Genomic DNA, 144,179 nt, shown 5'->3' with positions numbered 1-144,179 from the left:
TTTGTGAAGGTGTGAAGCTTTTCGTGAATAAAACCTGAGCTGAGACAGTGTGTCATTGTATCAAAAGTTATGCCAGCGTAATATCTGAAAAACGGAGCAAAGTGAATTTTGGAAAAACAAAGTCCGCTCCGATTGTGTGATCTTGTGGAGTTTTATTCAGAGTAGATTTTAAAACCTTACCAAATGAAATATGTCTCCAAAAAAAAAAATTATTAATTATTTCAGTTTTTTTTGTTTTTACAAAATGTTCATGTTGAAACTGACATCAATACAGTTCCATTATAGTTTTTATTTCTGCAAATTGAGTCAGAATAAACGTGATGTTTCTGAGTGCCGTTCATTACATACATTTCAAAATTTTGTCAAAGTTCATTAAACCACACCCTTAAAGTTGAAAATGGTACAGGCAGAGAATGGGCAATATGCACAAGCAAACGAAGAAACAAAAAAACAGAAAAAAAATCCAACATTTATTTATATGGGACATGTCCAAGGTGTTTTTCTCCTCACCCTCCAAAGGCTCCTGCCTCCGACCCTGCAAGGATAATCTGATATCGCCTAGGGATGGATGGACATTTATATGTATAATTCAAATTTTAATTAGCTTCACCAGTTTAATTAATATTTTGAATAATAAATTACAAACTTCGAAATATTTTAAGAAGAATATGTATCTGTTTGATATTTCATTTAATTAATCACATAGATCACTGCTAGTTTTCAATGGATGGAAGGTAATTTAGAATCTGTTCTGAGGAGGAACTTTTAAAACTGAAATCTGGAACAAGTAGGAAGGAGAATAATGGAAGAGAAGAGCAAGGGAAAAGATTAATCAAGCAGTTGAATGGTAAATATTAAATAATTTTCTACTAGTTCCACAATGTTGTGGGTCAGGGACCTATTTAAGGTTTTACTGTCCTGGGCCCAGACAAAACTGACAAGCTGGCATGAATATAAGTAAAGCAATGTAAATATATCAGAACCAAATAGTAGGATTGGGTGAGCAAAAATGGCAGGAATGCAGAGGTGAAAAATAGTTGTCTCTGATTGTTTTCAGGATATGAAATGTTGGTAGGAAGACCCAAAAGCAACACATGGGATTAAAAATGGGGTTAACTGACCTGAGTTAGCCTGGTCTTAAAAATACAAGATTTTCAGAACTTTTCTTCTCAAAATTGTAAAACTCTTTCACAGAAAATCCCAAAAAAGAAGCTCTATAAGAAGAGTTTCATAATTAGAGTGGAAGGTCTTTGTAGCTATACTGTGAAAAATTTGATAGCAGCTGGGAGAATCGACACATTACGTTGTGTCGATTCTGAACTGGTGCTGCACCAGCCTGCACCGTGATATTGAGAAGGCAACAGTGTTTCAAAAGCGTTTGTGATGGAGAAGAGGAAAAAAGATTGAATGAGAGTAAAATGAGTGTTAAGAGTGGAGGTAAAAAGAGTTAGGGGAGGCAGATGGGTGTGGCAAGGAAGAAGGAATCCTCTGCTGCTCAATGTCAAAGCAAGGAGGACTGCAGGGGAAGTAAGAGGATGGGGGAGGTTCGAAAGACAAGCTTATCAGTGTGTTTGTGATGATAGAGGGGAGCAAGCTGGCTGTCTGAGCCACAACAGGACCAAAAAGCAATCCAAAGGGCAGGATTTCATGGAGACATTTAATGTGCGACGCGCCTCATGCCTATTGAGTAGCACTGCAGAAAAAGCTCAGGGTGTATGGATATTTAATGAAACCCCCCCACTCTCATCCTCCACCAAATCTGCTCACTAGCACCGGAGTCCAAAAGGAGGAGGAAGAAGAAAGTAGGGCACGTCTGCAGATTTAATGAAGCAAGAAAAAGCTGCATGACAAGCTTATGTTTTCTCCTCCAGCAGAGCTACTCTTCTCAAAAGACAGTCTCCTTTCTGGCCTGACATGCAGCCACAGAAATGCAGTATTATTAAGACCATCCCATATGATTTCCTTCAATTGTGTAACATGGTGGATTTTGTGGGATACTTAACGGCGGGATGAAAGCCAGAGCAATGAGTCCCGTCCACAGCATGTCAACGCAATCACGTTTGATCGTTTTTAGAATGTAATCCCATTGAGAAGGCTTACGCTGCATTAAATCTCAAACCTCCCCTTTTCATTTCCGAACTGTGCTGGGTCAAGTCACAATACACTTTTCTTCAAAAATTATTCAGCTTCGATCACTTCAAAAACATATCTAATATTTTTGGACAGTAAACTGGCAAAATTATATTATAATAAATGTGTATGTTATGGAAGATATTTTAGATAAAGGCTAAGCTTGGGGAGAGACGAGCTTGAGGATTCTTAAATGGCTCTCTTTGATGGCTGATATTTCTGTTGATGCCTACTTCGCTTGAAATGAGTGTAGCAGTCTTTTTATCTCACAGTGTGGATAAGATATCTTTTATCTCTGAGCTTTTTCTATTCAGTACAACCAGAATGAGACCTTGGTTTGACAGTTGTATGCAGAGTTGTAATTTCACAATGTCAGAATACTGATTCGGTGTGATCCGAGCATCTTTGTGTTTTGAACTTTGAAAGGTCAAATGGAAGAGGAAAATATAATTTTTAAGGTGTTATTTTGACATCATTAGCAATTAGCAAATATTAGCAATATTTCCTTTTTCTACAGAAGGTAATTTTACATTTTAGTGAGTTTGGAGGAAGATTGGGAGATGGTCAGTCAGAGAGAGCATTTAGCAACTTAAAACAACTCAATTGGGAAGTGTTTATATTCACGGGATAAAATGCAAGACTTTTTTTATTTCCATTTTATCATCCCAACGTCTTTGTTACTATGCTAATATGCATCTGTAGTTGGGCCAGAATGAAGACATATAACCAGCTAGTCAGTTTGAGGCAATAATTAAATCTGAAGATAAGCTCAGGCTTTGCTCGTCGTTAGACCTCCCTTAACTTTTGGAGCAGATTCAGTATTTTTTATTGGTTTTACACCAGTTTATTTTGTGTGTAATTGAGGAGATAGATTGTTGTGACAAGGGTTTGGTGAGTGACAACCCCAGTGAGCAGCAATGAGAGTTGAAGTTTTTCCAAGAGGTTGGCAAACTTTTGCATACATTCTTGTGGCAGACTGAAGCGTATAACATTGTGGTTTGTGGTCAGTAACATAGGTTTAAAAAAGGAAAAAGAAGAAACATATAGGCTGCTTTTAATTGTTTTTCACAAAGAAATCTCATTTTCTGCTTCAGTTCTTACTTTAAATCAGTGGTTAAAATTTTAACTATTATAGTTTTACCTCCAAAATGCTTGAAATTTAAGAGCAATTATTCTGTTCTCTCTGCAGCTGAGTCACAAATAACTTTGGTGAGAAAATGAAATGAAAAAAACATTGCAAATGCTCACAGAAATGTCTTCATGCATCCACAGAATTGGACAATGCTTTACATGTTTCTATCATGTCAGTATGCACTAAAATTTAGTGTAACGGCCTCTTACTTTACAAGTGAATCCAAATTAATTGGAATATTATATTAAGAGCATAATTTGTGACAGTAATTATTTAACTCAAACTCAAGTAACATTGGCTTAATGATCCAGCAATCAGTTTTTGACACACCAGCAAGCAGAGTTAGACACAAAAGTTCAATGTTTAAGAAGTTGGCTCTTCACAGAGTGTTGTTTCCAGAAATATTAATTAAAACAAAAGGAAAACTGTGGTTTTAAAAACTAGTCCTTTGAATCATTGGGCTTAGACACAGAAACATATCTGAGCTACAACTAAGTTTATATTGGATGTATGGAGATACTTCTCAGTAGGATAGTACTGAAAATTATTTTCATTGTATATTTATTGCAATTTTGGCCTAAAATAAGCAAAGAAGGGGATGGAAGTGAAACAAAGGAAAGGTGTGCATGAGGCTAAGCCCAGGGCCAAGCAAGCTTCATGGTGCATTTAAAGGAAGGACATGTCACATTATCCCTAAGGGACCCCTTTAAAGTTACAGACTGTCTGCGGCTGCAGCCAACAGCTCTCATATCACTACAATCACTAAAGGCCCGATATAACAATACAACCTTACACTGATCCAAATCACTATCGGTTTTTGGTTGGCTACTATGCAGTCATATCAACAGAAAGCCATTCCTCCTCCTTATGTATGCATTTCACTTCTTATTCTTTTGCTCATTTTGCTAACTGATGTTGCGTCCTTGTCTGATTTATGACACATTCAGTGGGGGTTAATGAGAGAGCGAAGATGATATCATTAAATTAATTTGATGTTGTGACAAGTCTGCAATGCTCGTCAAGGTGAGAGTGAAAGAAAAGTACAAAAATAAAAGGCTCAAGGTAAAAGCATTTACTTTGATCTTTATTTTTGCTCCATGAGTCATACCAGGGCTCCTTGTTGCTTCATTCAGTGCAAAAACTCCAGCACTGATGTTTTTTATTTATCTCTTCACTGCTAGAGGGAATGAAATAGGTAAGGGCTGTCCCACACGGGTGCCCTTGGTTTTATGTCTGTGATTAAAAATGGGCCTCACAGATAGGAAATGAGTGCACTCAGTAGTGGTGTGGATATATTGATTTTCTGTCTCTGTTTCCACCTCTTTCTTTCCTCCACCTCCACTTCTTAATGAAGGAAACCTCGACTGTGTCTGAGTCTGCACAAGTAGGCAGGAGATGCCCAGCTGCTCTACTTCACATAAGGAAAGTCAGACTGACACTGCATGATGTAAGTCACTGCCTAAAGTATGTGTGCAAAGCTTTAAAGTGTAAATGTACAGCCACTGAAAATGGAAATCCCTACTATTGTTCTGTTCTTTTACAAAAAAAAAATCTTTGTCGGTGTCTCAAAAGCAAGTGATTCAGTTGCACTCATTAAATAAATGTGTTTAATGTGTTTCATAGTGGAGGAAGTAGTTAAATGAGCTTAGGCAGCAATAAATAGTGTTATCACTTTTGGATAAGATAATTTCGTGAGACATTTCTTGTACCACTCCACCAGTCTTTGACACCAATCTAAGGAAGATTTGCCCACTTTTAACATCAGGTATTAGATGTTTGAGGGGTTTCTTGGATGCGCAGCTGGTTTCAAGTCAGCCCACAGTATCTGAAAAGGTTAAAGATCTTTGATTTGACAATGCTTAGAACTTTCCATTTCATTAGCTTTTGGTCTATACTTGGTGGATGTACTGGTATGTTTTGGGTCATTGTTACATAGGTTTCGGGTCTGCTTCAGATTTTTTTTTTCTGTTTTTACAATTTTCTCTCAACAAAGATCCTGGATTCCGAAAGAGTGAGCTGGTCAGATCCTACTACATTAAACATTCCCAAACATCCCCAAACCCATGTGGGATGTTGTGGTATGAGATTGTTTTCCAGGAATAGTACATGTGGTTTATGCTAAACATGTCCTCTGTTGTGGCGTCCACATAACTCAGCTGCAGACTCATCTGTCCAAAGAACATTGTACCAGGATTATACTTAACTCTGACTATATTCATGTATTTGTTTATAAGATTTTTAACTAAGGCTATCCTTCTAAATGTTAAATGTGCAGTTTGATTTTACAGGCATGTATTTTTCTATTAACTGGAGATATACCCAATTATAGACCCTGCAATGACAGTTTGGGCTTTTAGAGATTTCCTGTGGCATCTTGCATTCTCCTCTTGTGGTGAACTTGTGTAGGCATTCGTACTTTGCCATGTAGGCAGCTGCTTTGAATATACCCACATATCGGCTGTTTTTCACACAAGAAATGTCTGGTTTAAAATTCTTTAGAGACTCCTGATTTCAGCGATTTGAAATAAAAATAAATTTGAGAATGTACAAATTTATTCCTCACCAGAAATGATGTTGTTCTTGTTAAATGACATTTTACAAGGCAGTTTGATTTGCTTGGTTTTATTGGTGATTTATATTGCTTAAATTATGTTAGAAAATCTATGAAACACACAATATTTTATAGGGTGTCCTGACTTTTTTTCTCTGACTGTATGAAATTTGTATATGAAGAAATTAGATCAGGTTCAAAAGTTCAGTAGAGTATAACTGTTGTCATATCAGTTTGGTTTCTACTGAATATGTTGTTCATAATGTTAGAACTTTCTGGAGATTGCAGAGATACAGGGATATTGGCTCTACATGTATAGATCCGTTGTGGTCTTCCCTAAAGATGCCAGCTTCTGACATCTCAGATGTGCACTTGTACCTCCATCAACCAAACAGCAGACAGTAGAAAGTAGACAGCATGTGTGGTGCTCTACTGCTTCGTCTTGCCTGCTTGTGAAGAGCATCGACTTAAGTAGAATGGTTGCTGTCAGCACTCTGGAAAAGCAGTCAACATGGCACGCACTCAATCTGTACTCTGCTGGTTTATCACAGGGTTCTTCTCATGCTGTCACTCAGCTTGTATGTCACCAAGGCCACTGGTCACAGGACAGCCATTAGCCCAGCCCAGAAGTCTGTATGAGGACGAGGTCACCTTCATTTCTCTCAACATCCTGTCTTTTAATTTTATTCCATTGGTTTTGACATTTGAATGCGTCATAAAGGACTGGGAAAACTTCTGCTGAGAAAGTGTGGTGACTATCACTCTTCTCAGACTCTAAGGGAAAGCACACCTTTTGTGTTTTGCTCAGAAGTTCTGGCTGCCTGTTGAACCTCAAATTCAGAAAGAGCAGTGTGACAGTTGATCTTAAACTGGACAGAGTTTAGTTGTGTTTTATAGATGTGGAGAAGCTTAAGAAGACGTCACTGGTAACTCAGGAGAAGCTGAAAAGATCCACATCTAGGGCAGGACAAACGACAACCTAAACATAAAGGCTGACCAGCAAAGGGATAGTTTACATTAAATCATATTCATCAATTAATGTGGCTCAAAGTCCTGATCTGGACTTTAACTTTTCACTTTTAGTTGAAAAACTCTGAAAGCCATGCAACTTTTTTCTTCCTCTTTGCTATCATGTACTTTGTTTGGATATATCATTAAAATGCAAAAAAAAAAAAAAAAAAAAAAAAAACTCAAAAAAACAAAACAACATTTGAACACAAATAACTCTGAAAGGGTTTATGGTTCATGAATATTTTTAAGTCAAGCATGCACTTATTACAAGGTCAGTGAACCTGAAGTTATTGTTGTTTTCACAGACCTGACTTAACTTCCTGGATAAAGAAGAATCACTCCTAAACAAAGGCTGTATCACACCTGGACAGTTTTTATATCTTCACTTTCTTTTTGTAAAATATATATATATTGAAATAAACATTGTGCAAAAGCAGTAATTCCAAAAACAGCTAACATGAATATCCTCCACCCCTACAGTTTCTCATATACTAGTACATATCACTTTAGTTCCCAGGACTCCAGCCTAAATGGATTCACAGAGCGATTGTCTCTTTGTGCCAGTAAATCATCTCAACAGGGTGGCTGTGACTCGCTGGGTTTTCCCTGATGCTGATGCAAGCCTGACAATTAAATTGGTTGGTATGAAAACAGATGAGAGGACGAGATAGTGGAGTTAAAGTAGATGTGATGGTACCAGAGAGCTCAAGAGGGGGCATAAAACAATAGAGTTGAAGGTTTTGAATTGTTTTCCAAGATAAAACAAATAACAGATAAAACATGAGTACATGTGGGGCTTCGCAAGGACATTTTGAAGGTACAAATAATTTAGATATACTTATTTGGACGAAAAACCAAATGCAGTGGTAAGAAAGGAAAAAAAGTGCAAAAAGAGAGAAAAAGCCAAGGGGCTAATGGGCTTGTGGCTAATCAATCCTGACTGATGGCCACTTTAGAGTGGGCCAGGCTGACAGATGGAGACCATCCCTCTACTTTAGCTTTCCCCTGACTCTGAACTCACCACACCAGAAACACATCAACACCCAGCCCATCAACCCTCAACCCAACTCTCTGGAGAAAATCAGACATCATGCTCAGAGACACATTGGACCCAGCCAGTGGCTGTCAGATGAGTCTTTCCATTTATCATGTAAGGAGAGCCACATCATGAGTTTGTCCTGTCATCCCAGACACGGATGGGATTTAGTGAGTGCTGCATCAGTTGTAGATTGATTCTCTATAAGTACTGATTGGACTAAATGAGCATGAGTTCGATTGCACAGTGAATGAGTTACAACTCGCTCAACCACGTGTTCTTTTCTACGCTTTCTCTCAGCGGGCAGAAAAAGCAGACACTGGTGACTCTATCCTCCATAACTGTTTAAGTGCCATCACTGCAAGAGAGAGACCCATTTTCCAAATTTGTGTACAAATCCGTAGTCCCAGGATAACGGCAGGTCACAAGCTTTTCACACAAAGTCACAGCAACTTGTACAAGTTATACATTGTAAAAATTATCAGAAAGAATTAATAATGGGACTTCTTTTAACTCAAAATCTGATATGGCAACCTTTCATTTAAAGCTTTGTGATAGGTGAAGGAATATTGACAATTAGTATCTAACTAAATAATTCACATATACAGTACTATGCTGTCATCTTTAGCTAAAAAAATCCCCTCAGCTCTAAATTTGGACTTAAGAAGTATGTGGAACAAAGTAGAAGTGGTAGGAGGCAATTGTTCCATCTCTAGATTCGCCTGGTTCATCTCAGTTTAAGTGTCACTGAAACAATACAACCACTTATGAGATTTAAAAAGAGAATCTACTATGCTTTCATTCTATGCACACAAAAGCTTTTAATAAATATTTCTCACATAATACTATAATTGCAGTGTCGCTGTTTTCATCTGTAGTAACCGGTATCAAACGCCAGCAGCAGAAACCCAAACCTAGTTTATCTTGAAAATAAGTGAAACAAACATTTATTCTGAGTATCACTAAAGGCAGCGAGAATCAAGGATCCGAGAAACATTTTTTTTTATAAATCTTGAAATTATTAAAGTTCATGTCATTGATCAGGTGTAGGAGTGAAAAAAGCAAATAAAAGCAGCCTATATCCAAAAAGGACTAACATACACGTATTTGTCTTCCTTGCTACTGTGAGATCTGCGCAGTGTACCAATTTGCATTTTCAAGAAGCCATCAGTTTTTCAAGTGAAGCAGGACGTGAATTTAATAGTAAACAAAAATGTTGTAATAAACATTTTTAGATGCATTTTTAGTTACTAGGATGTGAAGCATAAACAATGGAGTAAAGACTCAAGGCTCTTGTGTGTTGTGCCTCTTATAGTTTCTACAGGAATGGTCATAAATTAAGCAATAATACTCAGCTGTGGGTGGCAAATATAATGATCAGTTGGTACTAGTTTTCAAATTTTCATCCACACTATTATGTCACCATCCTGAACTATTGATATGTAAGCAGCAGGAATTGATGTTCTCATTTTACTTATTTCTGACCATATCATCTGAATATGATGCTGAAACTGAGACTCAGAGGGAAATGTTTTACTATCTCTGATTGTTAAATTCAGAGATAAGGCCACATGTGGCCTTAGTTACCTGCTCTTAGCTGACAGGAGTGGCGCTTGATGTCATCTTCTGCTGTTGTAGTTCATCTGCTTCACTGGTTGATGTGTTGTACATTTAGAGGTGGTATTCCACAAACTCAGCAAAACATTTTCATTCACACAACCTGCGGGATGGGTTTTTTTTTGGACCCTTTCTCAGTAAACTCAAGAGATGTTTGTGGCTAAAAATACTAGCAGATCAGCAGTTTCTGAAATAATAAGAGCAGTCGGTCTGGCACCAACAACTATGCTGCATTCAAAGTCACTTAAATCTCCGTTGTGGTTCAGCAGTTTGTATTTATTACGTACGTAATAAATTGCACTCAGGTGGACCTTTTAAACAGGATTAAACAGAAGAAAGTATAATCCAGTGAAGGTTTGCTCAGACGAGAGCAACTTACAAGACCACAAGAGGGAAGGAACGAAGGATAGAGAAAAGGTATTTGCTGGAAGATTTTCAGCAGTCTTACTCTGAAGGAACACTGCCACTGGGCTACATTTGCAGACACACAAGCTTCTTGTGCAGCAGTGTCAACAGCTGCAAACTCCAGCTGCTACTGTGTGCATACATACATTTGTCACCCTTATTTCTTTCTGCTCAGTAAATCAGCACAGGCTACAATCCTCTGCATTGTCTGACTTGTCCTGTACCAATCCTTTCGGAGGGGAATCACTCTGTTTTCCTCACCCAGCTGTCTGCTCAATAGCCAGTATAGGTCAGCCAGTAAGGCAGTGATGCAGTCCTTGCCTGAGACCTCAACGGCGTTTAGATTTTTCACTTCCTGAGCCATGGAAAGGGTCAAAGCACAAGGCACAGATGGCAGAAGCCAGCCTGAACTGCGGAGAAATCCAACTCTGCTGAGGGGTGGAGAGCTGAGGGGTCGAAAAGGCCGACAGAGAGAGAAAGAGAGAGAGGCAGAGGGGAAAAAGAAATGGATCTGTTTGGAAATGGGAGTGAAAACTGTGCAGAGACAGGCTATTTCTTTCCACAATGCACTGGAACACATCTCTTGAGTTTTTCAGGGTTGGTACAGCTTTACCAATCACAAACCATTGCTTCAAAACCAATTCCTTTTCAAACCTGTTCACAGACTTCAGGCTGAAACTCAAACATGGTTTTCTTTGAAACTATGTTTGACACCATCAGAACTCGTCTTCTGCAGTGATGTTAATAGGCAGTTCAATCGACTGACATTTATAAAGCAACTCACACCCTCTTGAAGCTGGCTGAAAAATTATCTTCAGAGATTTGTAATTAAAATGGGCTTTCTGCTGATATTAACTCCCTTGAGAGGCTGATACAATTATTACTGAAATCTTTGGCAATCATGTTAGCAGATTAGAAAGCTGAGTCATAATTAACACCCCAGGAAATGTGAGGTTAGTCGTATACCTTTCTGAAATGGAAGTCTTGTTTAAGGTCTTGCGGTGAGAAAACATATTAAACACCAATATCCTTTGGGGAGGGGAAAGTACGTAGAAGTTTTTGTTCTAGTGGAAAAAAGTAATTATTTTAAGCTTCAGAAAGTATTTTTCTGTTGTTTTGTTGTTAATATTCACCAAAATACCTTAATCTCTGGGATGTGAAGCATGTTTTCTTTCTGAGTGGTATGATGACTAAACATTCTCATGGTATTTATACTTGAATTGATTTCTTCATTAACGTGGCCCCTGCAGGAATCTGAAAATTGTACCAAAGGAAGAACCAGACTTCAGGTCTAAATTATTTTCAAATATTCTGCGTGATTTCTTTTAACCTTTTACTTTGACCCAAGATGCTGCTATTATTAACTCAATTGAATGGATTTTAACCCTGATAGAACAGGACTTTCCCAAGTTGTTTCAATGAATTTACTTTTAAAAGTAATGAAAGTTATCAGAAAACATTTCTCATCATTCTGGCATTAGGAAATAGAAATAACATTGACAATCCTACAACTGGGCTGAAACACGACACATTATTTCTGATTTTGTGTGAGAAAGTAGTGAAAAAGGTTTGCAATATCCTCTATTTTGTGTCTCTGTGTAAGTTTAAAGGAAGATGTTTGGACAATGATAAAGTAAATTCCTTATTTGGGTTAATGACTATCAGTTCGAATGTGAGTACTTCACCCCTCATTTTAGTGTAATTGTGCAGGAGGAAAAGAAATGTTAATTACACATTTATGATAGATGGCATGCTGAAGTTTTATTACATTTCCCTTCAGGCTGACTGGATTAGAGACTATCGCTTCAATCGGAGTTCATGCAGCAGCATTTTGCTCTTCAACTAAACTAATTACTTAATTTGCGGGAGCACTGCGAGACATAAGGTGGTGATTAAGGGTGAAGAAATCAAATAACTGCAGAGCTAATGTTTGACAAACACCCTTTTCGTCACACTCTCCATGTCGATGCGAGTGGAACGTCCAGTGAAAAACGCTTTGAGTCGGCAGAAGGCGACGTCCTGAACAGGTGACAACGCAGCCTCGTCCCACCCTGAGACAGCCACCCAGGCTCAGTTTACTGTAGAAAGTCTCACAGCAGATGGTGTCCAAGGAAGTGAATTAGCCACGTGTGGCCGTGTCCACACACACACATACACGCACCCGCACACAACAGATGGGGGTAGAAGAAGAGACAAAGAAAGTGGGGGAGAAAAACAATACCATGAAGGCAGAACCGCTGAGGTGAAGAGGAGGGTGGGGTCTGGGTTAGTGGGGGCTTTGTTACTGGCTCATTAGTTTGTTTGCTTGTGTATGGTTGTGCCTTTGTTTGGCTGTTGCAGAGCCTTGGCGGGGTTCATGAGCTTGTCATCTGTGATTAAATGCGTTCAATGAGGCACTTACCGTACAGATCTAAAGCATAAAACTCTTATTTTTGAGGGAAATGACATACAAAGCAAAGCTGGGCTGGACAAACATGCAAACTTGTGTTGTTTTTTTGCGGTTTTGAAGGAAGCAACATCACTTGCAAAATATGTGAAAAAGGTGCCTAAGCTGCTGAAAACCAAGTAGGAAAACAAAATTTGTCACCCAACGTGTTTCTAATTGTTCTCCGTTTGGAGCAGTTCCAGAAACTCTCTAGTCCTCTGAGGGTAGTTGATCTGTAATGGAGCTCTGACACTTGATAGGTACACACTATATGGGTGACAAATCACTCTATCAAAAACAGAAATTACTCGTGCAATTTGTGTAGGAGCTGGGAGGGAAAGAGCCAAGCTCTGGTCCAAGTAATCTCCCAGTGTCAGCGGTTCAAGAATGGGCTCTGGAATTTTAATAAGTCTGGGGAAAAAGGGCAACACAACTTAAATGCCACACAGATGTGGCCTATCAGTGACGCAATCTTACAAGGAAATGAGTTGTAGCACTCTCCCGCAGATTACTTTGTTGGAAGCTGTTATACATGGGCCACGCGCAAAGCTGCGAGTGGAAATGTCAAAATAAAGGTGCGCTTATACCTGACGCAGAAAGTGTACCACTCTATCTCGTTTTTCCCATCCCATCTGGCTGTGATTATTAGCTGCAGTCTAATTCAGCACCCTCTCCCTTTTTGACACCTACAAGTCTGTTGTTTCACTCATTGTTTTTTCTTCTTTTGTCGCCTCTTTCGGTGAATTATATATTCTCTTTCAATTCTAGCATCTTTGCTTTCTTGCTTGAATGCTCCTGCATCTGTCACTGGCCGAGCACTGAGAGTCTGTGTGGCACTCTGCCAACACTGACAGCTGGCAGAGAGAAAGATGGAGAAAAAATATGTGACAGAGCAGCGAGGGCAGAGAGAAAGGCGGGGGTGGAGAGCGAGTGGTCGATAAATATCAGGTCAAGTCAGAAATCCTAATATCACCTTTGTGACAGCGCCTAACATTGGAAAAGGAAATCAATAACAGTGTGGCGGGTAACAACATAAAGCGGTGCAATATTAATAAGATAATACTTGCCTAAGGAAACGGGTGGAAGGGCCCTTTTTACCTGTCAGCTGTCATTCTCTTTGTGTGCCTACTTCTGAAATTGATAAGTCTTTCTTTGCTTTTGGTCAAATTGAAAGTGATTTAAAGACCCCTTTGACACAATTTCCACGTTTTTCAGAAAATCCCTATTTATGGTGTGTTTTGGTGTTTGTTCTTGTTTTCCCATGCTTATCTTGTTCTCATGCTTTGTTTCATGGTGTATATATTTAGTCTATGTTTCAGCTCACCTCATAGCTGCAGCTCATTCAGCTAATTAGACTCACCTGTTCATTGTTCAGATAGTTTCTCCTCATAGAAAATATAGACAAAGTATCTCAGTTGATGTCAACGGTTCAGCTTCAAAACGTGGAAAGAAACATTGCAAAATAAGAGCGTGATTTTCTATCAAGATGATTTTCAGATGAAGTTCTGATGATTTTCTACCATCTGAACTTGCAACTTCTCCAGACTTACTTTGGGCTTGTTGACTGCCTCACTCTCCTTGTACAGTCTGTCTGCTCAGGTGGACGGCCATATCTGGGCAGGTTTGTGATTGTGGCCAGAAGTGAAAAGTATAGGTTTGCTTTCTTCTGAGGCCTGAAAAGGAGAAGTTTAGGTGGTATTAGAGCAGGTCATGTCATCATGAATCACACGTCAAAATGTAAGATGATACACTGCATCTTGCTGAAAGACGGACCACAGCTGACCTTACTGGGCTTTCAGCACTTTAGGGTGGTCTGCAGTAAAGTATCAAGTTAAACACCCTTTTAACAAGCCATGCTTTGATGATGCTGAGTCCTAATGTGTTTACATTGGCTAATGCTCGCAAAGAGAGAGTTGGTATTAAATTTTAACAAGTGTGAGAAAAAAAGCCCTACTTCATACAAACTTGTGGCTCTGCAAAAGCAAAAGGCCCAGCATGCCAGCCCTTCAAAGGCTTTAGATTAGCAAATCGCCTACACTCCTGATGCAGCATCATCACTCTTGAGATCCTGTTCAATCCTTGGTGCGACATCAAACTGAAAGGCTGGATGACGGCATCTTATATTTCCTGGGTGTTTATTTGGCTGCACAACAATCGCCTGTGCTCACAGCGTTAAAACAACCGCTCTATGTTTTCAGTGTAGACATGCTGATATATGAGAAACCCCAGTGGAAAAATATTCCTGTGTTTTCCAAGCTGGAATCTTAGGAATCACCAGGGTCCTTCCTGGAACAACATAGAGGAGGACTGAAGAGAGAATTTAGACCAGAGAGAGAGAGCGAGAGAGAAACCAAAAAAGCAACATTCCAGCAATGAAAAAGGCTTGTTGTTTCACTATTTTTTTACACTGTTTGATGGTAGAATGTGTTACAGTGAAAATAAACGAGCTACTTCGAAAGAGTAAAGAAGATTTATGAGAAAGATAGCCTGTGGGAAACAGTCATAGCTTGATTCTCCTGTACTTCTTCTGGAATGACTTAAACTGTTGGGAAAATGAAGCTTTTACTCTGAGCAGAATACAAAACAGTTCGTTCACATTTAGGAATGAGCTGGCTCTACTAAGTCTGATTAAATGGTGGGGGAGGTGGGCAGGGAGAGAGTAAGAGAGAGAAAGTGGGGGGCAGAGGAAAGGAGTAAATCTCCAATTTTCCATCTGGAGAATGTATGTCAGTGGGCTGCCCTATTCGCCTGCTCCACATCTAACTTTCTCAGCCTGATTCGTTGCAGCATGGTACAGTAGTGTGTTACCAATGTGAGCAATTGAAATTCAGAGAGCATGCTCTGCACTGTTGCAAGCTGCACTTTGCTACTGACTGGTTAATGGATGAATTGAAGAGCTGTATCGAGGCAGAGCATACTTACATTATTACAGCTAGTTTATTATAATAAACTAGCTATATAAGCAACAATAAATACAATATGTTGTGATTCCTAGATTTTCATTCATACATGAATACCATTTTTTTGGTGTTATCCTTGACTCACAAAATCTACAGCAAGCCAGAATCACATGGCCTCCATTGTGTTCTTTGTTTTGGGAGGATTTATTTCTTTATTCTCATTCTTTGCAGGTAAAATAAACATTGTCCACACAAGTGGTATGGCCAATTAATTTTAGTGTCACTCAAATTCCATTAAATGTTTTAAAGATTCTGTAAATGTAAAGAAACATTTCTAATAATAATGCCTAATAATTTTAGACAAGGTTCTATGTGAGTTGGCAGGAAAAACAGATCAACAAAATGAAAAAGGCAAAATTTTCCAGGAGTTCCTAAATGTGTAGTAATTTCAGCTGAAAGGGATGTAGGTAATGGAAAACTAAATTGTGCTTAACTGTTGAGAGGGCACAACATGTACACTGGAGCTTTTTACCCTAAGTGTAAAAAACTCCAGATGGCCTCATGACAGCAATTACTCTTTGGTAATTTGGTTTTGACCATGTGATTGCGGAAGATTTTACCAGCCTAAACAGTCCTTTGCTGGAGGGTAAAGCTCCTTCAATGTGGAGGAAGGGGAAGTGAGAGGAAAATCATTGCATTATATCTTGCGTCATTGAATACTGACTTTGAATTATGTTCATGATACATCTTCCTTTGAACTGGGAAGTGGGAAATTTCTCTTTACAACAAAAACAAAAATCAAATGTACAAGCGTGGACCTAAGAGGAGAAGCACATGTGTGAATGTGCATGGGCTCTTCCTCCGCCACTCTGCTGGGACTGCTCTATTTCCTGGTCGAACAGAGTTGCCCTCAGAAAACGTTAAAATATTACCTGAGAAGATGCAAGTACTGTCTCAATCCCAAAAAACTATGAAATATTGTTTCTTTTTTTAAAAAACTTTGACTTCAGTTCTCATTGTACTGGTCAACGTCTATCTCTGAGTATATGGTATTCTAAATGAGAAAAGTGTTTCAATGCTTCATTTGCTTGGTGAGAAAAATGATCTTTTATTTATTTTTTTTACAACTCATCAAACAAAACACATTAAAAAAAGCATAAACAGTTTGAAATGTCTTAAATAATCTTCAACAACAGTTTATACCTGAAACTATGTGCCCCTGTTAGGACAAAAGTACCACAATATCTTTATGGGCTGCAATTGGCAATCAGAAACATCTTGGAAAGCATTGCTTTTACATGCATATGTATATGTAGTAAATGTTTAATTCATTTACTAGGAATATTGGCCTGGACTGTTAATGATTACACTGTCACTGAAATTGTTCTTGGTATAAAATTAATGTGTGTAATTTCACATAATTCAGCCTGTTCTGATGGTAAAGTCTTATTTTGGCTCAGTTACAACCAAGGTACAGAGTACCATCAGTCACCACCTATTCTTGATTTTGATTTCATTTGCAGGAGAGCAAAGTACCTCACAAATCGACGTTTTCAGTATTTTGACCTTAACAGAGAGCCTCTGAAAATTAGGAATCTCGGAACTAACAATTTAAAACACAAATGATATAAGTGATGTATAAACATTCCTTTGCATATGGCTTCTTTTCAACTAGAATGTTTAAAAGAAAACCTAAATGTATGTTGCAGTCACATGGGAATCAATCTGCCTTTATCACATCCTGCTGAGAGACGGCACGCCATCCCTAGTTAAGTGTAATCATCTTGCTGTCTGCCTAATCAATAAGGCCTTGGAATGCATTTCCTAAAGAGGTAATTTTATTACAAACTTTTCAGATTATCAGCACCATTTGGGGAAATATCCCCTCCACCAAAAACTCAATTATACCCATGAACTTGTTGCACTTGAACTTCTCCGTTTCTCAAATGGACTAGCAGCTTTAATGAAGAGGATGTTCAGCTCACAAAGTCTAACTCAGAGCAAAAGGGCAGCGATGGTTCGATAGAAAGGAGCCACCTCTGCTTGTTCCCTCAGCTTCAGTCTACATACATTTGCTACTCTGGTTCCTGTGTGCACAGGTTAAACAGAGTGAAAAGTGCTTGCTCTCATTTGTTGTGACTCATGTGCCAACAGCTGCAAGGGAAGTAAGAGGGTGTTTGTGGGTTCAGTGCTTGTGAGTGGTGTGTTTGTGCACCGAATGTGTGTGAATGTGCATGGGCTCTTCCTCCGCCACTCTGCTGGGACTGCTCTATTTCCTGGTTGCAGGTGCTGTAATGAGATCATTTCCTGCCGGCTCCCCCTGCTACGTTTCTGTCCCTGTATTCCGGCCTTTTCCTGTCAATGGGGAAGAGGAATATATAGGAAACAGGATGAGTTTCCCGGGCAGGAGTGGTCACAGAAGATTGGGAGAGGTGGAAGGAGGGTGAGATGACCCTGGAAATGGAGGAAAGGACCACAGATACACAGATATTGTTTTTTTACATTTAGCTTTAGGGGAACCAGACCCACTTGTGGTCTTATTTTTATTTTCATTTTTACCAGACTTTGACTTGTCCCATAATATTTTGTTGTTCTTTATTTTTGTAGCTATTGTTGATGTTTTATGTCAGATCGTGATTTCTTGGTTAATGTCAAGTTGTTATAACAAAGACAAAATCAAAATTATGGGCAATGTAACCCACTCTTCCAGAATCTTAGTATTGTTTTTATTTCTGACTGAAATTAGAGCCACTCAAAGCTACATTGTCTACAGCTAGTAGTAGCATGCACACAAATTTCCAAGCAATTAGGAGTCATGGTTTAACTATCAAGCATAAACGCAGTATCTGGTTCTACCACAAAAGAAGAGGGCATGGAAAAAGGCTGACCATTGCAATGATAAGGAAATCCAACCCTCATTGGAATGTCCATAAATGAGAGGCATGCTGCAGCAGCACAGCCCTCTGATAACGCAGCCAGGATGACTGCAGGTCAAAGGTTGCAATGACAACCTACCAAACCCCTCCTCTTTGCTTTCCGTCAGATTCTCTGAAACATCCCTTTATACCTTGCTGTCGCACACAAAATCTGCCAGATGTTACTCACATACGCTCCCACGTAGTCATACGCGTCGTACACTAAATCATTCATCAGCAAACTCCACAGGCTGCGCAAACGACAAGTCCGGGCAGATGAGTCGCTCTGACGTTTCCGTTATGCTCCTTAATGTTGACTTATCGCTTCTCCCTTTAAGGGAAAAGTGGTCTTCTGTGGAAAATATTTTGCAACCTCACTTCTCAGTGCTTAGTGAAATAGGTTTTAGAATGGATGTGTCTTCACCATGTTATTGCGTCCTTTTATGATGTCTTTTGATGGCTGTCCAGATAAAATAGATTAAGAGTTCTTGAATGTGCAGTAACTTTAAAAAGGCCCTTATGGCAGGAATCCTTTTAATGTTATGATGAACTGCTTTCTGCGCACTCTGAAATTAGTTTCGTCTTCTGGGTCACCTTAGGCATTAACTCTGAGTGTGTCTCAGAGAGACTGAAAAACTGAAAATTCCTCTCCACTTTACAGCTTTATCATCTAAAGACAATGGGGGTTCATCTGAAATCACATTTCAGATCTCATTCCAGTTTTTGCCTGTTCCTAAAACCAGTCCAAAATAAACCCAGCCTTCTTATTACACGTGAGAATCATTTTTCCTCCAATTTACTGAGAACGAGTTGGTTGATATTTCTGCATAATCCGCGAGGTTTAACCCCTGGCAGAGCTTCCTGCCTTGTTGGTGTGTGTGGAGTTTCCTGTTAAAAGATGTGCGACTTCCCATGCTCAAACAGCTGGGCTGGGAAGAGCTGAGGGAAAACATCCTTGGCTAAAAGAATACCCAAACCAAATCCCAGGGTGAACACAGACTTGGCTACAAATCTTTCTAAATAAGCAATTGTAATTTTCTGAGACAGGTTTGTTTTGTTCCCATATTGTTAATGGCCTGGAGGTCTTTAACACAGAGAGCATGTGAGCCGTCTGCTTAAGAATCCCAGGAATGTCTAAAAAAAAGGCTGAAGGGAAGTGACACAGAGGGACAGAGGTGGTTTAGACATGTCAGGTTTCAACTTGAAGCCACAAAATGTTCCGACATAAAATTCTACAATTCTTGGAAATTTAGTCAGATTGTGGACACAAGCAAGTCAGCTGACCTTCCACCTTTCACTCCTGGAATCATTGCAGATCCCACCACGAAAATTTTGGAGGAATGTAGAAAAAGTATCTGGCTAATTATGCCCCCCTTGAGTGAACTTCATGAAAGAATGTAGGCCAGTGGTTTTGACAGACAAGATAGCTGAGACTCTTAAACAGCAAAGATTAGATTAACATCTTTACGTATAACTACTTTTGAACCAGTGGTGGGCAGCTGACAGACAGAATTTATCTCTTTCATCTTTTCTCAAGCACTGACAGCTCAGTTATCTGTCTGGTTTCTCCATAAGGTCCTAAGGAATTCCTTCAGGAGGCAGCCGGACCGGGGCCATCGTCATAAAATCAACTCCTCTAATCTCCCCAGTAGGCATTGTTAATTTAATTTTTATAGCCATCTGCCCTGGGGAAGTTAGATGAAAGAAATCAGTAATCAGTATCTCACTAGCAGCAGATAGCAACATAGGGAGTCAGAGGGATTGTGTAGTTAAAATCAACTATCTATGCCTCATTTGTGTTTAGTGCTATTATTATTATTATTATTATTTTTTTTTATTTTTATTTATTTATTTATTTATTTATTTATTTTTTACCAACATGTTTCTTTCTATTTGAAGTAATACTGGCATTTTGGACTGACCCAGCCAGAGTTGTGACTTGAATATGTGGAGAGAGCTAAAGATTAGGGTGATGTTAGGAAGGCCTTCCAATTTTAAATATACAATATTAATGATAGTATGAAAAAAGTTATCCAGCAATTTAAAAATAGCTTTTTACTTTTTATTGAAAAGGGCATAAATATTTTTGACATGCTAGTTTCAAGAACTGTTCATAAAAACTGGATTCTCCATTTTTGTTATCTTGTCTTATTTTCCATCTGTCTCATTGAATAAAAAATAAATTCTCATATGAATTTGCCATGGGGATGAATAATTATAGGCTAAACAGTTCAGTTGAGCCAAAATATACTTAAGCCCTACGGCAAATTAGGCTTCTAACAGCTGTTTGTAATAATAATAATAAAAAAACCACCAAACAAGAGCAGTTGAAACAGCTTAACACAACAAACATTGCGAATGGTTTCTTCATACTTCACTTCAACTGTCAACTGCTCGGCTGGAAAGTGAAATGATCATTTATATAAAGAGAAGGAAACATGAAGTTCTCTAAAACTTAATAGTAGAGGGTTGTGTTAACTATTGACTTCAGAAAACACACTGGACCAACACCAGCAGATGACATGGCACCTCAAACCTTCACTGACTGTGGAAACTTCACACTGACATCATTCAACTGGGATTTTGTACCTCTCTTCTTCCTCCATGACTCTGGAAACTTGATTCCCAAATGAAATACAACCCTTACTTTGCCCTGAAAAGAGGACTTAGGACCACGGAAAAACTGTCTAGTTCTTTTTCTCATTGACCCAAATCAGATGTTTCTGGTGTCCACGTGGTTTGACATGAGCAATGCAACATTAGCACCTCATCTGTACTAGTTGTCTGTGGGTTGTGGCTCCAAACTCCTTCAGAGACTCCTTCAAATTCTTGAATGGATTTTTTCTGACAATCCTCTACCCACAGGATCCTCTCAATCCTGTGGGTGTCTTGGGTTTTCTTCAATTTTTCTTTCCACTCAACTCTCTATGAATATAGAATTTGACTTTTTACATTATTATAAAAAACACTTTAGACATACATTTTTGGATTTTTATTGTCTGTAAACCATAATCATCAAAATGATACAAAATAAATGTTTCACTCTGTATAATGAAACCACTGACAAAAAAATTATAAACATTTTTCACAATCTTCCAAGTTTTTGAGCTGTATTGTAAATCAGAATACTAGAATACAAACAGAGGCCTCTTACCTCCTTATCGATATTAAACTGAAATTGTTCTCAAGTGGAAGCTCACTGGTTATGAAAGGATTTCCTGTTTCCTCTGAGTAGGCGTACCCAGTAACACTAATTTTTCATGAGTCTTACTTTATTGACTCCACTCATCTGAGTGGCTCATCCCTTTTATTACAAACAACAAATGGTTTGCTATCAGTGTTTGGTCTACGGAGTCTTACTAGTTTGTGACTCAGCCATCGGGTAGACATTGTTACCCCATATTCGTTTTTTATATGCTGACACATGTGATGTACATTCTTTGAAGATTTATCAGCCTCAAACTGCGACCCATCTCCTTGTCTCTTTCTGACAGCATGTCACATATTTGCCACTCCCACTCATCCCAGGGGAAAACACGTCAGGGCACTTCCTCTTCCTGTTGGATGGAGGCCAGGCATCCTGCATATGCTCTGCCGCACAAGGGGAGAACAATCGCTTCCTGTACACCTCAGGGGGTAAGGGAAGGGTAGATAGGGAGGTCGGGGCAAAAGGAACTAAGTGCCTAAGAGAATGAAATCAACATTTAATAGGCAGACTAGGTACTCATCCCAATAACAAGCATTCCAAGTGCCCTGGTCATCTTGAAACAGATTTTTTTTTTAATCACAGCATGATGTTGTGATTGCTGTGAGATGATCTCTCTCAGAAAATAAAGTGGTATATTTATTTCATTCATGCCAGGCAGTAGTCTGTAGGTTTCTGTTCTTAGATAAAACTAAACATCATGTCCCCCACAGTATCACATTGCCACCACCTTGTTTCATGGTGTCGTGTTACTGGTGATGTGTTCTTCAGCATTGTGGTTCAATTTTCTCTCCAATGTTCTCTTGGAAACGTCTGAGGCCTTTACAGACTTCATCAGTACTTCAACTTATTAACTAAGGTGTGGCATGAGTAAGCTATGTTTAATACAGCATTCATTAAGCGGATGTCGGTTGCAATGTGCTGCCATGTTGAGAAACATTTTATTTGAATTATCAAGGCCTGTGGAAGCAGCAAAACAGGTATTAAAAACACCAAACAGAGGAGGAAACAACAGGGTGGAAAAACATGTCAAGACTTAAGACTCTTGTGACATGTGGAGACAAATCAAAGGAGTGTTACATATTTTCCAGTCACATATTGCCACTTTATTATATTATCTTCTGTTTTAAAAATGCTACAGTATATATATTTCAAAGCATAATTTAAGTAGTTTGTTTGATAGGCTCAGCAGACTCCTCTTGGTGTTTGCAAGTTGTTGCTGCCACTAGTCTGGTGGGGCAGAGTGGGAAAAGGATGAGGAAGGGCTGCTCTATGGGGCAGAAGTTCAACTGAAGACAAAATGTCAACTAGGAAACTGGACAACATGAACAACCATCCTGAATGCAGGTGTGTGTTTTACCCTCTTCACACACAACTGGATCCTTGATGAAACCATTAATCCTTCCTGGTTCAAGCCATTTTAAGAGCTAAAATTGAGCTAATTAAATTAAACACTTTTAAATCCTTGACAAGTTGTGGATTTTTATTAGCCCAGTTCATGTCCTTGTAAATACAATCTCATTTTGCCCTCATGAACATATCATTAAGCAGAAATATTGTGTGTTATAATACAGAACAAGAGGGTGCTTAGATATTCACACTTATAAAATACAAAGTGATTTCTATACACAACTTCATTTTTGGGCACAATTTATAACAAACAGTCATAGAAAGAAAGAGTATCACTTAAAGAGCAGTAAAATTACAACATTTAGTCAACAAGCATTCTCTAAGCATGACAGAACACCCCCAGAGTGGCCAAGATTACAAATATCCAGTCTGTGTGAGGAAGAGCCACAAAAATGATACTTATTCTGACACAAACAAGAAAAGGAATGTGGCCAGGCATGCACATGCCCTCTGAAAAAAAAGAAACATCAAAAAGTGTCAGATTGTTTGGAAAACAATGGTATCTGTTTATGCCTGCATTTTGAAAGCCTGTGCGGGCAATATTTGTGAAAATAAATTGATTAGGGGGAGGGGTGGAGCATCCTGAAAGGAAATGAATCAAAGGCTGTAAATGTCTGGCGACTGCGGTGTTTTTTTGTGATCGTCCTTATAGAATATCAGCTATAAATTTGCATGCAGACATCACATGTATCAAACTGTATCTGTCCTAACGGGTAAGTAAAGCTAAGAAAATGACCAGAGCCCATTCTTGATTTTTCAATATTTCTTTTAACAACTTTGTAGAACTCCCAAAACATGCATGCAGTTGCCGCAATGCTTTATTTCAACAAAAACAAGGAAGTTTTGCTGTATTGTTTTTCTCCTAAAACACTTTTTATATGCTGTTTTAGAACAAGCTGTTTTTTTGAGTCCTGTGGGTTACTTCTGAACAAAAAGGACACATTGTTTGAAGACTGATACTTTCCATTTGAAACAAGTCTTCATTGACCATATAGTTGTCCTTCACTTTGTGCACTGAAGTTATCTCTGCATGATTGCTGCAGTTTACTGAAGGAACAGGTTTAGAAATAAAGTTAAAGCTTGCTGATCAGATACTGTAACAAATCAGAATTCCACAGAATACCATGCACTGATATAGTACATGGTAACATAATCTACATCTGGGATCTTCAAATTGAGGGGAATCACTGGCCCAACATGGAGTCAAGTTCTCCTGCTAATGACACATCCACAGATTTGCAGGACACTGGGCTGCAAAGACTGGAGTCTTCAACTCCAGTCTTCAACTGGAGTTGAAGACTCCCATACCCACTTTCTTAGCTGACATTTAGCAGATTAGCTGCTTCTTTGATGTGGCTGCACAATTGATGCAAAATGTACTCCTTCATTGTTGGAACTAAAATAGGCTGGCAGGTCACAACTGGTCTGGCAGATTGATACAGTTCACAAGATACACCAGTGCAACTTCACAAAGAAACACATTGGTTGGATGAATAAAACAGCACCTAACTTGTCTGTTGAGAAACTGCATGCTTTTCAATACCACGGTTATATTTAATCTTTCTACTAAAGGTAAAGGCATCTGCTGCCAGTGATAAATCATTCGAAACTGACTGTTTCAATTGTTTCAGTTTGTTGTTTCTGAAAAAAAGTAGGTTAGGAAACACGCAAAGGAAATGCTGAGGGAATGAAATGGAACCAAAAAAAAAAAAACAAATTTAAAAAAGCAATTATGAGCACTATGAAGAACAAAATCACGACATCATCATCAACAACAAAAATCAACAGTACAAATGGGTTGAAGGGATCTATCTGATCTAAAGATAGTTGGTGTTGGCAGTGAGTGCCACTGGACTTTGACTCTCTGGTAGCCATGCTGATGAAACATGTTCTGCAGCTTGTGATGTTTAAGTGTTTGCTCTGTTTATGAGGAAGCGTTTGGCTCCCCTGTGGGTGTTGACAAACTCAACTCACTCAAAGGCCAAACTGAGGCCAAACGTGAACCCCAGGGGGCTTTGGATAAAGGTGGTCGTGTCTGGGCTTATTAACAGGATCGTGTTCTCCATTAAACACACGAAGGGGTGGACAACATCCTGTGGCCATGCGGCAAGCTCTAAATTATGGAAAGACAAACCCAGACTGATGGGCCAGGCAGCATTTCCTCTAAACTCAAATTCATTTCCGACCATTACTCAATCCTTATGTGTGTCTCGTGCCCTTTTTTCATCAAGTTCATTTGCTTTATTCATCACCCATGGCCTCTTCTCTTTGGTCTCATTCCTGTCTACCTCAGCAATATTTCTCTTTAAAGTTCAAGTCTCGTTTTGTTTGAGCAGCCTCCAACTTCATCTCCGCTCCACCAAACGGCAGGGCTCATTCCAGCGCTGCGTAGCCTCGTGTCTTCCTCACATCAACCGAGGCGGTTATGGGACAGATGTGTCAGATATTCAACTATGAACATCTGGAGAATGTTAATGTAATCATTGCAAATCAGATTCCTTTAACAGTTACTGGCAGGAGTTCACGGCTCAAGAGGGAGAGAGGGGCTCGGGAGAAATGAAGCACGAAGTGAAATGAGGAGAGAGCCAGAGAAGCAGCGAAAGATGAATGAGCGACTCGTTTGTGCCACAGAGATTTAAGCAGATATTCAGGCGCAAAGGTGTCATGCTCTTTCTTTTCTCCCCGAGAGCTTTTGTGTACAGATTATAGAGGAAACCATTTGAATGATGAGGTAATTAAAAGCTTCGTCCGTAGAAATGTGCATTGGCCCAATAAGGAAGGAGAAAGCAGTTCAGCTTCACTTAAAAAAGTGTGAAAAAGTTCAAAATTTCATTTATTTACTGTTTTTTTTTATTTATTTAATGAGGCATTCAGACATTTATAATCTCTTACAATGTTTGTTATTGAATCTGATCTAAAGCTGGTTTGGTTTGCTGAAAGCCTTGCAGAGATTCTTCATTTGGGCTCAAAGTGCAACCTCAACTCAAGTTGCACTTAAGTTGCTAAAACATAAAATGAATTCTTGGCTCAGGCGCTTTAGGACTTGAAAGTGGCGGTGTCTGCGTTTATTAACAGAATCATACTCAAGGACTGAGATTCAAATATGTTTATCTAATGTGAGTAAGTCAGCCTTATCAGCGTGCACTGTGTACAAACGACTGAGTGGCATAAAAAAATGATGTTAATGTGTCAAGATTTTACATGCATGGTTGTATAGATTCTATGCCAGCAAAACAGGTTAACAGCCTTCAAGTTCATCTGTTCTTGTTTAATGCAGTAATCAAGTGAGTTTTTACAACAAAATGTGCATATTTGCTGATTAAATGCAGCGCTCTATTTATTAATCGAGAATCTCTATGGACTGTGGCATTCTAACAACCTTTCTATGCTCAAAATAAAACCTACATGGATGTTCCTCAAACTAAGATTTGGATTAAATAAGCTTGAGTCATTTCAAAACAAACCAAAGCAAAAAAAGTTAGCTAACCTCTGACAACTTATTCTCTCGCTTGGTATAAATAGATACTTCTATTTCTTTAAATTAAAACAACTTCCTGATTGGTTTATTCAGAAATTTTACTGGCGCTTTCTTTCTTTTTAAAACATGAATGCATTTTTACATTTTCTCTGGGACAATGAGTCAAAATAATCCACAGCAGAAAAGATTTTTGCTACATGTCAGACTGAACATTGTACAAAAGATACACACACACAAAAAATTATGTTAATGTGTCAAATTAGGTTTTTAGTCTTGACTCAAAATTGTAGAATTCTGTTTGTGTGGGATTAGTTTGTCTGCTGGATGGTTTGAACGTGAGACTGGGATATTTGTCATTGTAACCTTTGCCCTCTAAGTTCAGGACTGTTGCAGCTCCATTTCCTTTTCCCTGGATAAATAAGCACATGCGTATGTGAACATATTTACTATTTAAGGAGGGAGGAGGAGGGTGAATCGGATGTACTTCCTGGTTCTGCCCAAATCCTGGGGTATGGAGACATGAGGGATAAAATAATCACAGTCATGCAGTTGAAGGACTGTCTGGTTGTCTGTCAGCCTCTGACCCAGATTAAAACAACCGCCAAATCAGATCATATTTGCCAACCCCCTACCCTACCATTCAGAGAATAGCCTGCAGGTCTGCATGCACTTTTCTGACCTTCGCTTAGACTGAGTCCATCACTGGGAAGTTTTCACAATGAAAAGCAGACACTAATGACTTTCTCACATGTTGCTATGTTTTTGAAAGCTAATTCTGTCTTGTTCTTCCCATGTTGACATGCTCACGCGAAGCTGCTAGGTAGAAAATGTATTTATATATTTCCTGATAGTTATCTTAGGCCCAACCTCTAACTTGAGCAAATAGACATAATCGGAAGGAAAGCAGACAGAAAAGGAATTGAGCTACAGGAAGGATGTGAAGGACAGGATGAAGCATAAGAAGACTGTTGGATGGAAGCCCATCGAAGGTATTTGCACCCCTAATTTGAGACAAATAATAGTCAATGGACAAGAGAAAAAAGCATAAGATTGAAAGATAGTATGAGGCATTTTTAGATGGCTTTAAGCAAAACCAGACATTACGGTGCATATAAAGTCTGTCAATGTCTGGAAGGGGTAGTTCTCCAACAATTTCAGTCGTCTTATTTTTGTATTTCAGTTGTGTGAAATTATATGTATATTCTCTTCAAGATAAATGATTTATTATAAGTACGGCCAAAACAGTGGAGGTGCAGAAATTGTTAGAGCAAAAGTGCTTTTTGATGGGGACCTTCGGACAAATCAGACATAACTTAATTGCCATGTTTCCTGTTTGCAATTAAACTGCTGAGTCAGACCATTTCAGGAGAAGAAGACTGAACCATTAATGGAGGCTTTATGGCCCAAACACTGACCAGAACCTGTGATTACTGACTGGAGTTACTCTTTGGCTTGGCAGTTAGATGTAGAAACTATGTTTTCCTTAAACCCAAGCACGAGTGGAAAAAACAATTAACTTCTAAAGCAACTGGAATGATACAAAAGCAAGCTCAACACTTGGCACATATTTTTATTATAATGCTCGTCATGCTCTCTTACCTTTTCTCCATGTAAAGCTTTACAGACATTACAGAAATGTTTGTAGAAACAGACCCAAAGCTTCGGCTCTGTCAGCTGATGTTAAATATGTAAGGAACTGTTTCTTAGAAACTAGACGTTTTGCCTCTTCTCGAAACTAATCTCAACTTCCTTTCAAGGACGGGCCATAAATTATTTCTATATCAAATAAAGAAAATATGTATTTAACTTGTCAAAATTGTTTTTGTTTTTTTTGTTAGATATTTCTGGTCATACAGTGGATTTTATAGGTTCAACTTTTTATGAATCAAACAGTAGTGTTGTTGCAAGAGGTTTGAAAAATCTCTAGGAGTAATAACGTAGCAGGTTAAACATTCATACAATAGAATATTATATAAAAAGGTTTATTTTAATTTCTGTTCAATTAGAACCAAGTTCTTTGTACACATTCACTAAAGAGAGTTTTGAAAGAGGTTGTAGTGGTGGCAGAAGTCAATTTTGTTATGGATGGAGGCCAAATCAAAGAGAAATAGATGCTGTTTCAAATATGTCTCTCAGAGTGATATGGTTATGGCTAAGCTTCGAGATGGGGCAAAGGGCATTAGGGGGAAGGGATCACCTTTCTGCCCTGCAGCTCTCCCACAGCTGCCACCTCCATCCCAGACAATTACTGTCAAACTGCCCTGCTACATATTACACTCTCTTTTCTCTGCCCTGCACATGCACACAGATTGAACACACACAGACCAACAGCAAATCCACGAGGGACTGAAAGATGTTGCTATTTCTTAGAAACAACCACACTTCTTTTTCTCTTCATTTTTTTTTTTTTTTTTTTTTTTTTTTTTTTTTAGAAACTGCTGACTTTTAAAACTCCTTTTCTCTCCGTTGTCGAGGAGAGTTTCGGAAAACTTCAGCGATTCACAGAGGAGCTCTTGTGTGGCACTTGTGGTGGGCTCCATTAACGCCAGATTGCTGTGTGGCAACATGCTGGCATGAAGCACTTAACCTACTTCCAGAAAAGCATTAAAGCCTAGTCATGGCAACTGTGTGAGCCATGGGCCAAAAACATAGCTGCTCAGATAGCTGGTTACTTGAGTCAAGCTCCTGCGGTCACAGAGTATTGTGTAAAAGTCTTGGATCATTTCTCACTTCCATCTATTTTCCTTCCAAACAGTCTGTAATTTCTTTTGCAGGCTAAACCAGTAGCTCCCTAAGCTTCCATTGTATTATTTTTCATATATTGCTCCATTTTTAAACCGGTACCAAATCAGTTTCAGATGAATTAAGAGTTCAGTGGCAAACTATCACATAATTCAAAGTCCCAAAACATTGAAGGAGATACAGAAAGCCTGAAAAGCTAAACATCATTTAATTTAATTATTTTATTGTTTTTTTTACTAGTCCATTTCTTAGTCGTATCTTAGATATATTGTTTGTAAAAGCCCATCCAGCCTCAAATGCAGCAAAGTAGCTCACACTGTAATAATCACAATACAATCATAGGACTTCTGTATTATTCAGTTGGTCTATGTTATTATCTCTGTCCCTATCAAATAAACTTAATAAATAAGTATATAAAATAAATTAAAATAAATCACAACCACCGATTAAATGTACAAGTCCACATCTGGCTTTTAAGACAATGGTTCCTAAAAAGTTTCCATTAAAAAAATACTTTTCTTCTCTCAAAAAGAAAAATAATTATTTTGCAGTTTTTGAAAGATTCCAGACATTTGAAAAGAAAAATGTAACTACTGTTAGGTTTTAATTTCCACACATCTAACAATACACAGTGACGGGAGCATCACCTCTTTATCTGACATTCAAATCAAACCTAATTTTAAGAACTTCAGGTACTAAGAGAGGCAAGATGCCAGGAAAAAAAATTGTTAAAAAAAACTAGAATCAGCTTAAGGTTGAAGAAAATTAAACTTGTGAGGTGGCAAATAAAAACAAAAGTAACTTATCTCAAAACAGATCAACATAAAATCAAATGCTTTGACAAATTTTTATTTTATTTTTAAGTACTGGACTAAGGAGTAAAATCAAACATTTTCCCAATCCAAGTATTTTTCATTCACACTTACCGTGACATGGAAAAATGCTAAACTTAAATTCCACACTTTTCTTCGATGCAAAGAAATGATTTGGTTTACTTGAAAGCATGGTTTTCTCTTACGAAGTCGACTGAATAGAGCAGTCGGATTTGACAAATGACCAGAGGCTGATAGTAATCCCCAAATTACCACAAAGAAGCATAATCAGTGCAAAAGTTAGCAAAAACTCCTGGCGGTAAAAGCCACAGAGCGTTATGAAATAAAGAGCTCAAAGCTGCCTCTAACACGGTAATGTTATTGAGTTATCCCATAACTGGCTCAGCCAAATCCGCCTGCTGCACTTTGCTTAATGTACAACAGCTGGTAGCAGCTGGGGCCTGCGGCAGCCATGATGGATCCAATGTGATATTGCTGTTCCCGCCCACCCTGACCTCCCAATGATTGTTTATCCACAGGAGGCTCCAGAAGAATGGCGAGTGAGGAGATTTTCAAAACTTTTCAATGCCGCAGCTTTTTCCTAGATATTCTACAATCTAGAATGCGGAGCCACTTTTGCTCCTGTTTAGTTTGCAAAGAAAAAAATATATACATTTTAGAACTTATTGCAAGAATTTTTCTTCTTATCTTAGACAAGTTTTTATTGTTTCTTTAAGACAAGACAAATAAATGATGTTGAACCGAGGAAATAAGAGAAATGGCTGATGGCATACACATGAAACATGTGAAACGGAAGTGTAACAAAATCAGACAGAAATGAGACAACCCAATGAAATGATCAAGATTCAATCCAGAAGGTGACAAGAGAATGCAGAAGCAACAGGGAACAAGCAAAGAATGAAAACCAAGTTCTTAAAATAAATCATAATATACCAAGAATTTTAAACAAAGACGTAATCAGAGAAGTAATAGGAAATGAATTTGAAAAACAAAAACAAGATTTATGATAATCACTGGCTTCCTTCATGAATTAACGTTTTAAAAGTTTACAAAGCCATTGTTCCATCCTCCAAATTTTCTTGAAGTATTTAAAAATATAAGAATATTTGTGTATTTACTCAAACCTCCGAATTTATATACGTCTTGTATAACACATTGTCATAAAAATTGCCATTTTTTATGACAAATTTTGTCATAAAAAATTGCCATTTCAGTTTCAGATGAATTAAGAGTTCAGTAGCAAATACTGGATATTTTCACCTTCTCCAGCCGCACTGAGATTGAAGATATGAGCAAATATAAAGGAGGAAACTTGAATCTGGTCACTAAGATTCCTCCTAACAATGCAGCTGCATTATCAGCAGGGAACGCTAGAGTTAAGTTGAACATTAAAACATGGTAACGACAGATCAAACACAGAAAATCAAAAGTCAAAAATGCTTTGAAGGAAATGTTATATTAAATATCACCAATCCTTTTATTCCCCCTCATTCATATGGCTGTAATTATCCTCTTCTATGTCAATTATGCAGGAATATTGAGGAAAAAGCTGGGACACACAGCAGGTACATGGTTAATTAATGGATCTGACTCTATTTCGGGGCTCTTTGCAGGCAACATTTGCCTGAGAGGGCAGAAGATATTCCAATCACAGATTTGATCTGAAGCTGACGACATGAAAGCTTAACTCTTCTTTTTAGTTGTCATGACACAGCGTGATAAACACATTAAAAATGAAGCGTATTTCTTCGTCAGAAAATCACGCTATGTTTATACACCTCACACCGTCATACAGCCACTTCTCCTTTTCTTTTATTTTCCCACTTTCACGCCCCATGTCAAATCCGGCTTCACAAACACACACATGCATATTTCACCGTGCCGTGATCCAAACACACCACTTTAACCTCCCCTCAGACTCTGAGCTACAAGACTAATGCATTTGCACAACAGGGCAGGCAAGAAAGGAGCAGCCAGAGGGACCAACAAGAGAAATAAAGACTTAACACCTAAAGCCAAGGAAGAGCACCTAGAATGTTGAAAAATGTTTAGCCTATTGCAGATGTTTGGTTTTTGCCTTTTTTTGTCAGATTTATTTTTCAGATCATAGAAAATCTTTAATATTAGGCAAATACAGCCTGGGTAACTAGGAAAAGCAGTTTTCAAGTTGTGACTTAATTCAAGGGGCAAAAATACACAAACATACCCGGCACCACCTGAATGACTTTTGGATATTTATTTTCCTTCTTTTGTCTTTCAGGGGTGGACTTGTTTAATATACTTCAGAAAATTAAACAATAGTTGTACTTTAAGATCCAAATGTGATTGAGCTAACTGTTACAAGCTCATAGTAATTATGAACCTTCACTGCTTAGATGCTATTTTTGGTTTCAGTGAGGATTCATTGTGGATCAGTTCTGGATGCTGATTCTGGAAAGCATCTCCACTATCCAATGTTTTCTCCATTTGTAGAAAACACAGCTGTTTGCTGGAGTTTCATAGCCATTAGAAATCCTTTTCAGGCTGATTTATGTCAAAGACTTTGCTCCTGTTGTACCTGTTCTTCAGTTTGTTCTGATGTGTTGCTTTTCAAGATCTTTAGACCTGCTTTGTGTTGTCAGACAGTTTCTATCTAACTCATTTCCTGGCTTTGGCAAGTGAACCTGCACCTCTTAAAATGCTGTTAATTTATGATTTAACAAGTAATCTGTCATATTTTTCTTTAGAGGAAGATGGGCTTGGAAAGCTTTTTTTCAGTTAATAAGGGAAAACATAATTTATATTTATTGAGCTTGTCTTTGTTTGATTTTAAAAGTTGTTTGATCAGAAACCATTTTGTGAGACAAAAAGAAAACAATCGGAGGACACTGTGTATTCCACAATAAATTATCAGAAAATTAGCTCACTATGTCTCTTTTTGCTTCTGCAAAAACTGTCAGAGCCTCCTGGGATGATGTGTGTGACATTTAATGATATGAGCTGATATAAAGTGAAAACATATATAAAAAAAAAAACAACAACAAACAAACTGGTGAACAGGGATGTTAGTGGAAACCTCAAAAGGTTAATCTGCGACAGCTCTTAGTCTGGTCCCAATCCTCAGCAGCATCACTTACATGGCTGCTTTAAACTCATAACATTTGAACTCCAACAGCGGCTGTGCTGGCCTTCATCACTGTTGTCACGTTGTCGTTCTTGTAATTGCAGTAGAGGCCTGGGCCACAGCAAAGACAGGTATCTTTCCATTACAGTGCCCTCCTCTCATACGTTATCCTCATCCGAAAGGTGCGTCTCACTATTGATTTTCTCCACCTGCCAAAAGCTCGGTGAACAGCCGCTCACTGACAGCGACATTACTCTTCCAGGACGCTTAGCAGATATCAATAATCGGCCGTTTCCTTCTCCTGTATTTGGAATAACGAGGCCATACATCAGGACAAACACATGCTGCCTTAACTCTGAAGTGTGTGAGGCTTTCAGACCTTATTAGGTAGTTCAGTCTCTGGTTGGATGAGAACAGAAAGAGACGAGTGTATAGTATAGGACATATGAAATTCCTGTTTGTGTTCAGCTCTGAGTGGCTCTACATTCTCCCCATTAGACTTTGCTTCTGCACACAGCCAAGCCATTATTTGCCCGAAAGACTCCTGCTAGTACGTGACACAGCAACTTTGGGAACATTCACACATGTGACATGCCCATCGATCAAGCTGAGGACAACCTTGACTTCGGGGGTTGTGTGGCTGGTGCATGCACAGGTGTGTAGTGCGCTGTTGTGTTGACTCAGAACAGGGCGAGACTATCTGAAGGTTTAAGTGCTTTAATGATAGCGCTGAGGCCAAGATAAAGAAGCCGGTCAAAGCACTTCGCTGCTGCTCGTTAATTACTCAAATCATAGTAACCTTGAGGGGGTCCAGCTGGGGTCACGCAACCAATTAGGAGGAATAACCTGAATCCAGCCAGACAACTTTCCCATGACGTCCCCATAAATCTCCCTCAAAGATCAACTGAAGACTTGCAGAGAGCATCCAAACAGCTAGTAATGTTAAGTAGGCCTGGAACCTGGAACTGAGGACAGTGGGAATTCTGAGACCATCTTAATTTTTCATCCACTTCTGAAACAGCTGCTTTTTTTTTTTTTTGCAAAATATTAGCTGGGTCATTGACTTCCTGTACAATTCCATCCGATTCTCATCTCCTTTCTGTGCTCCATCTTGGATTTCTCTCATTGAGCTTGATTTCTCTGGTGGATTTTTAACCAATCAACAAACAGGAGTTTTGAACAACGTTGTTCAATTTCTGTGCTGTTTTATTGTTGTAATCTGTAGTTTCAGCAAACGCAAAGGTGGAAGTGAACAAAGCTGCTCTGTCTGCGTTGCTCTGTCATTGGGCTCAGAACTTCTTTCTTCGCAGTGAGGGGTGGCTGTTTACACTGCAGAAAATTTCCGGCTAGCTTTATAGCATTGAACTGATGCATTACATCATGGGCAAATGTTAGCAAGGAGTGGTTTCTCAACAGACAAAGATCCAGACCATTTTTATGACTTCTTTTACGTATGCCTCAGAGTCTAATTCATGACAACAGATCAACTTGACTACTGTTTGCTCATCAGGGTGAAACTTCAGAAAGCAAAAAATGCTCCCCAAACCTGAAACATGGCAACACTGACCAATGATCAAATTGCTTCAGTATGCATCGATTTGATCATCTCTGTCACAGAGTGCTGTCTGCGCATGTTGCGCATCTATATGCTTAAATCCCACTCTAACATTAATAAAAAGCTGACAATCTCATCAAATGATGGGCTTTCATCTATGTATCTAAACCATTATTCTTGATTTCAAGCAGATTATCTCCCACATAGACCTGAATGGTGCCTGATCGGCTTACATGTCGGGTATTTGAGGATGTCATGCTGGAGCACCTGATCATATGGCAAACAACCTTTTGAGAACTACTCTATCCCTAGCCCAAATACCAACTCTGCGATCGCATAATAATGGTGGAGAATCCTTCTGACACATACAAGGAATCCTCATTAGTATCTCCCAAACCAGGAAATTATTACTGTGTGAAAAATGCAAGTCTGCCTACACTAAAATGTCTTGCTTCTGCCGTTTAATACAGAGAATGACAAAGGCCAAGAGGAGAAACAAAAATAGGAGTTGAAACGGTTCATTCTATTTTAGGAAACCAATTTGTAATACCACAGTCATTTATGTGGAGCTCAGAGACTACGTCTGAAAAGGGGAACATTTGAAGAGAACGACCATATTTAATGTTCTGCTGAAGGACTTTTGAAGTGAGTTAGTCATAAACTTGGACGATCAAAATTTATAGGCAAAATTAATATTATCCCACTGTAGATAACAATTCTGGTGCCTTCATTTATTACAAATCTAGCTCATAAGAATTCTGGCTCTCATATATATATATATATTTGACATGTAGTGATTGCATGGAGAAATAAAAACAGGCAGCAAATGTTCATCTTTGCCAAACCTGTCTGTGCTCATTTCCCAATGAGACACTGTGGCTCTGGGCAGTAAATAACTGCCCACAGCCACCACACTCTAACTCCATGACACCTCCCTCCCCATCTCCCTGTTTTGACCAATCAATTCCCAATCAATCACTTCCAATCACCGTCAGGCCGCAGACAGACATGCTAAACTGGTTCTGAGCTGGATGGAGGGTAAAGCAGATGGTACAGGTTAAATCAATGCTAGTAAAATCACTTACAATTTTAGCTTGCCAGACGGTTGAATGGAAAGAGATGCAAAAGTTAGAATCTTAAATAAACCTAGAGTCCTCTCCTACGACTCCAGAGCTAAAAATATCACTCTGGAGTGGAATTTAAATAATACAGATGCAACACATAACCTCACCTTGTGAATAATTCAACCTTTTTTATGTAACTGTTGTGATAAACCTCAGGACCAAAGAGGGAATTGGGGGCAGCAGATAGGAGGGAATGGGTTATAAATAGGTCAAACTCTAGTGATGCTCCATGACAACCCATCTGCAGAGGCAGATGGATAAATTGGAAAAATAGAGCAAAAATTACAACCCAATAAAAAACCCCACCAAAGCAGTGCAAGCTGGACAAACCTCCAGACAAAGGGATTTCAAATCACTTACACTTGCACCATCCTGCATATTATTGGTTAATTATTGCGTTTATGACATTTCTGCCTGCACATTCAGAGTTCTAATTGGACTGCATGCATTGTGCTCGTCTATTGCCAGCATAAATCAAACACTCAGTAAGAATTCAACAACTAAGAATAAGAGATGTAAAGCCCACAAACAGCAACTTAATGCACAATAGTGTATCCTAGATATTTTATTTTTGTTGTTGCAGGCCTTTTTCCATCATCTCTGTCCTGCATTTCAGTGTGTTTGTGTACTTGTGAGGCAGGCATGCAGGCAAGTACAAGTTTGACTTGTTGCTTTTGATTGAAAATGTCAGGGAGAATGCAGTCTAAGCTACAGAAAAAAGAACAAAAACAGCTAACGCCCCAAAAGTATAAATTCATACTGAGGTGACATACGCAGGGGATGTTTAATAAATAAATATCCAGCAATAATTTACGATGCACAACGTAGCAAGAGTTTCTGAGGGCATACTATTGAGATCCAAATCCTTAATTAGAGAATGAGGCCTTTTGTAAGTGATGCTTGTCCAGTTTGTTGGATGTAGTATTAGTCTATGAACGAGAGAACAACAACATGACCTGAATGACATTAAGCTCATTATGTCTAGACAGCACAAAACAACATAGAACATCTTATTTTTTCTGCCTTCCAACACGGGGTGCGATTACTGCTGTATGAGGACCTAGAGGGGAGTCTAGGGGGGGAGGGTCTGCCATCTTTTGTCAAAATGAGACTGACATGATGATGATATCTGATGTCTGAGTCATGTAAACAGGCTCAAGGATAACCCTGAAAGCCCTCTCTTTCACTCAGGCTCCCCTCCCCCCTCTGTCTACGCCGGACCGCCTGCTGGGACACAGCAGGCCAGCCGGGTCATACTCAACACCAACCACAGCCTTTCTACAAACCAACTCACTCCCCGTCCCCTCCCCCCAGTTTCCATCCCCCAGCCGATCTCTAAATCTGCATTACAATGATGATTAGAGAGGAGTTGCAGGAGGCTGAGCGATTCAAGGAGCCAGTGGAAAGGAAAAAAAAAAACTGAAGCGGGCTTAGAGAGAGTGATGATTTCACAGACTGGCCAAAAAAAAACAAACCATAAGGTACATTCGCATGTGCTTGCACAAGAGTGGTCACTATTTATTTGTCTGAATAAATAATAGAAAAAACAATATATAACTACAGTCTATCCAAAGTATATTGTTTTTATTATTATTATTATTTATGTTTTACAATAACTGCTGATAAGTTTCCTCTTTCTCTATTTGGACCCTCTCTTAGGCTTAAGTTTTGTTTTGGATGCAATATGGTGCCATCTACCAGCAGAGCTTATCATATCTGATTTGTCAGTTGACAATTTTCTGTATTCTGACCAAGCTTTTCTATAAAAACAAATCGATTTATTGGACTCCTAATTGGAAAATCTACCATTTGGAAGTAATTGTGTTTGATCTGAGGTCAAGATTTTCCATATTTTGTCCACTGGTCAGAACAGGGTTAAAAAAAGTAAATGGTAATAGAGTGTAATACAAAGTTTTTAGATAGCTAATAATATCCAATTGAATGAAATTATACATGACATTTGAATACCTTCATGAACGTGTAATTTAAGGAAATTGTTACCAGCAAGGACAAATCCAGGAGTGCATTATGTTATAAAAGCTTGAGTACATCTTATTTGTAACTGATTTCTGTTTCTGTTCAAGTATTAAATAGTTGTAGGGAAGAGAGTAATGTGAATGCTGCTGGTAACAGTTTATCTGCTGGTACAAATTGTCAAAATGGCAAATTGCCATTGGCAAAAGGGGATCAACTGACAAAAACCATGAACAAAGTAAATGATAAATTGTAAAGTTTTATGAACTCATTTTGACAATTTAAAGTCCATCAATGAGACGTGAAAGAAAGCTGAAGTGATCAATATTTTTTCCACCTGTGTGGAGCATAAAGTAACATCCAATGCTACTTTACCAGGTAGAAACTCCCAAAGCAGCAAACTAACAAGAGAAAATGCATTGCACAAATCGATCAAAGTACTTTGCATATAAATAATAAAAAGAAAAAAACAACAACCTGTAATCAATTAATAAAGCAGCCCACCTCTGAAAACTGGACTCAGTCACTCAGTGACTCAGGGTTCCAGTCTTAATCAAGCTCTAAGTTTGGAATAAACTCAAGACCAGTGAGTTTAAAACATTGCCATGAATAGATATTTTTTCCAATGTCTTGACATCCTAATTTGGATTTATTCATAAGATGTTATTATTTGACTCATCTGTTGTCAAGTGTGTGTGTGTGTGTGTGTGTATAAATGTTTGGTGTAGTGCTACATTGAGTGTGAGCGATAGACACGGAGAGTAGACTATGGTAATGATGAGTGAGATGATGGCACACTGACCCACTAACGCTGCAGTGCTGTTGCCAGTGGGGATGAGCCGGCCTACTACTATACACCTCTGTCTGAAACACACACACACACACACACACACACACACACACACACACACACACACACACACACACACACACACACACACACACACACACACACACACACACACACACGCGCATGCACAGCATATATCCTGTGCTGCTGCTTCTTTGGCTTTACTCTTCTTCCCTCTACTCCTTAACCTGCTCACCTTTTCCTCAAACGTGTGTTGCCTTTAATCCGTTGCTGCCTTCATACCTGATTTGCATGTTATGCCAACAGAGAGAAACAAAGTCACTGCTTGAACAAGCCCTAATAAAAAGATTGGCAAAGAGATTTCCCAACAGTTTTAAACCAGAATGAAATTTCTTCATTTCTTCATATTTTTCTTCCAAAGCAGCAAGACGTGGAACTATTCTGCATGCTTTCTTGGAGTCTTCTGTGGTTTTTCTTTGAGCGTTGGTTACTTGAACTTAGCAACATATTGCCTGGAAAAGAAAAGCGATTAATTTATGAAACAGTAAGAATTCAGCAAAGCTCCAACAATGCAAGAGAGATTCTTAATCCCTCAGTTGATCATTACCACATGAAACATTTTCATAGTAGCTCTTTGAGAAATCTCCTTATTGCTGCAAAAATGTTTCGACCTCGATGATTTATAGGTTAGGGCTCATGGATTAAAAAAAAAAAAAAAAACAAATTAGCAAAAAGGACGTTACTCTTCCACATGGTCAGGGACTTCACTACAAATGAGCAAGAAAAAAAAGAAAAAAACTTTACAAGTCCCAGGGAAACTGCAAAATGCATATATTCATTTCACATAAACAAGACGAGTCAAACCCTCTTTTTTTCTGCTAGTAACTGGTATCCCAATAAAACCATGGTCTCTCTGTAACCATCACCCTTATACAGGTTGAGAGATGAGGCAGTTGCTATGGTAACTGGCTCTGTAGCACGTCTGCATGCTCACAGAAATGTCTGGTGTTGGTGGGAGGGGGGGGGACGGTTTTTGCGACATGTCTGCCACCTGAGGAGACACGTCAAGAGGAGCGAGTCGATGCATTTTGGACAATTTCTGTTGTTTTCCCTTTTCTGAGCTCTTCTGTGATGCGAGTGATTATTTTTTATCAATGGGGTGAGTCTAAATACACAGGCCAGCTTCAGTCACAGATGTGTGAGTTCGCATCCCTCATCATCTACCTTTGAGAGCTGCTGCCAGACCCCGACAGAAAAATACGTCTGCCCTCCCAGCCAAGATGTCTGCCGTGTGCAGCTTTGTGGTCGCCTGCTGGTGAGGGCCTTTTTGCAGTCAATAAGGCAGTTGATCGAATTAATTAGCATTACAAAAGGCTTTCTTTTAAGTCCACACTTCCCAATTCATGGTTGGGAAGAGGGCTCTGCACCTGATTTTTTGTAATTAGGTGCTTGGCAATGCAAATGTTGTGCTTAGGCCTAACTACAATCAGATACATACAATCAAATTTACATCTTGAAGTGCAAATAGAGCTGCTTTCAAATTTTGCTGACCCAAAACACAGCAAACCACTGAGGCTTATTTTAAGGCTGTTTAAAATACTTGAAATGGACATCTATTGGTTTCTAAAATTATTTATCATTTTTGATCAAAAAATAATTATAATTGGTGTAATGCAGTCTGGAGAACTGTGGAATCATAGTCCTCATAGTTCAACTGTGGAATAGGGACAAGAGCTAGGTTCTAATTTGAAAAAAAGGGTTTCCAACTATTGAGGAATCACCCTTCTCAAGATTGTTTAGGGCATTGGGCATTTCTAGCTTTAGAAAGAACTGTATACAGATGTGAGACATTGGTCTCACATCTGTACCTTCAGGGATTTCCAGAGGGTGTTTGTAGAAGACCTATAGCCACATCTCTTAAAAGGTATATTATGAGGGATGCTCATGTAGGGTTGGGTGCCTGGGACGGTTTTTAGGACTATATGTTTTTATAATATCAAAAGCAAGAGAATTATTTGCATTTCCTGCATATAAACACGTATCCTCTTTATGAGGCCAGAAAAGATGTCTAAGAATAGTTGTAGAAAGAAAGGTGACTGGCTTAGGAATCTCATCTCTTTGCTTTTTGGTCACAGCAGAGTTTGCTGTGGAAAAGTCTGGCTTCTCCAAGTCAGACTTTTGACTGGATCTCAACTGAAAAAGCAATAGATTTCTCCCTTTGGGCAGCATTTTGTTCATAAGTGACAGTAGGATTTAAGGGGAGATGAGCGGATGTATTAGATCATTGTCTGCAATAATGTCTTAAGCCCAAAAGCGCAAAAGAAAAGCTCTTGATTTAAGGTTTTCTAGGCTCATCCCACTCAGAGGATACAGCAGTTTGTGCAAAAAAAAAAAAAGGATCAAGTAGTGTTATTGGTGTAACATGTTGTGTAATACTGACATGCCTCAGGATTTTTTTTTTCCCACTAAGCTGTGAAACAAATGTACCACTTTTTGAGAGTGTCATTTAAAAGCACACAGGGAACATCTTGCACTTTTTTTTAGTAATTATATGCATGATCTGCTTCCAAACAGAGCAAACTTGGGAAATTAACATAATCATCACACTGGTGCACTTTTGCAATCAGCTCAAGGTGACTGTCTGAACATTTGTCCTTGCTGTGTTAAAAGAAAACTCAAAGACATGTTTCTGAATCATTCATTCCACTTTCTTTGCTCTTAACCCTCCTGCTTCTCCCCTACTTGGGATGCTCATCAGAGGGCTCTGAGACTTGGACAATGGAGGCTTTTTACTGAGTGTTTGAGGGCTCATCCTGTGTAAGAGCATGAAAAATGGGCAACTGCACAAATGGGGGCATTGAGTTGCTCAGAGGGAAAGGGAAAGAAGAGAGTGAAGAGGAGAAGCAGCATCATGTTCAATATGAAAGAAATTAACAAGCAAGACGACACAGGAAGTTCCACAGCAAGTATCTGAGTTATTTCTTACGCTATTCTGCACTTGAAATATCCATAATATTTGTGCCAAAAAAGTATGTAATAATAAAAAAAGCCATATTAGATAAACTTGTTTGTAAAAGTATATATGTATAAGTCAAACCCTTTCAATTTACAAATAAATCTCACTGTAATTTTCTCGTGATTTAAAATGGTAAAGTGGCACATAGTTGTGAAGAAATGAGAATATTATGTATGGTGTTGCTCATTATTTACATCTTAAAAACTTAACATTTTTGCGTGTTATTTGTATATATCAGAAATGGTGTTATTTAGTAAAGTTCACCTGTGTGTAAATCATTCTCTGTACAAAGTTGTTCTTTGAAGGTCTCAGAGGTTTGTTACAAAAATCCACAATAAAGTCTGTCCTTCTACAGCAAAAAGGACAGTTGGGAATGTGTTGTCAGTTTTGCAAAGGATGTCTTTTCACAGAACATAACTTATTCCCTTTTTGAAAATATTTCCTTTACAAGTGCATTTGAAGACAGGAGATCCCCTTCTTGAAATACTTTATGTCTTCAATGCTATAAATATACAACGTTGCTGTATTATTTTTCTCCAAACCTCAACCTTGAGGTTTGGATTGAGGTTTGTTGTGTACTGCTTACCTGTCAACCATGACAACACACTTTGTAAAAGATGTAGGATGTTTCTTGGTCAAAGGAAAGTTACTGTGGGCATTTTAAATGCTTCAAATTGAAAAGGTAAGTCTTCTTTTGTTTGCACAAAGTGGACATCACACTTGTGTGGTGCATTGATATGGTTTTACAGTAAACTATTTTCTCTTAGATTGTTTTTCTATAATTACGTTTTCCCTTGATATCTCCTGCCCACCTTTCATGTATGTTATTGGACTGTAATAATTTCTCTGATTTAAAAATGTTGCCCTAGTCATCCAATCAGTTGCAGCTGATCAAACCCTGCTACTTTAACCTAGCTTGTTGCTGAATTGTGCTAAACAAATAAGATTGATTGATTGATTGATTGATTGATTGATTGATTGATTGATGATTGATTGATTGATTGATAGATACAGTAGAATCTCTGCAAGTGTCTGAATAGCACAGACTTGTGAAGTTATCTCTGATCAGCCGGGTTTGAATCCTCTGAAACTAGAACACCTTAGCATACAGAGTCAAAACAGGATTCCTATGCACCAATAATTTGGAACAAACTTCCATAAAACTGTAAAACAGCGGAAACCCTGACTTCCTTTAAATCTCAACTAAAAACACAGCTGTATTTGGAACGTAATACGTAACAATGTATTGTTTATTCTATGTTGCAGGACTTTGTGTTTTTGTGTTTATGATGTAAAGCACTTTGAAATGCCTTGCTGCTGAAATGTGCGATACAAATAAAATTTGACTCATTGATTGATCTGAGACCTGCAAAGAATGTCAAACAAAGCCTGAGACAGTGAGAGTGGGGCTTCCAAAATGCTTGGTGTGATTCTTTTTACTGACTCAGTTCGAGGGGAATGCGTATAGTGACAGTGGTGGGGGCGTCAAACTTAAAGCCCCCGGGGTACATTCAACCACCGAATGGGCTGGAGACTGTTCTCTGGTTGGCTTTGCATGCCTCACATACCATGGTTGTGACATGCTGATGTGAGCATGTGGTGAGGAGATGTGCATTCTGACAGGGACGAAGGGACAAGAGATGGAGAGAGATGGATGTACCAAAAATATGACTCAGAAGAAAGGGAAAATGAATAGGCCTTGCAAGAAAATGCAACATTCCCTTAGGGTTTTATTTGTGGGATAAATTTGGTTCTTGTTGGATAAAGAGCAAAGTGGAGAATGACAAGCTCTTTAAGCTTGAAGCATGGTGTGACAAGGACGACTACATCAAAATGTGGGCTCCCCAAAAACAGGCAAACACAATCTACTGTTCTGGTGTTCGCCTGGCTGAGAAGACGTTGTTACTGTCTGACAGTCTGTCTCCCCTTCTGTGTCGGTGACAAAAGAAGTTTCACTGCCATCTCCAAGTGCCTGATGTTATGTAACCAGTTTACTGTCAGAAATTTGATGAAGGCCATTAAAATGTTTCTCATAGAATATGAGTATTCTTTTACTACAGCGTAAAGAAAATTAATGTAGCGTTAGCTGTCAGTAAAAGGTTCATCTATGTTTGCAATGAAATTAGAAAGGCATTATAATACAGTAATATACCTAAGTCACTTTGTATTTATTCATTTGCCTTAGTATGGCTGTAAGCTCATACAAAATGTCTATAAATTATTTCTCAAAAAGTAAAATAAATAAATAAAAATAATACAGATATGACTATTTAAAAAAAAAACATTAACTTGACATTGTTTGTCTGCCAACTGAAAAGTTTCTCAGCACTGCATAATAACCATAACATTGCAACATTACATATAATATATACAATATTAATATTTTCAGAGAAATTGATTGTGAGTTTCATTAGATGTAAAACATAACCATCTAAATGAACTGAATGAAAATACAGCAGTGTGGAATCAATCAACTTTTGAATAGAATATTTGTCTTTAATTGGTATTCTATATGCATAGAAAACCTTTCCAATGAAAATGTTAGAAATAGATAGTAAGCATGAATAACTATTTTATTTAAAGTAGGAAGTAAAAGCAAGGATCCCTAATAAAATGGTAGAATTTAGATTTGTTATCTACTCTCAGTTTCTCAATGGGTCTACTGATTTTATTTAATTTTTTTTAAATCGTCTTTGGCACCAAACATGCATAGAAGTTTGCGAATGTCTTCAGCAGTCCACAACAAAGTCTTGCAGGTCCTCTGGTGGAGCAGCTGTTATCAGGGCCGTCCTCTCGCTGCAGATTGGACAAGGCTCGGCTGCCACGCCCGGAGGAGGAGACTCCGGTCGATTTTTGAGGCGCGGTTGAAGTACACACAGGCTGCCAGCCTGCCATCCTTTAATTTGAGCTCAGCCGCCGTGGGCTTCGCACTCAAACACACAGAGAGGGGGGTCTTCTAATTCTGCATCTTCTGAGGGGGGGAAAAAATAAGGAGATCCGATAGGATTTTTTTACACCACCTGACCTTTTTTTTAAAAAAACCCATCCCGGAGTTGGATTTTCTTTTATCTCTAAAAGCCTCCTCGGGTTTTTTTCTTTTTCGAGTTTTCCGTTTCATTTTTGGTGGGAAAGAAAAAGACAATGGGAGCCCAGTTGTCCAAGGGTGGAGTGGAGGTGGAGGGGAAGGCCGCCGCCGACCCTGCTGCTGCCAAAGCCAACGGCCAGGTGAGTGAAAGAGGCCCAGATGGAGGCGCATCAGCGGGGAGCCACATGGCAACCCAACGCCCACTGGCAGCATGGGTGCCCCCGTGGGGCTCCGAGCCACTCCTGCGCCCCGTGTCCCCATCAAACTAAAACCCCCCACTTAGAATACTGTTTGGGGAAACAAATAAAACCGAATTTGAAGTTAATCGCAACAGATAAACTGTCGAGTAAGTCTTGCGCGTCCCCGTTTAGCGCGCACCCAGCTCAAGTCTTTGTTAATTCCGTCTGCGGGTCTGCGTGTGTGTGTGTGTGTGTGTGTGTGCGTGTTTGTTGGGGAGGGGGGATTTATAGCAGCAAACGGACTTTAAATGTCTTGGATTCTTGTCGAAATTGGCGTTTGCTGCGTGTTCTCTCTCATGACTCGGTGGTTTTGGGTCAGACTGCGGCTTTTTGTGTCGAACAAAGGATGCGAGACGCAGCGGTGCAAAGGATGCAAATGCGCTCTGCTGGAGGCGCATTTTGCGGACTTGTAAAGAAAGCGCGAAGAGGCGCCAGATCAAACCCGCTTTCCCCCACAGCCGCATACTTTCAAGCATGTCTCAAACCCGTAGTTTATATAAGCTTCATTTGAAAACTTTATCTAAAGCAACTGTTCAGTTGTGATCAAAATGACAAGATTCAGCACTAGATTAGATTCTACATTTTAAAATCTTTCCCCGGATTGAGCTATACGGTGGCCCACTCTCTCTTTATATATATTGCTAAATAAAAGGTTTTATCTGCTGCAACTATCTGGGCTGGGAGCTCACGGTGTCGATTCAGTTTTTGGATGAAAGCAGCAACCAGCTTTGCTGGGAATTCCTTTGTTCCCAAACTTGCGCTCCATGGTTGACGTTTCCATGACACACTGCTGCCCCCCTGCGTCCGTTCAGAGTCTTGTATGCAACAGCAAAGCCCTCTATCACCGACCTGACAGGCTGCGTCTCTCTAATTGCAGCGTAACGTTTGGCGCTGCATATTTTTACGTGCTGGTCAAGAAATATTCTCAGCCATTCATCTGTTTTGAACTTAATAATTTCATGACTCACGCAGTTTGGTGTTTGTCCCTCTGCAGGAGAATGGCCACGTGAAGACCAACGGCGATGTTTCTGCCAAACCCGATGGTGAAGTGGCCACTGCCGATGGAAATGGAACCGCCGAACCAGCCAAGGAGGGTGAGGCCGGCGCAGGGGACGCCATTGAGGCCGCTCCAGCCACCGAGGGCGAGGCCTCCAAGGCGGAGGGCGAGGCCAGCAAGGATGCCAAGAAGAAGAAGAAGTTCTCTCTGAAGAATTCCTTCAAGTTCAAGGGCATCTCGCTGAAGAAGAACAAGAAGGGCAGCGAGGAGGGCAAGGAGGAGGCCACCTCTCCCACAACCGAGGACAAGCCAGAGGAGAACGGCCACACGGCCAAGGAGACCAAAGAGGAGACGCCGGCTGAAGAGGCCAAAGAGGGCGAGGCCGCAGCTGCCCCTGCAGCTGAGGGCGAGGCAACCAAGGCTGCAGAAGAGGCCCCACCAACAGAGGCTGCCCCTGCCGAGGAGGCAGCTGCCCCCGCCGAGGGCACAACACCTGCAGCCTCTGAGGGCGAGGCCAAAGCAGAGTGACTGCACCAGAACTGATTTTCCAAGATTAAAGTATATAAATATATATATGAGAGACTTGTGCCACGTTCTCAAAGTTATAAACAAAACTACAAAAGAAGACGACAAAGGATATATCACGTTTGCTGATTCAACCACCAGTTCACTGCCTTTTATTAGTTCTTCGACAGACGGAATCTCACCGGGCCCTCTCATGATGAACGCGTCGGCTTGCGACTCTCCACCCTCCCCCTCATGGTACACACAGGGACTGGCGTGTGGCAAAGGTAACGGCTTGGATGCAGAGCGAATTAGGAATACGGACTTATTTTTCCCAATTCATGGAAAAAGCATCTTTGTTTTTGTTTTTTTAACAGCGTGGCTACCCTATAACATCAATTTCTTTCTTTTGGGATCTAAAAAAAAAAAATTTCCACTGTTTGCAGAGCTGAAGCAGACTATCTCTCTCACTCAAAAAGACTGTTATATGGACACATAAATCTTTCAAATGATCTTATTAATTTTTAGATTTTACATTCCTATGCTTTGCCCCCTCCCTCTGAATTCCAAGTATTTTGTCATGTATAGAAAAGTGGTAATCCAGGAGGGGAGATTGGAAATGAGCTATGTCTTTGTTCGTGCATTTTTAATTTTTTTTTTTTTTGGGTAAAACCACATTCAAGCTTCTCGAGCATTGCAGTGTTCACATTTCAGAGTTTATAATTGGGGGGAGGGAGGGTTAGGGTTGTGTACAAATGTGAGCTTTTTATCTGCAAACTGTCTCTGTAAATATGTTTTGGCCAACATTCTTGGTTCTCTTCATTTTGCTATTGTTTGAAGATGTTAATGGTTTTATTGTAACTTTTAATAAGGGTAAAAATAAATGTTCAATCCCCTCTCTCTGAGTTCTGCCTTGTGATTTAACCCTCTAAACACACATACATTGGTTAGAACGGTCGATAAAATCTTTCCAGGATATAAAGACATATGCTGGAGTATGTTGCACAATACATTCTAAAGAGGAATCTCATGAGTGAACATCAGCATAGTGAAGTGCTAATTCAGCAAAATTTATACTCATAAGATGATATATTTGAAGTGTAAGCAAGACTGCTAACTTGACACTTTTCTAACACCCTGAAAGAAGAGGGAAAGCCACATAAATCCATTGTTAAAGAAGCTCATTCCATCAATATGCTTTCACAGCATATTGATGGAAAGTTATGTGGAAGAAAAAACTGGTAGAAAATAATCTAAAGGGATGATAGCAGCCTCTCAAACAATCCTTTGATTGAGAGGATTGTGAGGCAAAGCCCATTCATAAGTTTGAGTGGTGGGTTCAAAAGGCGTGGACCAGAAGTCTTCAAGACCCACACAGGCCTGTACTCTCAGATTGCTTGTGTGAAGCCATTTCTGAACCAGAGAATGATAAACGTTTTACTGGAGCCAAGGAGAAAATTGGGAGGGCTGTGTTTCTATGTGGCCCACTGTCCCAGTTTTCAGATCAATGTAGTTTTCCATTACTTTTTCAAAACAAAGTCCTAGAGTATGGAGATAAAGTAGATATTCACACCATCCAAGTTGCTTGAGGTTGTGACGTTTCCAGAGTCAGACTATTTTGAGGAATGCCATTTGCTTGTTTTCCTCTTGACCTTACAGTACCACATCCTAGTCTCTCTGATGTAACCGTGTGTCTTGAAGCCTACATACACTGTCAAAATACCAACACTTGGTTTAATGACACGGTATTAGTGAGGGGCCAGAAAAGTCACCCCGCCTTGAAACCACGGAGAATCGATAGAACACCGTCCAGAGGAAGACGAGACACAAGATTCAGCAATGCAGATGAAGGCTGCTGGTAAAGAAACAGGGGCTTCCAATGCATTGATACAGTAATTAACGTAAAAGAAAGCCCAATCAAGTATTGAGAGAATAAAAATTGACATACTTTTCAAAAGCCTGAAATTGTTGTTCAAATGTATATATTTTTTATTAGTCTTACACAATTGCTAAATTTTCCGAAACAGAATTTTATGTATGGGCACTTTTATAAAAAAATTACAAGAAAGAAAGGCTTGAAACACGCTCTAATTCATGTAGATGAAGCCATTCAGTTCTAATGTGAATAGCTTCGAGAATAGAGCTGGACTGGATTGATTAGTTTTGATGTTTAAACTGAACCAACAAATCATGCGTAAACGTCCCCGATGCTCATAAGAGTCAGTCTTTGGCTCCACCTGGTGGAGAAAAACAAGAGCTGCAAGGTAATGTCCACTTTGTTTTGCGATTCCCCTCGAATGGTTCAGAGCTGTGCAAAATACCTCACGTATTTAATCAAGCAATTAAATACACGACCAAGCATCAGCGATGCAAAAGCTCTTTTGTGGTCTGAAAAAATTTGGACACCTCACAGATGTGCTTTCGTCTGACGAGGTGGCCGAGTGGTTAAGGCGATGGACTGCTAATCCATTGTGCTCTGCACGCGTGGGTTCGAATCCCATCCTCGTCGAAACGTTTTCTAGATCCTTTGAATAACGTTATGTGTTTCTTATCGAACTCCTAACACGTGCTCCTGGTAAATATTAGTAAACCATTAACTACTCCGGAAAATGGACCTTACCACAGGTCCACAGGTTAGCTAATTATACATTTAGACTTTAGAAATAAATATATAATATTTATTTTGAGGGAGAAAAAAAAAACACCCTCAAATATTCGATAAGACTTGCGTAACATTTGCCAGGTTCGTTTGACATTTTAGACAGACAGAAACTTCCCTCGGAAAAATGTTAAATTTGATCTAAAATACTCAGCACAGTTTATGTCTCATCATATGGCTTAGTAGATAAATAGTTTTAAGAATACCTGTCAATATGACTTGTTGAATCAATAATAATCTCAGTTCTATTTCAAAGCTGACTGTTTGTCACTAATTAGTAATATTTACTTGGCCTAACAACCATATTTTTCTTCTGTGGTATCACTTGTACCAAAACCATACTGATGTAAATCTGAACTGTGACATTTAGGTTGCTCTTGTGTGGCCCCTGTTGGTGTGGATGGCTGCAAGCAGAAGGAGGTTAAAGTGTAATTGACCCCCCTGTGAAAGCATAACCCCAAACCTCAAATTTTTTAAAAATATTCCAGCAAAGCAGACCAAGACACACTCCTCTCATCTAGTATGAGGTTAAGTGGGGCTGTGGTCAGGAAGAAATAAGCACTGTTGCTTACTTATAAACTTTTTAGCAATATTTTAGAAAAAATACTCAACTTGCGACTTTTTTCTGTGTTATTGGAGACATCCATGTTGACAACGCTTTGGAGTCCTGCTGTGTCCTGAATATGCACTAACAGTCACTCATCCTGCAGCATACCATCACCAATAGTGAGAGGAGAGGAGACACATTCCACTCTATGTCAACTGTGAATAAATCACACGTTTGTAAAGTTAAAAGTACCGCTTTAAATCAGTGCTCAGCTCACTATTCCAACTCTGGGCGGGGCCGTGTGTCTGAATGAAACTGTTTTATACCCGAGACAAGGCCGAGTGATCAAAAGCTGCACCGTAAAGTCGTCTCGTTTTAAATAAACAGGATGGTGAGACGGTTTTAGGCAAGATAATGCAGAACTAAACAAATTTACATGAGAATGTCAACATTTGCCCAGAAATATAAGATAGAACCATAAATAATCAGACAGTTTATCAGGAAAAAAAAATTTGATTTCGGGGCCAGTTGCACAAAATAGTTTAAGGGGACAAAATGTCAATCTATATGTATGAACTTAGGCGCATTCACCTTTAACCCTAAAAAATAACCCACTGAAATAGTAAGTATAAACTGCAAAATCTATTCTCCCCACCATTAATTCCAAGTAAGTATTGTCATTATATTTATATTTCATCTCTGTGGAACAAAACTATAATAAAGTTTGATATAATGAAATTAGCACATTTGTAGCAAGCACCTATTACAAGCTAAACACGGTTTAAAAGTAAACAATGGAATCAGCAGTTTCTGAGTCATTGTGATGTATGGAGCCACCGTTCTAAAGAGTCGGTGATAACAAAGCAATATGTCCAGAATTCCACTCTACCAAAGCTGAGTGAGTGGAAGCAAAAATAGAGTCAGAGCAAACAAATAATTTTTTTTTTCAAAGTTAAAAATGAATGAACAAGTCCAGAATACAGAAAAGCCACGCAGCTTGAGTGACCAACTCCGCCTGGAGGGGAAATTAACGGACGCCGTAATCATAGCTGAGGGAGTGGAGTTTCCAGTTCACAAGATCATCCTCTGTAACTGTACCCCATATTTTTGGTGAGTTGGTCAAACTGGATTTCTTTCTGTGCTTTTATAAACACAGAAAGTAACACAGTATTTTGTTTTTAGTAGAGGATTTAAGGTGATAATCAGTCGTCGTTACGAGTAAACTGAAAGGTATTGTTAAATCGTGTGAAAGGCGGAACAAAGTGAACAAAAGGGCAGTTATAGAGGTATGAATGAGTGAATGAATTAATATACTTTATTAATCCCAGAGGGAAAATCACATAATTTAATTGTAAAACAAATACTAGTGTTTTGCGACTATCTCCTGTTAAGCATAAATGTTTTTCATAACATCACTAAAAGCAATCACCATAATGCTAATGCCCTTTGGCTGTTAGTTCATGAACTTGTTTTGACTTCAAATACTTTACTCATATTCACATTGACTCGTAACCATTGACTGAAGCTCTAAAAACACAACATAAAAACCACAAGCATAGTATTTAATAGTGTCAAGTGAAAGCAGCACTAATTTAACAGCCCATGAAGCATTTCATCTGAGTCAGGCTGATGAGGCCTCACTTGATCGAACATATTTTTGTGATGCTTGATTTGAACAATTAGATTTTAATGGCAGGATGCTGGCATTGGAGAAAGAAGAAGACGTTAGTAGGAACAGAGAGAGGCAAGAGGTTTGGTAGACAGCATTTTCAAGAAGTTTTGTACAGTCCTCTGTTGTACGGTGCCTATAAAAAGTATTCACAGCTTAAATTCTGTCCCAGTACAGCCTCATTGTTAGCCAACCACCAATTGATTGTCATTAGCTACCAATTGATGGTTAGCTACCATCAATTAGTAGCTAAGGACATTAATTGGTCATTAGCTATCATCAATTGGCCGTTAACGACCATCAATTGGTCTTTAGTTACCATCAGTTGGTAGGTAATAACATCAATTGGTCGTTAGCTACCATAATATGGAAGCTAAGGACCATTTTAGCTACCATCAGTTAGTAGCTAACAATGTCAGTTGGTCGTTAGCTATCATTTTATGGCAACTAACGACCAATTGATGTCATTAGCTACCAATTGATGGTAGCTAACAACCATCAATTGTGAGTTTCTCAGTGAATGGGTTTATGACTGAAGTATGGAGTACTTCTGGACTTCTTAAAATGTTATACAAGTACTGAACATTTGGTGTTTAATCCTCCAGATTGCTTCTTTTTAACCTTCTACCTCTGAGAGCTTCCCAGGCTTTGCTGTAGCGAAGCATCCCCACAACATAATTCTGCCACTTCCATGTTTCACTGTGGACGTGATATGTGGTTTTTGCTGACCTCCAAACATAGCATTTTGTCTGATGGCCAAAAAGCTCCATTTTGTTCCTTTCAGAACAAAAGACTTTCTTCCACTTGACCATTGAGTCTCCTATATGCCTATTGGTAAATTTTTTGATATGAGCCTTGACATGAGTTTTCTTCAACAGTGGCTTCTTTATTCAACAATTATAAGCAGAGTCTATCCCATCTAAACACCTTTAGTGTTGTCAGATGTGTCTTGGTGGCCTTCTCACTAGTTTCTTCCTTCTTGCACCGTCACTCAGTTTTTGAGAGGATGGCCCAGTATGGACATACTATATTTCTTCCATTTCTTTATGATGGAATTAAACTGACTTATATTTTTCAATAACCTTTTCTGTGATTTGCTTGGAGTTAACTTTTTAATACAAGTGGTCTTGCAGTTCAACAGAGCTATATATTGCTATAAGTCTTAAAGTTTCTTTCTTTATTTTTTATGTCTCTTCAGACATACCTAACATGTTTCGACGTTCTACTTCCGTCTTCAACAAAAGCTGTGACTCCTGCTCTGGCTAAGACATAAATAAAACGTCGAAACATGCCAGGTATGTCTGAAGAGACATAAAAAAAATATTTTGTTTATGTCTTAAAGCAAAATTATTTTAAGACTTGATCACAATTAGTTTCATTGATAGATTGTTACCATGTTGTACTTAAGAGAAGATAATCACAATCAGCTTAATAGCTCTATTTTATGGTTTAGAAATGTTCCCTGGAGACATTACAGTAAATGAGAAGTAGGTAAACTCTAATCAGTTTTTAACCTTTTTACAAAAGTTATGGAGGTGAACATATGTATGATATAAAAAAAAAAACATGCTTGTGTCTTAATGAAATTCCATGATGTGCTTCGTCCTCAGTGCTCTCTTCACACGATGGTCGAACGCAGACCAAAAGGTGTTTCACATACCAGGAATATCATCTGCAATGATGCGGCTCATCCTCGACTATGCTTACACAAACTCTCTCACTGTCACTGAGGCTAATGTTCAAGAACTTCTTCAAGCAGCAGATCAGCTGAATGTACATGAGGTTGTGCGTGTCTGCTGTATGTTCCTCGAGCGTCTCATGAGGCCAGACAACTGCATCGGCATCTGGAGGTACGCAACAATCTGTGTGCACCCTGAGCTGCGTTGGAATGCCTTCACCTACATCCTGCAGCACTTTGAGGAGATTGCTTTGTGTGATGAGTTCCTGCAGCTCTCTGCAAACGAGCTAGCTGAGATCATAGAAAAAGATAACCTGAATGTGACAAAGGAAAATAAGGTGTATGAGGCCCTTTTGAGGTGGACTTCTCATGATCTTCCAGAGCGAGAGTCATACTTCCAACTTCTCATGACTAAGGTGTAGTCATTAGAATGAGTTTAAATACTCACATGTTTTATTATTTCGTTATTTCTTTGCCATTGTTATTCAGGCTGTGCTATGAAAGCAGAGCAAAACAAAATAATTTGGAATAATTAGGAAGTTTTTCAGACATAAGCTGAGTTTACTGGAGTACATTTAACAGTACATTGATAATAATAATAATAATAAAAAACAGAAATTGACTATAGCAAGTTTTAGTAAATAATTTTAACTCAAAGTGTGTACATTACCTCCCCCAAGGTGGGAAGAGAAAGTTTGATAAGGCTCTTCAAGATGAACAGCTTGTTTTGATTCTGCAAAAGAAAAAAATAATGTCAGCAGAAAAAAGAACAACACTCTAAAGACATTAAATGCAATAATTTAACTAAATCAAACATTATTTGAAGATAATAATCTTCAGATATTTAAAAAAAGCAACAATTAATTTGTATAATGATCAAAAACCATGAATCACTCTTTTATAAGTAGAACTTGCAGGAAACTTGTTGAAAAAAGGTACTGTGTATCATTCTTATTATATATCTATAGCAGTAAAAAAGTAAATTTTAGTAAAAAATAAATTTTTTGTTGGATTCCCCTGATAATTGTTGTTTGTAAATGTTTCAATTGAAACTTTAAAAACTAACCTCTTAACTATTCGTATTATTTTCTTCATACTGGTTTTGCTGTAAATCTATGGTATTTGATAGTCAGACATTAAGAATTTAAAATAATACATCTTCTCTATTTAAACATACAGTCTACATTAGAAATACAAATAAATCAAAAGCAGACAACATAAAACAAATGCAATGGTACCAAATTTCTTTAACAGCATCACCAAGCAGTCTTACACATGGGCATTTTATTTTTACTTTGCAAGTACAGCATAAATGTGCGACAAAAGTCAAATTAGCAAGCAACTTGATGGCACTTTGTGAAGCATGCTTCCCTTAGACAAGAACTACTCTTTGCATTCAAGTATGTCCTATTTAACATAGTGGATTCACAGAACTCAAAGTCCAATTTAAAGACAGAATCGAACAGTTTTTCATGTACAACTGCAGAAACTGCCATTGACATTAACATAGAATTTGGCCATTTTTAGTTTGCTCTAAGTCATAAAAACGCCAAAAATATTTAAATTAGAATAATACATTTTGTTAGAAGGATGCCATTTAACCATGCCTAAAATTTAGACATGCAAATTTAAACATATGCATATATTTCCTTTTGAGGATTTTTTTTGTGTGTAAAGGATCTGCAGTTTTTCACACACTGTGAAAAACAAAACACAGTACTGAAAAACCTCTGGTGAACTATTTAAGAGATTCAAAAAAATGCAGAGAAATACATTTTCTCCTGTCATCTCTGTCTAGATCCGACTGGCCCTGTTCAATATAGACTATTTCAAAGACAAGCTGCTGCCAAATGTGCTGGTGAAAAAACATTGTGTGGGCCTCCTGTCTGAAGCGATGGGAACCATGAGTCAACTTATATTATTTAGAACCCATTTGACCAGCAACTTCGGTCGCCCTCGTCGGCCTAATACTATCCTACTAGCCATCGGTGGGTGGAGTGGTGGAGATCCAACCAATGCCATTGAGGCATATGATGTTCGTTATGACCGCTGGACCAATGTTGGCAACAACCTTGAGCGGCCTTGTGCCTATCATGGTGCCGCCTTCCTCAATGGCTACGTCTATTGCATCGGAGGTTTCAACAGGGTGGAGCATTTCAACAGCGTTCGCAAGTTTGACCCCGTTGCATACACCTGGCATGAGGTGGCTCCCATGCACCACCGGCGCTGCTACGTGAGTGTGACTGTGCTGAATGGGTGTATTTACGCCATGGGAGGTTATAATGGACACGGGCGACTGAACACAGCAGAGTTCTATAAGCCGGAGACAAACCAGTGGAATTTGATTGCTCCCATGCATGAGCAAAGGAGTGATGCAAGCTGCACCACTCTTAACAATAAGGTGGGTCAACTGAGTTTTGTGCTATTTTTAAATAATTAAAGGCTTGAAAACATAAATGCAACCAAACTGTCGAGGAAATTTCAATTGTTCAATTGGTTAATATAACTTAGCTATTTGCCATTTATTCCCTGAGAACAAAGCAAAATTTAAAAAAGCAAAACAAAACAACAGCAAAAAAAACTTTTTGGCCAGTACAAAAAAAAATTGCCACATTTGGCAGAAAATGTACACAGCACCTCTCTCTAAGCAAAAAATGTCAAAACGGTAAAATATTGTGGTAGCAGCATTATTCTGTGGGAATGCTTTCCCTTAGCAGGTTACAGAAAATCTGATCAGAGTTGGTGGGAAGATGAATAGAGTTGAATATTTTACATACTTCTACTTTGGCAGAGGCTCTATAAAGGGGGCACCATTTTTATGCTGTGGAGATAGCTTTCAACACAAGAAAATAAAAGTATTTTCTTGTGTTGAAAGCTGCAACAACGTTTCACTTACCTCCTAGAAGAGCTCCTTTCAAAAGATGATTTGGTTGTTCTGCTGATCCTGAAGCACTTGCAGCTATTTTGTAAAGAGGTGTAAGAGCTGAAGGGAAGGGAGACAGAACTCCTGGCATTAATCTCATTGCTATATAACCAAGTATCCTCATGTCCAAAAAGTTACACTCAATTACTATCCTGTCGTTTAAAAAAAAAAGATGTAAAAAGCAAAAGCCCAACTCGTGACTATTTTTAAAGAAATTTCACTACATACTTTTATGATGTCCGTGATATAAACAGTGAAATCATTTAAGACTATTTTGTTAATTTTTTTCAGATTTATATTTGTGGGGGATTCAATGGAACAGAGTGCCTGCAGACAGCTGAATTTTACACCCCAGAGACCAACCAGTGGACACTGATTACCCCCATGAACAGCCGGCGCAGTGGAATCGGAGTCATTGCTTATGCAGGTCATGTTTTTGCAGTAAGTACAGGAAACAGTGCTGAGGCACAGCTAGATGTTGAAACCTGTAATCTGATCAGATGCAGGGAAGGTAAGTACAGTAAGTAAGAAAAAACTTTACTTATATAGTGTTTTTCAAGACAAAAATCAACAAACAGAACAAAAAAAAAATAAAAAAGTACATTTGAACAAAAGCAGATTTTAAAAAAACTGACCTGAAAGTCAGAGAAGTGAGGTCCAGAGTCTTGGAGCCACTGAAACGATCTCGTTTCGTTTTGAATAGGGATCAATAAGGAGCAGGTCTCAATCACAGGACCTCAAGACTTTGATGGGGGTAAAGAGATATAAATGTTCTGGGATGTAGATTGCTGTTTGTGTGCACACTGCTTGTCGAGTCAAAACCGACATGTAGAGTTGCACAAAATAATGAACTTAGCTTTTCTCCAAGCAATCAAAGTATTATGTTTGTTGTTAAAATCAAATATTTGTTTTCATCACAACTAGAACTTTAATTAACTAGTGGTGCCGTGGTAACATTTGGTATTTACCACATGCATCAGACGTTGTCTTCTGGATCAAATGTTTGGGGGAAATATTTTGTCATTCAGTTCACAATTTAAAAAATCGAAACATTACAAAAGCATGTCAGGAAGTATCTGAAGTCAACAACAGGAGAGAAATAAATTTTGTAGTGTTGCTTTATCACGTCATGCTGTGTGCAAAAAAAAAGACAAGGAGTAAAATTTGAACTTCCATTTTAGATTCTTCATGTCTAAGTCAATTAAATTGTACTTTTATATGCAAAAACTTTTTAATCTATTGGACCAAAGGTAATTATAAAATTGTTAATTAAATAACCAATGTTATCAATTTTTCACAGCTGTGACTGAAATCTGAAATGAAAGAAAATAACTAAAATATTTCTTGCCTATGTTGTGTACTGCTTGGACTTTTTTTTTAGAATGTTTGTTTTTCTGACATCAGTTGTGTCCTTAGCAAATAAAACATCATGGCACCCCTGTAAAACATTTTACAAAGCAATCATATAAAACTGATATACACTTCTCATTAAATCGTAAGGACCAGGAAGAAAAAAACCCTGGTACAATCCAGCGTAGTAAATAGAACCTAAGAATTTAAATGAAAGAAATAGGAGCAAAAGACAAACTAATATATAGATTTAGGGAGTTTGAAAACTAGAGAATGAGAATAAATGGGCTGAAAAGGAGTCAGCGGTGAGTAAACCCAGTTTTCTTGTTTATCATTTTAAATACTTTTTTGAGAAACTGATGTCTGTTTATGCAAACCTAGACCTCAAAATGTTGTTAGTGGGATTGGGATCAGGAGAACAGGCTTAAAAAGAGGGTATTCTCCTGGAAGACGTAACTTTTCTGACGAATGTGGTAACGTGTCTTGCTGCCCTGTTAAAATGGTGAACACAGAAAACACTGGGATCCTCAGTCAAGAGGGACGATTACTGTATTACTTGTACGGTCTGTATTATCCGTGGCGTGACGACCATGCACAAACTGAAGCTCCCTCACAGGACAAAAATCCCAGATCATAATTCATCCTGTCTCTCACTGAGCCAGATTACTGTATCATGCCAGTAATCTTGGAAACATCACAATTTTTCAGACAAATGCTTTTCTTGACAAAGAATAAAATTCTGTCCAATCTCCCATTGTTATTTCATTCTTCTTTCATTGCTAAGTGATGATTAATGCTTTTAAAGATTTGTCCTTTAATTTATTGACAAAATCCAGATCTAAGCCAACGACCATGGCAAGGTTTTGGATTGAGTTGCTCATCTTAATATCAAAACCTACGAAATTTAGAACTTTAGATTTAAATTTAGTAGGTTTTTGATCTCAGTTGTTGCTCTTTTAAAATGCTGTTCCTTGTGGATCCCAGTTTGGGATGTGGATTGCTGTCTGTGTGCGCACTGACAGTAACGAGGTACTAACTGAACCAGCACACTTTCCTTCTCTCTAACAGGTCGGTGGCTTTGATGGCAACAGGCGTCTGCGCACTGCTGAGGCCTACAACCCTGAGACGAATCTCTGGACGAACGTGGGATCCATGATTACCACCCGCAGCAACTTTGGCATTGAAGTGGTTGAAGATAGGCTCTTTGTTGTTGGGGGCTTCAATGGCTATACCACTTGCTACAACGTCGAGTGTTACAACAACATAACGGATGCGTGGACTGAGGTCTGCGACATGGAAATCTTCCGTAGTGCCCTTAGCTGCTGCGTGATAACCGGACTCCCCAACATGGCCGATTACATGGTCTCTCGTGATGCTCTGCTGGAGGATGAGGAGGAGGAAGGAGAAGAGGAAGAAGAAGAGGAAGAAGAGGAAGAGATGGAAGCTGGACATTGATTCATCATTTCCAGTGCCATTAACTAAGACAGGCACAAATACATTACTCAATTAATAAACCACTCAGAACATTAAGCTACAGTTGTGTAGTATTGGTGATTTCTTTTTACATGAATATTTGTGTAAGTGTGTTTGTTTCAAAGGTCTTTAAAACAGGCAATTTGTTTTTTTTCTCTGTGTTGTTGTTAATTCATAACTGAGAAAGTATACTGTGTTTTATTTTGTATATTTATTTTATTTTTATTTGTACTTTATTTGTAACATCTTAATCAGACTAAGTTCATAAGTGCATTTGAGGTCAGAGGTTTACATATACTATTATATTTCGTTTTGAACCCTGACACACTGATTCCGCATGCTGCTTTACGTTCCGCCCCTGAAACACACGCTTAGAAGTGACGTTTTGAGTAAAATTAATATTAAATTGACCAAATGTCTGAAATACTACATTTTAATTATTTAGTGAACATGTTCACGTCTGCAGATAAATTCAGTCATAGCGCTCCTTATCAGTTATGTAATATTGACTTTTCAGATAGAATTGAACGCAGCATTTGCTCGCTCTGTGATTGGATCGATCAAAGACCACTGGGCGGGACGTCTCACTGCGATTGGTGCAATCCGTGACAACGAGACGTACAGCGTCAGTCACATGAGTTTCAGTCTTAATTGCGCACGTTTATCAGATATCGAGGTTTTATCGCGGATCTTCTTCGTTTTTGAATTGTTTGCGAGTGAAATCCGAGCCGGAAGTGGTTAATATGGGTGTAGAAGCCTGGTACATGGACGGCTCAGACAAGGACCAGAGGAAGCCCCACAGACAGAACCCGAATCAGTCCGTCTCCCTGGACGAGTTGAGGAAGCTCGGAGTTTTCTACTGGAAAGTAAATGCACACACATTCCTCAGCTGCTGCTCGACGCCAGTAAACAGAAGTATATTCCTCATAGTTTAATTATACAAATCAAACCGTTTTGAGCAGCCCTTGCTTTTGCTTTCTGTGTCCCTGCAGCTGAACGCTGATGCCTATGAAACAGACCCAGAGCTGGAAAAGATCCGCAAAGAGCAGGGATACTCCTACATGGACATCATTACAATAGAAAGGGACAGACTACCCAACTATGAGGAAAAGGTGACTCTTTTCCTTCCACTTGTCTAAAAATATTTTGGAAGTTGTGCAATTTCTTGAGAACAACTTTTGAGTACTCCATCAGGATGGGGCAGTTAAGAGATGTAATGATATTTAGCAGGATTTGTTGTGATAAGGACAAAGATATTGATAAAAAAACAACAACATTGCACTCGAAACCCTGCAAACACAAGAAATTGTTTTATAGATTTGAAGTAGTATTTACTGTATTTGCTTCTGTTAAATGAAAAACAATAAGGGAATACATATACATTATATTCAGAAAAAAAATCAGAATATTAAATTGATCCAGCATTCTTAGCTTAATATTTCTTAATGCTCTTGTCTCATCAATCCATAATCTCGACTCTTTTAATAAACCCAAACCTGCTGCTGAAAGTGGTACTTCATCAACGAAAAGCTCTAAAAGAAACCTACATCAGTATATTCATGGAACCAAACAAACAAAAAACAAAAATCAATAGAAGCTGTCAAGAAATTTGTCAGTATTACTAAGGAACACAAAGACAAACTCACATATTGAAACAGGTTATTTTAAAGCTTGCAGGCTTTATATGTTCTTTAGCAATGAGTTTGGATGGGTGACAAACCAAACAGGTACATTATGCATGTGGAAATTCTTCCTGATATAGACATATGTAGGCAGCATCGTTAGCAGCACTGCTATTGTCTCAAATATTAAATCTACTACTATACCTTATACTTCAGCTGAAGATGTTCTATAAGGAGCATTTACATTTGGATGATGAGATCCGCTACATCCTGGACGGGCAGGCCTACTTTGATGTCCGGGACAAGGAGGACCGATGGATCAGAATCGCCATGAAAAAGGGAGACTTGATCACCCTGCCGGCCGGCATCTACCACCGCTTCACCCTGGATGAGACGGTACATTGAAGATTTAACACACCATACAATTCAATAATTTAGCAATATACAAAACGGGTAAAAGCATTAAAAAGTCAGAAATGTACTGAAAGAACTAAAGCTTAGTTTACAGAATAGGCAGCTGAAGGAGGTGTCTTGAAGCAGTGAGGCATTTGTCCAAAGTTCTTAGTACATTTTTGCTAGCGTGTTTTTGATGCTTTCCCTGAATCATTACACAGAACCTAATTAACGTGTGTGACCTGGATAGGTTGTTGACGACATGCAGTTTTGTTTATGTAGACCATAAATTGGGACGTCAGTCCGGGTTTTCTGAGTGTTTTTTTCCTGCAGAACTTCACCAAAGCCATGCGGCTGTTTGTCGGGGAGCCGGTGTGGAAGGCCTACAACCGGCCGGCAGACGACTTCGAAATCCGGCAGAAATATGTGGCCTCGCTGCAGGGATCCTGAAAGGCTCCAGATTCTCTCCCAACTAAGACACTCAAATCACCTTCAGTTTGACCTCAGCAAATTCATAAGAAGACTGATGAGGAAAGACATACACTGATAATTTGTGACGAATGAGATCTTCAAGTGGAAAGCATCAGATTGCTCATTTGTGCTGTCCTGTTCAAAAGATCACACAGTGCTTTTTAAGAGCTCACATATTAGTTTCTTTAGATACTTATGCTTTTTATTTTAGCTGGGTTTGAGGTGAAGAAGTTTGAAGTAATTTCACTGAAAGGTGACTTCTTTGCCTTCATTAGTAATCAATAAAGCACGAGTCTAACTTCTATTGCCAAGCTCAGGAAATAAAACGAGCTGCTAATAATTTATTTTATTCTATTTTTATTAATTCCAGCATGTTGCTGCGACACAATAGATTTATTCAGGATAAAACGGCTCTTTATATACATAAATATGATAAACATAAAGACAAAGGCAGAAGGAAAAGCAAAACAAATGAATAAGATAATCAAGACGATTCAGATATGTACAACTTTGGATTTTGAATATTTTCACATTTCTGTTCAGTGGGAATGAAACCGATGCAATCTGAGGGGCTTGTTAATTTTCACTGCAGGAGTGATGAAATCTAGTGGTAATCCTGTAGAAGCTGCATTAAAAAGTTGAAGGAGTCTGAAGCTCAGGATAATGCCAAGGCCTGGTGTCACTGTGAGCCAGCAGCTCCGGTAGTGTAACACATCCTCCTAAAAGTTTCTGAAAACTGATCAGATACATCATTTTTTATTTCTCAGTTAAAATATATTTACTGAGAGGAATGTTTGGGAAACGTGTTTATTCATTTTAGAGAACAGCCTATTGTGTCTTTTTGAATTAACTACGGGAGATGGGGCTGTTTTCACAGTTGGTCTTGTTGTAATAATCTTTGAGCAGAGGGTCATGCGACAGCTTAAAGAGAAAGTCGCAAAACGAACCACATTCCAGAGAGAGAGAGAAAATTACTGATGCGGATCAAGCTTTATCCCAGATTTAGTTAAAATTTTAATGCAGATCCATCCAGAAGATTTTGAGTTGTGTTGCACACATGCAACCTGATAGTTGGAGCAGAGCTAAATAAAACCTGACATTACTGTAAGAATAAACCGTCAAAGAAACAACTTTTAGTTAAAAGCTTCTTCCACACAGTTCCCAAGCAGTCTGGAAAACTGCTTGGGAACTGCAGTTTTAGGTTTGGGTGAGGAAAGAACATAAATATTACCAGACTTGTTCCCCATCCTGTTCACTAAAAGTCTTTTCCTTCCATTTGTTCAACCATACATTCATTCTTCCATTTTTTGCCAGTATGTCATCTCCACCATTATGCATTTCCATCCCTCTTTCAGCGTTTCATCTCGTCTTGTATTTTTTACCATCTGTCCATGTTTCATTTGCTTCTGTCTTCTGTTAAATCCAGACCAATTTGGAAACGTAAGGTTTTATTATTTATACTTTTAAAACCTGTTTTAAGAAGAACTGAGGATTTGGAATATTTTGGGTCTGCATAAAGTCTGAAAATATGTGTAGGAGCCCAGTTTACATAGGAGAGAAGTATGTAGTGGCAAAAAGAAATGCTGGTTTAAAAGTCAAGTCATCTTGTGTATCAGTGAAACATACAGACAGGTTAATGCAGCTGTGCCCTCACATGACCCTCGTGTAATTTTTTTTGTCCTCCAGATTTCAAAGTGGACTAAAGAGCTCACGTGTTACATAGTTGGATTATTATTATTATTATTTTTTGTCTTGGAGCCAGGCATTCACTCCCTCAGTATTTATGCAGAGCTGCAGCACAAACAACAGAACAAATAAGCACATACATCACAAATTCTTTCAGTCTCAAAATGCTGAAAGTGAGGGCTGTTTCTGGGTCGCTGCTCACATGGCAGGAGTGCTGGATCACTTTAGTGCGATAAAAGCCGATCTCAAACGTCCCCTTTTAACATCTCTGAAACTGAACACCAAGAATTGGTTTTACTGTCCCACAGGAGTACGGCTTAGCTCCTCTCTGAACATAGAGCTGCAGTACCCGTCGTTAACACAGGGGGGCAGCAGCAACGCAGCTCTCTCCCAGTCGTCCTTCCTCTCAGACCAGTTTGAGGCATTGCGCATTGAAGCTGTCTCCCTCCCGGCAGGCCACGGCGTCCAGCAGCGCCTGCTTTTTCTGCGTGCTGCGCGACGACTCCAGTTCATACATGGTGGTCAGGTTGAAGAGGACACTCTCATGGAGGTACTGGCTGGGCTCCTGCTGAACCAGGCCCTCCAGCTGGCCCAAGGACTCCTTTAGTCGGCCCAAGTAGAGGAGGCACACTGCAGCGTTGTTATTTGCCTGTAAAAAAACAAAACAAAAACAAAAGGCCGTTCCATAGAAATTAGTTAAACATTTCAAAGATATTTGAAATAATTGTTGTATTTTCCCCTGGGTAAAAAACAGAAAATCCAACCACACCAATTAAAGCTTCTAATGTGTAGACTCTAATACTGAGATAGGTATACTTACAACTGGATTTTTTGGGTCAATTTTTAAAACTTCAAGGAAAGTTGCATGTGCTTCAGTGTAATTATTCTGACTGAGGTAGACAAAGGCCCTGAAAAACAGGTAGAAATATGTTACACTAAGATATTATACTCACAAATTTAGAAACAGGACAGTCAGTTGTTTTATTCATCCACTGCCCATGTCCACTTTGTTGCTGCACACTGCAGATGAACTGGCTAAAGTCAAACTAAAAACAGCGCCATCTATCTCTCTTACAGGTAGTACTGTTTTACAATTATGCTTCTGGGGAGCAGTGGTCTGTAGGCTAGCTAACACAACAGAACTTCAATAATTAACATGAAGGCACTTAAATCACATTATCTGTATAGTTTTTTTTATATGTCTAAATACAAAAAAGGAAAAAAAAACCCCTCAAAGTTCTTATCACAATTTCATGTCATTAAACTTGAAATGTCACGTTTTACCAAGATACAATTTTTTTTTAAGTTCCGCTGTAACATACTTTCATTAGTATTTCAGGGTACATAAAACGCATAACAGCCATTGGCATGAAAAAACAAATCACTATAGTTCAAATAAATTTCAGTAAAAATGACATTTATTTTGTTCAGTTTCATTCTGGTTAACAACCAATTCTGTTTAATTTGCAACATGATCCACACTGCCACCTGCTGGTGACACTGCACAGAATCGTTTTTTTTTCTACTGTGATCCAGAGGATGATTTAGTATTTTTAACTTTTACTTTAATATTTTAAAAACATTGCTTCAGATTAACTCTGTCGTTTGCCTCTGATGATATGAACCTCCCTCCCAATTAGCTAAAAAAATAACAGCAAATTCACAACGGAACGCCAAAAAAAGGGAAAAAAAAACATTGTCGCACTTTTACTGAAGTAATCATTAACACATGCCAGTATTATTTAATACTCTCCCCCACCTCAGGCCAGAGAGCAGAGATGCTACCTCCTATTTAGAAAATCAGGCACAAATGTGTTTTTTCTGTCACAGATGAGCACAAATTTTACCCTTTAGGTGCAAAACACTTGATCTACATGTACCTGTTCATTAGAATGCATGTAGCGTGACTGAGGTTACTCCCTTTCGTCTCGTAGGCTTTCTCCACGTCCTGGAAGTATCTTTCTGCAGTTTTCACATCTCCGATCTGGGAAATAAAGCAGCTGTACATTAACTTCTGATCTATGTCTTTGCCTGAAAAAAAAACCAAACAAACCCTAAAATAAAAAGGGAAGGAAGAAAAATCTGCAAGGAAGAAAAATTCTTGCAGAAAAAAGATCTAAACACTGTTTTGGAATAGAAACCCATTCATTCTCTAAGTTATTCAATCTGCTTCCAGCAGCAAGTTCTTATATCTGTGACTTCCTCTCCAACACACATGGAAGTAATGACTGGTGTTTAAACAAACCACAATATTATATAAAAATACAAGAGAACATTTCTGCCAGAGTAGCTGCAACATATACACGTTTAGCAGTGTTTTATATGTACATAAAACATTTGTTATACAAAAAATGAAAGTTGCATCTGGAACAAAATGCTCTTTGTAACTTTACTCACAAATTTATGGTAATCACAATACCACTCAGCCTGGACTGCAATAAGTGTTTGCTAATTTTTCAAGTACCATGCATTTAAGCTTTCTATGTCTCTAATATATGTGGTGGCACTTGTTTAATGCAGCACAAACATTAAAAAGGTGGCGTTATGATCAAGTCATTAAGGAAGTAGAACTAAGTTACTTGACTGCTAAAAATAGCAGGGTCAACGTTTTTCAATAAAATGTTGCTGAGAAAAAGCTGCATAGACCTCTCTTGTTTTTAGGGGGGTTTGTTTAGCATGAACCCAAAGCTGAAAGACTTTCACACTTTAAAAAATATATTTATTGCATGTCAAAAGAAAAATCATCCTCTAACATAAAAAATAAGTCAAACCATTTCTGTCTTTAAAAAGACCAAATATGAATTGCTGGTTTACAGTCTTTGCATTTGCACAACATGAATCATAACCTCTTTAACAGAAAATAAAGGGGTTTTTATTTTTGGTCTATTGGAGCATAAGGCATACTGTGCAAAGCTAGGATAATTAATTCTGTGTCCAGGGAGTCTCATAGTCCATTCGTCCATCTGGTGATGCACAGACCTGCAAGAAGATGCGGCCGATTCCACTGAGCAGCTGCACTCTCTGCTGGGGTTCATACTGGATGATGGAGTGATAGGTTTCCACTGCCAGAACATAGTCCTGAGGACAAATTGGTTCCAAGATTGCATTCAGTGAGTGGGAACAATGAGTAGAAAAGGAGTGAAACAAAACACAAGGGTGGAGAGAGGTAAAAGGAGCAGAGTTTGGAGAGAGCATAGTCAAACGATTGGAGTATTAGCAGGACATTGAGACTCTCCACCCACGCCGACGATGTGCTGCGACACATCGCTTGCTTGGTGACTTGAAAGCTGAGCAACACGATGCACAGAGGTCAGACGGGTGTGTTTGGACTCGGTGTGTACCGAGCTGAGTGAGGGAGTACAGAGGGAGTGTACTGAACATGCATGTGCATATGAAGGCACTCAAACTTTTGGCTTTGCCTTTAAGTTGAGTTTACTGTGGACAGAACCTTCATTTCTTTACATTTTGATTCCAAAAATTGCAGAATTCACTTTACACCTTGATCTAAAATTATTCAGGTTTCTGAAACGTCCTTTAAATTATATTTGCATATTTTGACTATTTTTCACAAATTTTCTAAACACTTCTTTATACAGTTTTTTGTATGTTTCACTCATCTCTCTCTGAGCCATGGGTCTTGCATAAAAACCATTCTAAATTCAATAAATAAATCCATAAAATATCAACACATCACAAAGAAGTAAAAAAAAAAAATGCTGTTAGATTACCAGGATGTTTGTCATTTGTTTAAAAAACTACTTCTACATTATCGTTATTACTTTTATTATAATTATCTTCTTCTTCCGGAACTGATCATCAGGAAAACCTAGAAGGACTCTAACTGTTCTGAAGCAAAGAGAAATAAAACAAAACAAAAAACTTACAGAGCAACATTACAAAAAAAAAAAAAAAAAAAATCCCTCTCATGTATCTGAAATTGTAAAAAAAAAAAAAAAAAAAAAAAAAAACGCAGATTTTTGTATGGGTCTTTGTGATCTTTTGAAGAAGTATTTACATTTTTATTCCAAAATTGCAGAATTTACTTTATGAGGTTCTTTATTTGAAATTCTTCAGGTTTCTGAAAGGTCCTTTAAATGCTATTTTCATATGTTGGCTATTTTTCACTAATTTTAGGATTTCGCAATCCTAAAATGAAAAACCGGGATGCTGTGGATCAGAATCCAAGCCCGGAATGAAACTGCTCTGACTGTAATCTCATGTCTCAGCAGTAGATGGCACTGTGTTTCTCTCTACAGCCTGATCTGAACCCACACCACCATCACCTACCCCCTCTTTGCTCTCCGCTCGTTCTTTCTCTGACCAAGAATCCAATTAGTGGTCAGTCTGTGGGGATTTCACTGTGAATCCACCACCAGCCCGGCATCAGAGATCTCTGAGACTCACACCCACAGTGACACACAAACACACGCACCCACCTTCATCAGCAGCAGGCAGTTGGCCATGGAGTACATGACCCGACTGAGACGAGACCTCCACAGCTTTAGGGATGCTATAAACAGGAAAGAGACACGGTGAAAAAGGGAGGGGTTCAATGACTTTCTATTTTCACTCCGATCGCTTTTTGGGTATTCCTGAGATATCCTAGTTTTCTGAAAAGCCTCCACACTCTTCGCTCCTCCATCCTTCTCATTACAACCAGCTGTAACACCTGGGTTATTTTAAGGCGAGGTGCTGAGGAAGACACTGCGGCACATTTCCTCTTTGTCTGCTGTGGGAAGAGCCTGTTACTATTCATCACTGTGTTTGTGGGAGACGGAGCTGAGGGAAGAGCTAATCACTCAGTGGGGTTCTGATGTGTGAAGGCAAGGCCCTGCGTTATCGACTGTCTGTGTGGGTAGGAGAGAAAGAGGACACAGCCATTATGCTGCTTTTGTTAGGAGAAACCGGCTGAACCGAGGCGCCCTCACGGATACAGTCATACATGCGTCATCCAGCTAATTTTCCAGTATTTAGCTCAGCTGAAGCTGTCGGTGGGCACATTTTCGAACTGATAAACAGAAGCTGAAGAAGTATTTAGAAGCTACATGGCCCTGATTCTAGGTCAGATTCAAGTTGCGTGGAGGCGGATCTGGGTAAATTTCCCTCGCACACTCCATTGCAGATGTGAGTGGATTGGCAGGATTGATCTGCATTGATCCAAATGGCGTGAAGAGCTGTAGAGAACATTTAACATTCAGTGAGAACAGCGGAGTTGTGAGGGGCTAAACACTTTTACTGCATAGGTGTGTGCTTGAAACTGGGTTGTTGTATGTGAGGCTGAGGTATGCTGCAGTCCTGCGCCAGGTGTGCATCTGGATTAACTGTTCAGGCCCGTGACCTGACTTTCCTCCCACGATGCGATGCAGTCTGGGAACGCAGCCAGGTCGGATTCTCTGCGGTGTGTTTGCTTACCTTGCCTGTTCTCCTGTGCTAGGGTGATCATGCTGCCATCCTCTGCCAAGCCTTTCTCCAGGTTTTCCAGTATCTGTGCAGGCAGGTGATTTAAATTAGTGCCTGCATTTTAAATAGCATAAGCATGTTAACAAATAAATGAGTTCTCAGATTATATATAGACTTTTTGTTTATATCAGGGTTTCTGCAAGTCCCAACAAATAAAAAAAATCCTAACTTTTCAACACCATTGCTGTTTAAATTTAATTTTCAACAATAGTTATAACAAAATAAGCTATGAACCGAAGCAAATTATTTTGAGCCGAGTTAAACTTTTACACCTTTATAACCTGACTTTTGCACCTATCATTCAGGACGCTTCATAACAATTACTGACAACAAGTTTAAGTCAAATACAGAAAACTTCATTTCAAGCCAAATCTTGTTTAATATACACTTTTACACAAAATAAGGAATTTACATTTCAACTGCTAAAAGATTCAAAAAGTGTGTTTAAGTTGCAGAAACAGGATTATAACAAGAAAAGCAATACTGAAATCAAGATTGAACTAAATATATTCGAATAATCTAACACACATATTTTATTTTATAATACTCATCCAATGCTACACTTAATTGTTCCCCCTAACAATGAATGAAACATGAATTACATCAATATTGATATTGTCTGTTCATCAGTGTCTTGGCCGATTTCTCCCTATTCCTATTTTCTGGACAAAAAACACATTTCATCTGGCTGTAAGTTTAGTTCTTAAGACTTTTTTATTTCTTTACCAGGGGTGACCAAAAAATATTATATATAGCATCAGCTAAGTAGCTAAAAAGAAATTTCAAAAATAAATCTGAAGTTATTTTTTATGATTTTCATCTTCCAAAAGTTAAATAATTAAAGTAACCCTAATTAAATTAAAGTATCTTTTCTGTCCAAATTCTGCTGTCAGAACTTTTATGTAGCCAGGTTTAGGACCAAGATTCTTTAAGGCACAATTATATTTTATTATTATTTTCAAAATCCAGTGTTAAATAGTATTTAACACTCATTATTATGCTAACTTAAAACTTCATTATTAAAATATTAAGTCTGCTACTGTAAAACACAATCTTTGAGAAAATGTCATAATCTTAAAATTTTAAAGAAAATCAAAATTTAATTTTAGAATTTCCAACAGCTTAGAGGGTTATTTAATCACCCAGAAATGTTATACAATTATGCTACTTTTATTAATGTTTGAATGAATGTCAATAAGCAAAATAGAAACTTGAAATCCATAAATGACTGTGTCAGAAACTCAGTTTTTTTTGGTGCAAAATGAATCTTTTTTGCTTTTGTAAGAAAATAAAAAGGTTTTTATAAATATCATGTTTCTTCTTTCTGTACTTATTCAAACTTAGACAAGACACAGTGTCCATTCCGGATTAATTAAAATATCAACATTTTAGGAAAGTTTAGGGACTTCAAAAATTGTTAGGAGACTACAAATTTCAACTTGAGGCCATGTGTGTTGGTGTGTGTATGCGTGTGAGTGTGTTCACTAACAGCAAGGCAGACAGTTTTGAGGTTGTGCAGGCGGTCCATAGCCTCCTGGGGTTTGGACAGGTACTGGGGAAGCTCGGCGTGCAGCAGCCGCATGGAGAAAGGCACCATTGAGCCTGGATGAAAAACAACAAGAAAAAAAAAAGGGTGGAGATGGGTGGAGGGAAGACAGGCATGGGAGGGAGAGAATATGTGAGGAAGAGGGGACAATATGGAACGGGGTGGGATGGGAACGAAGCGGAAGAGTGAAGACAGAAAGATGAGAATATAAAGCCATCCACCCACACACAGACTGTACACAGCCCTGGAGGCAGGAACCTACAGATGGCACCGAGCTACGTATGGCTGCTTATTAAAGCCTCTCATCTCTCCATCTCTGTGTGCCGCACAGCTCCATCACTCATCTGCCTGCCTCATCCCTCTGCCTGCCTCTACATCATTCACACTCTTACACACACACAGATAGGCAGACAGACAGACACACACACCCCTGAGCAAAAGCCTGTGTTCAGGTGAGTCCCCAGGCTTTGATCAGGGTCTCTTTGATACCGTCATCTGATCTGAAACTCTGCGAGCTACTCCATCTTTGGCTGCTGCTTCTGCCAGTGTGTATCTCAATTTCTATCTATATTCTCTATCCGCTGGTGTTCGCCATCTGAAAATGGAGGCCATGATACACTCTTGTTTTCCCCAATAACACATACCGTCTGTGATTCTGTCCTGTTTTACACAGTTTTATCTTCTGAAGTGATTCATTACTCAGTCTTTTTGGGCTTTAGTAGTTGGAATCAGATTAAAATTTCATTTTTACTTCTCGGTCAGAACTTTTGTTAGTTAGAATTTGGTGTTTTTTTAAAGTTTCTTTGGCAGTATGGATAGTTATTTCATTAAAATAAAATGATCTAGGCATGCTTCTTTTGTGAATGAATAGCTGTTATAACTAGAACACGTCTTAATTCTGTAGTCCTCATAACACCAGGGATCCCGTCTGTTCAACACTTACGAGCAGCTCACTGTGGTTGTTGCTTATTATGTGCTTGCAAGTTCTTTACACCGCTAAAGAAACAGGTTAGCAGACTCTCCCATCAACCTTCCTTACTGAAACCACATTACTGTGTTGGAAAAAGTTCTAGTTTTAGTCTCAGTCACACAGCTTTCTATGGAGGCTAGATACTCAGATCCAGAAACACTTTCATTGCGATTCTGTACAATGGCAATAGAGTCTTATTCTGACGGTTAGGTTGACAGAAAGACAGCAAGTTACAAACTTTTCTATAAAAATAATTTTGGTTCTTTAGATTCTTCAGCATTTTGTACCTATGGAGTCCTCTCATTCTAGGCTTTAAAAGACACGAAGAAGAACGTGGAAAATTTCATACCAACCATGGTATGTCAACATCTAAATGATGATTCGTTCCTGACTTTCTAAAGTACTAAACGGTGGTTGTTTTTCCTAACCAAAGAAAATATCGGCGGACCACTGTATCCCACTTGAAGGTTAGCAGCTTTGCTTTTATTACTGTTGATTTTTTCTGTAGTTAGTGAGCACTGGCATGTGTAAACCAAAATATGTTTATTTATACCAACAACAATGTTTAATTGCTACTATAGAAATGCATAAAAGTTCTTGCAAACAGTTCTGTACCGATTACTGACAGTAAACAAAAACATTTGTATTCTGAGGCATCAATATAATGTCATCTTGCAGTGCAGAAATGTGATTTCTATGCTAAAAATGACCTTATTATATTGAGTGAGGGTAATGGCGGATCATTTTCACATGTAAACCGCCTTGTAACTGATGATTAATAAATATAGTAGCAAGTAATAAAGTCCAATTGTCATTGCTGGATGGTCTAAAATTTGATTCAGTTTCTTCCAAATGTTTTACATGTGTTAAAGATGTGAGAGAGGAACCAGAAGATGTTTTCCAAAGCATGTGAAAGGCAGAAAGACAGCAGAAAAGCAATAGAATGATGATGTAAAGTTTTGGATAATATTTTTTCTTTAGTGCCACCTCACAGTGTCATCTAGTGTTACCATTCTGTTCATTCAATTTCTGAGGGCAATCAATGTTAAGAAAAACACAACACCAAGGCTAAAAAAAGAAAAAAAAAAAACATTTCTTCTTAGAAACTTTAGGAGGACAAAGATAATTTTGTCTCTGCTTCCTGGTTTTAACATATGTGGAAAAAAAACAAAAAAAAAACAAAAAAAATTTGTACAAAAATCCATTTGGTTGAGTCAAAATAAATGGTAAAGATGACCGATTTATAAGAGCTAAGATTTTTTTATTTGTGATAAAAACATAAAGGGCTTGAGTGAACCAAGGGCGCAGAACTTTGAGGAATAAAGAATGTTACCCATTAGGCTTTTGCAAGGTTATTTAAGAGTGATTGTTGATCACATCAACCTCATTGACTGACTAAGGCCTTTTCTCTGCCTACATCTCCCAAAATGCCATATGTTTAATGTCTCATTAAACATTGGAATTTAATAAAATTCTAAATTCTATTGGACATATTTCTCTTAACATTGATCACAAGTCTATTGCGACAGATATCGTTATCGTTTTATTGCCCACCCCTACCTAAGCGCTTCCACTGAAAGAGTGAAGTTACCACTGTCTCCAAGTTTTCACTTTATAAACAAAATAATAACAAACATCGACTTTTTTTTTATCTGAGTGCTTGGTCGATCTCAATCCTTTAGAAGAGAGATACATGGGGCAGTCGTGTCTTAAGGCATACACAGAATGTGATCGCGGGTAATAGATATTCGATGCAAGAGCTGGAGTAAAGACATGTTCGAATTCTGATGCCAGGCAACAACTCACGCCAGTTTGTCTCTGAACACCTAGTAGGGCATAAAGCATTTAATATTGAGCAATGGAAAGTCAATCGGTGCTCTCTTTAGAAGGCTGTGCAGTGTATCTTTAAATGTTGTGTATGTGCAGCTGTGTCTCTGCTGCTGCCTTCACTGTGGTAGCCCGAGGGGCGAAGCAGATCCAAAGTAATGGGAATACATTAGAGAGCAATTCATGCAGAGGAAAAAAGAGGAAAAACAAAACCAAAGAACTGCTGGAGACAAGTAGAGCTGTTGGAGCTTCTCAATGATACAGTCTAATATCAAGCTTGTGGCAGAACTTTTCTTTGAATATTTAATAGGACAGTGGTGGTGTGCTTGTGTTTCCAAAGAACTTGGTTAAAATGCAAAATCTTGTTAGAGAGCATGCTTCCAGTTTTTCAGAGCTCTTATCGAAAATACTATTAAACTTCAAGTTTTCTGTAAGTATTTTTCATGGAAAGCTTTTGGACGAATAGAATAGAAAAATAATTTTGAAAGAAAAAAAATCATGGTTGTTTGGCTGAGGAGTATTTAACTTTGAGCATCTGACCTTTGTGGTCAAAACCAAAAGTACTGGCAACGTAGAATGTTAATGCCAGAAAATAATGCGGTGAATATGCTCGTACCTCTCCTCCCAGGGTAAACAGTTGGATAGTACTCATAGTACAGATCTGGTTGGTCCAGGCTGCCAAAGGGTTCAATCTCCAGTTCAGCATTTTGGAAAAGGTTCAGCTTAGTGAGAAGAGACAGCCGTACAAACCAGAGCTGGAAAACACAAACACATTTATCAAACTAATGTGATTTAACAGATGAAATAACTCTTTTTATCAATGTAAAGCATTGTTTTTATTTTTTCATTTGAGATCAATTATTATACATTCTGAGCAGTGCAACTTAAACCTCTGTAATAAAATGTAATTCAACATTTGCAGATGTACATCAGAAGAAGAAATCTAACATTAACAGTACTAATGCTAAATACTATGAGTTTTATTTGCTGTCAAAGACTAATTTGATTGCAGTGACTTAGAAGACTTCTCCTATCATCTCTGCAACCAACAGAAACATAGCAATCGATGGGTACAAACAGAGGAATGGATGAATGAAGGGAAGTCACTACCTGCAGTGAGTCAGTGGTGTGAGAGGTTGGCTGGCCAGCCTTTCCGTATCCCTGACCGTGAGCTGTCAACAACCGTCCCGTCAGATCCACGGCAGCCCGCCAGTTCTTAGTGCTCTGCGGGGAAGTAGAGTCGCAACATGTCAAGGGGGCGCCACGCTGATTGACTGACTCTGCTATGAATCATGCATTTTGTCTGAAGCAACATGTCTGCTTTCCTCTAATGGCAGCTAATTAGTTCAGTAATTCTGTATTGCAATCTGATCTTTTTAAAGGCTCTTTCTCTCAGTCACACATGCGTTTGCAAAGTTCTAGAAAATCCAAATGAATCCAGAATGAAAAACTTCCATCCTTGTTTCTATTGCTTATTTGCTATAGAAAAAAGACCAGCAGGAGCTCCAGAGCTTTTGGATGTTGAAATATTAGACAATAGAGAAAAATATCTCCGATGCAAGGAGTGGTAATACAGTAGAGATGAGGAACAAACTGGACTTTTAGCTCAAAGTCCTCCTGGAGTTTTTTAGCTCCAGGAGCTGACAGTTGGAGGTTTATCATAATTTGTGGGTTTGTCTGTATGAATAAAGAAAATGAAGTTGATTGTACTAAAGAGAGCAAAAACAACATGCTGAATCCAATTTTAATCTAGAAAGAGGCAAAAGTGGAGCTCTTAGTTTTCTTTCTTGAAAATGGATTTGTCTAATTTAATATTTTACCCCTTTGGTCTAGCCAATAGTCAAGAATTATATTTATCATATGGTGGTTTTAAGTAAAAGATGTCTAATGAATAAAATATTAAAAAATAAAAAAGAAGGAAACATTGAAGGAAGGGAAAAAGCAAGTGCATAATGTCGGAGGGATAAAATATTTACTTTGGGGTGCAAAATAAAGTCTGGATAGCCATTTTTTTCCCAAGTCTTCTTTTCATTTCCACACTTATCCAAATATTTTTGTTTCTCAAAAAATATTACTATAACTTTATGAATTTGGAGTTCTTATCAACTTATATTCTCATATGAGTTATTTGGTGATGCGATTCCAGTGAAAAACTGGAAAAAGTTTATTTGTGTCTAGGTATTACAAGGTGAAAATTAATTCCAACGCTTAAAATATCCTAAATTGTATCCTGTGATGAAGATGGTAATCATAGTACTAATACAAATGTAAGTAAACCCCAACTTTATTTACACTTCTTCATCCAATCATTTCCAAAGATAACCCAAAGAACCTGGGTTACTTTCAGACACTTGGTGTGAAATTTTAATTTTATTATTCCACACAAAGAATGATTAAATAAGGCAAACTTAAAAATTAACATCAAAATAATACTCTATTTATTTTTTGTGGAATAGATGCAGCAAGCCACAGAGGAGCACAGCAGTATTATAAATGTCTTTTTTTTGTTGCACCTAGAGTAGATCATCACAATAACCACATGTGCTGATATGAATAACCACATATTTCTGAAACTCACAAGAATTTGCAGATTTTTGAGGATGTACTCGTGTAGATATATGCTAACGTCAATGGTAATATCACTACATCTAAGCCTGAAATATAGAAAACAGAGCAAATTGAACAAAGGCTGCGTTTTCATGAATGCTGATGTACAAGCCATACAAGCGCACTGAAACCCAGAGAAGGAGTGAATATGCATATAAACACACACAGACCCAGATATTAGCAGCATCTGCTTCCACAGGAGGTGGTACAATAGAGAGAAGGGGAAAGAGGAGGCGGAGGTGTGAGAGTCACCCCACCCCATCAGCACACATGACAAGGTCGGCTTGCCGATTGGGTCCTAAGTGCTGCGCCATTCATCACAGCCAGAGAGCTAATTAGGAGACAGCGAAAGAGAGGGGGTAACTTTCTTTCTAGTCATCTTTATCGCAAAACTCATCACCGTTCTCTTTGTCCCTCTCTGTTGTAGATGCTCTCTTTCAGCTTCATCCTTTCTTCCTTTCTTTTTTCATGTTTCTCCGACATTTGTTTTCCCCTCCATCTTCCCACTTCCTCTCCCTTTCATCGCGGTCTAATTTTTCCCTCCCTCATCCTCTTGCTGTCATTTCCTCATGCTTTGCTCCTTCCTCGTCCCGCCCTCCTCCGCTCAGTTCTCCTGCCCTGCGCCAGTAGCTGCACTGCCTCTGAATCTTCATTAGGGGGGGAAATGAAGCTGAAAACGAGTAGGCAGCGTGGATGGCCAAAAGCAGCTGCACTCACTCACACACAAGCACATCCTGCTACAGTACACCACTGCCCTGCCACAGGGCATAAAAACAAGACAGGTGTGCAAGCGTTGGTCTCTAAGTGTCTTTGTGAGGCTGGGATTTAGGCTGATTGTTGTGCGATAGCTGCATTCCTCAACATGCACACATAGACACACAGTGGAGACGGGACAGAAAGGGATAAGGGGCTTCAGAGACACATGAACGGGATGTGGATGAAAGAAATCTGGCTGACATTAATGGAGGAACAATAAAGGCTTTAAAGCTGGCTACAGGAGGGAAACAAGCAAAACTATAAACAACTGAAACAGCATCTCAGAGTCTAGAGACAGTGGCCAGCGGAGCAGACAACAAAATGTGGAGGAGACAGTTTATGCAAAGTGGATGGTCAAAAAAAGAGAAAAAAAGTGACTAAACCTCAATAAGTGAACTTCAGCTTAGTCCTTATGCAACGATGCAGCATCACACAATATTATCTTACACCACCCTGTAATTTTAGTTCTTGAACCAAACCAAACATTAGAGCCGAAAAAGGAGGTGGTGATTTGAGAAGCGAGCTAACGGCCTGCATTGTTCGAGTGGCAAGGTGACAGGGTCAGGACTCCGCTGAAGATGTAATGTGAGCGCCCTCCGTGAGATAATAACAGACATCTGAGACTCACTGTGATTTAAATTTGAGCAGACCGAGGTCTGACCTCACTGATGAAAAGAAACTATACGAACCATCACAGGCAGGACCGAATCCAGATGTTAATCTAACATTTAGAACACAAAGGGTCTTTGCTGCAATGTCAGATATAACATGTTTTATCTTTTCAATTTCTCAAGGCCAATTTGGTCGGTTAGCCTTATTCTACCTGCCTGACATAGCCCACTTTGTCTTTTAGGTCAGACTCACTGAAACTCGATCAGAGAGCAGGGTTTAAGCCACACTGACTTTCTGTATTAGAACACAATTTGTCTTTATTGATTATGGAAGATTGTCCAATCTGAGAAATCATTTGTGCAACACTAAGAATAAAATTAAAAGAACAAATCTAGATAGAGTTATGAAGAAAAAAATGGAGAGAAAGTACTTTTATTTCCTGAGATTGTGCATCTTTTTGTTTTGTTGCCGACTAAAGGATGAATGAGGTCCATTAGTCTGTGAACCTGCTGCAGGCCTTATGAGGAGCACTTCAAAGCTGCATTATTTTTTTATATTTCCAATTTAATCTTGGTTTAGCTAACTGAAGAAAAATAAACTATTCTGGGTCTTTACAAACAGCAGCATATATTTTAGAAACATTTTAGACGTCCCCCACTGCTCTCATGCAATCTGAATAAGTCAGGCTGCCCAATATATTAGAAATACATTGACAACATGAGTATAAAAAAACATTCATATTGCAAAACACTGTTATGAGTGCAATAACTGTTGCCTAAAACCTTCCAAGTGTTATGAACAAGTATTTTACATGCTAATGTATGCTTAGCCAGTTAGAGTCTCATGGCAACTGATGCTCACCCTGGAGACAGACGAAATTACCCAAAATGCTAAAGGTCAAAATTTGAAGAATGCCAAGATGAGAAAGAGTGAAAAGGAGAATAAAAGGTACATATCATATTGCATCAAATATCATCACAATGTTTACCAATATTATTGCTATCACAAGATTTCTTGATGCTGTGCAGCCCATGAATATGAGAGGGGGGAGATAAAATGAGCTACTGTCCAGGTGAATTTGTACATTTTTAAATGATTCCAAGCTACAGTTTTAAACGACCTTACAACTGAGCAAAATGTAGTTTGTAAGGTAATTTAAACAAAATTCCTTCAGGTAATAATCATCAACAAAACATTATTAGCAGCAATAAAGTCGCAGCTGTCAACAGGCAACACAAACAAGCTGGAAGTTAAATAAGAAATTTGGGTTTTGCAAAAATGCAATGATGAGCAGCAAACTAGAATTAGAAACACATTGTGTTACCCCATGTTTATGCATGGGGTATTTATAGCAGACTCTGTAACTAGAGAGTGGCAGATGACTGATAACATCACACACAGAAAGACTGCATTGAACACCAGAAGAGTGAATGAAAGTAGACAAAAAGCTATCACAAGAAACTGCCTTTGGTGTGAAAAACATTGGTTCAAACATATTTCTACTACATAAAAAGAACAGAGTCATCTGTAGAGGTATTGAAGTTCTGATAAACAGTATTTTTGTCTCAGAAATGTAACCAATATTATTCATATTTATAGAAAATAATGCTGGGCCAAGGATTGAGCCCTGAGGAACACCCCTAAAAGGGTAAATAATACAGCAACAGAAAATGATCCAGTTTCAGTAGAACAAATCCTGAATGTGATATCCCTCTATTCACAATACTGTCATATGTCAGGCAAAAAGACTTCAACAGTGTCTCAAGCTGTTGAAGCTTGTCCACTAATATATATACATTTACCTTTGAAGTGAAAATCTCAAAAAACCCTGTGGGATAGTTTAAGGAATCTCAGAAGCAGAAACGACCTTCTGTTGACTAAATTTCAGTTTGAAAATAAAAAATAAAAAGAATTTCTTGTCCCATCACTTCCCTCTTTGTTTTGACCTTTGTGAATCAAAGACTTGAATAATTTCAATTAACACAAAATTAGTGGTGCAATAAAAAAATCTAAGCAATAGTCTGATGGTGATTAATAATTTAGCACAGCTTAAATGACTTAGCAATAATTCATAATCAGCTCCACCCCAAAAGAAATAAGGAGGCATTACCATGGTGATTTATTGTGAGTCTTATCAAATGAGAAGCTCAATATGTGTATTGGAATACTTTTTGTCATGTCTCAGACAGTTCAGGAAAGTGACATTTTTCATCTTGTTTTAACGGCTGGTATAGCTTTGCATTAGTTTAAAACACTAGGAAGATGAAGGACATGAAGAAAGGCTATTAAGGTACTGAAAAGTAGTATAGCTTCTTAAAATAATATCTTCCAGGATAAATGTGTTCAGAATGTTTAAAGCCACACAAAACAAGCCAATTAATAATTAACAAGTCTGACTAAAAATGGTTCACCCAAACTCTGACACACACCCATGCAAATGTGTGCAATAAAAATGTGCACAGATAATGTCCTCCTTCACTCCCTCAGACACACAAACACACATAATTAGTTTCTTTGCCAGTTAAAAGGGGTGATGCTTCTTAATTGTGTTGAAGATCGGAAGTTCAGTGCGTCTGTCCTTTGGTGAGTTTGAAAAAAAACCTCTGCATAACAAAGCCTGATGAACAAACGAACGCCCACTTGCTCTCTCTCACAAGACCAGGGGCCTCCAGGCGAATCAAACTTAAAAGGGCTTCCTCACACCAGCCCTGGTTAACACAGGGAGCTCCAGTGCTACTTTAATTAAGCTTCTGTATTTTGGATTACACTGAGGCTGTAGGAAAATATAGTAATATCCTAAAAGTGTATGCCAGTCATTGGCTAGGTCCACTTTGATGTCTCTGTTGTTGGCCTGCGGACACTTGAACCAGGGGACATATATTGCCCCCCAGCTGAGGGATGGTTACTGAGCTGATTTGCAGTTCACAAAGCAGTCGTTTTGTCTCCCACAGGCAATCACTCCGACTCTTCAAACAATATCACAGAGAGATGGTGAGACACAAGGCAACATAAAACACCACGTTAATACACTGTACTTGCACATAGCTTGCAAGAAAACTCCCAATAATACTCCCCAAGTTGGCTCAACACTGCTTCATGTTGTAAGTGAGGTTCCTCTGGGTGACATCAACTACTGATTGAGTTGTGGGCAACTGAATAGTGCCTGATGGTTTGCTTGTCAACAGTAACAGCATTTACTGTTACTGTTATTCCCCTCAGAGAGTGCGACGGAGGACATCTTTCAGAGCTGTATGCCCACCCTGCTCTGCAATCAACGGCTCCCAAAGTAGGCAAGTCTTTATCGGTAGCGCACAACACAGAGGTGAAGATAGTAGTTGACATGGAAACTGAAACTGAAAATCTAGTGAGAGAAAGTTATTTATAACTGTGGAACCTTTTTTTTTCTACATTTTTATCACATTAAGGCTTCAGACTTCAAGACTTCAATACATTTTAACGTATTCTACATAATCAACCAAAACACAGTAATTTACTTTCAACTCAAAAATCACCAAAAATTTCTGTATGCTGAAAAAGCATCCATAAATTAAACAAGCTTCTGTTCGTGAACCCTTTGGAGTACATGCAAGCCTTGGTGTCTTTGTGAAAATAAATATGTATTTTTTTTTACCTTTGCAAATGGATATTTACAAATGAACTCAATCCAATCAGGCAATTATTGAGTTGTTATAAATAGCAGAATGTGCAGGAATTTCATTATTTAAATGTACACTTGATAACTATGCACAACTTCATGGCAAATAAAATCCACATAAATTCTGGGTATGAATGAGGTATGTTTGTAACATAAAAAATATAGAGGTGTATCACAAGAAATTCCATGAACCTATGTTAAGTCTCCCTCAGAATGAGTTTTTTTTTTAGCAAAAAAAAAAGAAGAAAAAAAAAATATATATATACATATAAAATTTCATTTGTACAAGTATTTGCTTACATTTTATCATTTCTGTCAACATTTTGTAACATGTAATTTTAAGGTGTGCACAAAGCCTACTTGATAAAAGGATGCAAATATTATATGGTATAAACCATAAGAATGTCAAGAATGTTGTACAACTTGAAACAAAATCTAATCATTATTAAATTAAAGTTTTTGGTTTGATCATACACTTCCTAAAAAGGAAGTTGCAGTTACATTCAAAACAGACCCGATTTGTGGTAGTATGATGCAAATGCATCATAGCAATAAGTAACTATAATCTTTCTTTATTTTAGTAAAATGGGCCATTTATCACCATCTTGAAATCAATGTGAGGAAGACGCTAAAATTCAGCAAAAGGCCGACTTGGCACCATATTATCGAGGCTGCAGACTTCTCTGTCAGTCATCTTAACCAATGTACTATTGCAGTGCAACAGTCTATGCCAGGAGGACTAAATGTGAAGCACTGGCTGTAAGTCCCATACACCAGCATACTGGCAGTGACATACTGCCATAAAGTGTCATATTCTACTTCAACATTTCCTAAACCATTTCTGTCCGTGTCACTCCTGAGATGTCAGAAAGCACTATGTTGGTAAGCAACAGGGTGAAGTTTACCTGCAGTTTGTAACAAGGATCATGTGGCCACAGCCACTGTACATAGAGCAAGGTGAGAACAGCTTCTGCTAGGGTTTAAACATGCCCTTCAGAGCAACAAAAGCTGACAGTGCGTTTCTCAGACCCCAGTCTGTGAGAGTAACTAGTGGTGGAAATGACAGCTATGTAGAAAGGTTATGATAATGACAAGTAAAGGTTAGGGCAATGATATCAAAGTGCAATGCAGCAGCTGGGTCGTTGGAGTCATTATGAGGAGGCTGTCTGAACGAGCCGAGGTGGGTCTCTTTCTCTCTCTCTTTTTGCACACACAATGACACACACAAACATACACGCTGGCCTCCGGCCCAGACGGCGTCAAACTGTGGGAGGAAGGAGAGGTTAGATTCTCTGGCGGGCAGCAAAGAGGAAAGAAGGAGAGAGACAAAGATGAGGAGAAAGAAAGAGGGGATGAGAAAGAGAGGAGGTGGGTGATTGCTAATGAAGGGGACAGATGAGGCCAACCCTGGGTGGTGCTGAGCCAGAGACAAGCTCACTGCTGACCACGCCACAGTCGGGACAAGAGAGGAGACTGAGGTCACAGGAAGACAAAGAGAGAAGGCTAAAGAAGCAGTCCCGAACTATGCATAGATTATCCAGTGTCATTAACAGCGATAGTTCCTTTATGGACCAAATAAACATGCACTTAAAATATATATATATTTTAAATCATTTGCTGGTCAGAGAGTTAGATAATTTTGCTTATATACTTTGTTTAATGATTTCTTTAAACAATTGAGTGCATAGTTTTATATCTAAATTATACATTAAGGACCAAATGTGTATCCTTGTTCCAACATAAATGCTTCATGTAAAAGTTTTCTAACTTTCCTGATTCAGTTTTTTAACCCACACAACAGACTCCACCGTAAACATTGACTACAAATGAAAGATTAATATTTCTACAGTGGGCAAAGTGTGCAATTGGATGCAAGGGAAGAAAGATGGAAGGAAGGGATGAAACATGAAGAAAGACGGTAAGAAGCTAGGGAAAAATGGAGACAGGGCACAGAGGAAAGAAAGAAGAGAGGAAGTAAGGTGAATAACAAAGGCAAAGAAGAAGTACAGGCACAAGAAAATAAAGAATTAAAGGATGGAAAAGTGGAGAGGAAAAATGAAACAAAGAAGACATGAGAAGGAAAAAAGAACAAAGGAAAGAGAGGAAATGAAAAAGAAAAAAAGGAAAAGGTTGAAAGGAAGAAGTACAGAAAGGGGGTGAAGGACACAAGGAAGGTCAGAAGGAAATAGGTAGGGCACAAGGAAAGATGTATGCAAATACAAAAAGAAGGAAGGAAAGACAGAAATACATATCTTTGCTTCCTCTTAATAAGGAAGCAAACACAAACAGACAAATAGAACAATAGCAAGAAGGCAGAGAGAGATGGAATAGAGGTAGAACACAAGAAAAGATGTTAGGAAAGAAGAATGGAAAGGAATTGAGGTGGGACAAATGGAAGGAAGGACACAAGGAAATAAGGAAGGACAAAAAACAGAAGAAGAGTGTAAGAAGGGTGTCCAAGAAAGAAAAGAAAAAGCAGAGAGACAAAAGAAAAAGCAGAGAAAGGAAAGAATGAGGAACTGGAAAAAAACCCTCAGAAAGTTAGAAGGAAGAAAACAAGGAAAGGATTGCAGGACACAAAGGGATTATGACCCAAAGAAGAAGAGTAGGACATAAGTAAGAAGGACATGAGAAAGAAAAAGGAAGTAAAGGAACAAGAATGGAAGAAGGGTTACAAAGAAGAAAGCAAGCAAGTAAGAAAGAAATTCTTTAAAACGTCTCCCGAGTTAAACAGTGTTGATATTTTTTAGCTTGCTTTTAGTCCAAAGAAGGCTATTTTTTTAAGCAGGTGCATCAAAGACATCTCATCAAATCTGTAAAGTAGTGGTAAAGTTTTTCTCCTGTGTAAATTTTATCTGCAAGAAAACTGACTGTGTCTATTAAATCAGACCTCTAGATTTATCCAAAGAAGAGAAAATGACTATTCTTTACAGTATTTTTTATATTTGGTTGTTTTTAGGACATCTTTGTGTGTGCTATAAACGTGTGAGTGCATATATGAATAAAGGGAGCATTGATGGTGCCATAGGGTGCAGTCACTCCAAGACTCTGCAGCATGACTCATTCTGCCAGCTCATAGCGGGGCTCTGCAACGAACGCACATGAAAGCAGCCCTATTAAAGGAGCACTAATGTCACCCGAGCAAAATGCCATAAACTAAGGAGGATCACAGCTGACAGCAAACATCACATAATGTATAATGCCATGAAGTAAATACAGGTCAGACACAGAAATGTGGATGTCAGACATCTGAAGAGCAGGTAGAAGGTACAAGAAGGGATGTTTCCGCACTATATGATTGATTGGACGTCTTGACCCATAATCTGCTTTTAACGGCCAACAGCATTCTGACATGTTCATTTCCCTGTCTGCATATGAGTAATGGTGTGTGGGTGCATGTTCTGCTTGCTTGTGCACATCCTCTCATATTCTCATTTTTAACCTTCCCTCCCAGCTCTTTGAGATACATCACCTTCAGCAGCTTTGATCTACGAGCTTGTTTGATCTCAGAAGTTTAGAAATTTCATAATTTATTAGTAAGTCAATCAGAAGAATTCAAAAAAGAGAAGGCAGGAAATGGAGAAGAGGCTGTCTGATCTATACATCAGTAAAAGTGATTTTGATTAGAGGATCAACAACGGAACTATGTATATGTGTTTTGTAGAGTCCGTTTTCCTGTGCATTTAAAAAAATATATGTCAGTGATCAAGATCATGGGTGCATGATCATGTTACAAAATGGGGGAGAGAAGCAAGGAAGATAGGGAAGATAAATAATTGCACAAAAACCACGTTAATCAAAGGCTTTCAAGTTACGTTCAACAGTCAGAGTGGTAATTATGCACAACTCTAGGGTAAAAAAAGGTAGAGTAGATCAGTGCATGGTGATGAAGAATCTAAAAAAAGAAAGAAAAAAATGGAACACCAGCAGTCCGTGGTATTTCCAAGTTTTTTTAACTGAGAAAATGGATGAAATTTGGCTACATGCCACAATACATACATATATATATGTACACACACAACAGATTTTATTTAAAAACCAAGTAGTATCAAGTAGTTGAGAATAATTTTCACTAATGTACTTGGTCAATTTTCATAAACATAAAAAACAAAAAAACTAAAATTCATCTGTGTGGCCTGCAAAGTGTCATTAAATCATATCATCAATTAGATGTTAAACCTCACAAAACAAGTTCTGACAACTTGAAGTGTCTGACAAAAATATGCATGTTTCTTTAAACATGACTTTGTCACATTGACAATCACAATTACATTTGGATTTCATATGACAGATTACTTCCTAGCGGTGCATAAGCCGAAAGAGAATGATACAGGTTTTACCTTCTAATTTGTATTCAGACCTTTAGGATGACAGCCAAACATAAAATGCAACGCAACCTATTACCTTCGGAAACACTAAATAAAGTCAACCTCATTTATGTCTTTTAAAATGTCTTTTAAAATCAGTACCAGTAAGGCCTCAAGAGTTTCAAGCAGTCCCCTGCTACATTGACATTTTGCTAATGATAAATCTTACAGTTCCAACAGCTGCCCAAGTTTTTTTTATAACTGCAAACTTTCATCAGTTTCTTTTACAATAAATTTGTATCAAAGTGTCCAATAAGCCCTACATATATAATGTCGGGTACAACCTTTGTTTATGCTTAAGGCCAGGTGAAGCTCTCCCCCATCTCTATACATCTCACTCTCACACACCTCTGCTTTCTTTTTCCTTCTTTGCCATCTCTGCTGTAGGGCTGCATTACCTTACAGCTCCCCAGTTCTCCCCTTTCGCTCAGCCAGTGCTCCAGGGAGCCACCCACACCAATCAGCAGACAGCATATGATCTTCTCACACATACACTCAAACACATGCACTCACCTACACCATATAGTGCAGTGGAAGGGAAACTGAAAGTACCAGCTTGTCTGTGTTTATATATACACCGAGTCCAGAAGGCCCTTGAAATATGCACAGCAGTCCCATGCATAATACATGGGCACAGCAGGAGAAAAGAACTTGTGAGCCGAGTGGATCTCTGCCTCTCCATCTCCTCACTCCACCCCTCCCTTCCCAGTCTGTAACACTGTCTGCTGAAGCTGCTGTGCATATGTCTTAAATAACAACTGTCTCTCAGGGTCATGTGTGGGTCATGAATTGTGATGGAGGGAACGCATCAAGGCTGGGGTGGCAGTGGAAAAATGGATAGACGGCAGCAGGAAAAAGGAATGAGGTGAGACTGCGCGGTCACACAGAAAGTCACGCAGTTTTATGCTCAGCAGATGAAGAACTATAATCTGAACTGAAAGGAGGTGAATGATTCACTGTTTTCAGTCAGCTGAGACCAAACCTGGTGGCAGCTTCAGCAGGATCACTGACGTTTACAGGCTGTGTGTCCAAAGGTCAGACAGTCTGTAGATGCCACAGAATGCCAAGCAGTGGTAACTTACTGCAGCTTTGTCATTTACCTCCAGAAAGTGAAGTGCAGCTCGATGACAGGGCCTGTGCTTGAGTAATGATGTTTAGCACCGGGACTCATTGAGGAGCCTTACGTAAGACTTGCATATTCTCCAAATCAAACATCTAAAGTCTGAAGCATGGAACAAAAACTTTTCAAAGTCCAATCTAGGTTTGTCTCTTTGGCTAACAATTTATATGATGGATGAGGTGGGTGCTCATTACATCATTTAAATTCAAGGTGCCCTTCAAATAAAAACAAGATCCTATAGAATATCCTGCACTCTGGAACATAAATGTTTTGGAGGATAATAATATTGTCACTGTCTGTTAAAATAATAAGACTTCAGCCTCAAAATTTGTTTTGAATAAAATGCAAAAATATTTTTACTTTGCAGACCGTATATGTAGGTGTACCTGCAGAATAGAAATGTTAACATTTTATCAATTGTTGATAAAATGTTAACATTTTTTATTTTTATCTGATCAACCTACACAAGGCAGTTCATTATCCTGAAATGGATCAAAAATTATAATTTTAGAGCCACTTTTCAATGCCATTATAGCTTTAAGTCTTTTGGTGTGTGTCTCTACCTGATCTATCTAGAAACTAACAGTTTTATGAAACAGAATGAGAGCAGATTAAACGGGAGCATCTGTGAACATAATTTTTCTGTCTTGCCACTGAATCTCAATTTGGGTCAGGACTTTGACCGTAACATTTCATCTTATGTCTGTACTTTGAGCTAAACCATTCCGTCTTTTTCGAGCTGCACATTTCCATCTACAGTATTTAGTGCCACCCAACATCCAATCAACTCTGACACAATTGTCTATCCTGACTGGCAAAAAAAACTTCCCCACAGTATGATGCTGCCACCACCATTCTGCAGAGTGCTCAGTGTTATGTGGAGTTTTGTTTAGGTAACCAGGGTATCTTCTTCCTGGTGTTTGTAACTTATGTGACTTGTGGTAAAACAACAAGCTATTTTCCCAACAGCACCATTTTGTCTTGTGCAACACTTTGCAGACACCTTATAAATGAGAATATTTTTGACAGAACATTTGGTCTTTCCACTTCACTATTATACACTGCTTTGTGATCTTTTATCACAAATCAAGGGATATACATACTTTTGCAAGGCACTGTATATTTAAATCATTTCAAGCAAAGGAAAAGTGCAAAACTACTTTATGACTTGAAACTTTTCTACAATGTTAAACTTGACACTTCAGTTTGTTCATAAACAAAAATATTGTAAACCACTTACAATGAGCTGCTTGAGGCCGATGAAGGACTGCTCCACAGAGTTGGCGGTGAGGACCTGACGCCTCATGGCTGCCTGCTCTCCCAAGAAACGAAGCATGAGGTCTTTTACGGCATCTCCCTGCATCAAAAAACAATACTGATTACAGTTAACCCACAATGTCTTATTTTTACCATTACATTATGTCCTCAACACCCTGAGCATTAATATCTCAGCTACTAAAAATATCTACTGTGGGCATTAAGGGCATCTAGAATCCATCCAACGGTTAGCAAAAAAAATACCATGGTTCTACTACTTGATCAAGTTTTTGACTTCAAAATGCATGAATCCATATCAATGGACCAGTTATTAAAATAATTGTCTTAATTGTATTTCCAATGCATAAAAACTACCAGCAGTAAAATGTTTAGCTATTTTGGTTCAATACATGGATGTAATCTGTCCTGTTCTAGGTGTCAGCAAGTAATTTAAGGATCAGAACCAAAATGAATTAAACTGGTGCAATAAAATGTTTTAAAAAAACACTAAACAATTACATAAAATTATATGCAGGAGTGCCATAATTTGTGAAAATACTTGAAAAATAAATATATGAACCATGATTTAAGTTCATTGTTAAGAAAAAGGTTTGTTTATACGTACAAAATTATTGTAGGAAAGGGGGCAAAAATTGTACTGTGAAGGTAAAAAATAGTGTGTGAACTGCTGAAGGGTGAGTACATCCAGAGCTCTTAAGAAAAAGACAACAAACATTTCATAGTTCTACTGCAGAAAATCCCAAAATATTGAAGTTGGTAACTGTGATGTGAGGAAATGTGATCAAGGGGTATGAATGCTTCAGCAAGATAAATAATTTTAAAGAATGATGATTTAATTAAATGTGAGACATAACAATACTGACTGATCCTTTACTATTTTTGCACTAATCAATGTGAAGACAGCTGCTGAATCTACAGATAAAAAGTCACTCCGATTCAATGCATACAATTATTGAAACCAAGTTTAAAATGTCTTTACCTGCAGGTTGTCAAATTTCAGCCCAGGCATTGTGAGTTTGTTGCTCTCTACATATGCAGGGCTGTACTGCTGGGTGGCAACAGATATTAAGACTTTCCTTGTCTCCTCACAAGGCAGCCAGGCATCATGTCGCCTGTCCACCTCACTCAAGCTCAGCGCAGTCGCAAATGGGTCATCGCTCCCTGAGAACACAGCTTGGAGTTGGTTAAAGGGCTGTGCCTGTGTGGCTGAAATGGGGACTGGGGCCGGACTTGGAGCTGGGACAGTTTGGGGTGGATGCGGTTGGGAGTTGGTGTTTGGTTCAGTGGGAGCAGAGCCAAACACTGGGCTCGGCGTGGGAGATGCAGATTCCAAAAGTGCTCCTGGGGTGGAGATGGAGGAGGCAGAAGAGAGCTGGCGCTCAGGGGTAAGAGGAATGGGTGGCGGGCCAGCCCCAGGAGAAAGGTCAGCGTTGGGGTTAGAAACAGAAATAAAGGATGATGGAGCAGTAAAAGAATCAAAGAAGTCAGAGGCTGGATTGGCTTGTCCATTGTCAGCAAAGAACTTACTGAGGCTAGGGCTGGGCTGACAAACTAGGGGAGCAGTTAGCTTACTGGGCGTAACAGCTTCATTACTTCCACCCGCACTTCCCATGGTAAAGCTGGGGGACTTGATCAGGGTAGGCTGGAACCCTTCAGGCACCAATGACTTCGGAAGGGTGCTCTGGCTGAATATGGTGCACACTGGCACAGGCTCATCTTTAGGACTAACCCCTCTAACTGGAACATCATCAGTATTAGCAGCTGGACTCAAACTATCATCTTGAGGTGAGACAGGAGCTGGGACTTGCGGTTGCATGGCCTCCTTCTCTGTTATTTTCTCTTCAGAGCATTCCTGTCCCAGTTGGTCCGCTGAAACTTTAATCTCTGTCGTGTTATGTCCAATTTCACTGTCCTCCTCTATGTTTCCAGAGGTTGCATTCTCTGGCTCCCCACTATCCAGATAGGAGTCGATAGGAGCCACGTCGTCCTCCTCACTGTTGTTAGGTGAGTCGGAAATCATGACGCTCTCCATCATCTGATCATTTAGTCTGTCCATCAAGCTCTCAGTGGGTGTGGCGCTGCTGTCTCCCTGGGGTGTGATAAAGTCTGTGCCACCCAGATCGATGCTGTCTTCTTGGATGCTATCTATGGAGGGAATCTGACTGGTGGCTTCTGCAGCGGGCTCTGAAACTGCAGCTTCATCATCAACTGTGATGCCCAAAGACACAGGCTGCTGGGCATGAGCTTCCCCTTTGTCCATCTTAATGCTCCTGAAGAAACACAAGCTTATTACAATTTTCAAGTTAGCTAGTCCCTATATCACTATATATATGTTAAAATATGTTTTTATTAAAGAATACAAAAAATGAAGTTTTAACTCTGCACAGTTTAAGAACCACATAATCAGTTTGAAATCCTGATCCAATTGATTCTAAAGGGCACTTCCCATGGTAAAGCTGGGGGACTTGATCAGGGTAGAATCAAAGAAGTCAGAAAACCCCCCAAAAAGGATGACTTTTTCTGAATATTAAATGGCTGTTCAACTAATAATTATGGAGGATTCTTTCTAAACAACTGTGGTCTAACCTCATTGTCATTGATTGCCCACTACACAACTGTATAGTCAACAGTTTTTTTCCATGTCTGTGTATGTTGACATTTCTTAATAAAAATTGTCCTTTTTGTATTGGTCTTATGATCTAATTTTCTGAAAAACAGAACTTGGAAGATTTAATTTACTTTCAACCACAATTATTATAAAAATGACACACAAAATTTTTATGTGTGAAATGTATCGCTCTGTATGTGATATATGCAATATGTTTTTCCAATTTCACTGAAATACGCTTTCTGACAATCTTTGAATTTACCGAGAAGTAATGGAATATTCCAAGTTTCTAGATTATTAATGATGTGGGTAGGAAACCTAAGGCTCCCTTGTTTTATGTTCCCCATTTTCCTTTCAGGAAGTTGAAAACCTTCACTTCCTGTCAGTACAAACGCTAATAGATACAAAACTTATCATTTCCACTGACGTACAATTATAGAAGTAAATGTAGTGTACGTTGTTTTATGTTGTTATGCGTGTATGATTCAAAGTGTTTCTCTCTTGACATAGCAATTGGGCTAATGCTACATTAGCCGGTTATTCACCATATTTTACCCTCACTTAACGGCTACCTGGTGCCGAGCTGACGGCCACCGAAGCTTTTCAATTAACGCAACAAACTGCATTTGTAGTCCGACAAGACTAAATTAGAGAAAAATAAACAGAAAGCTAAAACACATAGCTATATTCTTACCTCACTGCCCCTGACGGATGAAAACGCAATGCGCAAGCGTCGCGCAAAAAAGCATCGTCATAGATGACGCAGTGCTATTCTTGAAATTGGTTTACGTAAAACGGAAAGCGCGGAGCAACGTTGTCAGGCTGTTTTTACGAAATGTAACTAGACGCTTGTCTAAAATCACGGAAGTGTTGCTACTGTCGTTTGTTTTTAGCTGCACCGCTCAAATGCTGTTATTTGTAAGGTAATTCTTCATTGAATCGGTTTTCAAAGGATAAGAAACGATTAGCAACAAGGTGAAAGATGGAAGACGACGCCCCTGTCATATATGGCCTCGAGTTTCAGGTAGGTGATACCTAATTTCTGTCGCCTAATTCTACTCGTCTATGTTCATTGATACATTATTATTATTTTTGCAGGCTCGTGCACTTACGGCCCAAACAGCTGAGACTGATGCTATTCGCTTCCTCGTCGGTACACAGTCTCTAAAATTTGACAATCAAGTAAGAATATAATTTTACATTTTTATGAAAAGCTTGGCATAAAGTACATTTTCTCCACTGGAAACTAAATATATTGCTTTTGCACGCAGCAATTATAAGACGTGCACACTGCTTTATGCATTTGGACAAAGTAAAAATAATTTGTCGAGTCGTATGCCTTGTGTTTGACCCCCAAAATCGTTCTTGTATTCATGGAATGATTTTTCTCTTGTCTGTTTCTCAGAGATATTCTCCTAGTTTATTAGATACACATGTTTAGTAAAAGGTTGAACACTCATTTCCCCTTAATTCTTACTCCCATAACGCTGCTTTACTTCTTTGTGAGTTAGTCAACAACATGTTTGAAACATTTCTCAGAGATGTTGAGCTGTTCTGGAATAGCTGGATCCCATTACTACAGATTTGTCAGCTTCATATCCAAAGCTGCTCTTTTTGATTGAGAGCTAGTGACTTTTGATGCCTGTTCAAGAAACCAGTTTGAGATGGTTTGAGCTTTGACATGAGGCATTATTTTGGTTAACATGACCATCAGAAAATATGCTGTCCTAAGTCGGTAAGCATCTAAGGAACCCTAACAATGACAAAAGCATATTGTCCACACCATTACACTGCCACCATCAACCTTGTCCATTCATACACAACAGAGTTGTTGCATGTTTTTGTTTTTTTTTTAAATCTGTGAAGTTTTTATAATTTTTTATATTAATTATATAAAAAATATAATCTTCATTCCTCTCTTTTCCAATACATATCTCCACTTCTTGAGCTGTTCCTCTACATGTGTCCTCTGTTTCTGTAGATCACAATGTCATCTGTAAACATCATCATCATCGAGACTCCTTTTTAACCTCATCTGTTAGTTTGTCAATGACATAAGTAAACAAGAATGAACATGGAGCAGGTCCTTGATAAAGTCCTCCTTGAACACCCCTGTCACTTCTATGGCACACCTGACTGGTGTCTCAGAGATCTCATACATATCCTGCATCTCTTTAATGGCCCATTTCCACTTAGAATGAGAGGTACTCTTGTAGTTTACGCATTGCCATGTTCTACATTTTTCACAACAGTAAGTATTTCCAGACATACATATTTCTTGTATGCTGGTTTTCAGTCAGGCAGCTGACCAGCAGTTTGCAACACTAAGTAGGGGACAGGTATTGCTACATGACTCAGTATTCCATAGAGCCAATGAAAACAGGGTTTACTGTAGGAAGGGTATAATGCAAGAAATTTTGTTACGGTGAGGAACTGTAGCTCTTTGTTTTGTGTGTAGAAATGATCATTTGCAAAGATTCATGTTAAATTTAAGAAAACATTAAAGCTCAAGCAAAAAAAGAGAAACTAAGACAGCTGATGTGAATTTTAGCCTAATTTCACTCTTAATAGAGCACAGAATTACATTATTGAAATCCAGTTTATGTCAAATTGTGTGTAAATAATTCCTTAGAACTTTTACAAACGTTGATGATCTTTTTTGGGAAGCAATTTAACTTTAAATTTATGCCCATCTAAATAGTTAATTGCTAAATTATTCCTATATTGATTGAAGTTGATGCCATTTATTTAAACAATTTATTTCAGTTAGTCTTCATATGTGCACCCAATATTTCAGATGTGCTGTCTAAAGTGAAAGACGATCTAAAGGATATAAAGTATATATTTTTTTCTTTCTGTCTGATTGTTGGGGCTGTAAACCCGTTGGAGTGTCTAAAAGTGTATAAAGGAAACAGAATGAAAGGGTGCATGTGCGTACATGCACATCTTGCAGAGGTCATTACGGAGACAGATGACAGTAACAGTTGGCTCTAAACAGGAAAAGAAATAATTAGCTCTCTCAGTAAGAGGAAGCGTTATGTGTGCCTTAAAAAGAGGGAGCCTATTTTCTGGCCGACTTCAGTGTGAAAACAGTCTGGCACTGAATGCCTTCATGGTTCAGTCCAAGTTCTGTGTAGCGACGCTAATACGAAGCCTTTCGGGAATGGTGACAATGTGTCCCAGTCTCTCTGTGTGATTTCCTTTTACACATATTGGTAGCTTCATATATTTCCTCTCAGTGTCTTCCTTATGCTCAAATCAGTAAGTGCTTCTAAGTCATAATCCTGCAAACTATTCAACAAGTGAGACATAACTAAGGCTTTAACTGATTAGCAGCAGATTATTAGCATGCAACAATGCCTAGTATAGAACAGGAATTGATGAGAAAATAAAAACTGTTAATAGCTGACTCTGTTTTAAACTAGTTTTGGTCACGTGAAGTCGTCTTGAAACTGAGAACTACTTGTAAGAAGACTTTAATATTTAATATTTTTGTTTGATCTGTAGTGATTGTTAGATTAGTTCCTAAAAAATGCTTATACATTTTTTTTTCTTTTCATTGAGTGTGTTACAACTTAAAATTCATACAAATGTTGGCCTCCAGTAAGTAGCAAACAGTAATGTCCTTTATTTAACATCCATGATTCCTTTGTCATATTAACAAGCCAACATATAGTCTGTGACATTCCTCAAATTCTGCCACCGGCTAACACTGAAGTACCAGTAGTCTAATGCAAACAATGGCAAACTTTTGATTAACTCTATGATGAAAAATTTTAAAGAGTGATGTTACTTGATGCTCTATTTTCTCCCATCTACAATCTGTTGTTTTGCAGAAACTCACCAGTCGTTAATGTGTATTTAAATGTGTCTGATGTCAAAGGGCATCCTGAGCTTGAAAAGCTAAGGGGGATCATTATTCATCCTTGAGGTCATCTTCTTTCAGATGACCCTACAGCTGAATCGTGGGCCCAGTCTGTGCGGCTTGTTTTATTCATGAAGCTCATTTTCTTTTCCATTCTGCATAAGTTTTCTGGCCAACACTGGTTAGCTCACTTAGGTGAGTTTGAACTCGCATGAAAAATGTTTTTTCAATTGGCATTTCAGCCCTGATAGCTTCTGCTGCATCCATAAGCCTGCTGGCCTCTCCACCTCCCATTAAGCGTAATGCAGGGTGGAAATGTCTCTCTTAACTCGCTGAGCACCTCTCAAGTCCCTCAGAGACCAATAGTCGAAAATGACAGATCGGAGGGCGCCTCGGCATGGCATTTAAGGCTGCTAACGAGATAAAGCGGCCGAGCTTGGCACCTCTCACCCGCTCACTACTCCTCTGTCCTGCTTACTGTCATCTGTGCGGCTAAAGAGCTTTAGTGGTGAAGCCCGTGAAGTGGGAGCCACAAGCCGACTTGGCTTCATCCCTCCATTGCCCCCTCCTCTTACAAATCTCCCTTCTCTCCTTCTCCTTCCTTTAATTCCTCCCACCACTGGCACATAATTAAAAAGTGCTGGGCTCAGTGCCCAAGTGGCTGAAGGCTATGAGTCACTCCCCAGGCTTGGAAGAATGAAAGAAGGATAAATCACCTGGGGGAGGAGGACTGGAACTTCTCTCCTCTTACACCTAGGTTCATTTGGGGGGGACCCTATTACCAGGCCCTCCAATTACCCTGTCCCACCGGCCTGAATTTATTTGTGCTTCTCCCCCACCACCATAAAATTATAACTTGCCGTAATAATTTCTTGCTTGATGCAGTCCAATCCAAGGTTAATAGCTGCCGAGCTGACTTTGAGGAGGCTGAAGGATGCTGGTGCTCCAGTGCTCTTGTCCTCCCCTCTTACTCCCTATCTACCTCCTCTTGTTTAGCCCGTAAAAGTAGCGCAGACATTGGGGAGTGGAAGTGCCTGCAAGGAGTTATTGTCCACTGCAACCCTATTAATGGTCCCCCAAAGTGTTGTAAGTGTCATTCTCATAGGCGAGGCTGTCATTAAGTCTCTGATCAAACCTTGAGACCCTCACTGTTTTACTGCATTTTGGGCCCTGAACCATATACAATCTTGAGGGACCTCACAGAATAGATTTGCATCTAATGAAAACAGCTCAGTGAAGAAGAGTTCCCATTAACAGCTTATGAATAAAAGTTTAGTTTGTGGAGCTTGTGCAGCTAAACCTCTCAGGTCAAGGAAACTCTTGATCAAGGAAAGACCTCAGTTCAGGCATGCTGTTTTGGATTATAAGGTAGAAAATTATTAATTTGCAATTCTTGCAGTACCGCTTTTTTTGTTGTACAGCTAAAGTAACTTAGGCATATAAACTGAAGCTGAAAACAAGTACGTGTAAGAAGTAATGTAGTCCTGCATGCTAGCCACCATAGATATATTGATATAATAAGAAAACAAAAACTCAAGGATTTCTTAAATCCCAGCAAGAAGGGCAAAAAGAAAAAAAGCACAATGTCACAACATTGTGACATTGTCACAATGTAGAACTTAAGTGGATTTATAACAAATTATTTGAAAATCTCAGTTTTTACAATCATCAGAACAAAATTAAAACATTAATCCAAGTATACTTTTGGTACTTCCTTAGATTTTTAAGAGGCAAAGTTGCAGCTAGATGCTGGTGATCAAACTGAACAATCTTACATTGACTCAGTGCTCATGAAGATCTTTAAAAAAACTGCTTTTGCTGTTCATCAACATCTGAAAGGTTATCAGATCACATTTGAATGTTTTTAAGTCCACCATCCTATAGAGTGGTATATTATTCATAAAGCATCCAAGACAGCTGCCAATCTTCCCAGGGCTGGTATGATTTATTTTGGTTGTGCGTCCAATTGCATTGTCAAAGAAACTTTTAACAAAGCCCGATAATTAGATCACAGACTGTATTTTATAACAAATTATTTGTGATAAAATAATTATTAGAAAGACTGAACAAATATAGCTTGTCTAGGACAGCCCAGTGTAAAATCATTATGACTGTTAATCGTGATGACAAAGGGCTGATGACGTGTCCTTCATTTTTAGCCACAGCTTGCTGTCTCTGCGTTAAACATGAATGCATCTATACTCATCTATAGAGATGAGTACAGATAATGTACTCATCTGTACATCATAGGCGAAATTTACAATTAAATGACTGAAAATGAAAACAATAGCACATAGAACTCTATTTTCCCTTGATCATCTTTGATTGCTTATCGGCAAAGCTGGAAGATTTGAATTTATAATTTCAATAAATGCATCCAAAATAAGACTTTCCACTGTCTTTGTCAATGACATAGGGCAGCTAGGGCTGCATGAGATTGAAAACTCTTGCATGTTATTAGAAAACAAAATAGTGACTATCAGTTGCAGAAATGTTCCCATCTTCTTTTATCCTCTCTGTTTTTCTGTGCTTCCAACACTTTGTGACCTTTAGCGTTTTGGGTAATGTCATTTGTGTCCAGGCTGAATATCTGCTTCCAAGAAACTCTGTCCAACTGGCTAAATATTAGATTAACATGGGGAAGGAAAGTTCGTAAGACTTGGAATATATTTCTAGTTGACAATATTTTGTTCCAAATTGTTCTTTGTGATATGAAAAATGCAAACACTGATACTGTGATGCCGATTTGTTCGAGATATATTATCACATCAGCATTTAATTTGATGTACTTTTTTGAATTAATTAATAATGATATGTAGTATGGACATATGCTTTAATATGTTGTATTGTAATTTTTATCATAATAAACATTGAAAATCAGTGTTTTTCAATGTTTTAGGTAAAATAACTTCTTGAAATACTCATCTTTCTTTAACTGTTTTTTTAATTGTCTTTGTGTTTGCAAAACAAGTACGAAACCTAAAGCTAATTCTCCTGTGGCTTGGAAAAGTTTTCAGTCCCCTACTATAGACCACTTGACTGAAATGATGTGGTGGGACATCATTTTTGACAGGAATAAATCTCTGCAAACTTCAATGAACTGAAGCAACGAAGTACATAAATGTGGACCAAAATTTCCTCTACAATGACGCGAGAGACTGAAAAAGTCACACCGAAAAGGATTACTTAAAAGTTATTGCTGCTAAAGGTTGTTCTACTAGCTACTGAGTCATTAGCTTTTCTCATGACTGGATGAGTTTATGGGAGTTCTTTCATGCGAGTAACATTGCAGGGCTCATAAAAGATGGAGTGAAGTGTCCCATTCAGAATGGCTTGATCTGTTAAACCCTCTGAAGTGGAGCTGAGTTTTATATTGGTCAAAGCTTTGGTGGAGAGGATTTTGTGGGATGCTTCAGGATGCTTCTCCGGGGTAATTATGCAAGAAGCATTCTAATCTCTCTATTCAAGGAGAGATCTGAGATCAGAAGTTCTTAATTGGGATGTTTATAGGAAGTTTGCAAAAATATTATTTTTTTGTCTGCTTTAGGTTTTGAAAATATATGTAAATGTTATGTTTAAGAAGGGAAAAACAGAAGTTCTCAAACTCCCCAGAAATTATTGTTGCTAAGTTATTGCAATGTTAATACATTAAGACAATATAGAAGCAAATAACAAGATGTGGCCACCCACATGTCCCTTCATTATGTAAATACGCTGAATTAAACAGAATCTGGCATGGCAGTAAATCACGAAGCCAAAAATCACCATATCACTTACCTTTAAGGACAGTAGTTAAGCAAAAAAAAACTAGAAAACAATATATTTTCAGTTGAGAAATTTATCAAGTTTGATTAATTTGCAGCAGTCGTGTCAATCTCAAGTGAGAAAAAATAATGAAATTTTGGTGATGCTATTAATTGGCTTGGAGGGACTTTTGAAGGAGAAGTTATTCCGTATTGATGGAGTAGAAGGTGATTTCAGAGACGTAAAAAAATCCTTCTTTTAAATCAGAGTTACTGATGCGATTGAAGAGTTTTTTAAGAGCTTTAATATAAAAACTATCATTTGCTTTTACTGGCGTTGGCACAACAGCATGAGTACAATGCCACAATTGCACACACCCAATAAAGAACATGGTTTAGGAGGAGGGCATTGCATTCCAAGAAACATGTGAAATGTTTGGTCATTTATATCAAAAGTTCATAATTTATCTTATTTTATCATATTTTCATGGTATCATTAAGCAGGGTTGCATTTTGTAAAACAGCACCATAAAATACAAACTTCAAATTTGCTCTTTTTGTAAATCAAAAGAAGAAAAGGATACTAGATCACTTACTCAACCAATAATTAATCTATATTTGTTCAACTGAATGCTGTGGCTGTCAGTGTTTCACTGTTTCCAGTTTAGAAACTTCCCTCTTGGAGATCCTAAAGCCTACTAGAGTAAGCACAGTTATGTTTTGTTGTTGCTTGCCTTTGTGGTTCTGAGTCAGGTTGGAGCGTGGGCTCGGTGTCTGAAATGATAAAAGGAAATAAGCATAAAATGTTTTCTTAATGACATAAATGACCAGCTAAACAAAAGCTTTGCAACAAAACGGAGGAAATTAGACGTATAAAATTATGGTGCCATTAAAGCTAAATCATCATCTGCTCTTGAGGTTTAATTACAACCTCAATGTCCTAATCCAAATGTGTACATTTAAAGATCTCATACAGAGAAGTTGTTTTGAATTATTGAAGTCTATTTAAGTAACGTATTATGGAATAAAACCAAAAATTAATGAGTTTTTCGCAAATTTCTTTTTGATGCACCTTGATTCTTGACATCAAAAGCATACATATTACTGTTTCAAATGCAGCATTCTTCTAAAATGTGTAGCAGGAAAAAAAAAAAAAAAAAACTAAAAATGACATCCATTGCATCAAACAGGACATTTTTTGGAATTATAGATGGTGAATGACATTTAGTGGGTTGTGAAGCCAATGTTTTTTTGTTACTCTGAGCCCATCTCTCACCCATGCCTCTGCCTCTGTTTCAGATCCACATCATTGATTTTGATGATGAGAATAACATCATCAATAAGAATGTCCTCCTGCACCAAGCTGGAGAGATATGGCACATTGCTGCTAGTCCTGCCGATAAGGCTGTACTTACCACCTGCTATAACAAAAGTGAGTTCTACGGTTTCAATCCATCACTTTTTGCTTCATTCATGCTCTTCTTATTGTGTTAATCTTATATTGCATGACTAAATAGTTTTATTTCTGTCAATTCACAGCTTATTTAAGCAGCCTTTACTTAATCCATTCAAGCTGAGCAGTGGTACAAATGTAGTTTCCATCATCAGTAATTATAATTTAAACTTGATGATGACATGCATCCATTTTTTACTTTAAAGAGTAATGCTAAGCTAATATTTTTAGATTCAGAAAATAAACATGTCAATTACTGCCTTTTCAAGACTAAATGCAGAGTCTCTGTGCAAGCATCACACTGAAGAAGACAGCTATGTCAAATAGGGACATGGGGTGAAAGAAGGTGGGACACAGGGTGTGTACCTCTGGGAAGGAGAGCCGTCTTTCACTCTGTGTCAGCCGAGTTCGGCACGCTTCAGCTCACAGGGTGACAGCCGCTCTGGACAGCCAAACACGCGCTGCTGCACACACCACCCACTCACATAAAATATATTTAATCATGAGCGCGCATACACATGGGCGTCACTGTACCATTTCCATACAGCCTTTCAGTGGCAAGCAAAAATGTGTGAGCAGGCTTTTCTCTATAATGATTGCTTGGCCCATTACTCCAAAAGCAAGGTTGTCTTAAACCACTCAAGAGCATCAGCCACGTGTTTCTTTTTAATTTGACAAATAGGCTTAATGCCAGTGTTTTTTAGCCCAGAAGCCGCCTCCACACTGTCAATATCTACACTAGAAAGAAATTAGGCTGGTTCGCTCTATGTCTGTGCTTGTGATTGGATTTTACACTCCAGCTTGAAACTTTTACTCCAATTACTGCACCAGTTCTACATTTACTCTCCTGCTCCCAATTAGCAGCTCTAGCACTGGCATGGATGTGCCAAAATAACTCATTTCATATGTGTGATTAGAAGGAAAGCATGTCCAAATCACAGCATATTAGCAGCGGTCTGTCTCCCTTTCTGACCTTTACATTCAGGTGTGTTTTTGTCACATGAGCTTTTATATTGGGTTCAGATCTGGGTCTCTGTGTTGTCTTCCTGTAGCCAGTGACAGCAGGGTGGTGTCCTGTGCTGCAGTATGGCGGATGCCCTCTGACTGGGACTCAGGAAGCCACGAGTCACCTGATGACTCTTCCCACAACCCTCAAACTCTGGAGTTGCTCTGTCATCTCGACGATAGTGCCCATAGAAATGCTGCCTGGTAGGTCTCACCTTGAAACTGAGAAAGTCCTTTTAGACAAATTCTTCTTGTGATTGAAAGGTAAACTACATATGCACTCATTCGTTACTTAACCACTTTTTTTAATATGTCTGTATTTGCCAGTGTGGTAAATATACATTTTTCAATTAAACAAGTTTGTTGATCTTCAGTCAGTGCTTAACATTACTTGTTTATATTATTGTGCCTAAAAAAACTGTGTGGTAATGATCCAAAATGATCAGCAGAATATGGAAAGAGAACATCTCAAACATTCTGTCTTTGTAATTATCTGTCTAATGCCCATTTATATAAACACATATTGAACATTTGAACATATATTTTAAAGTTTCATGAAGAGGGTTTCCAAAATGCTTTTGTGTATTTAAACATGTTTTTGTAAGTAACGTAATAGTTACTTTCCTTTGTAATTATACAGTACAGTAACTATCTTACTCACTCTATTACGTTTTTGATAAAGTAACTAATAACTGTAACTAATTACTTTTTAAAGTAGCTTGCTGAAGACAAACTTTTTCCTGTCAAACAAAAAGAAGTCCCTCTTAAACAGTTTTATATAGAAATAAATATACAAATATTACTAATCAATGTATTACAATCATAGGATAAATATAGATTGTCAAATGTAAACTGATTCTTAAGATTGTCTGTTTTTTTTAAGGCATAAAGGTTTTTCTACCACAATTTGGCAGACTTTCCTTTAAGACTACACTTCTAAAAAGATATTGGTCTCAATTCTCGTTCTTTACTGTCGACGGAGCTCATTTAGTCTTTCAGCTGTGTGGTTAGAAAGTCATTCCTTCTCTTCAATACGGTTTGTCTTTTAAAAAAAAAAAAAAAATTTGATATTGCCCGTACAATTTGCAACAAAAAGTGATGTAAAATTATGATCGTATTCTCAGAAATCCCATCAATCCACATAGTTACCTACAAGAAAACTGTAGTGCTGAGTGCATTGCAGCACCCCCTTGTGGATTATAGGTCATAGACATATTGGAAAATTTGCACAAAAAAAAAAAAAAATCTAAAGATAAAACTGAAAAAGCTTACCCCTCACAAATCTGATCACTGCCTACAGTGAGTCACATTGAAAAAGTTTTGGGTCCTTCTCTTTCTATATATTTTTTTAAACTAGCAAGTAAATAAAAATATTAGAAATAATTGCTAAATTTAGTCCATTTTTTTATCTACCTCAGAATTGGTTTGTTCTCCTCATTGTTTTAGCCACAGTCTGATTCATAAAGAGAAGATGGCTCATTTCAACCAGATACCATCAGTCGGATAGTTTACTGCAGTGGAATTTTTTTTTAAAATTACTCTGAACCAGCTTTTTGTGTGTTATAATGAAGCTCCATTGCAGAGCCTTCTGCAGCAATGGTTCAACACATCCAGTTCTACAGTTATCAGATGCAGTGAAACTTGCGTATTATTCATTGAAACACAATCCCAGAGGATATTTTCAAACTATGTCAACTTGTAAAGCATATAAACAGACTTATCCAATAGACAAACACTGAGACAGCCTTGTTTTCATTGAGGTTCGAGTTTGAGATGTCCTGCCAAAGGTAAGTGTCTCTGAATGTTGAGGAGTCAGATGTTATGCTCTTCTTCACTGTCACAAAAAGAATTGTCTGAAAACAGACAATCTCATACACATCAGAAGTTTTCTCCAGGGGATGAGTGACTTTTCCAATGTCAAGGGTGAATCTTTCCAAATTTGGTCCCTATTTAATCACAAAGTCAGCATGGATGTGTCACCATTGTATCCACTGGAAGAAATGTTCAATGTTTAAACTCTCTGTCTGATGGCTCACACAGTAAAACAAGCTCATCGGTTTATTATGAAAACATTCAACATTCTTAAATACATTTTTCTCATTTGCGGTTTGGGCATGAATGGTTCATAAGTCCATTTTTATCCAATATCTTCTCTTATTCTGTGAGTGTCAGTTATGTGTTGAGCTGTCCTAGTTGAATAAATCTCAAAGCAAAGTCATCACTGAGCTCTAATCATAACTAATGTGCAGGAAGCAGCTGATCCCCATTTGTTGGAGGAACAGAGCTCCTGAGCAGGAGCAAAATGATAACTGCATCAAGTGCAGAAATATTGAGCATAAATCATTTGAGTGTATATTTTTGCTTTTTTTTAAATATATTTTTATATATTACTCTTAACTCCTAGATCAAACTTGTTTCAAAATCCAGAGGCCAAAAGTGTTTCCAACACTTCTCTTGGAATGCAGTTTCATTTTATGTTTGGAGAAATCAAGTTGCAGGCCCATGCTTGCAGTGTATTTAATCCTTGATACAAAACAAATCACTCTACTTCTTTTTCTGCACTAATAATCTTCTACACATCTATTTGAAATTTTACCACTGAAAAGTTATTTTCTATCAAGAAATCAATCCATTTGGCAATCATCTGGATGTATTTTTCTGGTGATACAGCATCATGTACAATGTCTTCAACTAAAAATGGAAGTTTGTGTCTGATTCTGAAGGAGGGACTTTAAGAAAGGTGTCTTTTTAAAATAAAAAAAACATGAGAAACAAAGAAAAGGCCAATTTTGACATATTTATGTTTTAAACCTTTTAGATTTTTAGGCTCTAAGATGTGACATTTGGCCTTTAAGTTTTAGAAGAACTTGGAGGACAGATTGACAAGCCTTTAGTTCCTCAGAAAGTGAACCAGCCACATACTCCATTATACTCTGAAATGCATCTCGTCTTCATCTCGGCTGCTTTTGTGCGTGTGTGTTATTATTTTTCTCTGGATCTGACTATTGACTGGCCCACATCTTGGATTTTAGTCACAGCTCGATCCTTTTGTCTTACAGTCAGAGCTGTTCGCCATAACTCACTGCCTATGAGAATGAAAATCGATGGTCATTCCGCTTTTTACGCCGCCGTTCATCGTCTGCCTCATGATTGCTATCATTTTTAGACGCGCCAATCAGTTAGCGTACTGTAGCAGGTGTCTGCAAGGTAGAGATAAAGATTGGGAGGAGAAGCCTAGAGAAAAATGCAGATGTAAATTTTTTGCTTTTTGCTTATTTTGTTGAGCTTGTTTCTTAATCATTCCTTTTAATGTTCTATTTCAGGGTAAAGACTTGTGTTTTTAAGGGTTAAAATTAAAGTTACAAATATTTTCCTTTTGCTAGGGATTAAAAAAGTTAATTATCTGAGTGTTTACGTGTGAGAGACCAGGTCAGATGATGCTGTGGGGGTAAAGATTGATGGTTGTGGGCACCACCATCTCAGTGCCCTGAGAGCTATAACCCTCACAAGGGCATCACACTGTGCACATGCGGTCTATATGTGTGTGTTTCTGTTTTGTTGGGCTGTGAATTGGTTGCTGTGAAGCCTGCACCCTATGCTGTGCACTATTGGCTTCCCTAGATGGATGGCTTTGGTGTGCCGCCCGCCTCCTCCATTTCTCTACAACATGCACACATCCTCTCTTGTTCTGATAATACTGGCAGCTTGCACCAATCTGTGCATGCTTTTGTGTGTGTGAAGAGACAAAGAGTTTCTGTTTTAGGGTTTTTTATTTTTTATTTTTACTTTATTTTTGCATGCATGTTTGTCCACCTGCTCCATGTGTGTTTGCATCCACTGTAGCATGTCTGCCTGTTTAGCTCACGCGTGCTGTCCCTTCACTCCCACTAACAATAACCCTTTCTCCTTCCTCAAAAATCCCCTCATTGTTTGGGCGAGCAAACATTTGAGCCTGTGCTCCGTTGTGAAGCGTGTGCTGAATAAAAATGCTGGCAAAATTTTTGTGTGTGTGTTTATGCGTTCTCCATGGCGGTTTTTGCCCTCTTATTCCTCCTTGTGCACTTAGTTTCGATTGGGAGCCTTGCCAGTTGACCAAATTGATTCATGTGGAGCCATTTGAGCCAATCAGCACGCTAGGAGGGAATGGCAGAGCGTAAAAAAAAAAAAAACAATTCTAAAGATGGAAGAAGATGGCAATGGTACAACTGTGTATTTGGTCAAAGAAACGCCTTCTCATTTTTTTGCTGAAGTTATTTCTCTTTGGTTATACTTGTCTTGGGCTTCTTTTATTAATTTTTTTTGCAAAAAGATCACAAGTTTTGCTCTGTATTTATTCCTTGTCATGCACAAGAGTGTATTGCATAAAATAGGATGCATTGTTGTATTGACAAAGCCAGAGTTTACTCAACAATTTCCAATCACTGCTCTTGTGTAGAGAACAGAGGTTGTTTTAGGCAGGTTATTTGCAACATATTCACCTTGTCTTCATTTAAAAAAAAGTTACTATTTTTGACTGATCTTGAACTTTGTAAACTAGTAAAGTTAAATTGGGACAAATATTTTAGTTTTCCATTAAGCTTCATAGTTTTGTAAGAAACACTGAAAGTCAGCTGAAATTTTAGAGCAGTGTATGGTGTGAGGAACTGCTACCTTGAGACTATGTCCAACTGGCTAAATATTACATTAACATGAAAAATGAAAGTTTATAACTCTATATATATTTTCCCTCTAAGTAGTTCTTTGCAACATGACTATAACACACATTGTTACAACAATGACGACACTTTTGCGGTGTATTGTGCTGGCCTAGTATTTGGTGCTTTTAAGACCAAATCTTTTCCATAATTAATACCCACTCATGTTTAAACAATGCAGTCTAAGATAATATCCTTTATGAGTTTTAATGACATGTCTCACAAAGATGAGGTTAAAACTACTGTATTCTTATTTTAGATACTGATGAGGTTATTGGACTCCTTTTTATGTGTTTTCATGTAAAACAGGACAAAATAACTCAATCTTTTGATATTCTGTTATTCTTGATACCAGAGATATAGTTTTTTTTGTTTTTGTACAATTGGAGAAGGGTTGCATGTAGATGATTGCTCTGTGATTTTACAGACATACTCCTTTAACCCTATAATATTAAGTATAATTCCTTAAAATATGTTTTTGAGACTTCTACTTCTGTTCTACTTTCTTTGAACCCTATTACATCATATTATAGCTATGATCTCAGGTGAAGGTCCCAAATACCACAGGTGTCAAGGTCCAGTTCTGATCAAAGTTTATGTACGCCTTTTAAGAAGCCTCCAAATTACAATTACTATTTTTTATAAATTCCTCTAAAAAATTAGTCTGGCTGGAGGGTTCAACAGCTGGCTAAGTTGGGAAAATGGTACTTACCCATTGTCTCTGAGGAAATTATCATCCACGCTCTGTTAATAGGAGCCATAACTGTTTAAACAAGCTAAGTTATTGATGAAAGCAGTGGTTTGAGTTTCATGGAAACATAAATATTTTTTCTCACCAGTTCTTAAAGATTTCAAACTATATTTTAGTTTCAGAAAACTAAAGTATAGTTTCCTGACCATTAATTTTTGAATAACACTTTTAAGGGAATCTTTTTCGGAACTAACATTACTGATTGGTGAAATACTTTATTGCAAAGAGAAATTTTTAGGATTAGAAGTAAGACAAAAAGACTGATTGTGTTTTCTATTTCTAAAAATGAGACTACTCTGTTGGATAAAATAATCTCCTGCATCTGTTCTCACTGCAGTACAGCAGGATGTCCTGTTATTTGATTAGGATCTTCTGTACTGTACAGTCCACTATGAGAAGCATGTTGTGTCTTTTGTTTTTGCACAAGCTCCAGAAAGTCCAGAGTTCAGTCACCTATCTTTATTAATTTGTTTAGCTTTGTAACATTGGTTTGCATAGATGATACATTAGGTGCTCAATTATTAGCCAAGTGTTTTTTGATGATTATTTCTATCAATCACCAACTAAAGTGTTCTTGGTTAATCCAAAATGCTAATAAACCTTAAACATGAATGTTTGCAAAAGTAAAAGTGATGTTTGGGCTTTTTTGGGGAATATCTACAGGCACTACAGGATCTACAAATCTACAGGAAAGAATCTGCCTAATAATTATGAACACCTTGATAAAAGGTGTTGACTTCCTTAGGCAACACTGGAATTGTCTCTGAGGAAATTATCATCCAAGCTCTGTTAATAGGAGCAATAACTGTTTAAATAAGCTAAATTATTTATTTCATGAAGTACAAAATTCTTGCAATGATTCTGACTTTTCCACCATACAAAGAACTCAACAGTGCTGCCAAAATCCAAATCCTTCAGTGTTCCTGAATGGGCTTTTGCATAGACACGTTGTTTTTGTGTTTGATTTGACCTTCTCATTTCAATTCTCATGAGGTAGAAAATGTTCTGTCTTAACTCTGCTACAATAATGGAATTCATTTTTCAGGAATTTGATTGACAAAATCTTGAGAAAAGGAAATTAAGAAAATAAGAGCCACACAGTAGTTTTCATGAACTTCATCGACATACTTGCAGAAAGTGTCACTTACGGTAGTTTAGCATTTTTTACTTGGTATGCCTATGAAATCCTGTCCAGAAGGAGGAGAGCCACACCCGATGCGTTTGTCTTGTACATACTGGGATTTAATTTGTATACATGCAAAGCACAGCGTAAAAGGAGAACAACCTGAAGAGCAAGAGACGTATAGAAAGACAAGGAGAGACATAAAACTGCATGCCTTCCTTCGACTTAGATGTATGGGACTGTGAAACCCCCACAGCTCTCCCTGACAGTATTTACATACTGCTTCAGAAGCTGGCTTGTTGCAACACTCAAAGTCAAATGCATGTAACTTACAGTGTTTTTTTTTTTAAAAAAGCTGATATTAGGCACTGCTCAGTAATTGTCTCTAACTCTCTGCTGTTGCATAAGATAATTGATACTTTGGGGAAAAATGTGATGTGCAAATCCCAAAGTGGTGAGTATGTTTTAATTGGCCCTATGGTGTCCTGATGAATGTGTGTTTTTGTAACAGTGTTGGGGAGTAAGGTAGCAATCCGTTGTCTTATTTCAAGGTTTCTGTGATGGCAGGCTCATTCCTCACGTATTTGGCACCTGCTGTTCAGTTTTTAAGATGGGGCTGTAGGTGTTGGTCCAATGTTCACCCTCAGTGAGTTATAGTAAGAATCCATCTTTCCAGAAGATCCTTAAAAACTTAACAAATTTCTATGCGCTTACTGCCAGTCACATATATACACAACCCATATTTGTCTTTGGGTTTGTTTTTTTCAGACCACCACAAAGTTTTGCACGACTATAATGTGTAGTGGAAAGAAAACCACGCTTTCTTTTATTTTTCAAATAAAACCATAAAAAGTCTGGGTGTCACTGATAAAGGAAAATCTATCTGTGAGTAATTTATTCTCAGTATATATGGATTTGTTCTTTAAACATTATGAAAAAACAACTACATTAAAAACTTTATTTTAACAATGAATGACCATGTCTATTTTTAACCAGTCTGTTTCCCAAACAAACTCCTTCTTTGAAATTGGCAGGTTTGACACCAATAGTTTGCTTCAGATTAAGTTCTGGCTCCTGAAACGCTAGTTTCAAAATTAACTACTGGTTTTTGCTAATAAAATATTTTTGGGCTTGAGTCTTGCCATAAATATTCCTTTGTCTTCTGAAAATGAATTAAAGTAAATGTGATACAGCCCTAAAGGCAAATAAGTTTGCATGCTGGGTGTGTTTACGTCTGTGTTTTTGCATCCAGAGTCCATGACTGTTTGCTCCTCAGGAGGGCAGTAAAAGCCGTCCCTCTGCAGCTTTAGATTTACAGCCCTAATAAACACAGCTCCGTTGCCCCTCCTCTACTTCTCCCAATCCCTCCAGCGCTCTGCTTCGCCTCTTCTAATGGCGCTATCTGTATTTGAAACTTGGATTCAGTCCAACACTAAACTCTAACTTGGTCATTTGTTTTATCTCTCTCAAACACGCTCCTCGTCTCTCAGACATGAGCATTGTTGTGGCTTCTCCAGGTTGACAAATGAGTTCAAGGAAAATGAAGTGTCTAATTGATGAACTTCCTAAATAAATGGCATCATTTTCTAAGCGTCTTACGACTCTGGTTTTATAGCTGTGTCAGAATTAGACGACCCAACCTACAAGTAATCCAAATTTATGCTGCATTCAGACCAGATTAAAACATAATTATCTTTTAAAGTAAAAATTATAACATTAAAATCAACACTGGAAATAGGAGCATTTTCTAGTTATATTTGGCTCATTTGAAAGTCCCTGACATTATCTTACATGGTAAGACTGGGAGTTAAAGAGCTTCTTTGTCTGTTGAGTTCTTCTGTCTTGGCACTGTTTCCATCTTTATTTAGCTATCTGAACTAAGAGACATGAAGAAAAGTACAGATGTGATCTAGTCGCCAACAAGGGAGCAATGAAAAACACAGCAAGTGGCCCTGTGCTCATAATATATGCTTTAAGTAGAGCACAGTGAGGACTTGCGGCTCCACGAGGCATGCAATAAAGAATCAATACTCTGCAGACGGTTGTATGCAGGGAGCGATCAAAGTAAAGTATCCAGCAAAAACAATTTTTTAGCTACGGTGAAGCAGCCATGTGTCCCACTCTGTGGCAGTAGATTGACAGAATTGGGCTGCAGGATTTGCCAATGAGTAGTCTCTCATTTATACAAGGTTGTCACTTTTATTGGCAATGAATTCACTTCTCCTACAGTATAATCAGTGAAGACTGCAGCAAAAGACTGCAGCAGGTGAGATGCGTAATAGCCAGCAACACAAATCTGATCTGGACTATTATACTTGGTCAGTCAGTCCCAGCCCCCTTTCTCTAATTTGAACTCCCATTTTAGGCTTTGCTGTGGAAAGAAACTGTAGCCCTGAAGAGAGCAATGAGGAGGGTGGGAGCAGCACATACATGGGATTGATTGAGCGCGCTAAGACCCTCCATTTGGCTCTATTTGGTTGTTTCCAACCAAGTGGTATGAATTTGTACACATGGAGGAGGCAGGGGAAATCAATTTTTCTCATATTATACCTTCATATTATAGTAATATAATATTATATTAACAAACATATAAAACAATTTTATAAAAGTTACTTACTGTGGCATTTAACTGTGGGAGAGTGTGTGCACCACCCATTCTCCTGCCTTGACTAGACTTGCGTGCTAGTCATGCATCTCTGAATTTTAGTAACTCACCATGGATTGTGCACATCATCTTTCACTCAAAAGGGACGATTTTGAAGAATCACCTCTGCCTGGCGCAACTCCCTACAGCTTTGTGCCATCTGTTGAAGATGTCAGAAGTTCTGCACTTGGCACTGCCTCCCGTTCAGCCTGCTGCACTTTTGATTTCTGATGGCTTAGTCCAGCACCCATCTTGATGGCTGCAGCTTCATGTTAATTTTCATGTGGTACATAGTGTTCCCATTTGTAAAATTTATGAGATTTTTCTGTAAGGGTGACCAATCACTGCAATGGTCTTTTAGAAGCAGTTTCTATTTTTATTTTGCCTGGCCATAAAAATTTCACTGGAATAGCATGAAATTGCATGTAGTCAAAATGGCCTCTAATTGTGACCAAAATAGGTAGAAAAGATTGTATTTCATTTTCCCCTTTCACAACAAACATGACTTCCATTTTGTAGGAAAATTTAAAATTTTAGGAAAACACTCAACATCCTTGCCTCTAGTGGATTAGTTTATCTAAATAAAGAGACTCACTGCATTCCATTAGGAGCAGATGATCTCACCATAACAAAATTGTTTGAAATATTCTGAGTAATTAACATGTGGCCTCTGAAATTCAGGGCATTTTTCTCATTATTTCACTCGCTGGCTTGTAACACTTTTGGGTCATTGTATCCCATTCGCTAATCAGCTTGTTAGCATAACTTATTTGATCACTCTGTGATAAACAGTTGTTTGCTGTCAACTTTTGCTAGCTAATCCTAAAACAGTGAGATAACTGCAGGAAAGCATAGCAAGCGGTGACGGTTTAAAGTCAGGTTGCATGCGGACTCTTCATGTTTACAAATAATTATTTATTCGTCTATAATTAGTGCTTAAGCATTCTCAATAATGTCTTCCAATATCATATAATTATTTTGTTATTCTTACATTTCTTATCAACTGTTATTTGTTTACACAAAAACACAGTGGGCTGTTGCCCAAATGCCCCTACAACCGGGCTTACCAAGATTTCAGGAGGAACAATGTCATTCCTGAATAACATTACATTACACTGTTTTACATTTCTTGTGAATTGATAAGAGACTAAAAAGCAACAGATGTAGTACCTGAAATGAGATTTTAAAGTGTTTTTTTTTCATGATCTGCTAGAAACATAATTCATAGCTAATAAAAGAAACAAACTTTCCTGAAAATTTTCCTTTTTCATACTGTTGCTATGTTTTCATTAGTGATGAAACTGTTCACCCCCAGTTGCAAATGTTAATTAAAAGCAGTCTATTTATGGTTTAATTTGAATGATCCTATTGTGTAATTTATGAAGTGCTAGTAATAATGTGTGTTCAGTAGGCCACTGTGTGCGTAGAAGGCCATTACCTCAATGTGCGTAAATCACATCTTTCTGTTACACTGTGTGGATTACATGTAAATATAACCAAACTCTGTGCTCTTACTGACCATGACTCAGGTCTTCTGAGTGTTTATACGCTGCATGTGTGTCCTTCTGCATTTACAGCGTGTTGTGGGAGCCCATGGGCGATGGCAAACGTGTGATTTCATTGGCTGATAACCATGCGCTGCTCTGGGACCTCCAGGAGAGCTCTACACAAGCCACGGTATGAGAAGCACACAAACTGAAAATCACATTCACACACACAGTTTGCACAGCAGCAGACTTATTATTTGAGAACCAAGTTTTTTATTTTTTTTATTTTTTTTCTTGGTTGTAACTGAAACATACTTTCACTGACGAAACAGCTGCTTACACTATTCACATATGTTCATAAAAAGTATTTGCAAAGATCTACGTTAGAGCTCCTGTGATAGCCACACTTCTTCCCAATGCTTATAGTAGGAATTTTGTCACAACCGATAAATCAGTCCATTGTTCGCCTGAAACGTGGTTCGGTGAATTGTACAATGTTTTTCTCATTTAAAACATACAGAAACTTCTTGTGATATTTTTATAAGAATTATGTGCTGTCTGACTCTATTGCATATAATGTGGTGAAACCATGCTGTGCAGCAGAAATAATTGTCCTCATAAAACATGAGGACATGTTTCATGAACAGGACGAACAAAACGAGTTATGAATTTTGCCTCTCTGTGCACAGCTGTATTCATGTTGTGTTTAAAATGTGTGAGAAGAAAGAAACTTAAGAAAATAATATAATTCAAATTGTATGGTGATAAGGGTGTTCATGAATGAAACTTATCTTAATGAACCTGAAGCCAGCATCTCTAACTTGAAGTCACTCTAATTTCACATGTTAGGACCTCACAGAGGTTTTTGCATTTAATTAAATTTTGACGGAATGCTTTGTTGAAATGCCTTTTACTACAATGAAGTCTTTTCAGGTGTGTCTACATGCATGGCATGTCTTGAAATCAAAATGTCTGTTCAATCTTTGAAAAATTGCTGCAGGTTAATCAAACAAGAAAGAGAATCTGTGAACAATAAATTTTTATTTAGATCTGGACTTTGACTGGTTAGTTTTAACATCTGAACATGCTTTATAAAAATAGCAAAAAAAAAAACAAAAACATGCTTTTCACATGCTGGATGGTGAACTTCTGCCATAGTTTAGCAACTTCTGACTGGTTTTAAGTCAAAATGCTTATTTTTGATGTCATCTGAGCACAAAACAAGCTGTTAGTCCACATTAGCTGTGTGTTCCCTTCATGAGTTAGTGAAACTGCAAGCAAATAGTCCTAACGCCTTTTTTTGAACAACTCCATTCTCAGGTTTTCCATGTAGGTAAGCAGCTAACATAGTTAGTAGCTGTCCACTTGATAGACTCTCCTGATGTTCTCTGTTCCTCCTTTGGATTTACAGTCTCCCTTTACTCCCTTATGGCTGCTTCTCTTGGTGGTAAAATGAGCTCTTCTGATTATTAGAGAGACCAAATGGTGCTTCATGACATGGCCAAAGCTTTAGATATTGTTTTATAAATTCAGATATAAACTTCTCCACAACTGTATGCCTTACCTGTCTGATGTGTTCATTGGTCTTCATCATGCAGTTCATTGTGCTACATCCTCTTACAAACCTCTCAGCCCTTCACGGAAAAGCTGCAATTGCACTTCGAAAAAATGTTTCCACTTGTGGGCTATAATACTTGATTGAGTGACATTTAAAGACATTCAGTTGACTTTTATTTTGGGGTATCAAAGTTAGAAGGAGTTATTTCAAATGCACACCATACTTATCAGATTTGTATTCATAAAAATAATCCAAAACCATTTGGTCCTTTCATAATTTAAAGCCCTTTTAAATCAATAAGAACATAACATCCAAATGAAATATTTAGAAACTTATGATTTGTTTTATCATCGTAGCAAAATGTACAGGAATTAAGCCATGGGAATACATTTGCAATGTTTTTGTCTAAAAATGAACAGAAGAAAATTATGTTGGCCAACTACTAAATTGAGGGCTGTAGAAAGTTCTCTGTGAAAGTATTATGAGATTGAAATAAGAGTGGGACAAACCCCAAATATTGCTCAACGCGAGAGTCGCCCCTCGCTGGCAGAAAGACACATTAATGACTCTTAATACAGAGAAAAAGCAATGTAACTAAATTGAGGGTAAATACTTGTGGTCGATTTGCCTGTGGTTGTGTCCTTCGTAATGCAAGGTGAAGAGGCTCTTCACTGTAAATTCACCGTCTCCAACTTGCCAGCTTTGCACTTAGAAAGGCCATTATGTGTATTCAAAGCCACAAAATAATGGCGTGTGTCATGTGTGAATGCATTTGGGGAAGAACTAATCGAGTTGTGATGTCAGTCGGCTTTTGTGGATATGTGCGCGTGTGTTTGTGTGTGTGGAGATCCATTAGAAACCAGATGTGATGAGAAATATGAAGTGTATGACTCATTAGTGGTTTATGTAGATTCACATAAAGGGCAGCAAGCTCACATGCAAGCACAAGTCAGTCTTGGAGTCTAAAAGTCTGTTGGACTCTTTCTTATTTTAGCACAGATAAATGGAAGGGCAAGACCTCTCACTCTGTCCGAATATTTACCAAGATTATTTATGTTGAGTTCTAGGTCAATTTATTGTTTAAAAGGAAAGGGGGAAAAAGGATGATATTTTACATCATCTGCTCATCTTCAGTTTGTGTCTCAAAACTAATAAATATAAATATATTAGTTTAATAATAGCAGCAGAGAAAGTGAACAAGCTATTCAGTCCATGTTGGCCACACTTCCAAATATTGAGCTATTGAAGAGCTGTAATTGCAACAAAGTGTGTTTAAACATAGGCTTGGCTCAAGGGAGCTGGGCACAAATACACACTGCACTTTTCAGTGAAGGTTGTATATTATTTTTCCTTCGATTCTACAATAATTAGTGACCTTGAGTTGTTTTGGCACACAGAATCCAACTAAAATACGTCTAGTGTGGCTGTAGTGCGACAATGTGGGAAAGTTAGTAATAATTTGCACAGAACTGTGTAGGTCAGTCCAGCATGTAAATGAGTGGACCACAGAGGTGAATCCATGTCTGTGAATCAGACACTGAACAGAACAATTGATGTACATGCTTTGAGGTGAACAGAGAAGCATGCATGTGAATGGAAGAAACATGACGAGAAGGAAGAAGGGGAAGGAAAAATGTGCCAATACAAGATGCTGCTGATTGCAAAAATAAATATAAGAAAGGAGGAAGACCGAGCCGGGATAAGGAAAGAGTGAGGAGGCTGATGAGGAGAAGGGGAATGTGAAAAAGGAGGGAGAGCTCGGGAGCCAAGACAAATTCCTCCACTGCTTATGAGAATGCTAAGCGTCTTACCTCCCTCCCTACTTCCTTTTTTTCATCCCACTCTCCTTTCCTCCTCAGTCTGTCAGAGGGTGATGTGTTCATCTCTAGTAATGTCCAGCACAGCATGGATTTCTCTCTGTTTTCTTTCTTTCTGTCTCTCTCTCTTTCTCTTTCTCTCTTTGTCCCTCTCCACCCTCTCTCTTTTTCTATCTCTCTCCCTCTCTCTCTGTCTCTCTCTCTCTGAGGTCTGGCCTGGATTAGTGGCTCTATGAGTTGGATGTGGTAGTGTGTATGCATTTATAGGAGAGGATCGTGGGTTTAAGCATGCCAGTGTGCATTGTTTTTGTGCCTATGATGTGTGTTTGCAGCCCTCATCAGTTGGATTCGCTGGTGGAATTGAGGACACCTACACACCTTGTCCCGCACATCTGCTCTCACACAAACTAATGCACACCCCCCGAACCATCGGGGTGTGAAGAAAGCATGACTGCATGGTGATTTGATAGAAAGCTCTGCATTAGAGCTGCTTGCCTCCTAAATGAATGCGTCCCCTAGTGTTGTGTGTACTGCCTTGTTAGGGCCCCTAATTTGGTTAGCGCACTAATAAAGCTGGGAAGCTGGGATGCACGAAGCTCCAGCTTTGCTGTTGAACCATTAGTGGAGCAGGATTCCTGCAGAAGTTTTCTTACTGAGCTTAAGAAAGCTCATGTTCTGTGAGGAGGGGAGGGGAGCTCCGACTCTTCTGTCAAATACAGGCTGTGTCTTTCCTTAAGTTACGAGAAAAGATATTTATATGTGTGTGCACGTTTCCTTTGACACTTTATAACCATATTTATAGACGATAAACCTAATCTGGTTCATCCTTTGAATTGACCCTTTGGTAATTACTATGCTAGCTGTCCAGCATTTATTGCCCTCATTTTAAAATCAAAATCAAATCAAATTTAAGTGACTGAAACATCATCAAAAACAGCTTAGTTGTAAAACATATAATAAGAAGAGGAGTATTGAATCCAAGCTATTTAAGTAGTTTTGAAATGATAACTTTCTAAAGATTAAATTTCATATTATGTTCAGGTTAGAAAGCATTTCTGTCTCCAGTGAGTGGGTTTTACAGACTTTGTAGCAGATCTACATCTGTTGAAATTTTCAGAACATTTTTTTAAATGAAATAAATAAAATGTCCTAAAACATTTTTGAATTTGAGTTGATAGGGTTACGATCAACTTTTTTGAGCTTTACATAGTGTTATAATTTTATTACCTAATCACCACCATACCTGGAGTGATTCTTTGATTGTTTCATTACATATTTGAAAAACCCTTTAAGCTCCTGTGGCAGTCATTCAGCTGTGCAAAACGTCTGAATGGACAGACACAGATTATTATTTTTTTTTTTTCTGAAACATTACTAAATGTACCAAGAAAGTTGCTGCTTTGGCAACAATGGGGTGACTATTAATAACTGCTTATGTACATACATGACCTTGTGTGCCAGTCAAACCTCTCTCAAAGCAGAGCAAAAGAGGACAGTCATTGATTTTTAGACCTTTGCTGAGGTAGATAAGATTGGTACATAAGGTCGGGTTCACATGTACGTATTGACCGATCACCGATCTCCCAAATTTAAGAAAATCTGGGGTAATTTATCAGTGGATCCTACTATAAATACCTGGTAAACTTGGATATTAATGCTTGACACTGAAACCTGAACATTTGAAATAGTGCAGTTTTAGTTTTTTATCTTGAAACCTTGCAGTCCAACTTCACAACTGACAAGAATCTACCATTTCCTGTTTTCTACACCTGTACAATTCTTCTTCTTTTAATCCCTCTTGCTTTATTCCTTTCCTTTTCTCCTCTCTCCTTCTCCACGGGCCACTCACCATCTCCCCCCTCTGTCCTCCCTAGCTGAAATAATGAGAATGTACCAGGGAACAGTGTGGTGACGGACCGATCGATGATCTTTGCTCCAGCAGCCAGAGATGGGGGAGGAAGAGGGAGGGCTGGAGAAATGGGAGAAGGAGAAGGATGACGATAAAAACCTGCAGATAGTCAGGGAGCAAAGAAAAATGGAGTAGTGTGGTTTTGCTTTTTGGAATTTTTAGATGCATCACAAGTTTTAGGAAAGGATATTATCCAAAACTGGTCTGCTGCATTAATTGGGTTCTATTTTTCAAGAAAAGCCCTATGAAACAATTTACTTTATAAATCAGAGGGCTTGAAGCATTTTGGCTTTCATTAAATTCACCATCATTCTTTTTATTTGAAATATATCTGAAAAAATATCCAGGGACAAGCATGTCATCCTGTTTGAGAAACCTCAAATGCTCCAGTTTAATCGGCCTTCACTCTACTACTTAATTTCTGCACCAAGTGACGTTTGAAAAATAAATGACAATACATTCCAGTGATCCTCGACCAACTTACACAGCTTTTATTCAATACTTCACACTAATCAGTTTTAAACGTTCTCAGAGCTTTGCAGATCTTTTCCAAAATAAATGATCTTGTGTGTAAATCACCTCCAGCAAAGCAAAAAACTACCTCAATCACGTTAACGCGTACAAATTTTGAGGAAATTATTGATTATTGAAAATTTCCTGCAGCGCTAATCTCCACCTACCACACATCATTTATTTGAAAGACCAGTGAAAATCCGTTGGAGGTTTGATAAAAGGTAACTAAATCACTACCTAACCAGGATGAATAAAATCAGTCTCTTCACTAATAACATTAAACTTTTTTCTCTCTTTCAAACCAATACCAGCTCTACTCTCGAGCACAATAAAGTAGCAAAAACCTTTCAAGGTATTTCTGAGTCTTGAATTTGGTCACAGAATGCAGAAAAAAACCCTACCCTGAGTAAGAGCTTTTCAGAAACTGCACAGGCTTACCGGAAAAAGCCTGAAAGAATATCACTAAGACAACAGTAAAAAACTTGCTGGATGTCCTCGAGTATTTAGTTCATCAGAGTTGAGTTTTCTTCCTGGAAGGTGGAAGCTTTCAAAGAGAAGGTCTACTAAAAAAGGTCAATGCTTCAAAAAAGGTGTTAGTCAAAGTGAAGGGTGTAAATATGTACATAGAACAACTACACAAGTGAAGAGGAATCCCCTGCAAGTTTATTAAAATTATAGATAAACTATGAGTGAAAGATATGGCATAGCAAAAACAAAATTGAAGAGGTTCTGCTTTAAATTAGTTGCAAAATAATTATAAAGTAAAATAGTTAAAAAAAAATACATATTTTGTAACAGAAACAGTGATAATGAAGGCTGAATGTTCCATTTTTTCCAAATAGAAGTCATTTTTTATATGAAAATGAATTAACTTTATGTGTTAGAGAACTTTTTTTTTTTCAGTAAACATATGGTCTTATTTGCTAGTGGACCTGGTGAATTATGTGAGTAAAATGAAGTACACCGATCACAAATCTGCTACCCCATTGAGGGTGCACGTTTTCTACAACACTTAATTAAATCCACTTATTACTGGTAAAAGTACCAAGGTGGCGAATAGGCTTCAGCTGCTATGACATTTTCACAATATGACATTTGTGATAAAAATATCACATTATGATATTAATACTAAGATTTCAATAGAAATCCATAATACGATCTAACTAATTGTATTTAAAACAATGGTTTTTATTTGATGCTAAAAAAAATTCAGCATTATTTTGATTATATGTACTCTTCTGTTGAAAATCACTCTCTTAAAAAATAGAGAGTGATTTTCTCTATTCTCTGTGTCCTCGAGTATTTAGTTCATCAGAGTTGAGTTTCAAATAATTAGAATTTCTTATGCAAACAAAAGTACTTAATTTTACATCTATACTCTTTGACATTTTGTCCCAATTTAATCCAAAATACTTCTTTACAAATTGGTTCATTCCAGGTAATGACATTTTTTAAAAACTGCTTCAGTCACAAGCAGTGAGATAAAAATTTCAGTCAGTGTTAGTGAGATGACTATATTGCTTTGAAATCTGTATTGCAACTTGATATAGTAACAGTTAAGTTGAAAACCTTATTGGGCAAAGTATTGTCACTTCTTCTTGTTCTGTTCTTGACAGAGTGATGGTGGGAGTGAAATAAGTTACTTTAGCTGGGTAATTACTTGAGCTGTGCAGCCTGGTACCTGTCCTAAAATTAACTACCTTAGAAAGGTTGATGTTTTTGATGTTAATTTTTCTAGGAAAGTATAATATCACATAAGACTAAGAAATAAAGGGATTTTTTTTTTTATTAATATGTTCATTGTGTGTTACTCCTTACACTTCATCAGTTATTCTAAGCTTTTGCACATCAGAAAGTCTTTGGCTCAATAAAGCAATATTTTCACTCCTTTAGTGTACCTTCAGTGACTGTCTAAACAGCCGGCGCACAATTTCTTGCAAGAAAAGTGTGAGTTAGTGATCAGGTGGTGACTGACGGGGTTCTGAAGCATCTCTGCCCCTTACAGCTGGAGAAAACTTCTGTTTCTAAGGTGTGTAATTTGAAAAGTTTTAGACTAACAATCGTATGACAAACAAAGCAGTTTTGAAACCACATATACCTCAATACTATAAACAAATATTTTGCTCTTATTAGCATCAGCTAAACAATGAAATGCAGTGTCCAAAAGCAAACCCTAAAATGGTTCCTTTAGGAATATATTTTAATCTTGATTAAGGCAGAGAGAAAAAGCTTCTTTATGTGATTATTATTCTGACTGAACGCACTGTTCTTGCTGAACTTGTCACATGTATTTAAGTGAAACTTCCATGGATGATCTGAGAAGTTAATAAAGGTCTTCCGGTGTGATGCAGGTCTCCAGCACTGCCACCCTCGAAGGCAAAGGTCAGCTGAAGTTCACCTCTGGCAAATGGAGCCCCCACCACAACTGCAGCCAGCTCGCCACGGCAAATGACACGACCATCCGAGGCTGGGATCTTCGCACTATGAGGTGAGCTCCATTACCAGAGGCAGGTCTGAAAATGTAAAATTCCTATAGAATCTTATGCCTTACATGTATTTACTTTATTTATTCCAAAGTTTCCGTTGTTTATTGTTTAGGAAAAGACAAGTTGCAATATTTTATTTAAAAAATATTGGAACTTTTACGGTTTCTTTATATCAACTGTTTCACTATAATGTTTATGGAATTTGCTCAATTTACCAAATGAAACATCAAAGTTTGATTTAGTGACCTTGGTGTTGAAAATCTCACAGCATAACATTTTTAATTCCTTGCCACTTAGAGTTGAGCCATGATTTCTTACACAGGAGCTGTCTGCTGTCACCTGACTTAAAGCCAGTTGGATGTTTGCGAGGGATACTTTTAAATCTGACAGAAATGAGTCATTAAAGAGTCGTGTAAGTTAAATTGTCAGAGCTTAACGGTTTCAGAAGGTATTTACATGGCTTTACAAGATGTTTCAGTGCTTCACACAGAAATGTGTTTTTAATTATACTAGTCACACTGAGCATGTTTTAGAGCAACTTTCTTTTCAAATAATTAAAATTTCTTATGCAAACAAAAGTGCTTAATTTTACATCTACATGCTTTAACATTTTTGTCCCAATGTAAGTCAACAATCAGTAATAACTTAAGAAGTACTTTAGTAATTTTGCAAAATACTAGTTCAGGTTTAATGAAGGTGTTTTGATTGTCACTTCACTTCCAACAGCCTCTTGCGTGTTGGAAGTAGGGAGTTAAGGACGTCGGCAAGTCAGATCTGTAACTTCGGGATAAAGATTGGCTCTAAATGAAGAATGAAACTTTAAGTTGGCCAGAAGTCTATTGGAAAATTAAAAAAAAATTGCCCACAACTACAATCGCTATTAAAATTATAACCTACAACAAGTTAAAAATATATACAATTGAATGTATTGGTAGGGGATTTTTGTTTTTGCTGAAAATTCAATAAAGATATTCAAATAAATCTATACAAAACTATCAAAGATACATAGTAAACAATTAACCGACTTGGATAAATCTATTATTTAGTTAAAATAATACATTAAAGTAGGAATTAAATCAGTACTGTTGACCAAAACAGCAGTTTTAAAGGAATTTTTACTTTCTGTGTGTTACAATATTTAGCCGTGTTATTTACTGTGGGAAGAAAGCCTTTCTAAATGTTAGAAACTTTAAATTTCCCTAGTGTGAAAATATGACATGATCTATGGCTGCTCAATAATGGAGAGAAAAAAAAACACGCTCACAATTATTTTGTTCTGGCCTAAAATCATTATTATTTAAAACCATTAGTCATTGAGTTTGGATGACAAATGAGACAAATATCTGTTGTAATTTAATAGTACATTACTTTGAAAAGGTTCTTCTGTCTTGACGGTTTTCATGTCTGATGTTGGCAACAACAGAGACTAAAACACAGTTTTAAAGATCTCTGATTAGACCACATTTATGCATTTTGACCAGACATTCAGTTTTAGCTCTGCTCATCTCTGCCTTCTAGTTCACTGTTTTTCTTAGCATCACATTCAGCATGCATGATGTAAATATGTCTGTATTATTTTACAGTCTTTAAACATTTTTGTTCAGATGAAATTTGGAAAGTTACACTAAATAAATGCATCTGGAATGAAGATGGTTTATTCATTTCCTTTCAAAACAGAGATTTTTCTATATGTCTTTGCAGCTTAAGATGGTACGATGTGGAAACTTTTTTAGAGATTGAAACCATATAGGAAATATCTGTCCAGTCAAAAGATTGTGACTGGACAGATATTTGTAATCTTCTATAAATGCTTTTTATAGAACTTTATCAGTGCACAAATTTCATTCAAGCTTATGAATGTCTCTTTGATTGTCAGGATGCTGTTAAAGCAAAAAGAAAGCACTCTTTGTAACCTCTGGCATGTTACACTGACAACAATCTTCTTTTTTGTGGAAGTCATTACTAGAAAAAGATCACTTCATTGTTTAAAATTAGGTCAGAGGAAATATAAAATACATATGAAGCTAGAAAAAAAAGACTGCTTTAGTTTTGTGCTTTTAGTTTATTTATTAATGTGTAATGTTTTACTTACATGCATTCATATATATTGATGTTCTGGTTGCATCCTCTGTCAGTTTTAGGACACTTTTGTGTCTAATTGTGACATTTTGCTTAAAATCCATTGTTCACAAGCAGAAGAAAGTGCTTTTTTTCCACCTCTACACATAATGAAGTGGGAGTGGTGGAACCGTAATGTTCCTGCTTGACATGGAGCATGTGTAGTACCACACATTAACCTTGTAACTGCAGGTTATCAGCAGCACACCTCACAACCCCTCGTTGTGTGTCTGCATTGCGAGTGTATGCTTTGTTTGTGTGCTCTGCGTTTCTTAGCTACTTGATGAGGGAGGTCAGCGTGTGTGTACGTGTGGGCTGTGCTAGAAGAATAATAATCACCTCGCTATTGATCGCCGTGATAACAGCAAAGTGCCAAAGAGATTGAGAGGGGAGCTTAGTGAGGGAGTAACGGGGGGTTGCGAGAAAGTGAGAATGTATTTACAAGATGCGTATCACAGGGCTAGATAAGATAGTTGAATCATTGATTTCACTCCTCTCCCTGTAACAAATTAAAGAGTTCCTGCACACTCTGTTTATGCTGCTTTATCCAGCTGATTTAACCATTTTCACAAAGGGAAGAAATAGGTAAAGTGTAAGGCTTAGTCCTTAGACTCATATTTGGGATTATAAAGAACTGTGAAAAAATATATTTTCCTATGGGACATCTTCAACCAGTAAAGGGACAAACATCTGCTTTCTTCTTTTTCTAACAGTTATTGGAAGAAAGTGCATGCATGAAATATTAAAAATTTGAATTTAAACACATATGGACATACATAAATATTAAACTAAAATATATATATTGGATAATATAGACATATTATGATTAAGTTGTAGATCTTTTTTTTTTTCTTTGTGTCTGAGCCAAATGAAATGGAGAACATTTGGCAAGAGATGCTGTCTAATTTAACTTATTTTCCTATCAGTAGCATTATCTTGAAGTTACCAGGACCAACCACTAGTGGTCTTGTGACAAAACTACAGCTCTTCAGAGCATGATTTAGGTTTGAAAATTTACATTTAAATTACCCATTAGACAGAAATGAATGTGTAGCCAGCAGTGCATTTAGGGAAAAAGTAAAACAAATGCATCAGGTGTCACTGAGAAACAGCAGTAACAAGCACACAGTGGATGTTATCATGAGCAAGTTGAAAAACCGGTGATAACAAATTTAGCTATGGTCTTTTAAATGTAAAAATCTAAACTCTCTTTCATAATAAATCCTGGAATTATGCAATTTAGCTGATATTGGTGGAAAATGTTTGAAATTTTTCTAAAAGAACAAAAGAGTTTTGAAAAGCTAAAACCATGAAATCCCCAAATATTTGAGTAGCTTTAGGTGATGTTTGGGTTCTGAATTAAAGGTCTGTGGTTTCTATGGTTTCCTTGCCATTTGTTTGTGAGAAGGATTAACTGATTAAATCTCTGTAGCTGTTTGACTCTCTTAGTCCAAGGTTTTAGACAAACACAGATTGCAACCAAGGGCACCACATTATATATGTGTGTATGTGTTCATGCATGCACACTGGTGCACAAGTGTGAAGTGGTTGCAAGAGTAAAGCTTGCAAGTGTGAATGAGTAGCGAGACGCGTTTGCCTGTCTGAGTGAGTGACCTGCTTGTGACAAGTGTTTGCTCTTTGCTGTATGTATCTCTGTGTGTGTTTGGTTTTAGCAACCTGGTTGTCAGCGTGGGAGTCGGTGCGGTTTCGTGTGTGTGTTTGGTGCCCAGTTGGCGTGGCAGCTGTATGATGGCAGGCTCTCAGCACGCTCCAATGCCTCCTCAGATGACCTTTGAGGTGTTCCTTCACACCTGCAAATGCAACAAAAAAGCAGATATAGGAGACACACACACACCTCTGTAGTTGGACATGCACCGACCTGTGGCTTGTCACTGACTTTGCCAGCCCAAATCTGGCTGCCATGTTCAGTAACAGGCACAGCGAGTGCAGCCCAGGAGTATGAGATGCCTTATCTAAGTTATCTAACACCCTGGAGGGGAACAGACTGTCTCCCAGCCACACAAAAAACAAAGATAACACTTCTTATAAAACATATATAGATCCTGTTCTACTTTGTACTGATGTAATATGCAACATTATGTAAATTATGAACTACTCCGCTCCAATGCTGGGGACAGAAAGTGGTGTTTAATAGAAAGCCGTGACACATTTTCACTTCTGCATGATGCCTCAGTGTACTCTGGCTGTTACATTATTCAGGGGACTGCTCCCAGTTGTAGAGCTGCAGTTTAGACTTTTATTCCTGGTTTTTTTATGCGTTTTTTTTGACGTTATACTGGCATTTCATTAATAAAAGTTCCTTTGATGTGTTCAAATTGTGATGTCATAAATATTTTTGTCACCAAACAAATAATTAAAAAGTAAAAAAAAAAAAATCAATGTTGAAATTCTACCCGTCTTGTGACTGACGTTTTTACACAAAACTAGGCGTTATGAAGGTTACATTATGATAAATTAATTTGATCTCCATTTCTTTCTGCATTCATACTTTGTCGCCGCTACATTTTTGTTATCTTAAATATGTACAGAAATTAAAGGAACAGTGTTATGTAAAATCGACTTGTCCATCATGTTATTATGTTATTCTCTTATCACAAAAATACTAGGAGTGGTGCTTTTATCTGTTCATGGATGTAATGATGGCCTTTTAGATTTGACCAAAAGGTGGTGCGTTTTGGATCTTCAAACACCTTTTTGTTTTACACTTTTAATGGTAAATACATGTATAGTTGTACAATTTATTCTTGTCTGATTTAATGCGGATGCTCCTCTCTGACCTAAAGTCCTGAGGGTATCCACAAATGGGACAATTTCTGCTTTCTCTCTTACTTATTTTTTCAGAAACTGAAATTGTTTAAATGAAGGGAAGGTTGGAAAATAAATTGAGCCAGTAGGTATTAATAATAGATTTCTTTGTCTTTCTGTGCTTATGCAAAAGACAGAGAAGTTTGTAGCTGGCATGCTTTTTCACCGCATTTTTCTGAGTTCCCTTTTAAACCCCAAGTTTGCAGTGAGGAGATGAAGCAGTCGCACAGTCACACTGAGGTGTGTAATGGCTGCAGTCTTGCCATGCACTGCAGTCAGATGCATACTGAATAGCAGAGCAATGTTGCAGAGAAGTATGGATTTTACGCCTGTCCTCTGCTGTGCATTCGTGTGTGCACAGAGTCTGTAAGCCCATTGAGCAGAAAAGAGGCTGAAATGATTGATGGATGTACTGTTTGTCCCCTCACAGCCCCTCACAGGTTAAACACCAGCTTTCTTTTGGTATAAAGACGAAGAGTCAACGTTAAAACTCCAGTCGAAAAACACTGCCGTCAACTCTCTTTTGTGTTATTCAACCAACTTTCCTTTTAAAAATCTATTATGTCAAAATTTCAGCCAGGTCATTATGCTGAAGACATAAGCTGTTTTGTTTAGAACTGTAGATTTCCATATGCCACTGTTGATTTGAGGGTGACCTTTTGAACTCAGCTGATGTCAAGCTGATCATCTGTGACCTTTTCATGTTCCCTTTCAGAAGACACAGCACTATGCTGCTTCTCTCAGAGCAGTGTGGTCAAGACTTCATTTAGTACCTTAAATTAAGTCAATTAAATTAAAGTAAATACTTTTGGATTTATAAACACAACATTGTTGTGTTGTGCATATTTTCTATTCTTATTTTTCTACTGTTATGGCTTAGTGGAATATTTTAAAATAGTTGATTCTTGATTAAAAGAGAAATAGAGATGATTTGTTTTGGGTTTTTTTCTTGCTGTTCGTACATTAACATTTCTGGAATTTTTGTAAGAAAATAAACTAAAAAAACATTTTAAAGCTGCCATATGTCATTCTGTGCCATAAAGCAGGACTTCCACATGATTCAGGTATCCATCTGCATATTGAACATATGAAGATGTGCACATGCTTGATGCTATTTTTGGGCCAGCTCTGTCAACATTTTCCCTCGTTTTAAATAATAAATGTGGTTGTATTTTCTTTTAGCTTTATTTCATGTTATAATGTTATTCCCTCATCAGAAACATACTTGAAATATTGACTTGATTTTTCATGCATGTTTGAGAAATCCTTGAGTCTCCCATGCCTAAACACTTGCTCATACTAAGCTCCCCTTAGCTCCCTACAGACTAGTGGCAGCACCAATGAACAAACACTCGGTCCACTGAGCTTCCCGTACAAACTATTTTTCATTCTGACACTCCCTTACATTGCAAACAATGTAAGGGAAACATATTATTGTGATGATGTGCTGAAGGCACTCTGTCTTCGGCCCAATTTCTGTCTGCCTTTAAGACTGCCTTTTTGCCTAATCTGTGAACATTCATAAACTCCAGTACCGTAAGTGGCCATAATGTCCCTTGTGGGATAGTTTATTTGACTGGGAATGTTTGTCACTATGCCTTCTTGTAGCCCGAATGTCAACTCACTAGAGGATACAATATTATTATATACTCTATCACTTTGTTTGTCTAATAAGAAATTTACTAAAAATTAAATGGTGGTTGTTGTTTATTGCTGGCTAATTTGAAAGTGATGAGATGTATGACCAGACACGCACAATAATAAATATTAAACCAATGTTGATGAATTTGGATTTGGATCCATTTTGAGTCCAATGTAGCCAATTTAATTTGAAACTGCTGGTGTAAACGGAGAGAAAAATAGTGATTGAAAGCTCAATATGTCCATGTGCACTGTGATTACTGTTTCCATGGATACCTTACCACATGTCATACTGATCCCACAGCACACCTCAAAGCATCCCTCTGTTCCAGTTTCAAACTGGTTAGTCTTCATACAAAATGTAAAAAGTAAAATAAAATCACAAGCAGAACTGAGCTTGTCCTTTTTTCTCCTCTGTCTAACTAGTTAATGATTGTCTGTTGTTGTCCTTGAAAGGAAAACAAACGCCTGCAGTAATGTGAGATAATTAGCCAGACACAAGATTTGCCGATTGCGGCAGGTAACCTTACAGTTAATCCACAAGGCTTATAGAAACACCACGTACTAAGCATTTTGCATGCAGATATTCTAAATCAAAGATAATACATGGTGGCAAAAATGGTTTAGATTGTCTGAAATTTACAGTAATTAATGTTTCAGAAAAACTTACTCTAAGTACTTGTAAAGTACTGTGCAAAGATTTTGAGCTGTCCCCAATTTATTTATTTCTGTCTTTGAAGCAGCCAGACTTTGTTTTTGTAATTCTCTCAAGTGGAAATTCTGGAAATCATGGAGACCAAATGCAACAGCAGACAGGTCAGTGTGTCCAAGAGCAGCCCCCCCACCCCCTGATTCCCTCAGTCAGCTTTGACTAGCCAGTAGCAATTAGCTGGTGGAACTGTGCATCTACTGAGCCTATTATACAAGCTACTTAGGAGATGAAGAACTCCTAATACTGCTCCATAAACGTAAAAGCTATACTCAACAAATGTTGCCTTTATGAAAGAGTAACACGAACAAAGCCATTGTTTAAAAAGAAAACCATACACAGCCTCATTTTGAGGACTAAGCTCACAACTGGATTAAATGAGATCAAAATTACTAATTTTGGCCTACAGAAAACAAATATTTGAATACCATACATCTTGAACACTTTGTGGTTAATCACAGTGGTCTCAGTATCATGATGTGGGAGTGTATTTGACAAATTAAGGACAGGGAAAATTGATATGTTGAGATGTTGCAACATCTATGGCAGCTGTAAGAAAGCCTTTAGGGTGCTAAAGACGAATGTTCCCCTTCATTCTTTTCTAACACTGAGTTGCTTTAAATTAAGGCTAAAATCTCACTTGCTGACAGTTGCCTTTAATTGACATTTGATGTATATTGATGGTTTTTACGACATTTTCACAAAATTTTATGTTTAATGTTTGTTTCACGATTGGTGATTATATGATGTTTTTATGATGTAAAGAACTTTGAATTGCCTTGTTGCTGAAATATGCCATGCATGACTTGACTGTAAACATACAGCCATTTCTACAATTGAATGGGTAAATTCAAGTAAACTCGTGCATTAGCATGGCTGAGTTAATGTCCAGGTCTAATACTAAAACTTAGAAATTGCAGCAATACTTGAAAAATGATTATGCTCTCCATCCAAATTGGCTGAGCCTAAAACTGGGCAAATTTGTCTCTCTATGGGCAAACATTTTCGAAAAACGTTTGTGGCTGTAGCTTGAGTAAGTCTGCCTCATGAAATCACAATATTAAGTGATCTGGTGAAGAAGAAAACATTGCTGTCTACCTAGTAAGGCTACATGAACTGAATTGAAAATGAATGAAAAATCAGCCACGTCCTGAAAAAAGTTGATTTTCTGTGTGATCTGTCATTAGGAACATGGACAATGATGACCAAGTTTAGATTCTTGTTCATAAAATTTAATAAACTGAGTAGCAATCTAGGACCTTTTTTTTTTTTTACAGCATATTCTGTTTGATATATTGATATCTCTCTTTAATGGGCAGACTCTCCCTATCTTCCCTTCCCTCCTTCAACCTGTCTGCCCACCTTTCTTGTTTCCATCCATCTTTCACTGCTGGCTCCATCTCAAAGCCAGGCTTTAATTTTGATCAGCGATGAAATGATTGCCCACCTCTTTCGATTCTTCTTTTCTCATGCCCCCCTCCCCCAGAGTTGTCATAGAAACAGAGGAGTGTGTGTGTTTGTGTGTGTGTGTGAGAGAGAGAGAAAGAGAGTGAGATTTTGTGTGCTACCACAAGCATCTGTGTTCCAGTCGATTCCCTCAGTGGAGAGATTTATCACCCAGACTAAGTTAGGAGGTTGTGTGTGATGGCCAAATGTGTGCTTCCCTGTCTGCCTTTGTAGTTTCCTGTGTGCACACCTTTATCATCTTCTCTATTTACACACAGGAACAGTATGCGAGGTTGTGTGTTTTCCCTATTTTATATATATATTTTTATCTGCTTGTGCCCAACAGTGTGTGTAATAGGTCCCATGTCCCCTCATCAGTCCCCCATCACACACTCTCTCGCTGGCTGGATGACTTTAGATTGAGTGTTTGGTGGCTTAGGCCGACCACAACTCTAATCCTCTGCACTCAAACAAACGTAAACACACACTGGCACACATATATGAGGTCCCAGGTCTCTCCACTATTAGCCAGGGCCAAGGGAGTTTATGCCTGTTTCTGAATGACTGTGTGTGAGCGTGCATGTTTGGAGGGGGTTTGCTCAGAGACACAAGAAGGGGGAACGAGCGAAACTAACCCAATTTCCTGCTCCATTTCCTTTTCACGCGGCGGCTGCGTCCCATTCCACAGCGGGCCGGGCTGAACACCAGCCACCCTACAGCCCGAGGTCACGCCTTTTACCTCTGAGCCACACGCCAGAGAGTAGGGGTTGGGGGATGGGGCCTCAGTTTAAATAAATCATGGGGCCCCAGCTCAAAATTACACACGAAATTGCTATTTTGAGTGAAATTGAAGTTCACTAAAAGTTTCAAGTCGACTCAGATCAGAATGTTGCTATTTGATAGGAGCAACTTTGAAATATTTATATGTCCCGTCTTTTTTCTCATCAATGAGAATTCCATCCTTAAGGACATGTAAAGTAATTTACTTGTTGTAGTTAAGTTTTGATATGCTAAATTTTTGAAAGATGGGCAGAATTTTATTTGATTTTTTTTAACTTTGAGGTGAAACATGCCCCTTTGTGATACAGGTCCATGCAGTTAAAACAGGACCGTAGGAACAGTCTACAAGCAGGTTGTGTCCTGTTCACCATGAACCTTTAAGGTTGAATCACAGCAGATTTAAAATCTGTGAAAAAGCATTCAGCAGTTTGTGTATTAAAAAATTACTTCCTTTACAAATACATTGAACACAATTCTTGCAATTGTCTGTTGTTACTGAGAAGGAATGCAGTGAGTCTGTTTCAACTCTGTCAATATTTTAAATGCCTTTGTCAAGTTCTGCTCTTATTTTTTTAAATAATATTCTGGCCCACAGACGTTTTCATCAAAGGAATGTTCCACTCATCACCTAAACAACCAAGAAATTAATGCATACCCTTCGTACCTTTTCTGAAGCGAAGCAAGTAGCAAATCGGTACAAGACAAACTGGTACAGTTAACATCAGATCACATATATGTAAGTGAATATGGTGAATATTTATGGAAAATATCAGATAAAGCTGATTAAGGAGGGCAGCGATCAGCCTGTAACAGTAGAAAGTAATGAGAAATGGCAAATGACAATGATTTGGCAAGTTGATGAAGCTAGTTTAAGAAAACTATTCTAGCCAGTCTTGAATTTGTGAAGTAGAAGTTGATCACACTAGAAAGGGGCTTGAAAACGTAAGGCCATACCTCCCAATTTGAGCAATATTTTCCCCTGAAAATATTGATTAAGACAAGTAGAGGGAAAATCTCCAGGTTCTACTGTCAGCATACTCAAGGTCACTAATTTTATAAGCAAACCAGCTGGTGTGTGTAACATAATTTTTTGTTGTGTATGTGATACAAACTGATCAAGTTTTCATTAATTCCCCAACTAATTTGCAGTTGCCATCAAATGTTTGATGGCAACTGCAATTCCTTTTTCATATGTGAAGCTTTTAATTTCTGATTAATAATTTTTCTAATGCCTAAGAAAAAAATCAAAAACATATCAGTGGACCAACAAAAATAAATAAATAGATGAACTAAAAACCAAAGCCAAATAATAATGTAGGGCCAAATCCTTTTTCAAGGCTCTGAACATACTGTAACTCTTATGTGACTTTAGTTTTACATTGGCTCTTGGTCTTTGTTGTCTCCTGAAGCCTTTTTTCAGAACAGCAAAAGAAAGCAAGAACAGCAAAAACTGTTGGTCAGAGAAAAGAACAAACTGCTAGTTAATTAGATCTGGAACTCTGCCTTCACCATAAAGGCAGCGTGAGTGTGTAGAAAAATTGCTGCTTGTTTACTTTAACACCATTTCCTCTGCAGACTAGCCTTGAACAGCAAAGCTCTGCATGGTTTTGCTCAGCAGAGTGGAAAGCCTCAGTGTTATGGCCCAGTTGGGTGCCAGCAGTTGCTAGCCAGCAAGCTAGTCACCCTGCTGATTGCGTTAGGCAATTAACATGCTAATTAAAAATCTCATTAAAATAAGGGAGGTATAAGAGAATGACCTGAGGCAGACCGCTGGGCTTCATTTAGGTCAGGAAGACTCAGGGGTTTTCAGGGACTGTGTGTGTATTTAAATATGAGTGTGTTCATGCTGGCTGTGCTCTTGGACCATTGCTTCACTGTTTGCCTGTTAGATAGAAAACGTCAGATAACGAGGAAAACTCAACTGGAAGCACACGTTGTTCTTTGGGCTTAGAGAGAGATCATGTCTGGGACTTGGGCTGTTCAAAAGTCTGTACATCAGATTCATACTGATAAGCACTTGACAAAAGAGCCTTATGTTTTTTTTTTCTCCTCCCTTTCTATAGAAATGCTTCTGAACACAATGTGTGGCTGAGCTGCTTTGTAATATATTGGTGTCTGAACACAAGACATAAGAGTTGCTATTAATTACACCTTTTTGTGGGGGTTAAATGTATTGCCTTATTATTATTTATTAGCTATTTATTTATTTTGTTTTGGAAAAAAATACTCTGTTTTGAACCCCACAAAATAAATTGATAAAGTTTTGCATTCGAGGTGCAAAGGGTAGTAAGTGCCCCCTCCAAAAATGACAAAAAAAGAAACAAAAATCTATATATAATTATACATTTACAAATAAAGTCTTCAGAATATTGGATATTATTATTATTGTGTACTTACGATCCATTATTTAAGATTTTTTATTGTCTGAATTTTACCCTTTTGGCTCCATGGAGAGCCAAACCTCCATTTATTGTCACCTGACTACAAAACTTTAGAGCATTTTTAAAAGCCACAATGCTTTTAATTATGCAGACAGAAGGTGTTCTCCACACGTACAGATCTTTGCAGAAACACTGTTGTGACTTTTTTCACAATGAGAAGAAAATTAACAAATGAAATTATAAAAATGACATTGTTAATGACGAAATTGATGGAAACAGATTTTATACACAAATCTACAGATTTTGTCAGCAAATCCCAGCCATCTTAAACGCCATTCATCTTCATCAGAGCAGATCATAAAAACTTCTAATCCCATTACATAAAAAGTTAGGGTCTTTTGGGAAATTCAAAGTAAAATACAGTCCAAGTTACTTTCAGTTTTTTTTAAGTTAAATTCAAGGGAGATTGTGCTTTGCCTCATTAGATCCATTAATTTAGTGTAAATTTAATTTAGTGTAAATCCAATTTAACATTTTGCCTATTTATTGCATGAAAACAAAAACAAAAGTGTAAGGGTTCTGGATAAAAACTAATTCCATGATTTAAATGGGTTTTAGAATCACTTTTAGTAGAAATATCTTCAGAGGGAACATCACTCCCTCAGATTATTGTAAAATAATTCTTTCACAACTGTGACTCCAAATCATCACAGCACCACCACCATGAAGTGTTTGTGTTGATTTGCACATTTTGATGTTCACCATATATAGTGGTGTACATTAAAGCCAAGCATCTCTAATAGTCCTGTGGTAAATTTAGCTTCAAATTTTAAGAAATATTGCTGATATATCCTTTTCACCGAAGAATGATTGGTTTCAAATTGGATATTATTTTTAAGGCCTTCTCAGGTGTCTTCACAGGATCGCTGTTGATGCCTTCACACACTGACACTGTACACATTTCTCTTTGGAAAAGCAAATGGACAAAATTTCTTGTAGGTCATCACAATGTTGTTGATTACTAATTAATGTGTCTGATCAGCTATTGCTGCCTCTTACCCCTTTTCTATAAAAAACATATGGAAACAGAAAGGGTGCACTTAACTTGACCATTTGCACTTTCTCCAATTTGGCTTTGTATTTGATTAATAATCACTTGCATTGAATCTATTCTCATTTTTACTCTTTGGGTTGGAATATAATAATTTTAGAATTGAGTAAAAAAAAGATAATATAGTTGTTGTTTTTTTGCATGACCCACATATGCATGAATATTTCTCTATTTAAATTTAAAAGGGTGTTAAGAAGTCCTAGTTCTCACTGAAGATGACTTCAAGAAAGTCAACTTGAGATGGCAGCCAACTTAAAATTGTGTGTATCTACATAAAAAATGCAGTCAAATCAACACAGTAGTGACAAGACACAAAAAGGTTACTTCTTCAGCCTTTAGAAACTGTAACAACCTGTAACCATTTGGAGTATTAACACTTTAGGAAAGTGACACATTCGCTTAGAAACATTTAATTGGGAAAAATCAGCACTGAGCAGTCCAAAATCCCCAATGGACCTATAAATGTGTTAAAATAGCAACTTTATTATTGATCCAAAGGCTTCCTTCGTTTAGAAGGATAAGAGTTTTTTCTTGTTTTTGTTGTTGTTGTTTTTTATTTTTGACTTACTCTGTGCAGTTTGTTACATGGTGTTACCTTCAGTACATTTGTTTGCTGAAATCAAATCCCTGCCGAGTCTGGGAATGAGCTTGATGAGGGTCAAGCCTTTGTGAAAAAACTTAAAGTTAAATCCCAGAGCGGAAGTGATTCTGAAAAAAAAAAAAAGTTTTATCAGTGAAGATTTTAAGATGAATAGTTGTTCATATGCAGTTGTTGCAGCTCTTGAAACAAACAGTTTACTTAGAGATGCAATGGAAGGTAAAAACAAGAGCCAAATACATAGAAGAATATTCAGAGAAAGAATATCTGAGAAACTTACAGGGAGATAACAGTATGACTCAGAGAGATAATAGAACCCCATTAAGCAGAACATCTTTTCCTTATCAAGTCAGTCTGTCAGCTTCACTGTGTCTCAAACTCAAGGCTTTCACTTATGAGTCTTGCCTTCATCATTTACCTCTGCCCAGCATCAGCTTCATTTTTGCGTCTGGCCTTCACTGAACAGACAGACACAGAAAAGCTTTGATTAACCAAAGGAATGCTCTCACTTGTTTGTTGTTCGCTTATAGTGTCTTCTCTCTCTGTGCTAGTTTTCATTTCTTCATCTTTTTTTTTTCATGCCTTGCATCTTCTGCCTCATCTCTAATCACTTCTTCTTTTTTTATCTTCTTTTATCCAGTCAGATCTACTGTATAGAAAATGCCCATGGTCAGCTGGTGCGTGACCTGGACTTCAATCCCAACCGGCAGTACTACCTGGCCAGTTGTGGAGACGACTGCAAGGTCAAGTTCTGGGATGTCCGTAATGTCCAGGAGCCTGTAAAAATCTTGGAGGAGCACTCACACTGGTGGGTAGACCACAAGGGGAAATCCTTGGAGGACCTTGAATGGGAGATAATTAATTCCCATATTGGTCGAAAGTTGCTTTGTAAGTCAATGGAGCGTACAGACAAGTTCATTAGCTTTTTAAATTAAGAGATGGAATTTAACTGTAGATGCGCTGATCTTTAGCATTCTTATATAAATTATTATGGATGTTTTTCATCTCTGTTGTCTTCTCTTGACAAGAGATTCAGAGTCTTGCAAAAACATTGGATGCTTAATGGTAGCGTATTTCATTTTCAGCGACATTCCATAAGTGGGGTGCAGGTCAGCTTTCCATTGCTATTTCTATAGATTTTGAGGAAATTGGGTTTTATGACTACAATAAATACCTACAAGCTGGAGCTCATTTAGTTGTTTTGGCTTGATCATGGGTCCTAGTGGATCATATTTTCTAAGAGTAAACTGACCCATTCTGAATTGGAACAAAAATAAATGGAAATAGTTCTATCAATATTAAACATGATACACATTAAAATTATATGTTAAACTTGAGCATTTTTATAAGTATTTGTAATTCAGAATAATGCCTTACTTCAAAGAAAAATAAACTGATATGCAGTGGTTTAGGTGCAATCTACTTATCGCTAAGAGATGAAGTTCAACTCATTTTATTTCTGTAGCACCAACATAAAGAAAACAATCAAGTTATTTTAATTCAGTCACACATGCATTGCAATTGATCCTGGTTATCAAAAGGTACACTTAGATCAGTTCATTATTCAAATTAGTTTCATAAGTTTTCTGTCTAAGGAAACCCAGCAAATTGCATCAAGTCATTGACTTGCTGCATTTACTCCTCCCGGATGGACATGTACTGAAAACAGACAGTCTCTTGCTTGTGTCGTTTACAACAATCCCACATTTTGAGAACACATGTAGTGACAGTGGAGAAAAAAAATAAAACGCCCCCTTAATAAGAAGAAACCTCCAGCATAACCTGGCTCAGTACAAGCGGCCATCTGCCACGACTGACTGGACGTTGGAGAGGACAGAGCAGAATGCGCAAAAAAGAAACAGGAGAACTGATTTAGGAGTACTTTATATGTTATTAAAAAACAAAAAGTTAATAGCAAAATAGAGAGAATGCTAAGTTTTATTTCAGCCGGTGCTGCCCTCCAGGAAGGTATCACAGCCAAACAGAATACCAGGTGTAGCTTCTACGGATAGGAAACCAGCTGCCGTCATTCTCACCTTGTGATTCAGTTCATAATGATGTAACTAAAGCAGGTTATTTTTTACGTGTTCTCCTCTGACATCTATTTTTTTATTTTTTTTAAAATGAAGTTTGTAAAACATTCACTTCATTTCTAAAGCAAATGGCGATTAATCTTCAGGTAAATGTAACATTTTGATTTGGGGAAAAGTGTCTCCATAAGAAGCAGAAGTAAGATCGATAGTGTGGAGGACAGATACTCTGGCACTTTGAGCAAAGCACACCCACAATAGCAATAAATAAGAAAACTCGTTTACTGGACTTGTGATTGGTTTCCTGTTTCATTAATTGCTTTATCTCATAACTAATGAAATGCCCCGACTTCTCTTGATGTAATAAAAGGCAGTAATAAACTCATTACTAATTAAATCCACTGCCACTCGTTTGGTTATTGAGGACTGGAGGTGAGTCCAGCCCCAGGTTGTCTTCTACTGAGGCTTCAGGCGTCGCTCTAAGCTGAACAGCCGACTGCAGATGTGTCGGTGTAGGAGACACGCTCTGTCTCTTCTGTGAGCTGAATAGATGATCAGCATGAGCCAAACTGGGATCCAGCTGCAGCGCACACACCCACACACGCAAACAGTGGAGCAGCCACACACTTTGTCGACGTGCGCACACCCGCACAGCAGCAGACGTTATCTCTGAAAGAGAGGCAGGCTCGGCAAACATATCCATAACTGTAGATTGCAGCAAATGGGATGTCTTCTGATGGGAGATAGGTGACGTGTGTGTGTGTTCACTATCATCTAATCTGTGTTTTTGCAGAGCTCTCTTTTTATCTGTGTGGCCACATGCGTTTGTGTGCCTCCCCCCCCCACATTTCTATAAAGCACATTCTCATTTGTATTCGCCTGTATGAGCACCCATCTTCTTCTGTGCGCTGCGTTTATGTGTGGGTGTTTGTCGTGCGCGCTCATTTGTCGGAGCGCAGCCAGGATATGGCCTCGGGGCTGCTGGGGGTATTAGGGACTATTTTTTAGCAGGGAAGCGGATTAGCAGAGCGCAGGGAACGGCGTGGCCGAGGCTGATTTTTCTGTCAACAGCCTCGGTTATCCCTCAATCCCTCCCTGTGAGGGAACTGGGACCGCACTCTGAGCTGCGCCTCGGGCTCACAAAGGCACACAAACATACAAAGATGGAGTGCACAAAAAAAGGAGAAAAAAAACGGAGGCAACTAAGGGAACGAAGGGACAAAATGGAGAGAGTTATGGAAGGGAGATGAGGAAATTGAGAAAGAAATAAAGTAAGGATTATGGAGTTTTTTATTATGATCATCAGTACATGTGAACTGAGCTCAAATATAGACTGCAGGCTTCCAAATCCTTATTACTGGCATCTAAATACTCAAACAGAGCTATTTTAACGCTGCGTGAGAGCACTGCATTTTCTGCGTGATGTGTGTGGGTGGCTGAGAGTGTGCATGTGCGGTCTGCTCATACATACCGTCAACAAACTATCTCAGCATCCAGAGCTTGCTGCGGGGCTCTTCACCCACACACGGCTTTCTTCACAATCATTTTCGTCATGAATGCATAAATGTAAAAAGAAAAAGTGCTCCCCACATTGCTGCGCCGTCTAACTCTGAATGAATAATGGGTGTCCCAGGGTGTGGAGCGTCCGCTACAACCACAGCCACGACCAGCTGGTGTTGACAGCCAGCAGCGACAGCCGTCTCATCCTCTCCAATATGGTGTCCATCTCCTCGGAGCCATTCGGACACTTGGTGGACGATGAGGAGCTCAGCGAGGGGGAGGACAACCACCAGGAGGACAAGTAAGAACAACTCTGGGAGTTTTAACAACTCATTAGCAGCGGCACCGAACCCGAGCAGTCTGGTATAAGCTGGTGGTTGGTGGGTTTTTAGAAGGAAGGAACATGGGATTTTATTTTTAATAAGAAGATTATTAAAGTAAACGGAAGTAGCAGAAATGAAAGAAGTTGAGTGACATTAACAAATTAATAACATCTGACACCCAAATGAGCCTTTTTGAAGGAAGCCGTAGCCATTCCTTTATCAGTAGACTTGTTGATGTGCTGGGCACCATTATCAGATTTAAAACTGATGAAATCAAATTATACTTAAGCAGTCAGCAAATACCATCATTTTTGCATTTCCTTTTCAGTTCTATTCAGTCTTGTAGCTCGCAGTGGTTATATTAATATGAATTTCCAAGACCAAGAAATTTGTGAAAATGGATGAAAGGAAAAAGGAGAACACAAAGGAGCGGAGGAATGCTACCAAAAATATGAGATTATTTTAAAAATGCCATATTTGTGCATCACCATATAGCATGTTACCCAAGGCAAAGATAATCATAGTTAAGTCTCCTGCTCCAAGTCAAGTTTATGAAACAAGAATAAAAAATTTGATTGTATCCAGGTAGGAGAAAAGTAGTAAAAATATTTTTTTTTTATTTAAATGCACTTTGTGTTGAACCTGTGATTCACCAGAGTATCAGCAGCCTACTTACGACAAAATAGTTTGAACCACTTAAACTATCTAAGTGGTTACATGTTGCAGTTTGTGCTCTGTTTCTGACTGGCATTATTTCTTTGATGCCTGAGGCAATTGGCCTTCCTATATTTTTCTGACATCTGTTTTATCAGAATGCTTACTCGTGTAATCCAGTAGTAGATTGTAGCCACAGCTGTAGAAGTATGACAGATGTTGCAAGGCTCTGGTCAATCTCCAAGTCTCAACTTGATCGAAATGCTGGGGGTAACTGAACCCCACAATTTCCTCTACAACGTGGAAGGCAGATAGTCGTGTCAAATATAATTACTGCTGTCTGTTGCTGTCGGATGTGCTTTTACAAGTCACTAAATCATCCGGCGGTCTAAGTTTCGTCCTCAGTTTTTCCTTTGTGGCTTGTTTGTTTGTCTTAAGCTAACTGTTTTTTTTTCTTTCTTTCTGTCTGGTTGGTCTCCTTAATTCTCATGAGGACACCGGGGTCCTCATGGACCCGTTGGGTAGCAAGTGAACATTTTGGGGCTGACAATCGAGAGGTTTAAACTTTTGGGTCTGATCTCCCCTAATCCTTCATAAAGGCTTAGGAGGGGAGTCGTTGCACAGACACAAGTCTTCATCAGGATTAAGAAAAATATTTGCTCTGCTTTCCTGTCTTTAGTTGTGCAAAGGGTCTAATGAAACAAACTGAGACACTCAAGACTGTAAGGAAATATTCAGTGTATATTTGAACTTTTTCCTTTGATAATGGTCCTCCTAAGATTAAAGCTGACAGCCAGAACCCCTCTGTCTCACAACACTTTGAAACTCAGTGATAAAAAGGAAAATATTAAAAATGTGTTACTGTCAAAACACCTCAGGAGACTTTTTTTTTTCTATCTCTGTAGAGTTAACAGAGTTGATTTGAAAAAGTCAGGAAAATCCTCTGTAATTGTTACTGTTCACTGCTGTCCAAATCTGCTGCAGTCCAACATCCATTATGGTCCCCCTCTCAGCCATAACTACCAGCTCTTACACTCAATGGCCAACTCTCATCCACAATTATCAACTCTTCTTCCTAATTACCAGCACTCAGTTTTACTTTTAACCCTTTCTCTGTAGCTGTTGTTGACCTACTGTCCAAATGTCCTACTCCACCTTACCTTAATACAGCTTTCAATCCTCCACCTGCAGCCAGAACATCTGGGACGAAGATTTTTTTTAAAGGAAATAAAATAAAATAATGTGTCTGCTTTTGTAGCATTCAATGAGATAAGCTAATTTAACATTTCACAATCAGTTGCAATCAGAAAGTGTCATGTCTTTTTCTTGTACATTTTAGGTAAATCTACTTGAAGGGAGTTGCTCTTTTATAGTTGCTCTGGTAATTTGACCTCATATAAAAATCATCCAAGAAGTCTGAAAACCAGAAGTTTATACTCTGGTTCCTGGGCAAGGGAGAAAGATAGGACTCTTTCTTGACGAGAAAGAGTCCTATCAGCAGTTTCATCAAGGCAAGTCCTCCTTGTTGGATTTAATAAAAAAAACTGCCTTGTTTCTAAGTAAATGAGGTGAAAAATTGATTTTATATACTAGCTCAAGATAGTTTTTTTTAATGACTCCTTAAAACTAATTTTCAATCACAAGTTTTCACTTAAAGATTCCTAAATATGTGACCCCAGTCATGTGATCTATGGCAGTTTGTCGGTGGTTAAACTGTGCAGCCACATTATCCCTAAAAGCTCTCGATCCCTGTTGTAACTGAGACCAAGCCCAGTATTTGTTAGGATCACTCAAGAGCTCCCACTTGTGCTCTCTCTTTCTGTTCTTTCCCACTAAATGTATACAAGTGACACATTTAAGAGCGATTTTATTTTAGACCACCATCCAGAGGGAGCAGCTACTGTCAGAGTGAAAACGTAAATGTGTAAAATAAATCCAAATGTTTAAATCATTGTTTTCCCCTCAGGAACACTTACAGCCTGGGGGTTTGAGGGGAATTTGAGCTGGCAGTGATACTGGATCATATTCTTGAATTGTTATTTATTGTCTCAGTATTGTAGCAGCAGCAGAAATGTGTAAGCACTGACCATGTTATTGGTTGGCAGTTTTTTTTAAATATATATTACTCATAATTTAACACCTAAATTTAATGTTTGGTAGTTCAATTTAACTTCAGAAAGTTTTGTGGAAATAAAGTGAATAAAATAAAATAGTAAATCTGCTGTTCTTCCCCTTGCTAACGATGCCGTTGAGACTTGATTTTATGAATACCATTTAATACTCAAGACATTTTCACAAACTCAGTCTGCAGAATTCTGCTTTGACAGATAGCAAATTATGAAGCACTCCTTTTCAGTGTCTTAAATATTTCTGGAATGTGTTTTTTGTGCTGTAGGAGTAAGGAGCCCCTGAAAGACAGCGTGGTGTCCACCTACGAGGAGCATGAGGACAGCGTATACGCAGCAGAGTGGTCATCGGCTGACCCATGGCTGTTTGCATCGCTGAGCTATGACGGACGCCTGGTCATCAACAGGGTTCCCCGAGCTCTTAAATACCGCATCCTTCTGTGAGAAAGAGAGCTACTCCACAACGGTGACTCTAAAACTTTGTCTGATGTTCTGTAAATATCTCTGGGCTCAGATGTTGTATCATTGTAAAGAAGGAAATATCTTGCTCCCTGCCATTAAAGTCTTTGAATCAAAGTGTGCCTAATCTTTGAGCTCTTAAAGTTTTATCTGCAGACCAAAACTGTGTCCCAACATATTCCAGTTTTGCATGGATTTCTGTTCCAATGCAACTGATTTAAAATGCCCAACAGGACCTAAAATTTCAACAGTGTGGCCAATTTTTATTTATTTCATTGTTGCGTTTTTAAATACCTGAGAAGTTTAATTAAAACAAACGAATACTGTGCAATTCCTCAAAGTTTACCGTAGATATATTAATTACCACAAACTGTTTAAGGATATGATAGACTTAATTTCTCCATCTTGTATTTGTATGTATTTATTTGGTAAAAAGAGGAATGACATTCTCCTAGAAAAATGCAAAAAGACCAAGAATACTAAATAGATGTTTGCCTGAATTATTTACAACCCCTCTATTAGAGAACATTAATTATACAATAAAGCGAAAACAAATAAGAAGAAAATCATCCGGTTTCAGACCACTTTATTCACGAATAAGAACAGACTTGACACACATGAAGGAATTGTCAGGAAATGTGCAAGGAGTAACCCTGTCAATGATCAACGCCACATATTTTATTTCTCAGTTTCTTTCACTTAAAATGAAAGGTAATTCATTAACCTGTTTCCCAATCAAGAATTGAATTTGACTGGGAACAATTTGGTTTATCACAGCTAATGAGTTAATATTATTATACATGTTACATTAATTATTCCTATGTTCTTTTCAGTAACATTATTGTTGCTACATATGTATTAATTTTTGTTCTGTGCTTTCTTGGTTCTCTATTTTTTCCTCTCTCTTTTTGCACATATAGAACCATGTTGACTAATTGTTGATTATATATATATATATATATATATATATATATATATATATATATATATATATATATATATATATATATATATATATATATATATATATGATATGATATGATTATTATTCAATCAATAATCACTTTGTAATAGAAAAGCTAAATGGTACAATGTTAAAGTTTATGTGCAAGAAGCATAATAAAAAAGCTTAATGTGGCACTGTGCCACAGAGAGGTGACAGTCTCACTCCCACATAATCAAAACAATGAGTTAAATAATAAATATTCAGTGAGAATTTAGTGTTAAATAAATGGAAATGTATTTCAAGTATTTTCTCAGCTAAAACTCGTCCAGCACTCAATTTTAAACAAGTATTGCACTCTTGCATCCTCAGCTAATGAGCCGTACTCGTACCTGTCAGTTTCCTGGAGCAAATAAGGATTAAATGTGTTTTATAAGCTGTAATCTTTAATCCATGCTTACCTGTCGGGATTGTTTTTGTAGATTTTCAGCAAATTGATGTTCTAATTTCATAAAGACGTCGTGTTGTCGACCCACAGATTGTAAAGTTAAAAATATTCCTTTGACTACTGAAATTAAGTTTATTGTTTTCTTTTTTTAATTTATCAAATTTACTTGTGTAAAACAGATGCAGACAAAGTACTCTTTCTGGTTGGTGGGAAAACAAAACGAAAATCATTGATGCTAGCCCTTTGTAATGATTTACAGTGTGACGCATATTACATGGATATAAAACTAGAAGATATTCAGTTTTAAAAGAGTGACATTTGTCCTTTTTAACTCTGGAAATTAAAAACAAAAGCTGCAATAGCCTAAGTGACCACACTTTTAAACTAATATCTGCTGATTCATGTTTTAATATGCATATGTTTTCATCTTTTGTAGCTGTCTTTCAACATCCTAAAGTTTCACTGTATTGTTTCAAGCTCTACTCAAAGTTCTTCATATCTATGGTTTTCTTTACCAGAGCCTTCTTATGGTCATCACTCTGTTTTTCTTGTGGTGCATTTTTCTAAAAAAATGTTTGTTTTTGTTTATATTTGAAAAAAAAAAAAGATGGAATGATTTATCAAAGTCATTTTGGAAGAAAAAACCTGGTATTTTAACAGTTATGTGCAAACTGTCGAGACCCACAGCCTCATAGTTTGTTACTGCAAAGATCAATTTTAGTCTTATTTTACCAAAACAATCTAAATCCTAAATATGTTTAGAGTTGAGTAAACCCAAGATGTAAAGCACAAGTTTCAAGAATGTCAATATCAGATAAATTCTCATTTTATCTTATGAGAATTGCTGAAGTACAGACAAAATTTTTTGTTGTTTTTGTTATCTGTTTACCCGCCACTGTATTATTATATTCAAATGAAAGGTTTGATTTTTGATGTAAGATGAATTTATGCCGGGCTTTCTACCCAACTTCACCATTGCTGCCGATAGGTGTGGAGTGTGCTGTACATCACCCTACCACCAACCAGTGTCTCAGTCTTGATTTTAGAAAGGGCTTCAGGGAGAGGCAGCTTAATTCATTACTCAGATCTCAAAATTGCTGTTGATTTTGTGTCTATTGATTTTTGAATTAACTTTCAAATAGTTTTATTGATTTTACTGGGAGTGCTTCTGTCCAATACAGACTTAAATGCTGCTGTAAATTCAAACTTAACAGAGCTATGATGCACGTTTACAGACAGGTGATAGAAATGATTTGCTACGGGCTTTTTTCTTCTGTCTTTTCATGAATTGAACGTGGCATGTGATTATTCTGTCTGTTTTGCACCATCTGTATCTCGCTGCATCTTCACTCGTCTCCCTCCTGCCATCCACATGCTGCCTCCTCTGAGTCTGTAGGTGCTGCGGCTGGTCGATAGTGACAGTCCGAGCCTCTGTGATAGCGGACATCATCGACAGGCCTCTTAATTGCAGCTTGACTTCAGGGATCACACTTTCACATGCTCTCACACACAAGAGAAGGGAGGCAGGAGCAAGGACACTTCATTATCATCTGTTCTGTGGCTGAATCCTGAATCTGTTTCTCTGACTGACCACAGAACCCGCTCACAGCGAGCCGCTATTACCCTGCAGTCAGAGATCTGAGTAGAAACACAGCAATATGTCATGTTGTTTTTAATCTGTATCAGAGTGTGAAAAAACTGACAGAGAACAGCATGTGAATCTTTCTGCACATGTATAGAGACGGTGTGTGTGAAGGAGAGTCAGAGCTTTCCTGCATGAGGAACTTCCAGCAGCTGATATGAGCTCAGCTTTTTGACCGATCGTCAATCCGTCTACTAATAACAGCCGAGTTTTTGCATTTGAGTCAATGAGAGCATCTCTTTAGCATGCCTGAAAGCCTTTCCTTGGACAAATTACATTAACTATGATGCATTGATTGTCAATGGGGAGATTTGGGTACATTATTGAAGGCAGTTTAAATATTCTTCCAGGGCACCAATAGAGCTGGAAACCAAAACCTGGCGTCCACATATGGCATTTAAATTAGTCATTTCAAAATTTTTGCTTAGTCTTCGAATGTCACTGGAGGATTTTAATCAGTAAAATGCCTTGGCAAAGTACACCCATTCCTTCAGCCTTTCTATCCTTTGTCACATTACAGTTATAAATTTCTGTGCATTCATTAAGTTTTAATTTAACACATCAACACAAAGTACCACATAAGTGTAATGTAAAAGAGAAGCTATGTTCTTTTTCAACAATTTATTTATTTTTTACGAATTTGAAGAATTATGGAGCGCATGTGTTTTCAGCCCTTAAATAAGATTGAGTGCGATCAGAGAGGACACAAGCAGAGTTGGGTTGTTAAACAGAACACATGGATGAAGCTGCTCTGGTCAGATATGGCTAAAATAGACCTTTCTGCATGCAGAACCTTACGCGTAGAGTTTTCCATACAACTAGGAAGTTGTTTAAATCAATGAGTGTTTTGGAAGAAAGTTCCGATTTGCATGTGCTAAGCTACAGATCTAGAATATATATATATGAACTTCTGTTCTTTGTGTCGTTCAGTAAATATTTTTACTGACTCTGGGACATGACACCCACCATATGAATCATATCACTAAGAAGTGAGTCTCTGCGTAGCATCTTGAATGGAGGTAATTGCACCTGAGGGTCGCCCGGGTGTCGTTCTCAGAGGGTGGAGGCGGAATTGGATTCAGCGGCTGTGGAAATGAAATAGAAAAAAATTTGATTTCATTTAATTATTTATTCATGTCGGCTAAGCAATATGGAGCCACCTGGGGTGTGTGTATGTTTGTGTGGGAGTGGGAGGGGGGCTTCAGGTGATTATTACCTTTGAGAATTTGACTCATTTGCATGGAGGGGAGTTTATATGACCCCCTTGAAATGAAAATTATTCACAAACACGCCGCTCTCTGCAGAAAGAGGAGGGAGAAAGACAAAGAAGAGAAAGTGGCTGGTAGAGAAAAGACTCCCATGGGAGAAGACGAACTGCAAATACACGTTGAGGATTGAGTGAAGGAGAGAATAGACGGGGTAAATGATGAGTTAATGACTTCCAGATTCATGCAAATCCATCGTTTTGTGTCCTTTCTTAAGTGTCTGTTGGTTTTTATGAGAATACAGTGATTCCAGAGCTGGAGGGGACTCCAAACATGAACATTTACTGGTCCGGAAACTGTGGAAAACTAAAAGTAAACAAAGCTTGTGAAACAGGCAGGAATTTACCGTACAGGAGAATTGGCCTGGCATAAAATCAGTTAGCTGTTAACCTAGTTGCACCCAAGCCGCAGAGCGCTCTTTGTTGGAGCGTTCTCAGGCTCTCAGCTCCGGAGCAGAGGAAGCCCGGATGAAACACAGTCCCATCACGTTTGATGTTGGCTTGGCGCGTGCAAGGATGACTACTTAACACTGACAAGCAGCCTGTAGTCGGGGGAAAATCTTCTGTGTGCCGTAAGCTACTTACTTATTACCCGAGGAGATAAACTACTTTAGAATGGGAGAGAACATGAAGCCGTCCCCGATGTTACAGGAGGAG

The 144,179-nt window shown here is 38.2% G+C and overlaps 5 protein-coding genes and 1 non-coding gene across 7 annotated transcripts; 5 read left to right on the top strand and 1 right to left on the bottom strand.

The window, feature by feature from the left end:
• The first annotated feature begins 44,259 nt into the window (after positions 1-44,259).
• Positions 44,260-47,103, top strand: marcksl1a (MARCKS-like 1a). The gene is made up of 2 exons (XM_055038924.1): positions 44,260-44,598; positions 45,692-47,103. Exons 1-2 carry the CDS (start codon positions 44,515-44,517, stop codon positions 46,220-46,222), a joined length of 615 nt encoding a protein of 204 aa, XP_054894899.1. The 5' UTR covers positions 44,260-44,514; the 3' UTR covers positions 46,223-47,103.
• A 1,522-nt stretch (positions 47,104-48,625) lies between these two features.
• Positions 48,626-48,707, top strand: trnas-gcu (transfer RNA serine (anticodon GCU)). Its single transcript has one exon. It is a non-coding gene; the product is annotated as a tRNA-Ser (tRNA).
• A 1,562-nt stretch (positions 48,708-50,269) lies between these two features.
• On the top strand, positions 50,270-58,554 carry LOC129365341 (kelch-like protein 10). 2 transcript variants are annotated; one of them, XM_055038501.1, is made up of 7 exons: positions 50,436-50,514; positions 52,272-52,368; positions 52,527-52,560; positions 52,684-53,167; positions 54,550-55,152; positions 55,966-56,115; positions 58,093-58,554. In XM_055038501.1, the coding sequence occupies exons 2-7, from the start codon at positions 52,362-52,364 to the stop codon at positions 58,477-58,479; spliced, it is 1,665 nt and encodes a 554-aa protein (XP_054894476.1). In that variant the 5' UTR covers positions 50,436-50,514; positions 52,272-52,361; the 3' UTR covers positions 58,480-58,554. The 2 variants fall into 2 exon arrangements, with proteins under 2 accessions (XP_054894475.1, XP_054894476.1); XM_055038500.1 differs by lacking the exons at positions 52,272-52,368; positions 52,527-52,560 and having other exon boundaries at positions 50,270-50,514.
• Positions 58,555-59,115: 561 nt separating this feature from the next.
• Positions 59,116-61,327, top strand: adi1 (acireductone dioxygenase 1). Its single transcript, XM_055038303.1, has 4 exons — positions 59,116-59,363; positions 59,490-59,609; positions 60,336-60,515; positions 60,846-61,327. Exons 1-4 carry the CDS (start codon positions 59,241-59,243, stop codon positions 60,960-60,962), a joined length of 540 nt encoding a protein of 179 aa, XP_054894278.1. The 5' UTR covers positions 59,116-59,240; the 3' UTR covers positions 60,963-61,327.
• trappc12 (trafficking protein particle complex subunit 12) lies at positions 61,324-90,205 on the bottom strand. The gene is made up of 12 exons (XM_055038301.1): positions 90,170-90,205; positions 87,847-89,137; positions 86,830-86,946; positions 73,583-73,696; positions 73,089-73,227; positions 69,619-69,731; positions 68,082-68,154; positions 67,106-67,179; positions 65,649-65,747; positions 64,550-64,653; positions 63,490-63,577; positions 61,324-63,318 (listed from the first exon to the last, which is right to left on the bottom strand). The coding sequence occupies exons 2-12, from the start codon at positions 89,125-89,127 to the stop codon at positions 63,076-63,078; spliced, it is 2,445 nt and encodes an 814-aa protein (XP_054894276.1). The 5' UTR covers positions 89,128-89,137; positions 90,170-90,205; the 3' UTR covers positions 61,324-63,075.
• An 89-nt stretch (positions 90,206-90,294) lies between these two features.
• Positions 90,295-139,342, top strand: eipr1 (EARP complex and GARP complex interacting protein 1). The gene is made up of 9 exons (XM_055038302.1): positions 90,295-90,499; positions 90,574-90,657; positions 98,383-98,515; positions 99,589-99,745; positions 110,331-110,430; positions 118,389-118,525; positions 132,774-132,941; positions 135,797-135,964; positions 139,036-139,342. The coding sequence occupies exons 1-9, from the start codon at positions 90,458-90,460 to the stop codon at positions 139,208-139,210; spliced, it is 1,164 nt and encodes a 387-aa protein (XP_054894277.1). The 5' UTR covers positions 90,295-90,457; the 3' UTR covers positions 139,211-139,342.
• The last annotated feature ends 4,837 nt before the right edge of the window (positions 139,343-144,179 follow it).

The sequence above is a fragment of the Poeciliopsis prolifica genome, unplaced genomic scaffold, assembly GCF_027474105.1.
Source record: "Poeciliopsis prolifica strain line A6 unplaced genomic scaffold, Auburn_PproV2 SCAFFOLD013, whole genome shotgun sequence".
Lineage (NCBI taxonomy): Eukaryota > Metazoa > Chordata > Actinopteri > Cyprinodontiformes > Poeciliidae > Poeciliopsis > Poeciliopsis prolifica.
This window is presented reverse-complemented; position numbering and strand designations above follow the sequence as displayed.

What these genes read in the sequence shown, in the direction of transcription:
- marcksl1a (XM_055038924.1), top strand. Translation starts at nt 44,515, where the DNA reads ATGGGAGCCCAGTTGTCCAAGGGTGGAGTGGAGGTGGAGGGGAAGGCC. An exon ending in CTGCCAAAGCCAACGGCCAG is followed by an intron (nt 44,599 to 45,691) that starts GTGAGTGAAAGA and finishes GTCCCTCTGCAG; the next exon opens with GAGAATGGCCACGTGAAGAC.
- LOC129365341 (XM_055038500.1), top strand. Translation starts at nt 50,363, where the DNA reads ATGAATGAACAAGTCCAGAATACAGAAAAGCCACGCAGCTTGAGTGAC. An exon ending in GCACCACTCTTAACAATAAG is followed by an intron (nt 55,153 to 55,965) that starts GTGGGTCAACTG and finishes AATTTTTTTCAG; the next exon opens with ATTTATATTTGTGGGGGATT. An exon ending in ATGCAGGTCATGTTTTTGCA is followed by an intron (nt 56,116 to 58,092) that starts GTAAGTACAGGA and finishes TCTCTCTAACAG; the next exon opens with GTCGGTGGCTTTGATGGCAA.
- adi1 (XM_055038303.1), top strand. Translation starts at nt 59,241, where the DNA reads ATGGGTGTAGAAGCCTGGTACATGGACGGCTCAGACAAGGACCAGAGG. An exon ending in TCGGAGTTTTCTACTGGAAA is followed by an intron (nt 59,364 to 59,489) that starts GTAAATGCACAC and finishes GTGTCCCTGCAG; the next exon opens with CTGAACGCTGATGCCTATGA. An exon ending in GCTTCACCCTGGATGAGACG is followed by an intron (nt 60,516 to 60,845) that starts GTACATTGAAGA and finishes TTTTTCCTGCAG; the next exon opens with AACTTCACCAAAGCCATGCG.
- trappc12 (XM_055038301.1), bottom strand. Translation starts at nt 89,127, where the DNA reads ATGGACAAAGGGGAAGCTCATGCCCAGCAGCCTGTGTCTTTGGGCATC. An exon ending in ACATGCATTCTAATGAACAG is followed by an intron (nt 63,578 to 64,549) that starts GTACATGTAGAT and finishes CCTGTTTTTCAG; the next exon opens with GGCCTTTGTCTACCTCAGTC. An exon ending in TTGACCCAAAAAATCCAGTT is followed by an intron (nt 63,319 to 63,489) that starts GTAAGTATACCT and finishes GTTTTTTTACAG; the next exon opens with GCAAATAACAACGCTGCAGT.
- eipr1 (XM_055038302.1), top strand. Translation starts at nt 90,458, where the DNA reads ATGGAAGACGACGCCCCTGTCATATATGGCCTCGAGTTTCAG. An exon ending in AGAGCTCTACACAAGCCACG is followed by an intron (nt 110,431 to 118,388) that starts GTATGAGAAGCA and finishes GGTGTGATGCAG; the next exon opens with GTCTCCAGCACTGCCACCCT. An exon ending in GACAACCACCAGGAGGACAA is followed by an intron (nt 135,965 to 139,035) that starts GTAAGAACAACT and finishes TTTGTGCTGTAG; the next exon opens with GAGTAAGGAGCCCCTGAAAG.